The 139534-nt window shown below is 42.6% G+C and overlaps 11 protein-coding genes and 1 long non-coding RNA gene across 13 annotated transcripts in view; 4 read left to right on the forward strand and 8 right to left on the reverse strand.

The window, feature by feature from the left end:
* Window positions 1–10: 10 nt before the first annotated feature.
* On the reverse strand, window positions 11–7335 carry ankmy1 (ankyrin repeat and MYND domain containing 1). Of its 2 annotated transcripts, XM_062395567.1 has the most exons (20): window positions 6580–7335; window positions 6012–6158; window positions 5723–5917; window positions 5494–5517; window positions 5169–5410; window positions 4838–5054; window positions 4081–4239; window positions 3802–3929; window positions 3550–3625; window positions 3217–3299; window positions 2948–3119; window positions 2676–2816; window positions 2480–2578; window positions 2154–2261; window positions 1916–2038; window positions 1433–1534; window positions 870–1035; window positions 684–756; window positions 422–576; window positions 11–254 (listed from the first exon to the last, which is right to left on the reverse strand). In XM_062395567.1, the coding sequence occupies exons 1-20, from the start codon at window positions 6844–6846 to the stop codon at window positions 160–162; spliced, it is 2772 nt and encodes a 923-aa protein (XP_062251551.1). In that variant the 5' UTR covers window positions 6847–7335; the 3' UTR covers window positions 11–159. The 2 variants fall into 2 exon arrangements, with proteins under 2 accessions (XP_062251551.1, XP_062251552.1); XM_062395568.1 differs by lacking the exon at window positions 11–254 and having other exon boundaries at window positions 433–576; window positions 671–756.
* Window positions 7336–8611: 1276 nt separating this feature from the next.
* stxbp3 (syntaxin binding protein 3) lies at window positions 8612–16030 on the reverse strand. The gene is made up of 19 exons (XM_062395569.1): window positions 15957–16030; window positions 14551–14600; window positions 14189–14270; window positions 14022–14098; window positions 13822–13894; window positions 13610–13710; window positions 13062–13207; window positions 12732–12825; window positions 12335–12459; window positions 12106–12204; window positions 11960–12017; window positions 11805–11870; window positions 11365–11445; window positions 10989–11124; window positions 10757–10863; window positions 10511–10609; window positions 10042–10127; window positions 9477–9622; window positions 8612–9291 (listed from the first exon to the last, which is right to left on the reverse strand). The coding sequence occupies exons 1-19, from the start codon at window positions 16000–16002 to the stop codon at window positions 9188–9190; spliced, it is 1776 nt and encodes a 591-aa protein (XP_062251553.1). The 5' UTR covers window positions 16003–16030; the 3' UTR covers window positions 8612–9187.
* Window positions 16031–17376: 1346 nt separating this feature from the next.
* On the forward strand, window positions 17377–24495 carry LOC133961232 (fibronectin type III domain-containing protein 7-like). The gene is made up of 13 exons (XM_062396291.1): window positions 17377–17430; window positions 17598–17613; window positions 17837–18097; window positions 18377–18637; window positions 19845–20105; window positions 20444–20707; window positions 21578–21832; window positions 21916–22173; window positions 22648–22902; window positions 23427–23681; window positions 23843–24103; window positions 24342–24371; window positions 24464–24495. The coding sequence occupies exons 1-13, from the start codon at window positions 17377–17379 to the stop codon at window positions 24493–24495; spliced, it is 2463 nt and encodes an 820-aa protein (XP_062252275.1).
* A 37875-nt stretch (window positions 24496–62370) lies between these two features.
* Window positions 62371–66834, forward strand: henmt1 (HEN methyltransferase 1). The gene is made up of 9 exons (XM_062396041.1): window positions 62371–62500; window positions 62720–62832; window positions 63713–63847; window positions 64008–64190; window positions 64285–64471; window positions 64923–65100; window positions 65202–65331; window positions 65731–65888; window positions 66549–66834. The coding sequence occupies exons 1-9, from the start codon at window positions 62417–62419 to the stop codon at window positions 66659–66661; spliced, it is 1281 nt and encodes a 426-aa protein (XP_062252025.1). The 5' UTR covers window positions 62371–62416; the 3' UTR covers window positions 66662–66834.
* Window positions 66835–66919: 85 nt separating this feature from the next.
* Window positions 66920–81780, reverse strand: fam102bb (family with sequence similarity 102 member Bb). The gene is made up of 11 exons (XM_062395936.1): window positions 81444–81780; window positions 77276–77396; window positions 76535–76564; window positions 76078–76194; window positions 75540–75586; window positions 74559–74653; window positions 72574–72672; window positions 71058–71310; window positions 70394–70530; window positions 69879–69948; window positions 66920–69502 (listed from the first exon to the last, which is right to left on the reverse strand). The coding sequence occupies exons 1-11, from the start codon at window positions 81587–81589 to the stop codon at window positions 69460–69462; spliced, it is 1158 nt and encodes a 385-aa protein (XP_062251920.1). The 5' UTR covers window positions 81590–81780; the 3' UTR covers window positions 66920–69459.
* Window positions 81781–83727: 1947 nt separating this feature from the next.
* On the forward strand, window positions 83728–94268 carry slc25a24 (solute carrier family 25 member 24). The gene is made up of 10 exons (XM_062395607.1): window positions 83728–84186; window positions 86312–86438; window positions 86583–86670; window positions 87888–87999; window positions 90587–90745; window positions 91086–91238; window positions 91399–91506; window positions 92003–92170; window positions 92275–92425; window positions 93042–94268. Exons 1-10 carry the CDS (start codon window positions 84010–84012, stop codon window positions 93221–93223), a joined length of 1425 nt encoding a protein of 474 aa, XP_062251591.1. The 5' UTR covers window positions 83728–84009; the 3' UTR covers window positions 93224–94268.
* On the reverse strand, window positions 91477–93134 carry LOC133960771 (uncharacterized). The gene is made up of 3 exons (XR_009921943.1): window positions 93006–93134; window positions 92258–92441; window positions 91477–91613 (listed from the first exon to the last, which is right to left on the reverse strand). It is a non-coding gene; the product is annotated as an uncharacterized LOC133960771 (long non-coding RNA).
* A 507-nt stretch (window positions 94269–94775) lies between the features above and the next one.
* On the reverse strand, window positions 94776–96457 carry LOC133960770 (transmembrane protein 69-like). The gene is made up of 3 exons (XM_062395609.1): window positions 96335–96457; window positions 95779–95823; window positions 94776–95690 (listed from the first exon to the last, which is right to left on the reverse strand). Exons 2-3 carry the CDS (start codon window positions 95821–95823, stop codon window positions 94929–94931), a joined length of 807 nt encoding a protein of 268 aa, XP_062251593.1. The 5' UTR covers window positions 96335–96457; the 3' UTR covers window positions 94776–94928.
* An 800-nt stretch (window positions 96458–97257) lies between these two features.
* Window positions 97258–99065, reverse strand: LOC133961016 (uncharacterized). Its single transcript, XM_062395933.1, has 5 exons — window positions 98685–99065; window positions 98384–98555; window positions 98127–98236; window positions 97821–97995; window positions 97258–97578 (listed from the first exon to the last, which is right to left on the reverse strand). Exons 1-5 carry the CDS (start codon window positions 98860–98862, stop codon window positions 97470–97472), a joined length of 744 nt encoding a protein of 247 aa, XP_062251917.1. The 5' UTR covers window positions 98863–99065; the 3' UTR covers window positions 97258–97469.
* A 22-nt stretch (window positions 99066–99087) lies between these two features.
* Window positions 99088–99697, reverse strand: LOC133961017 (GATA zinc finger domain-containing protein 14-like; the record flags this gene model as incomplete). The annotated part of the gene is made up of 1 exon (XM_062395935.1): window positions 99088–99697. A coding segment is annotated over one exon (591 nt), but the record flags the coding sequence as incomplete, so codon positions are not given.
* Window positions 99698–131196: 31499 nt separating this feature from the next.
* Window positions 131197–134439, reverse strand: tm4sf4 (transmembrane 4 L six family member 4). The gene is made up of 5 exons (XM_062396328.1): window positions 134013–134439; window positions 133352–133441; window positions 132512–132651; window positions 131987–132164; window positions 131197–131697 (listed from the first exon to the last, which is right to left on the reverse strand). Exons 1-5 carry the CDS (start codon window positions 134181–134183, stop codon window positions 131680–131682), a joined length of 597 nt encoding a protein of 198 aa, XP_062252312.1. The 5' UTR covers window positions 134184–134439; the 3' UTR covers window positions 131197–131679.
* A 1413-nt stretch (window positions 134440–135852) lies between these two features.
* The window catches only part of LOC133960625 (glutathione hydrolase-like YwrD proenzyme), a 10762-nt gene continuing 7080 nt past the window's right edge, over window positions 135853–139534 (forward strand). The window contains exons 1-6 of the mRNA XM_062395383.1: window positions 135853–136058; window positions 137060–137213; window positions 137295–137448; window positions 137873–138079; window positions 138660–138812; window positions 138897–138984. Of these exons, the coding sequence (XP_062251367.1) occupies window positions 135959–136058; window positions 137060–137213; window positions 137295–137448; window positions 137873–138079; window positions 138660–138812; window positions 138897–138984 (856 nt within the window). The 5' untranslated portion in view covers window positions 135853–135958. The remainder of the gene's footprint in view (window positions 136059–137059; window positions 137214–137294; window positions 137449–137872; window positions 138080–138659; window positions 138813–138896; window positions 138985–139534) is intronic.

The raw sequence follows: 139534 nt of genomic DNA on the forward strand, positions 1-139534 counted from the left end.
AAGTACAACAATTCAAATATCAGTATAATATCAGTCACAGAGGATGAAGGAACTTGTACCTGTGATACTAAGAACAAAATGTTTATAAAATACAATGTCAATAAGAAATGATCATGGCACTAAATGTCTTCCTCAGCAATAAAGTGAAACTAGATACAGTCAGATGTGGCTGTAGTTGTGCTTCATCTTGACTTGGACCTTCTGTGTCACAGTCAGCTGCTTGTGGACCACAACCTTCCTCTGGGATCCAGACGCTGGAACCAGAGACACAGACACAGTATTTACACACTTTTATCATATTCTCTGTAAATATCACAGATGAAAAAAACTAGGTTGGAATTGTTATTTTATCAAAAGCGTATTTAGTGATATTTCTGAGCATCTCCTGTGATAGGATTTTGTAAGTGAAGAAGACTCCCACCTTTCACCTCGGCACACTCGTCCCTGTGTCTTGCCTTCCATGCCTTCAGTTTACAGTCCTGCGAGCAGAAGGAAACCTTGTGGCAGCTGAAACAAGATGTCAGCTTCACGGACGCAGAGCGACCGCAGTCATAGCAGAACTTAAAAAACGGTTTCCTGGAAAAGAGATTTACACATAGAGAGTTGGAAACAGGCTCAGGAAAGTTATATTTAATTTGTTAGAAAAAGAAATGGGACGATATGAACATGCCTCTGACGTGTACCTCTGTTTTTCTGCATTGTGTCTTCGACCTTCACGTCTGAGGGGGGGCTTGTCGGAGGAACTGGCCCCAGGCTCTGTGTACACAAACCTCTCTATGTTACCGTTGCCTGTCAGTTCACATTAACACAGTAATACACAGAGTGTTATATACAGCCGAACTTCAAAAACATCATGATAGCACCCTGACCATTTAGTGTGAGCTGCTGCTCTCTCTCTAAAGCCTCCTTCTCCCTCTGGACAGCGGCCTCTCTCAGCAGATTTCCCATCATGCTCAGAATCTGGTGGCGTTTGGTGAATGTCTCCCTCTCCCGATGTGTCAAAGCGAGATAGGGAGTGTGGGCAATACGCCCGTCCTGGACAGGAACATTCAACGCACAGACAGATGTTCGGATTCAGACATAAGTTATACAACATAAAACAATTCTCAGGGCGTGTTTACTTTATCCAGTTTGTTGCAAGATTGTCAGAGAAGAGGTGTTTCCTCAGCGATGCAAAAATATGAATATTTGTCGATTTAATATCATACAATAAAACAGCAGAACTCACTACAGCCTCAACATGTACTGACACACTGGATCAGCACCACTGACACAAAATAAACATCAACATAATCACAAAAGTAGGACTAATGCAGGAGTTATTGTATTGAGGTGTATTAGACTTCACATAACACAATATAGTGGTGACTCTGTGTTCTGCCACGCAAACATTTGAATCACCTACACAGTGTTCTTACAGAAGGTGTGTTACCTGGTTAAAGGAGTTGTATGCAAAGTCCACTGCGGTTCCCTCGACGCCTCCCACCATAACCGGCATCAGGAAGTCAGCACCAGCCTTAACCAACATGTCCAGCTGCGGCAGACACACACACACACACACACACACACACACACACACACACACACACACACACACACACAGACACACACACACACACACACGCGTTTCAGTGTTAATGTGACGGTCAGCAAATACAACGACACCTGCTGTATAGATCAAATAAAATAAGAACAATGTGGAATTTAAATCGCATGTCTTTGTTTCATTACCTGGGATTATTACTTTTTTTTAATCAATCATAAATGTTTCTGAAACTTGTTTATCTTTTTATTTTCTGATGACCTCTCACGGTCCACGTGCAGTGGCTACACAGCCCACCAGGGGGCCGAGGCCCACTCTTTGGCAATGACTGCAGGGGAGACCATATTGTGTGTTTGTGTGTTTGTGTGTTACCAGTTGGAGTCTGTCGTCACCCCAGTGGTAGTTGATGTTGGAGACAGCACAGAGGGCGCTGCCCACCTCTCGGCCCAGAGGGAGGTTAGGATCTGCGCCTCCTCTCAACAGCTCCTCCACAGCCTAACAACAGTCAAAGACAGAGTGAACTATTGTGCATGTGTGTACTGTGTGTGTGTGTGTGTGTGTGTGTGTGTGTGTGTGTGTGTGTGTGTGTGTGTGTGTGTGTGGTATCCACCTGTTCATTGCCACTTGCTATAGCCAGAGAGAGAGGGGAGTGTCCACTCCAGAGGAGGTGTGTGCTGGCTCGGTGTGAGAGCAGAAGGGCCACGACCTCACCGGCATCCTGAGAAAACACAATCCAACACACAGGTTCTTTGAATGGAACATGAACACACTGTGATATTTGTGATCTGCCTCACACTTAACGTCCTGCTGCTCTTATCTTATGGAGAGGCAACAGAAAAGTTGTGTTTTATTATCGACAACATGCTGAAGACCTGAACCGTCTGTGTGTCATGTGAGTGAGGTGTCGTTGTGCGTGTGTGCACACACAGTACTGACCTGGGAGTCACTGACTCTCTGACAGGCCACATGCAGAGCTGTCCTGCCTCCTCCGTTGAGACGTGGCGGCTGCTCAGTGCTCAGTGTTTCCTGAGACTTCTGGAAAGTCAGAACAGAACAAGAATGACAAAAAGTTCTTCTGAGCTCATCGATCAGCTTCAATAAACTCTGTTGTGAGGCCTGACCGGAGACACACCTTATCTGGTTCAAAGATGTCGTCCCGGTCACACGCCTGTGCGTCCGGGTCGGTGATGGCACATAACAGCAGCTCTGTGATCTGGAGACCTGCTCGCCCCGGCAGCGCTGCAGCCACGTGAAGCGGAAAAAGGCCTTTCCTCTAAAATGAGGATGAGAGGTCGAGGGGAACTTGTTTTAACCTTGTGACATCACACAAATGCAGTTTCTCTTTGGCTCAGCCTGCCATAAATAAACTCTTCCTTTAGAGGAGGTGAATTATGAATTCCCTACCTCGGGTGGAAGGGGAATGTCAGTACGAGCTCCACGCAGCAGCAGCCTCCGGACGCCCTCGGTGTCAGACGCCATGATTGCTAAGAAGAGGACAGGCATGGGCACTCGGGACAGGTTGGGGTCGGCTCCCCGCTCCAGCAGAATCCTCAGGGTTTCCAGTCGAGCATCGTTTCTGCTCAGACGAACACACAACATATATACAACTCACACAGAGACACACACAAAGTATCACCGGAGCAGAACAACGCAGAGAAAGAGAGAGAACTGACTCAATTGACATGGCAGCCATTTTGTGTGCAGTCTCCTGTGTGTCCTGGGGGGTCGTGCTGCTGACGGAGGAGGAAGAGTCGTCCTGCAACAAACACACGAGATCAGCACTGATTACTACAGTGGGTTTGTAGGTTTGTATGTTTCTCTGTTTGTTCGTAAAGCAACATTCCATTAAAACTACAGGATGGATTAACCATGACACTTGATGGAATGTTGATCCACCATAGGGAGTGTAAATAAGACATTTCTAACATTGACATTTTCACTGATTTCTGAAGTAATTCATGGATCTTGGTGAAAAATAAGTAGGAACACGAAGAAAACTAGAACACCTCAACTTCTTCTTCACTGTTGTTTGACACATTATTGCTGTGATGTGAAATGTGGTCGGTTGGTTCTTCTGCCGTCCTGAAGAGGAACCACAACAAATTAAATTCACACATCAAATGAAACTGAAAACAAATATATAAAGGCAACATTTTCATGACTATTATCATTTTGCTCTCTCTTTATTATTATCCAAAAAGATATAGAATATTTCTGCAGAATAATGTGCAGAGCAGTGTTAACAGCGACACTCCTACCAGTGTGAGTGCTGGCTCAGGGTTGTGTTAGAGGTCTGGGGTCTGTTGTGAAGGGCGAGCGGGTCCCTGGTGAAGTCCACTTGGCTGATCTGGGAACTTCTCCGATAGGAAGATGGATTCTTTAAAACCTGACGACACATCGGACAATGCAAAGAGTTTTGTTTCACTTTGTTTTCAGCGCAAAACCCAAATATGAACTAGAGATTATGAGAAAACAGGAAAAGTGAACTTGTGAGAAGAATTGTCACATCAGATTTGACATTATGATAAAGTTCTTACTTGGGTTTGAGGAGATTCCAACATAGTGGTGTTCAGAGAGTGAAACGGGTAGAAGAGGACATGACACACGGCGAGGGCGGACATCCCTTCACAGTTCAGCTTGTCTATATCAACACCTCTATTCAACAACAGGTGCATCACATCATGGCGGTTGTTTATCTGGCAGACACAGAGAACAGTAGTCAGGGACACTTTGAATTTTACGCTGACAAATATCACCAAAGTTACAGAGAACAAGAACAGACGATCTGTATGGAGGACCATACATGATTTAAGTATAAATAAATAAATAAATGTATAAATAAATACAGAAATAAATATATAAATAAAAAAGGAAATAAATGAATTAATACAGAAATAAATAAATACGTTAATAACATCCTGCATGAGAATGCGGTTAGGCCCACCTTTCTCATTAGCATAAGGACACTGAAATCGTAAAATAAATAAATATATTTAAGACATTTATTTAGACATTTTGGTTGTTATTAACGTATTTATTTATTTATATCTGTATTAATTAACTTATTTCCTTTTTAATTTATTTATTTATTTCTGTATTTATTTATACATTTATTTATTTATTTATACTTAAGTCATGTATGGTCCTCCATAGATCTGGGTGAGGAGAGGGAAAGAGAAGCAGAAACTTTCTCCCTGTTCCAAGTCAGTCTACCAACTGATTTTAGAGCTACTATTCTAAGTTGCACACAGTTGATTTAACAAACAAAAGGCTAAACAATGAATAGAGTCTTACTGTGGCGGCGATCAGTGCAGTGTTGTCCTGTGAATCTGCTACATCGGGGTAAACCGTACGACCTTGGAGGATCTGAGTAACAGCCGGTAGCTCCCCCCGGGAAGCGTGCCGGATCAGCTGCTCGGAGGACACCTCCAGAATCCCCTTGGGACCGAAACCTTCCCGGTTCATGGAGAGGACGGCAGCCACGTCCCAGCACACATGTTCAGCCTGTCGCCTGACAAACAGACATGGAAACATACATGTTAGACACTGGCAGTCATGTTTGCAGTCACTTCTACAAGACGTGTGGCTCCAACCAGCGCTTTTTGTGTTATAACACATGTCTGACCTGTGTTTGTGTATGTTCTCCCGCAGGCGGGCCTGTAATGGCAAATCGGCGTAGGGGTCTCGTTTATAGCCAAGGTACGGATTCATCTCCGGCTCCCACAGCTCGCCAAAGAATTGCTGATCCAGCTTTTTCCTCCGGCGTGGGGGCAGAGGCAGAAGATCTCCGTTGGTGCAGAACCTCTCGATGCCGGGGGGGTAGATACAGTCCTCGTCCACTAGCAGCAGGTCTCTGTCTGCTTGAGTCTGATGAGAACAGGGGATCAGTTCATCTGCTTTTAAATTAAGACACAAATCTCATGTAATTATTCATCGTAGAAGAAGTTTACCTTCGGGAAATCGAGAACGGGCGGCTGATGAAGACGAGAGAGAAGCACAGGGGTCATTTCAGAATCATTTTTGTAATTGTATAAATATTTGAACACAAAAACACAAATCTACGGTCAGATGAGGGGTTTTACAACTTCCAACATGGACCCTGACATTGTTTAAAAATCAATAAAACTTGAATCTTTCAGCCAAATACTTCATGCAGATGTTTAAGTGGTAACTCAGTACCTGAGTCAGGGAATCTGGGGCGGCAGCTGGGTCCATGTAGGCAGCATATTCAGGAAAGCTCTTGAGACTGAAGCCCTCCTCTAGAGGGGAGCAGAACCTCAGGAGGAGCGGCCCGACCCACAGACCCACATTCTGACAACCATCTGAATAAGTCACCACCCCCGGACCCAACCTGTGGTCCATGTGGAACAAACCCTGAGGAGGGGGAGAGGGTATTTACTCTTCACTGGTATTTACTCTTCACTGGTATTTCAATCCACAACGTCATCATCCACGTAAACCAGTTTACCTGAAACGTGGCTCCATTAAGAAACTCTTGGTGTCCATATCCTTCCCGTCTGTTGAGGTAGAACTTGCCAGTGAACTTCTGTCCCATGGGCCAGCAGTACTGACCGTCCCCATGTCTGTAGTCTCTGTAGTAAGAGCCCTCGTGGTACTACACAGAGGAGCAGACAGCTTCATGTACTGCAGGAGGCCGCTAAAGTGTACTGTACTTGAATATAATTGAATATATTTTATTATACTTACTAGTGTCATGTGTTATACTAGATTAAGATGACCTCACTGAAAACCAATCACAAGTTAGCCAGCAGTATAACAAGTCATCAAGTAGTGGGAAGTACAAGGAGCATTTACAGGTATTGTACTTTGAGGTACTTGTACTTAACTTGAGTAATTTGTGCTACTCCACTACATTTTATCTTTTATGTTTTAACCTTTAAAACACATCTTTATATTTATATATAATACAATTTTAACTCCCTGGTCGGAGTCAGTGGAGACTTGATTAAAAACAATGGAGTCTCCTCCTGAATGTGAATATTTACATGATAAATATAAAGTTAAACATCTCTTACCTCTCCGTTGACAAAGGTGTATTTTCCTCTTCCGTGTTTCAACCCGTCCATGAACTCTCCCTCGTATCTGGACCCGTCGCTTCCCTCCTGGACACCGGGGACGAGCCGCCCCTGTTCCCCGGGGGCAGCTGCTTGGTGGCCGGCTCTGTGTCCTCCTGACCCCGGCTTCTCCCCTCCACGTCCAGCTGCTTCTCCTCCTCCTCCTCCCCCGGCTCCTCCGGCTCCTCCTGCCGCCTGGGGATCACCTTTCCTGGTCCTCGACAACATGTCACCCGCAGCGAGACTCTGGACAGAACTCAGCGGAGTCACTCACTGGTTCAACCGAGGGATTCTCCCGGTGAACCGTTAAAGTTCCGAGGAGGAAAAAGTTTCCAACATCTGATTTGTTTCCTAACGGTTAAAGTCACCCGCTGGTGGTCATGGAAACCCCTCTCGCGCATGCGCCCATATAACTTTTTATTTAAATTTTTCAATAACAAAAAAAAAATCACCAATTTCAATTTAACAGCAGAGGAAGGAGAAGAGCAAAGACAGGATTAATAACAGAGCAACACAAAGTGGAGACATAACACATATATCATATTGCATTACATTGCATATTGCAATTTGACACTCTTCTACTGTTTGCATTTTGCATTTCACCTTTTTTCCTTTACTTTTATATCTTTTATGTTTTATATATTTTTATTTTATATATGTGTGTTGTATTTATTGTGTTTTTATGTTTTTATGTTCATTGTATGCACCAATAACAAGAGCAAATTCCAGGTAGGTGTAAACCTACTTGGCAATAAATACCTTATGATTCTGATTCTGATTTCTGATTCTGATTCTGAAACAGGAATTATGATGATAATGTAGTACCTCAAAGTAAAAATGTGGAATATGGCCAAAAAGGTAACTAAATGCAAAAATGGCAGGCTTTCCTGTTGCGTTTTACACAATGCCCCTTGAGACTTTATTGTTTGTCTGGTCATGATACACCTGGCTATCGTTTTTTGTGAAGATCGGTCAAAGAGAAACCTAGAGGCTGCGTTCCAGGGGGCGATGTTGAGCCATTTTGTCACGCCCATTTAGAATTACTCCACAATACATACATTTTCACCGCTTTCTAATTTTCTGCAAACTTTGGTATAAGAATGTGAGCAGGTTAAAGCTCTCAAAAGGCCAATCCATTTGCCTGAAAAAATAAATAAATAATCTTTACAATTTCAATAGGGCCTCCCACTGTATGTTGTTTTATATTATATAAATAATCAAACTATGCTTCTGCTTTGCTGTCTGTCAAAAGAAAAGGGAAGAGAGTGTAAGTCACCTTGTTAAAGGTGAGTGCTCCTCCATGTAGGATCACTGGAACATGACCACCCTGTGTGTGTGTGTTAACTGACACTGTTTCCTGACTCTTAATTCTCCCTTTGTTATCATGGGATGCCAGTTTTCATCACAGCTTCATCAGAGACGTGTCAGAACGATATTTCTTCTTTCAAAGTGCCGTTAGTTCTTCAGTTCTTTATTACTTCATGTATCTATAACTTTAGGCACATTATTGGTTCTGCAGCATTGACTAACAGCATATTTCTAAATCCCGAACTTAACAACCCTTTTTTTAAATGGAAATTAGCCGGAAAAGCTTCAAGGAGTCAGGGGGGATAAAAGTGTAATAAACTCACACACCAGTTTAGACCAACAACGTGCATGAGCTCTGAGTGCGTAGTCGATTTAAGGTCAAAGCAATAACAGGAAATCCACTACGCCACCTTCAAGCTCAATCCAGTGCCTAAATAATTCCCTTAATTCAGAGGGTCCAAGTAGGACGCCCTCTGAGAATATAAATATTCCTGGGACCCCCTTGTGTGCCTGCATATTTTTCAAGAGGTGTCAGTCTTCTTAAATGCATCATATTCTATTCTATTCTATAAAAACACTGAAGTCAGAGCAGCGACTCAACATTGTAATATAGAAACATGCAAAGCTACAGAAGTGATTTTTAACTCCATCTCAGTGCAAAAAGAGGATTAACTGAAACTCTGACTCCTTTTGAACAACTTCATCCTTTTATTAGTCAGTCATTCAAAACAACAACATAAAGATTCTATGTTAAAGACACTCTTGAAAATTATATTAAGTGTTTATAAACAGCAGTGACTGGAAAGGTCAAAGTGGGGGAGCAGGGACTCAGTGCTTACGTACAGTATTTACATCGGCTTCATGCTTCTTTCCTCCAAAATCATTCGGTTTCTGAGAGTTGCTCTGTTACATGAAACACTACAGGCAGGTTTATTAAAGGACAAAGGCAAAACACAGAGAGGCGAGTTAGACCATCTTCAAAAGTTTTCGGTAGGAAGAGAAAAAGTCAATTTTAATAAGACCAAAGTGCATATGGCTGAGTTTCAAAGTCAGACCATATTCTTCTGGCCAAAGGTTTTCAATTGAGAATCTGTTCCACACCTGTTGTTAATGTGCACATGGTTTTTAAACGAGTATGGAAACATAAGGATGAGTATAAAGGTAAATTCCCTTCAGCCTTCCATTCAGGAAGTGGATTTGAGTGCAGTGTGCAGAGAGACAGGAAATGCAGGAAGATGAGAGGAGGGGGGGAGCAGACTTCTCAGGCGTTGCTCCGTTCATCTACTGTAAAGGTCTCCACGGGACGTTTGCTCAGGGCCTTGATGTCGTCCAAGAGGCCGGTGGGGGTCAAAATGTGGGAGGACCCTGGAATCAAAGGATAAAGAAATATTAGACTCAATCAGTGTGTTCATGTGGAAAGGCTAAGAAAATACGAGTCACCAAATGATAACCAACCAGCAAACAAACTAATTTAGCACAAGGTGTAATGTTAAAAAAATACACAATTACTTAATTGTCCAGGAAGAGGCAGTTTAAATGAACACACTCACCTATGATGACCTCGCAGGATTTGACGGACTGGGTGACCTCGTAGGCAGAACGCATCTCTGAGAAGCTCATTCCCCCGATAATGAAGATGATGAGGCGGGAGCCAGTCCGCCGCTCGTCCTGAGAGATGTTTTTGTGCTGACGGGCGCTGAGGGGCATTTAGAAATATTAAAACTGCAGACTGAATGTTCAAATTATGGGGGGAAAAAACATTAATATGCATCCTGGCAAGAAAGAAAATGGGAGAACTATCCCTAGTAACCGAACATAGACCCGGAAACATCAAACTATCACCAAAAACACCTCATCACAAAACAGGAGATGAACACAGTCAAACAAATGTCCACTGGAGGGCGCTAGACTATAGCACTATGACTGTCAAATGTGTCCCTGGGATTGTTTTGTCAGATGAAAGTGAGAAAACGGCTTTCCTGATAGGTTTGAGTTATTCCCAGTTAAAATAAGTGATAAGTAATTGGGATCATATATAAAGAAGTCTGATCAGAGCATGTCTCGCAGAGAAACTAACTGAACCAGTTCTTGTGCGATGACTCATACACAACCCACCTGACAGCTCCGGAGCCGTTCCAGGCAGCAGGAGACTCGGACTGGTGGGGCCACTCTCTGGTGTCCAGCTTGTTCTCCACAGCATCCTGAAAAGTGAAGGATCATTAACTTATCCATCATCTGCAGAAGTCAAGTCCCACAGAGACAAAAATCGGCTTGAGCTCTGATTTAGTTTGAAATTTTGTGAGGTATCTTTCTTTCTAACCAGCAAATTAAAACAAGTTTCAATCCTGGATTTTTATCTGACGGTCCTGAAACTTTCCTTCTGCTTGAGTTTGACCTTTTCTTTTTCCCCAACATAAAACCTGTAGTTTGTGACATCCTTTAAATCACCACCTCCTACATGTACTTAAACCTTGAAGTTATGCTGTTTAAATTATTCTCATACCTATAGTCATGCCGTATAAATGCTGACACCTGACTGAATATAAGACTAAATTGTACAGTAAAATAATCCCCCCCCACTGACCTCCATCACATCTTTTATGACAGGGGTCCATCTGGAAAGGTTGTATGTCTCATCCTGGGAACGATCGCGCCTGGATGGTCTGCGAGCGAAGAGACTCGGCTGGAAGCAAAAATACGTACGACAAAAAATAAGCGGGACTCAGGGACCGACGAGAGAATGGAATAGACGAACAAAACGAGAACAGGATGACACGCAAGATAAAGAACTCGTCCACGATCGGTCGATCTTCTCATCTGTTCCACGTACCGATGTGATGATGGGGACGCCCAGTTCTTTCCAGTTCAGGATAAATTCTCGTTCATCCTCGATCTTGACATGTTGGATGAGTTTGTTCAAGTTCTCTTCTGTTGTTCCTGTTTACACACAAACAATCAGGGTCTTAGTGTCTAATAATATATAACAATGTACGACTACAAAGCAAGGGACTACTTTACAGACGAAAAGAGACCAATCCGCTGAGTGTAGAGGAAGGTCGTACCATTTTGGCTGAAGATGTAGAGCAGCACGGCTCTGACCTTCTCGTGGGTGCTGTATGGGTGGAGCAGCACCGGCAGCAGGGTCCTCATTTGATCTTTCACCTTCACCCCTTCCACGTCCGCCCCCACAGCGAGGTCCTACACAGAGCCAAAACTCGTTTCATCTTTCATTAAGGCTGGGAATACTGGGAATGACCAGTACCACAATCCCACTCTTTGCCTTTAAGACACTTTTTAGGAGCCGATTTAGAGTTAAATGTCAAACCCCACTCACTAAACAACAGTCCACCCACTGACTCACTCCATCAGGGTTGAGTGGCAAAACTGTTTGGCACTCTTTACCCCCCAAACAAAACAAAAACAGGAGCAGGGACAGACCTGTTCCGCTTTGCAGAGTTTCTCCACGTTGTTGGAGTATTGTTGCATACAGTCCTCGGCCAACTGCAGGTGAACGGCTTGCTATGAATAGAAAAACAATGTGGGAGAGACAGTGTGACCCTTGTAATTTGTATACATATTATTATTGGAGTTTCAAGGATTTCCCATAATAAAAAGGTTTATATCATAGAATTATGATTACGACTTTCCATTTAGTTTTGCTGCTACAACATGCTTTAGTTAAACACACATGAAAACAGGGCTTTGCAACTCCACACCCAACCACAACGTGATGAGCTTTAATTAGAGGTAGGATGCAAAACAAATATTTGTCCTTAAACCTGTTGCATCCAAAAATCATGTCCTAGAAGTCTAATCAACCTGAACAGATAACTTTAAGGTAAGGGTAAATGCTTTTTAAGTAGAGTGAAGCTTCATACCTCAGTCATCTGTTTACGGAACGCAGGCATCTTCTTCATCATCTGGGCCAAGTTGCTAATTGAGATCTGTAGAGAAAATGTAATCAAATGTCTGTTAAGGTATTTTAAGTCAAGTATGAAGCTCAGAGTTCCAATAGACAGAGAAAGCCCTGTACCTTCCCATCTGGCTGTTTCTTGCTTGCAGCTATTTCCTTTACCATCTTGGGGATTTTTCTGTCGTTAGAGAAACACAGGGTCAGGGTCGACGTGAGGAAGAAAGAAACAGGACACCTCCACCAGTCAGACTCCAGCTCATACTTACTCAGAGACCTCAGCGATGTGCTTGTGCCTCAGCCTGACCCAGAGCATGTCATCCTCATTCAGCAGGGCCTGCTTCTCCGAGCCATCTTTGGACTTGAACCTGGCCACAAAGACGACCGGATAATTGGTTTCAGCTAGAAATGTTATAATCTGAATACACATTGACTGACAGAGGAGCATATTCTGCACGTGTGAATATGGAAAATTCCAGGGAGAAAAGCTTGTATCACTTGTAGGTGTCGTTGGTGACGTTGATGAGGTCGTAGGCCATGGCCTGGTAGGTCAGCTCGTGTAGGATGGGGCTGACGGGGTCAAAACCTCTTTCCACTATCAGCAGCTGGGCCTGACTCTTTCCCTGGTGATAGGGGAAAATACACAAAAAGAAACATCCATTATATTTTTATACTATGTTAATATCATAAAAAACATTGTGTTTTCCTTGCTTTCTGTGAGAATGCTGCCACCGAGCAACAACATTTTCATTTTTTAATTTCTGAGGAAGGACCACACTTCTTTAAGGTTTAACTGTTAAACTGAAAAAAACACTGTATCTTCGGTTTCTCATTTGCTCCCTGGTCTAAGACCTTGTTTATACTGCCAACATTCCTGACTCAGCAGGAGTCTCACCTTTTTCTTGCTGTTGTCGTCCAGCTCGTAGTGTCTGGCCAGCTTGTTGTCCACCAGCTCTGCGAGAGTCTTGGCATTCTCCATGTTGCTGTCCCTAGAAATGATATAAACAGTTTTTACATTATTCATCATCGGTAAAAATAGGTTTAACTGATGCAATGTTACTCTGCCTTCTGGTGAAGTCAAGCATATCAGGTAAAAACACATAAGATATTGGATGTGATCACTTCTTTATCTAGTAACGTGCAACCTGACAAGCTTCTCTCCTGAGCTGTGCTTTAGGGGCTGAGGTGTGTTGTAAGCTGAGAAACCAAATCTTCTCGGACATACTTCTTGTATCTGATTCCTGGATACTCGTCCAACGTGGCACAGAGAGAGACGAGCTGGTCTGCCATGGTCTCCAGGGTTTTCTTTTTGTCCTGGCTGTTGGGACTGTAGATGCTTTGGAACGCTCCCGGATTATCACATGTGAACACCTGACAAAAAACGTTAACTTATTATTATCGATTCATTGTTTTTAACAATCTACACCTAATCAAATAATAAAGCAGAGTGTGGAACATTTCAATCTCGTGACAGTTTTGCTGGCTTCTGATCTAAATATCTAAATATTTGAAGAAATAAATAAGAACTGTATTATATTTTGGAAAGATCTCAAAAACATTTGGAACTAGTTGCTGTTCTCGAGCCACTATAATACAAACATAGCAAAATCATTACGTAACAGCTTGAAGAAGCCAACACCCACAAAGATTCACACGAAACGCTGTAAAAATCCTTCTCTCAATGACAAAGAAAAAAGCGTTCAAACAAGGGGAGTTACCACAATAAAATGCACAAAAGGAGACAAAGGCTGAAGTCAAGCTGTCCCCACTCACTTGTGCCTCTTGCGGCATGAAGGAAATGTTGATTTCCTTACAGACTCGGATGTACTTTCCACAGTACAGCTTCATATTGTTGAACAGGTCATCAGGACAGTCTGTCGCACACAGAAACATCACAACCATTGAGCCGAAGTCAGTTTATGTGTCATTTTCTCAGTAATGTAGCTGCTATAGTAGATAGGAGTTGATATTTGTTTTTTACTTACAGTCAGTGAAATAAACGTAAGCTGCTTTATACTTGGGTTTGGTTTTGAAGTCCGCAATAAAGGCATCCACACACTGGAAGTAAGAAAGAGAAGGTAGAATGAAACTAGGAAAGAAACATCATCATACAGGAAATCAATGTGAAGAAATGAAAACTGGAATGCAAAGGCAAAAGGACCATTACAGGGTTATAATATCAAACCTTAGCAGTGGGTGGCATGAAGTAGATGGCCTTCATTTCTGGAACAGGCTCCCTGATTCTGTACAGGTCCTCCACAACTACAGATTTAAAACAAGATATTTAGTTTAACAGCAGCGACGGGGAAATCCTCAAACCGACTAAACAAGTAAACAAAGTGTTTCACTAACTTGTGATTTTTTCTGACATCAGGTCGGACATTTTGCAGCATGATGAGAGGAGCTTGGTGGTGAAAGGGTCCAGAATCAAAATCTGTGAAAAAGATAAAGCAGGAGTCAACAGTCAAATTATGGATCACACTGAACTATAATTTTACATTGATTTCCCAGGTAATAATTCATAGATCTTGATGGAAACTAAATATGGCATATTTCGAAGGGACTTATTTCTGATCAGCGTGTGGCTTGGTTGAATTGGAATGTTTGGCCTTTGGCGGCGGTGTGCCCTTTACTGAGTGCCATTGTAGTTGGATCTGGAGCGTGGAGGTCGTCTTTCCTTTAGATTTAACTTTAAGGAGTGAGGGCTGTCTTACCTTCCATATATCAGACTTTCTGCTGTCTGCTATAATCGTTTCCTTTATTCCTGTAAGAGACACAGAACATGACTCATGAACAACAACATGACTCCAACCGGGATGGAAAAATTCATATGTTCAGTCAATCTTTTAAAATCACTTCTTAAAACACATATGACATATTACGTTCCCAGCCTTTTATTAGATAGCATTACATTTCCCAAGCTGCACTTTGTTTTGTCATCGTTTGTGCTTTCCAACAGGTTTCTCTGACACGCACGCGCACACCACACACACCCACACAGTGATCTTAAGTGTTCTTCTATTTAGTGTTCTAAATGATGGTGTATTAATAAAACCCAGAAACACTCCACTACACACACACCCTCACAACCGAGCTATGAAGGTATGGACGGAACCAAGGCTAGCAAACCTAGGTCTGAGCTCAGTGATCGTTGATTCTTCTTCTTCTGATTTGCCTGTACGCCTGTCTGAGGAATAGCCAAAGTAAATCGAAAGCTGTTCTTGAACCTGCATGGTCATGGTCTCTTTTGAAAGGTAACATTCTGAACTGAATCACTCTAGGTGCTACTGGCATTGAGTAATAGCAGTTGGAACACACTGAAGGAGAAGGTTTTTATATTTTACGCCTGAATATTTTTGAGTAAACAGATGCCTGCAGATGACTCTAGCTAGGACTTATGAGCTGGAAAACCCAATGGGACCACAGCATGAAGCCTTACCTAGCACAAGTTCAAATTTGATAACAATATCACAGAAAATGAATATTTTACTCATGTTTTTCTAGGTCTATATGTCTAGTCGGTTTCCATTTGGTTACTCCAAATTACCCTTGGAAATCATGGTCACACACTTTCACACTGAAAGAAAAAGGACATTCAAACACACACTCACACACACACACACACAGAGTGAAACAGAGGGCCATACACAAAAGACTACTAAACAAAAAGCCGTCGCATCGCAAGAGGTTAAAGGAGTGGACCCCGCTGACAGATCGTTGCTCTCTACATGTTGGTGCTGTATGAGCGTCACTTCACCCCAACAACACCGGAAACAACACAATCTGGTGTCAGTGTGTGTCGGTGTGTCAGGGACACACGGAGACGTGCAAGGCGGGGCCCCGGGCCACTACAGCGGGGCCACAACAGGAGGACGTGTCGGTGTCACGACAGGACAGTGTTCATTGTGTATTCTGTGGTTATCACTTCGCTTCACGTACACACACAAATTTGTAACACTTCCGTTGTGAAACACAACAAGATCCGGAGCTGACGTTCACTGTGAGAAACGTCCAATGGAATAACACGCAGTCACTTTCAAACCCTTAAAGTTATAATAACACAATGTGTATCGCTGCTTCCCCTCAACGTCACAAAGTCTTTCGTTAGACGTGAACTTACTTTTCCAAACTATTTTCTTCAGCCCGTGATCCGAAACCGCCGCCATCTTTCTTTTTCCTCCTCTTCCTGTACCCTGTGTCCCCTTCTTCTGACGTCATCCGCGTCATCGAGTTTGCGACGGAGTGTTGTAGTTTTTTTACTCGTTTTTACTCACAAACGAATAAAACAACTAAAAAAAATTGAATACAATATAAATATATAAATTAGTTAAAAAATAACCATAATTGCATTAAAAGAGTGGGCACATAGAATACATATATTAATACACTCAAAGTTTATGGACAAAAAAAGTATTAAATGAAATAACTTCTCACGTTTTTGTCCTCCATGATTTAACCAAACACAAAAAAACACGGGTAAATTCTGTAAAAATAAAGGTGTATAAGGTATTTTCACTTTTAATATCTTTCGGTCGGATAGTTATTAAGAGTTTTGGATTTGACTTTAAGAAAAAAAGTTCAGTAGTTTCTGGGGTAATTTTACAACGATGTTAAGAGTTACATCAAATCACTCATCTGTCAACATGAAATAAATGAACAATAAAATAAGAAAAAAGTATAAATATCATTTAAGCAAAAAATAAATTATATTTAGACCTTGTCTTGAGATATATGTTCAGAAGTTCCGTTTGTGATTTTATTCTGTGAGCTATGTCCACCTCTCATGATTTTGATTTCCAATCTTCTAAATTTTCATATTCATAGTAATTTATCTTCAATTATGTGATTCTAGCTTTATATTGGACTGATTTATTATATAACCAATATAAAATGTTCTTGTATAGTGTGGTTTTATGTATTTTTCTGTTTGTATTAGTTCCACATAGGTGACCATTGCCCCGTGTGCAAAAGCATCTTTACCACCTTTACCACATTTTGCTTCTTCTGTCTGACGTTACAGTTTTACAGTTTTGTTATGATCCAGCACCTGCAGAAGGGTTTTAAAGTGAAATCACTACCCTTTGTCCTTAGTAGTTATACTTCAGGCTCTGTCTAATAGGTTCTGGATTTCAGTAAAATATCCCTATTCCTTCTTCCCTGGGAGGAAATAGCTTCTATTTCTATTATTCCTGTGAACACATCAGTGTGACAGGGTGTGTTTTGAAGCCTCTAGCCAGGGGAACTCCTGACCCCCTCTTCATGTCACTCTTCTTTTTCTTTGACTACATCCTTGAATATAGAATAACATGCCCATAGCTGTAGTTGGTTCCTTCTCATGCTATTCAACCTGCACCTGCCCGCCAAGGTACATCTCTCTGCTCCTCTACGATTGGACATTTCCAACCAGTGGGAGGAGCCAGATGCAGGTATGTCCACCTAGACAAGAAAAGGTCAAACAGAAAAGAGTGAAGCAAAACAGAAAATCCAAGAGAAGCTACGACCTGTGAAGGTGAAAGTGTTTCCAGATACAGGCGTGAAGAATGGGCGTCATGAAGTGGCTGACCATTTTGGTCTCGTTAGGCATATGCTCAAAGGTAATGAAACTTTATTTATTCATTCATTTAAAATTGTAAAGACACTGACATTTTGTGAGGAGAAGTGAAGAAGGCAACGCAATTAAACAATCACATGGAAAGTTTTTAACTTGTTCGTAATAACTTGGATTGTATAATTAAATCTATTTTCTTTTCTGTATTTGCAGGCTGTGACAGCATCAGGTACTGTTTTGCCCTTTCAACATTAATTCCACTCGTAAATATCATACCACTGTCATATGTGAAGAAGAACAATCGCACATCTGTATAATCAGTGGTGGAGGAAATATATTTGACTATAAGTACAAATGCATAGATAGAAATGTACTCAAGTAAAAGTAAAAGTACCACATACATTTTTCAGAGTTTGAGGTTGATAAGTACAATTTCCATTGTCTCTCTTCAGGCGTCCAGCTGTCCGTGTTCTCAGTAACATCCAAGACTGCGATTCTCAGATGGACCCGGGTCTCGGGAGCGAGTTCGTACAAGATCCTTGTCGCCACCAAAAGTTCACCCAGCAGCATAATCGCTTTCTCCACGTTTGGTCCAAACACTGTGATGGGCTCCATCAACTCTCTGTCCCCAAACGTCAACTATGTCTTTAGTCTCCAGGCTCAGGACCAAAATCAGCAAATACTGGGCAACGCATCAGTCGAGTCATCCACAGGTGAGAAGAGACACAGCTGATATATATATATATATATATATAGAGAGAGAGAGATAGATAGATAGATAGATAGATAGAGAGAGAGAGAGAGATTGATTGATTGATTGATTGATTGATTGATTGATAGATAGATAGATAGATAGATAGATAGATAGATAGATAGATAGATAGATAGATAGATAGATAGATATACATATAGTAGAATATATATGATTTTTTGTTCTGTTGTGTCTGTGTCTTATGACCTTACGAAAACCTTTTTGTTTTATTCCCTTTCAGCCCCTGAGAGGATGGAACCCATCCACACCGTGAAGCCGAAGGACAGCAGGACGTTGATGGTGGACTTCACCCCGAGGACCGGCGCCACTCAGTACATCGTACGTGTCGAGACGTCCAATGGCTTCTACAGAGAGGACACGGTGCCGTCCACCTCCGCCGAGATCCAGTCCCTCACTCCGTACACCGAGTACAGGCTCAGCATCATGGCAGTGAACGCAGGAGGCAGGAGCCAGCCGTCTCTGCCTGCGACTGCAAAGACAGGTGTGATGTTGATGTTTAGTTTTGTAATTTTTCTTTCCACTGCTAGAATAACAACAGTTCAGACATGAATTCAGTTAAAATATCACCTCAGGGCGAATTTGTGTGAAGAAACGAGTCAGACATTCACTGAGCGACACCGGACCCTTTAGTGAGCTCCTCGTGCCCCCACAGTCGTTAACTGATCCGTGCCATTGTCCCCCCCACCCTGCATGTACATTACTGTGAGTGATCGCATACTCGCATCATCCTCAGGCAAATACACTCTCTGTGTTTGTGAAAAATCCCGGTTTGTCTAAGTGAAGAAATGCCCCAGCATCCCTCAGGGTCTGTGGTAACTGCACCTGACCCCTGTGAGACAGACACACAAAGAGCTGACCTCATCACAAGCACGAAGGTGTCACCTCTCACCTCCACTGCCTCCTCCAGGGGAACATCGGATCCTCACGAGCTGAAAAGAAGGATTTCAACAGTTTCACCATTTGTTTGCACACTGTTGGATTGTCCTTCACATAAAAATCACTTGGGAACTTTTTCAAATGTTATTCTTCACCTGGTCTCAAAACCTAATACTAATTAAGTTGTAGTATTAATCACTTATCCATTAACACGTGGTTTTATTTGAGAAAACAAAGACAAAACTTTAATTACGTCAACTTCATGATACAGAAGCAGAGACAGCTTGAAAGGAAAGAACAAATAATCTGTAGAACAGATGTAACTTTAATATGTTAGAGTCAATTTTTTATATCATACATTCAAATTCTTACACGTTAAAATGATTAAGGAAAAGGGAAATCATTTGTATTGCACCAAGAGAGAAATAAAAAAAAAATCCATAGATAATAAACAAATTAAATAACAAACATAGAAATAAAAGAAATGGTGATGCATGATAAATAAGTTATTATTTGATCTATAAACATGCTTTTGAGTCACACGATATAAAACCGTAAAAACAAAGGACTAAGCCCCAATTAAAGGCCAAAAACATCTAAAGGTATTTTTATTAAACAGATGGTGGATGTGATTTATTCAGATCTGATTGACGGTCGTAGGGATTTGTGTACAATAACCAGGCTATATTTATGTATTCATATTCTGCCTTTAATGGAACATCCGTGGCCTGTAAATAGCAGCTTAGTACAGACTTCATCTCCTAAAATATCTGACAAATGTGAACTTTGTCAAACTCTCCTCTCCTCCACAGTTTTGCCTCCTCCTCAGCCCTCCGCCTCCTCCCTCAGCAACGACAGTATCACCGTGTCCTGGGCTCCGGTGGCTCACGCCGCCCAGTACACCCTGTCCGTGTACAAGTTTAATTCAAGCACCAGCATGAAGTACAACACCTCCAGCACCAATCTGACCATTTCGGACCTGGACGCCGGCTCGCTCTACGTCACCAGGGTTTACGCCTGGGACATCGAGGGCCGCAAGGGAGACGGCAGCTTGTACATCAACCAGACAACACGTAAGGAGGCACTGACAGTTCACTGACAGGTGTTTGTTATAATGAGGAATATCACCTTGAACATGTGTGTGTTCTTCAAAAAGGAAAAGACTGTTAGTGTGAAAAGCAGTTGATACTTAAATTTGTATTAGCTGACATAAGAAAATATGCTATGCAGCTGTATGATGACTTCAATAGTATCCACAAGGAAAGTTGTGAAGTTTTCAAAGTTAAATAAATTAACAAAAACTAACATTGTATTTAAACCAATTGCACTTGTGTCTAGATGCACAGTGGTATCAAATATCTACAAGTTGTAACTGTCTCAGTTTGTGAAACTGTCTTATGTCCTTCAACAGGACCTCCCACCCCCTCTGCCGTCAACGTCTCCGTGTCGATGGGTAGCGGTGTGGCCGAGCTCTCTGTGTCCTGGGAAGTCGGTCCGGAGGTCCACGCACCCGTCGAGTATCTGGTGACGAGCGACCAGAACCTCACGTGTAACTCCACATCCAGCTCCTGCATCCTGTCTCCAGTGAGCTGTGGACAGGTTCACACCATCCAGGTCACCGCCTCCAACGAGGGCGGGTCCAGCCCCCCGTCCCAGCCCGAGGTCTTCATCACCTGTGAGCAGCAGATTCACTTTGAGTCAGATCCACACAGTTCAAGGGAATATTTGCTTTTCTCCCTGGATTTGGACTTTGGCACAACACAGAAGTCAGATCAGTCGGGAGATGACAAGAGACAATAGACACATTACAAATAGATTCAGTTTCTACAAAGGTTATATTAGTGTTAAGAACTAGTCTGATTGGACTCCTGGCACGACTGAGTAGGCAGGCAACTGTGTCCAAAACAAGTCGAAGTTTAATCACAATAGAAGGGCCCAACAACAGTCCCTTTATGTTCGATCAAGCTGCAACAAACTTAACACATTCATAGATATAATTCCCTTGAATATACCTGAATCTTTTCATCAAGATTCATGGTTTATTCCCTGCGAAATTGTTGAAATCTTTGAAAAAAACTTTCAATTCATAACTTCACTTTAATGTTAATCACCAGGAGCCAAACCAAAATGTTATCACTTCCTTCCTGAGCCGTACAACAATCCTTCCAAACAACCAAACAACCAACAAACAGACTATTAATTAATTAATTAATTAATTAAAGCTATAATAGACATTTTGATCGCATGCATCAGACTAAATGTAGAAATGTCCCAGTAATCCAGATTTTTGGATCATGTTGAGAAATGAGAAACATTCTGTGAACATACATCCTCATTTTTATGTTGAAGATAAGATAAGATAAGATAAAACTTTATTGATCCCACTTCAGGAAGCAGCAGACAAGTCCAGAATAAAATATAAAATCTAGAACATTGAGAATTTCTTGAGTAAAGACACAAGAACACAAACAGACACTTACACAACTTAAAGAAAACTCTAAGAGCCCTGATGGAGACTGATGTCCCTGCTGTCCTGTGCTCTCAGTCCCCTGCCCACCGGAGGCGTTGGCCCTCGAGGAGGCGACTGACGGAAACTGCTCGCTGACCTGGAACACGGTGCCTCACGCTGACGGCTACATGGCCTTCATCAAGAGAGGCGAGGGTGGGGAAGAGATCTGCAACACCAGCAGCAGCAACTGCACCTTCCACTGCCAGTGTGGCTACACCTACCTGGTGTCTGTGCACGCCTTCAACCAGGCCGGCACCAGTCCTCCAGGAGACAGATTCAACTACACCACCTGTATGTAGCAGCAGAGGTGACATGTCTTCATCTTCATCATATGTTTCATGTGTGTTTACCTGCAAATCCCCTGTGTCCTTCAGTGCCCTGTTGTCCAGAGGGTGTTTCCGTCTCTGCGGTGAGCACAGACACTCTGGAGATCATGTGGACCGCTTCTCGGGGGGCGGAGGTGTACCAGACCCGGGCCGTGGACAGTTCAGAGGTCATCCTGTGCAACGACACGGCGCCGGTGTGCGCCCTCTCCGACCTCCACTGTGACCGGGCCTACAGCGTGGTGGTGACGCCCTGCAACGACATCAGCGGCTGCAACCGTGGATGCAAAGCTCACACCAAAGACACAGGTGGAGAACGTCCAGCAAACTCCCAGTCACAATTTAAACTATAAGTTACAGAATCAGAATCAGAATCAGAATCAGAAAGTATTTATTGCCAAGTAGGTTTACACCTACAAGGAATTTGCTCTGGTTATTGGTGCATACAATGAACATAGAAACACAATAAATAAAACACACATAAGAAAAGCAATAAAAAGAAACAATCTATATTTACTCACTATTTACTTCTTATTTACTCCCTTTTTATAATATTTATACAAACTAACATTTATTAAGACATAAACATATCTAAATAAAAGATATATAATAGATAAAAGATATACAAAGTGAAGTAAAAAGTGAAATGCAAGATGCAAGACAAATCAGTAAATCAGTAAATTTCTTTGCTTTACAATACACATACAAACACCTTATATAACAAGACAATACAAAGCACAACCTATCTACTTTTCCTCCTCCTCTCCTTCTCCCCCCCACCAGCTCCCTGCATGCCCATGAACACGATGCTGAACGTGAAGAACTCCTCCTGCGTCGGTGTCAGCTGGACAGCGAACAACAGAGCCGTCAATTACACCGTCAGCGCGGTGGGAGACGACGGTGCACGCACCTGCACCACCACAGGAAGCAGCTGCGACCTCTGCGACCTTCCCTGTGGCTACACATTTGAAGTCAGTGTCATCGCACACGGCGTCGCAGGGCGGAGTTTACCCAGCTACTCTGAAACCCTGGAGACAGGTGAGAGGTCGGATTAATACAGTTACTGCACAATACGGATTATCAGATCAGTTGGATGTAAGAGTTAATAGAAATTACATGTTATGTGCTATGGGCAACAGTTTATGACCATGCAAATCCACTAGGAGGAAACCAAATACAAATATATTATCTTTATATTCATATTAATGTGCTCTGAAGTATTTTTATAGTATTTGTATTTTTGTTGTTTGGGTAAACAAAGGACTTTATTTAAGCTCAACATGTATAATAACACTTATCTTCATCCTCGTTGATGTTTCCTGGTGTTATCAGGTTCTATGAGAACATTAATAAAAAGCATATATTCATATTTATTTACTTTATTATTTGTCTTTACTCTCATTCTGTAAAGTTGTTGGTATCTTATGTAAAATGGCCTTACTTCTCGTTGCTCTTTATGATTTATGTATATATTTGTTCTGCAGCAGATTAAGACACAGAGTTACACCCTCATCATCATCATCATCATCATCCTCCACCTTCCTCTTCTTCTTGTGTTACAGAACCGTGTTGCCCGGTGAACCTGACGGTGGCCCAGGTGACCCAGGCCATGACCAACGTCTCCTGGTCTCACGCCAAAGGGGCTCAGTCCTTCATCACCTCTCTGACCTCGCCGCGAGGTCACGCCCGCTGCCACACACGGGACTCGCACTGCCTCATGGGATGCATCACCTGCGGCACCAACTACACCGTCAGCATGGAGGCGTTCAGCCACAGCGGGCGCCAGGCCAACTGCACCTATCAGGGCTTCTCGTCCAGTGAGTGAGGAGGTTCTCGACCAATGAGAAGCAGAGACACACAGATTTAAATCATTTCAAACAGGATATTTGTGTCAGGTGTTCACAGACATCTTGTTTGAGACAACAAGGCCTCAACAGACCAGGGACTTCCTCTCTCTCTCTCTCTCCCTGTCCCACAGGTGCCTGCTGTCCATCGGGGGTCAGGCTCTACAGGACGGCAGGGAACTCCATGCGCTTGTACTGGCGCAGCTCAGGCAGCAGCCACGGCCACGAGGCCGAGATGGTGGGAGGCAGCAACAACTACACCTGCTCTGCATCACCTGGGGAGAGCAGCTGTGATGTTGGCAACGTCCAGTGTGGCGACGTGTACCACGTGGTGGTGGCTCCGCTCGCACCAGGGGGCAGCAGAGTGCTGTTCTGCGCTCAGAGAATTTACTCAGGTATGACGCTCACAGTGACGTCACGTGACGAGACACACGTTTGCACCTTTTTAAGTAAGAATAATGAATAATAATATAACAACAATTATAGCAGTTATGACTTATAACGACAGCAGTAAAGAGAATTTGGGACATTTTTAGATGACTCGGATTACCACAGTAATGAACCTTTAATATTGTTAATTTAGAAAGTAAGGATAAAACATTTGTTCTGACTTGTTGTTGTTGTCTCTTGTAGTAACTTGCTCAGACAACAACATCGGCACAGGTGAGTACTTTACTATTTTGGACTTTAATTATTTTGAGGTTTACATCACAATATCGTGCTCTTTGTTTCTAATACCACTTCAATCTGTGCAGTGCTCTACAGAGGGAAGAGAAGTGTGGACTAGCACATGGTGAGTCCATATGAAAATACTCTTCCTCTTATGAGAAATGGGAACATGCTGAACATGAAAACAGTTGTTGACTGAAGAGAAAACGTTTAAAGTCAAGGAAACTACATGTCCCCATGATTTTATGAGCATCTTAAAAACAAAAACATCAAAGGTGTTGTTTTGTCTTTACAGCCTCAACACGCAGACATCTCACCTTCTTCTTCTTCATCCACCTCTTCCTCCAGCGTCCTCCTCGCTCATCGTGATGGCGCCAGGCTGAAAAATAAATAGAAGAACAAGTGTTCTTCCAGAATAAACATACAAAGTGATGATGAACTGAATGAAACAACAGAAGTACACTTTAATATGTGTGGTGAAAGAAAGTTGACAAAAGAGAAACAAACTTCCTATCATAACATTTTTTATCCACAAAGAAACAAAACTAAATTTGCATTCTGTCCTGATTTTATCCCCGAAGCATCAAATAAATGATCTAAATGAACAGAAACATTTTCTCAACTGACATTTTGAATCTGCTATAAAACTTTTTGCCCCCCCCCCCCCTTTTTTTTAAAGAAGTGTAAATTTGAGAATTGACCAGATTTAAATAAACAGCTTAGCTACAACCCTAAGTTAGAAACCTCCTGACGACCGGTGACAGGATGAATCAAACATGTGTCTCTGTGGGTGTTTAACCCTGATGCATGTTTCTACTAATAAAATAATTCCCAGCATCAAGTGTGTGTTTTGTGGTTTATTTTGAATGTGGACATAAATTTGTCACAGTGTTTATTTATGGGATTCTTTCATATTTTTTTTTTCGGATTTTGAAGGTACAGTTACATAATAAATCAGATTTTATCTTGTGAAGGATCAAGGCCTGTCTGAAGTTAAAATGTTCATGTACATACTGTGAAGATTCCCTCAGTGGAAACTGTATTTTAGTTTCATCAGCCTTGTAACCCATGTGTGTCTTTGAGTGTGTGTTGTCACAACCCGACTCGGGGGTCAGAACAAATAACAGGAATGGACGCAAAATTGATATAGGACAACATTTATTTAGAGCAAAACTATGAACTGAACAATCAAGTATGGGATGTGTTAGATTGCACAATATTGAATCAGACAGGTCATCTTATCTCTTGTCTATACATTGAACCAACCTCACCTAATCTATTCATCTTTCCATCCACTCATCCATCCATTCCTGCATTCGCCTTAAAGATCTTATCCACACAGACCAGTCCCTGACCAAACTGGAATTCAAACTGAGAACCTTATTGCTTCGGGATGACACTGCTAACCACTGTGCCACTTTGCCACTGTGCTTCCCCCAACTGAATCCTTGACAATTAAAATGTGTATGGTTGTTTCGGAGCATTTTCCCTCCAGAGCAGGGGTGTCCAAACTACGGCCCGCGGGCGAACTGCGGCTCGATATCCATTTTAAATTGGCCCGCCTCCAAAAAAATTTAATGGCACCTACTTATAGCAATTTGTAGTTTTGCTCTATTTTTGAAGAAATTCTACTTTCTTGATTCTTGTTGTTCGGGGTTTGTACCCTCGGGGACCCTTGAATGCATTGATTGTAATGTAATGTATTATGGCCCACTGTATTGTACTTCTCAGTTTAGACACTAGGTGGCACCCATCTCACCCCTGACCTGCCAGCTGTCCCTCAGAACGCCGCCACGCCCCCCGCCCTGAACGACGCAATTGAGGCGCACTGTCAACGGTCCACTCCAGGGCAGGGGGAATTTTTTTCTGTATGTGACCCTCAGGATAACAAGATTGGACACCCCTGCTCTAGAGGACCAGTGTGAAAGATGTAGTGCCCCCTAGTGACAAGAATGCACGTTTTTTTGACTTGTCAGGTTATTATGCACCAATGATCGCTCCATTATCTCTACTGCTTTTCCTGTAAGGGCCGCAGGAGGAGCTGGAGTCAATCCCAGCTCACATGTTTTTATTACTTTTATATATATATTATAATCCATTTACAACAATTGATCCCCTACGTACTGGTCCTTTACGATACACCCGGCCACCAGCTTCACAGCTCACCTGTCCCAGAAAAAGCAACGTGTCATCCTTCCTCTTCTTCACAAGACATGGTTTCAGTTGTCTGAAGTCCCTCGTGACAGGAGGGAAGGTTCTGGTCATTATCTCCAGTGCAGTGGAAACAGTTATCAGTAGTGAATCTGTGGAGGATCTCATTGGGGAGTTGACTTAGCCAAAAGAAGACAACATTTCTACATTTACCTTTCAGCAGCTTATGTAACATCTCATCGTAGAAAAGAGCGAGATTGTTTGTTTTACATTTAGGATTTCAACTGCAGACACTTCTCTGTCAGACTCACGTACCCGCACATGGAAAAATACAGATTTTAACACAATCCTAGGAAAATGTTTGGAACAAGCACAATAATATGATACTATTCAAACCCTCAGTTTAATGTGTCAACGTTTGACCTGAGGCCTTATTAGAGGTTTCCTTCTTAATAGAAATCTGATCAGACACCTCCTCTCATATTCCCACTGTTACTGGTGGAGTGAAGATGTTGACGTATATACTGTGTAGATTCTCTGAGAGGAAACCATATTTAAGTTTCATTAACCTTTACCCCACTACATATTAAGTGTCCTCAGTAAAGACTGTTATGAACTTTACCTTGTGTCTGATTATTATTTATGATCTATTATTGTTATATCCAGAAGATTAGAGGGTCAACAAATAAGGCTCAAAAGACACATTTAAAAGATATCCCAGTAAATAATGGAGTAAATCCATATCTTATATCTATCAGAAATGATTCCTCATCTTACGATGTCAACATTACCATGAAACAAAATCATTTTTTAAATATCTGGGTTAAATATTACCATTGTTTCCAGGCAGGTTATGTTTTTCATTATTGTTTTTATTATAATCCCGACATTTGCATCACTTTCTTGCGAGTCAGGACCTTTTAGGACATTTTCACCGATTTCTCAGGGGATAATTCATGGTTATTGATTTAAAGAATAATGCAAATTCAGGGGACTAATATCCAAGAGCATGTGAAATTTGGTGCAGTTTGATTTAATTTAACACCAAATCCATGTTTACTGTTGATTCCACTATAGTGTCGAGTTAAGTATTCAGCCGAAGAGACCGTGGGAACTTTTCTGGATCAGAAATGTCAGTTCACTCGGATCTAATCACATGATTTTTTAGCTTTGACGATTCACTGAATAACAGCAACACCACAGACGTGTGTGACTTTTAATAACTTCAGAGAATTGTGGGAAGTTGCATCATTAGGGAGAGCGTGGCCTAGGGGATAGAGCGGGTGCTCTGGGATAGAGTGGGATTCGGTTCGAATCCCACTTTATCCCATCTGCATGCCGAAGTGTCCTTGGCAAGATACTGAACCCCTAGATGGCCCCTCATAAAATGATGAGTGTTCTAAAAATGTAAGTCGCTTTGGATAAAAGCGGCAGCTAAATGACATGTAATGTAATGTAGTGTAATCATTACATGTTCGATACCTGTGACCTGTAACAGTGTCTACATCAGGACAGTATCACAGCCGCACAATGATACAATGAAATATCAAGGCGTTCGCATAACTTGTCCTTATTCACCATGCTTCAAAATTGTTCTATTGTTTAAGCAGGGGAGCTAAAGTTTCCTGGCACGTTAATGGCCCGTATCCACTTTCATGTTGACTTCCTTATTTGTAATACACAGCGAGTAACCAGGAGGTGATAGCCCTTTATTCTCTGGTGATAAAAGATCCCTTTCAGCCCAGCATGTAGCCTACATTAAGCCAGCGCAGGGATCCGTCTATGTAGGTGGAAGTTAAAATCCTTCTCCATCTAAATCCACAACCAAATGTCTTCAGATCTTTAAGAGCTATAAGTTTAGGAAAGACCCAACTTATTAACAGTTCCAAGCCTGACGTGTTTTCTAAGTTAATCCCTTTAACATGAAGTCCTAATTCCCAAGTTTGCACGCGTGACTTCGGTTTCAGTGGCACTTGGGCGGCCCCTCCCAGGCCTTTATCTCCTCGGCTCGGGTCACTCACTGTGTTCTCATGTATTGTTTAAAGGATAAGAAGAAAAAAAAAACTAAAAGAGTTGACGCAGAAACATGTGCATGTGTGGAGCTGCAGCGTTCCTTCATATTTTTGATATTTACAGTATGTACTGTATTCACAGACGTGAAAAAAGAAAGAAACTGAATGTGGACGAATCAGGAACAAACACAAACGGACAGAGACAATAAAAGGATGATAAACAGACAGACTTTATACAACACAGTGTTGCTCTGTAGGAGTTGTGTTAGTTGTGTAAGTTGCATGTGAACTGCCGCCTCTGGGACACAAAAGCAAAGGCATCGCTGCGATAAGATCGATGTTGGTCAGACACCAGTGACCAGTTTGAAGTGGATCATCTCAAACTTTCAATCCCTCAAGTCCTTTGGTTGTTGTCACCATTGTCACTTATTGATCAGTCAAGCACAACAAAGCACAGTTCTATGGTTTGGGGATAGAATTTGAATTTAAATAGAAGAATAGAATTTTATCAATTAGTGCAGTCAACACCAATCACAAACATATTTCACGGTGTTTCACTTCAGACTCCAAATGGAGCTAATGCATAGGTTTGATGTACGTGCAATTATGATACAATTAGATGGATTTATGAAGTATTAAACTCATTACTGTACACAACTGGGTCTCAGTCTTTTATATTGAACCAAGCAGCACAAAGAATTTCACACACTCACAGATATGGGTTCTTCTAAATGTGCTTGGTTGTGCTCGTTAATATCCATGATTCATGTGAAATCTAGGAAAATATAAAAAAAATTCCCTTTCTCTCACGTGACAAAAAAAATTCCAGGATGCATTCCCTGATGTGGATCAATTGAAAAATGTAATATGTCAATCCTCGACCCTTACCGCATTCTTCCACCAAGTTCGGTAGTTACCCCTCCAGTAGTGTTTTGTTCAATATTGTTCACAATCATACAATCCAACCAAAACAAAGAAATGGACAGGGGTGAAAACATAACCTCCTTATTGACAGAGTAAATTATGTTTTAAGCTGTTGAAGACAAAGCAGTGACCTTTAGACAGATTTCAGTTCATAAATGTATTTTAAATTCTTATTGGAGATGTTGTACAACTGTCTGGAAAAGACGAGTTGTAGTCAACTTGCTACTAACCATGAGACTGATGCAGCTGCAGGAGCAAACTGAAGTGCTGAAGATTATGCAAACATGCGTGACAGCCACCGTGTGATAGAGAGACAAGAGAAGAAAGAGACACCTTTTTCTTTCATCCTCACTTGAGGTGAACTCACCCAACTCTCATCCATCCAGCCATCTCTCCATCCATCCCTCCGTTAGTCCCTCCCTCCCTGTTGTGTTCTCAGGGCAGCTCTGACTGCCCTGGGGCCATTGGTGGGACAGCCTGTCCTCATTTGGGCGAACACTGATTGGTTCTCACGCACCCTGGGCGAAAGCTCAAAAGAATCCAGAACACCTTTTGTATTTGACTCCCTTGTATACTAAACTAAATGTAATCCCGCAGTCAATGTCAAAGATGGGATTGTTGGGAGCCATAGGTTTTTCTTTAGCATTGGTGTCTCTGACTCAGGTACAGCTGTTGTGTTTTTGTTGTTGAAATTTGTAAAACAGATCAATGGGTTGAATGTAGAATCAGGATATTTCCATCATGTTCCTGATGTCATTCTTCTTGTTATTTACAGATACCTCATAGTGCAGAAGGTAAGTTTACTGAGGAGTTTAGTTTTCGGCTCAATAATTATAACTTATTAATGAATTGATGACAAAACCCATCACAATTTCCTTTGTGTTGTAGTGTGACCAAACAAATGTCTTTTCACAAACCAAACATCTGTTTTCACTATCTTTTTTTCCATCCCTTCCAGGTTGCAAGATTTCCTCAGCAAAAGCCTCAGGCCCCTCATCCATTCTGGTGAAATGGGACAAGAGCGATGTGGCCACAAGCTATTTCTTGGATCTACGGGTGAAAAACAATTCAAACTTTGCACCGGTGGTGGTGACCCTGTCAGCTAGTGTCACAGAGAGAGATGTCCAGGGTCTCAGACCAGGAACCGAGTATATTGTGACTCTCAAAGTTTTCCAGTTCTACTTTGTGGTGTGTGTGAATAGCACCACGGCTTGGACAGGTAAGGGAGAAGGCACTCAACACAATATTATATTATATACACTAGTAGTAACATCACTCAAAACATTGGCACTTTTGTTACTTTCGTTGTGGCATCATCATTTGTCAAACTGTTACATTTATATATAGAAACAACAGTTTCTTCCCTGTTCTCTTCTCTCAGTGCCCGACACATCACAGATAGAAGATAGTCGTGCTCTGTCCAGTTCTTCAATCTTTGTAAAATGGTCGGCGGTGCCCTCAGCCGACTACTACTACCTGACGGTGAGCTCTCAAGCCACCGGGCAAGTCCTCAAACTCAACTCCACCAACACCAGCGCTGTGGTGCGAGACCTGAGGCCCTCCACCAACTTCGACTGCTCCGTGACCACAGCGAACCAGGCCGGCCTGGGGAGGATGAGCAAAGTCAAGACCATCACGACCTGTGAGTGACCTTCAGTCCGTTTGGAGATTTGAAAACTTTAAAAAACGACTTGTGGATGTTACACATAGACAGAAACATTACATCCCTCTGGAGTCTACTTGTTACGGCTATGTTCACAGGTGGATAGTGTTGTCAGTGACCTTCTATCCATATGACACACAACAGACTCCCTTTGAAATATTATACACCTACCGCACAAGTAACAAAACTTAAAAGAGCCACAATTTTCCATTTAGTACGTTTTAGTATTTGTATTAAAACGCTTCAAAATGTAGGTCTTATTTCCAGGTTTTACCTGAATAAGGGGTCATTGGTATCTTATATAAATGATAATGGGGATGTGGTTTCTGTTATTATTGACTTTATAATGTGCAAACTTTATTCCTTTAACTCCGCTTTATTGAGTTGGAAACAAAAAAGGTTCAGCAGCAGCAAATTCTGAACCTGAAAACATTTCAAACCAGATTCAATTCAAGATTCAAGAGTTTATTATCAAATGCACAGAAATAACATTAAGCAGTCACTGGCAATGAAATGCTTGAGTCACAGGCTCTCTTCTAACAATGCTCAAGAATCAAGAATTAATATAAAAAAACAGTTGTGCAATTATGTGCAATAGTGCAAATATGCCATGGTGCTTGTTTCAGCATGATCATCTCATGTCCAGATATTTCTAATGACATTTAGATTTAGTTCAAATGATTCTATAGCAAAAAGTACTTCTGGTCATTTCCTGTAATAGTAATCCTAAATTTGATGGTCAGACCTTATGCCTCTTGTCCTCAGAGTTGTTTCTCCCACTTATCATAGTCCCTCTAACTGAGTTAACTGTGTGTGTGTGTGTGGTTTTAGTGGTGCGGCCTCCGCTGATGCTTAAAGCAGAACAGACTGGCCCGTTCACAGCAAGTGTGACATGGCAGCGGGTGGAAGACGTCTTAGTATACAACTGCATCATCCAGAACCTTGACCAGCCCACCAGCCCGCCATCCGTGCACAACGTCACAGACATCAAGCTGGACGTTACGGGCATCCTGCCATGCTCCACCTACCTCATATTGGTGTCCTCGTTCAACGTCTTCCTTATTCCGAGCGAGCCCACGAACTTCACATACACCACCAACAGTGAGTCTGCTCCCAGAGCCAAACTAATATCAATAACTCTGTGATTAGGATCTAGGTCAGCTATTCTCTTCGAGGCGCTCTTTTCAGACCTGCAGAATGTGATCCTCGGGGCGGGAGAAAGGATTCAGAAGCCCCAGCAACCTACTTGTTGTTGTCGTGTAAACACAGATCTGAGAAAAACAGAAATCAAAAGGTGTTTTGAGGTCCTTTCACTGTGTGTTGATGATGAGGCACGTGACTTGTGTCAGTAAGCTGTGCTGTCTACAGGCCCCGGCAGAGATAATCGGATACTTCTGAACCTCAATGTCAAGTCTGGTGGTTTAAAAACGATTCACAACAGTAAAGCCTGAAGTAATGTGACTATAATAATCTCTATTCCCTCTATTTTGCATCAAAGTCTTCTCCTCTACATCGTCTTCCTGCTTTTCTAACAACAATATGCTGTGTTGCTTGCAGAGCTGCCACCAGTTTCATCAATATCGGTGGACTACACCTGCACCGTGCAGTCCGCCACAGTACACTGGTCGGCCGTGTCCGGGGCCACCTCCTACAAGGCTGCGGCGAAGGGCGACAACGGCACGGAACGGACGTGCACCAGCCAGACCACCAGCTGCCAGATCACCGGACTGAGCTGTGGCCAGAACTACGTGGTGAACGTGATGCCGATATCAGGGAACTGCCAAAACACGATGAACAGCACCTCGGCCACTTTTCAGACTGGTGAGATAACAATACCACAGAGAGATACTGTGAAAGTGAAGAAAATACATATTTACGCTAGTTTACCCTGCTCCAAACTTTTCATCCGAGGGTCATGGCACGCCCATCCACAGACATTCATGGGAATCTGTTTGAACACTCGTTGGCAGATGTAATAACAGCAGACACACTGTGCTGGAAGACAGATAGGAAACACTTGAAACAAGAGGAATTGTAACCCTCTGGATGATGTTGCTTCACTTCGCGGTTGGGATACCAGTGACATCCTGAAAGCTCAAAAAACCAGTATGGAACTCAGAGCAAAATTCAATAAACATTATCTTAAGGCACTTTTCATAGAAGATAGGGACCTTAAAAACTGATTCACACCCAAATTGAATGGGTTCTTTCCTGACCCACATCTTTCCACCAGGTTTTCATGCATTTCCGCTTTTCGATAATCGGTTTCCATACTTCAATATCAGTGCCAACATCTATTTTTTATAAATCTTAAGTGGTTTTACGGACACTTATCCCAGACTTTATCCCTTTGTATACACTGTAAGGTCAAAAAGATCCAAACTAAACGTATCTGCTATAGAGGAAGTTATCTGATGGAACCAATCCCATTAACTCTCATCAACTGAGGATGAAGTTTTTGTTTTTGCAATAACACGGCTCTTATTGAACTTTCATAGTCTTCGAATGACTTTCATTCATCATTTGGATTCTAAAATGTGTTTAAATTTGAACATTGACAAGTTTAAATTCTTATTTTAATATAATAAACCTCAGCGAGAGGTCATTTGGGAATAGCAGTTTATAATTACCCCCCTCCCCTCCTCCCTGCCTCCCCTAGTTCACACGTTTATTTGTGCGCATCACTAGGTGTCTCCTTTGAAAACTGGGTCTTCTATTGAGCTCCACTGTCTGTCACATTGTGTTGTGTTCAGCGCGCTAAGAATGAGCCTGTGTTTGTGTTAAACCTGAAACCAGGCACAGTGAAAAGCAACAATCTTCAGTATCAGGGCGTTTCAACCTGAAACGGGATTTGAGACGTGAGACGCTTTCATGTTGATACTTTACCCCATTTACTTCTTGTTTTTTTCTGTTAGGTCTCCTCTCCTGCAATCTATCTATCTCTCTATCTTTCTATCTATCTATCTATCTATCTATCTATCTATCTATCTATCTATCTATCTATCTATCTATCTATCTATCTATCTATCTATCTATCTATCTATCTATCTATCTATCTATCTATCTATCTATCTATCTATCTATCTATCTATCTATCTATCTATCTGTCTAGTTCTAGTTTGACTAGTTCATTTCTTAAGAAATTAATTTTCTCAAGTTAAAAATGGGAAAAAACACCTCTTAGTTTTAAGTCTGGATATTTGTGTTGACTAGAAATGTGCAGATGTGGTAAATAGCTTGAACATTGCTTTTACCATATTATTATATTAACATATTACACCATATCTGTTGTTCTTTCTGTCTGTTGCACTTTGAATGAAAGTGTAAATATATTTTTCCTTGCAGGCCCCTGTCCGCCCAGGAACCTGTCTTTAATCCGAGACTGTTCCAGCGATGTCATTGTGTTCTCCTGGGAGCGGACGAGCAACACCGACCACTACCTAGCCAAAGCAGTGGACTCCAAGGTACTGACACCTAAACATGTGGAAACATAAGTCAGTGGAAATATTACATGCAAATAAAATACATTTGTAAGAAACTATAAGAAGAGAAGTTTTACTTTGTGACAAATGTGAATTTCCCTGATGTGGAGTTGTTCGAGAAAAAGGAAGCCGAGGTTTAGAGTGCTTCATATTAAAGAGATTTTTTATTTGATGTTCGTAGTTTCTCACATAATAAATAAGATAACGAGGTTTGAATATAAAGTGTTGATTAGCTACTTTTTGTATTGTTTCAACGGAGTTTCAGCCTGTTAGCTCAACTAAGCTAACACACCGCAAGCTTTAGCCCCACAACTACATTGTATATAAGTTATTATGTGATGTCTCTGTCCCCAGGGAGAGCTCAGGGATTGTCTGACGGAGGACAACTCGTGTTACTTCACACATATGATGTGTGGACGACACTATTTCTTCACAGTGTCTTCGATCACAGGGGACTGCAGGAGCCAGGTTAGCACTACGGTCGACGTTCGCACAGGTACGACAATCTAAATTACATCCTGTCTACGGCCTCATCAAACACGACACAAAGAGTTTATATGTTTACAAATGAATTTCGTATCTTATATCACAAACGTAAGATCTGGGATTATGTTTAAGAATAAAAGCTACTTATCAGAAAGTTCTTAAATTTTCAAGAAATTTGAATGGAATATCTACTTGACACAGCGATGACATAACATAACTCAATCCTTGGGTTCTTCTGCCTCCCTCCAGCCCCTTGTGCTCCTCAGAATCTGCAAACCTCGTCCGACTGCAAATCAGACGGTCTGCTCAGCAAGTGGGACCTGGCCGACGGGGCCCTGGGCTACACACTGGAGGCCCTCGGGAACACGGGAAAAGACAGCCAGTACAACTGCACCACGACGTCCAACAGCTGCGCTATACCGGGCATCCATTGTGGGGAGTACCTGACCATCTACATCACAGCTTTTGACGATGAGTGCTCCAGTGGGAGGACACTGGGGCCTGTGGCTGAGACATGTGAGCAGAAGCTGTGATTGTCTGTGGGTTAGATATCAGCAGCAGAGGTGGAATATGAAACACTGGGTCAATCAGTCCATTGACAGAAGCTTTTCTTTCTGATTTATTAATTGTTCAAGTCATTTTTGAAGCTTATCGAATGTGAAGTTTAGCTGCTTTTACGTCATAATACCTTTTAAGTTTTGGGGGGTTCTGGCTGTTCACAAGCATTTTGAAGACTTACAGAACAAACCAGTTAAATTGTTATGGTTGAATAAGTTGAGAAGGGTGATAACATCCAATTTAAAGCTGTGTTTTATTCTCCTTTCGATTCGTCCCCTCCCTTCCAGTCCCGTGCACCCCCAACAACGTGACCGCCGTGAAGGAATGCGGAGCCGACTCCATCACCACCACCTGGGCCATGGCCGGCGGGGCCATTTTTTACGTCGCCATAGCAAAGGACAGCGACGGCGTCACTCACCACTGTAACGCCATCAATCTGATATGTACGATCAACGACTTAAAGTGCAGCACCAACTACACAGTGCACGTCATCGCCTCCAACTTCATGTGCAACAGCTCTGAGAGCCAGACGGTCACTGTAGAAACAGGTAGGGATGTCCGTTCTTCTTCAATGATATCTTACTGTAGAGCTGCTTAGGCAATTTCTTACCTTCCTGTTAAAGTTAACATCTTAAGCTGTTGACCTCTGACTTATCCATTTGTCCCGTTTTAGGCGCTTGCCCACTGGAAAACGTCACAGCCTCCCTGGACTGTGCAGCCAACAAGGCTTTGATTTCGTGGAATAGCGATCCCAACCTGAACTCCTTCACCGCCACCATTGTGGACGAAGACCAGGGACTTCTCAGCTGCAGCTCCGTCACAACCAGCTGTTGGATACCAAACCTAAACTGTGGCAAGCTCTACACTGTGACTGTCCGCTACCACGATGGTATCTGCCCCAGCATCGCCTCTAATGCCATCTACTTGGATTCTGGTAGGAACATTAATCCTATTTGTGTTAGGTACAGTATGCCTTCATGTCCTTGTGTCTTTCCTCTCTAAAATTAGTGACTAGAACAACTACATGTGGAAAATCTGTGAAGATCAGGAAGACGTTACCACAAAAGCCAATTCTAACACTGTCTTCCTGTTTGTCCAGTTCCTTGTGGGCCGGCCAACCTGCAGGCCAACGTGGACTGTGCTACAGGTGGACTGACCCTCGACTGGGACAAGTCGAGCAACGCAGAGGGCTACGTCACGGTGATCTCAGACGGGACCAACAAGACGTCTTATGACACCACACAGCCCGAGCTGAGCGTCAGCACTCTGGAGTGTGGACTGGAGTACACAGCGAGTGTGACATCCTTCAATGGCACCTGTTTCAGTTTCCCCTCAGTCTTACCTTTCAGGGAGCGTAAGTTTGTACAGTCATATGTAATTTCCCTGATGGACAGACAGTTTGTGATATAACTGATTAAACTAAAGCTGTAGCTGATCGGAGGTTTTCCCTTCCAGCACCGTGTGTGCCGACTAGTGTGGTCGCTGAGAGAAGCTGTGGCCAGACCTTTGTGGGAGTGACTTGGCAATCGAGCCGTGGAGCCAAATCCTACTCTGTAGCTGCTGTGTATAAATATGGCAATGGCCTGGTATGTTTGTCCAATACGACGTCCTGCAACCTGGAGGGCGTAATGTGCAGCCAGGTTTACAATGTCAGTGTGGCCGCGGTGGGTGACAACTGCACCAGTCCAGGGAGCCCTGCAGTGACACGGCCGACAGGTGACCATCACACAGACATCACTGTTTTTTGTAGCTGTGAAATATTGTATATCCTCACATATGCCAACCAATTGTGTGTCTGTCCCCTGCAGCGCCTTGTCCTCCCTCTCAGCTCAATGTCTCGCTGAACTGTGGCAGTAACTCGGCAGCGTTGACCTGGGACAGCAGCCCGAATGCAGTGTCCTACACTGGCAAGGCAGTGAGCGTGGACGGCCATAATGTGACCTGTGACGCAGGAGCAATGCTTAGTTGCCAGCTGGAGGGTCTGCACTGTGGCAAGAAGTACACCTTCACTGTGTCAGCCTCAGATGGAGACTGCCACAGTCCTGACAGCAAACCAGTCACGAGTACCACTGGTGAGAGGGAGTGCCATCTATGCCATCTATCTCTAGTAACCGGTTGTCTTCCTTCTCCAGCTCTTCTTGGATCTTGTGCCATAAAATGTTTAAAACATCTGTTTCCACCTCTGCAGAGAGGCCAAATCAAAACCCATCAGTTGACAAATGAAATCCAATTAGTTGTGTTTCTCAAGCTCCATTACTCCATTAAGCAGACTTCTAGTGGAAGATGGCGTGATGACTTCCTGGACCAATACTAAACAGATTTTTTCGTTTTTTCCTACTGTTGTTTTCATGGTTAAATATGAATATTAAGTCTCAGCTGAAAAACACTTTTTACAATTTCCCAATCAATACCTGTTTTCTGTGCTGTTGTTCAACTGAAAGAGACTTATTGTGCCCCTAGTGGTTCTATCAAAAAATCAACTACTGCTGTGTGAAGTAATTTAAAGACTGCTCCAGTTCTGTTCTTCCGTTTGTCAGTTAACAACCTCTAACTTCAACTCTCTGCCTCCTGCGTCAGCCCCCTGTGCTGTTCAGAACCAGCTCAACACTCTGAACTGTAGCACCAACATTCTCACCGTCAGCTGGACACGGGGATCCATGCCACTAAACTACAGTGTCACCGCCAAGACCAGCGGCAGCAATGTGACTGCACTCCGCTGCGCCACAGAGGGCTCCAGCTGTATGCTGTCTAATCTGGAGTGTGGGGTGCAGTACAATGTGACAGTCAGAGCTATCAGCAGCACATGTGAAGGACACAGAAGTGTCCCACAGATCGTTAACTCTAGTAAGTTTGTCAGTTGTCACTATAGAAATACAAGAGTTTGAATCTACTGGACATAAACTCTCACTTCTCTACTCGTCTTCATCCCTGATTTCTCTCTCAGTTCCATGTGTCCCTGTGAGCGTCCAAGGCGTCGTGGAGTGTTCCACTGCCACGTTGCAGGCGTCCTGGGATGCAGTGTGTCCTACGTGTGCAGCGTCCTACATCTCCACATTGACGGGTGAAGGCGGTTTCTCCACTTCCTGTGTCACAGCTAACAGAAGTTGCTCCTTCCCAGACCTCCATTGTGCTCAGACGTACAATTTGAGTGTGGTGGCCTTCAACGACAGATGTAACAGCTCCACCAGCGCCGTAGTCTCAGCCACAACCGGTAAATGTCCAAATAAGACAACTTTAAGGATGAGGACAGGGATATCCTGTACCTTCTAATCACAGTCATGATGCTCATCCTCCTTCTCCAGCACCATGTGATCCTTCAAATGTGACGGCTGCACTAAACTGCGTCTCCGGTGCTGTGATGGTGACCTGGGGAGCCAGTGCCGGAGCAAGTCATTACACAGTCCTGGCCGAGGCCAGTGGACATATGGACTCTTGCATCTCCACCAGCACGTCCTGCGACCTGAGGCAGCTGCGGTGTGGCGAGGACTACACCGTGACTGTACTGGCCGGGGGTGGGAACTGCAACAGCTCCATACACGCCAAAACTAATGTAACCACAGGTAAACCATGATGGAAGTGAAGAGTTAGCCCTAGCCAAATAAAAATGTAAATTATCCAACAAGACAAAATATAACTAGTAATATGTGACAATCATGTGTCCAGCTCCCTGCGCTCCAGTGATCCAGAATCACTCTCTGGACTGCGTCTCCAATAACGCCTCGGTCACCTGGGTTGAGGACGAGGACGCCGTGGCTGTCACGGTCACGGCGGATTCCAGCCTGGGTCACTCGACCTCCTGCAGCTCCTCCGCCAACAGCAGCTGTGTCCTGTATGACCTGCAGTGCGGAAACACCTACACCCTCCAGGCCGTCGCACAAGGCCACCACTGTGCGAGTAAACCCAGCAGCACTTTTGAGATTGTCACAGGTAAGTTGTTTTTGATACTGTCTTTCCTTTAAGTTTCTCTCCTGCACAATATTTACTTATTGTTCTTCAACCTTGGCGTGTCAGTTCTTTGTGGCAATGAGAGGGAACAGAGAGCACACCAGGTCACTTTAAGGATATTATTCAGCTGGTTGCAGTCAACAACTGCACCACTAGATGTCACTAAAGCCCACACACTGGACCTTTATTGTTAAAACTGGATTGTAATATTTTGTAGGTTCAAGTTATGACTTCATGAACTGACTGTGTCCCCCTCTCACCCAGCGCCTTGTACACCTGCATATGTGGAGTACTCGTACTCCTGTGTCACCAGCATCGCTTTGCTGAGCTGGGACGAGACTTTGGGCAGAGACCGATTCTACGCCCACGTCCGGTCTGGAAACCACATGGCCTCCTGTGTCTCCACTCAGACCGACTGCTCCCTGCCCTCACTGCTCTGTGGTCGCCTGTATGACGTGGAGGTGATAGCTGTGGCTGACCACTGCAACAGCAGCACGCCCGGGGTTGCACAGATTCAGACAGGTAAGAGAGAGAGGCGATACTTGCAGGGTTATGTTTAACCTAAAATACTTTTGGGTGCGTTTTAATCTTCTATGATCTCCATGTGTGATGTTTTTCCCATCAGCCCCCTGTGCCCCCACGACTGTGAATGTCTCCCTCGTGTGTGACAACAACACGGCTGCAGTCAGCTGGCAAAACAGTCCTGGTGCGATTTCCTACAAAGTGACAGCCCAGGGCAGAGATGGTGACGCCAAAGAATGCACCACAAATGGCACGAGCTGTGACCTCCCACACCTTCACTGCGCCCAGACCTACTTGATCACCGTCGCCCCGTCCTCCAGCCAATGCCAGGGTTTCCCCAGCACCCCAGTCAACTTCATTGCAGGTGATGAACACCATGAAAATGTATGTTTTTACAAGTTGTGTTCATGCTGATGTTTACAAAACAAACAAACAAAACAATAATGAGGTAAACATGAAGCAGAGTGAAATGTAGGTGAATGTCTTGAACGTACATAAATCCAATTAAAGGGGAAATCACATTCTGGAGATTGACTCCAGGCTTTTACTGCCCATCATGTGTGTTGATTTATGTTTATATGTCTCTGATGTCACAATACAATACAACACAGTTCAATCTTGAAGGTAAATGGAAATGTACTTTGACAACATCTCATCTCACACAGATAAACAAACTTGGATGTAGCTCGCACCATCAAATGTTGCTGTAATACCTCTAGCTGCCTCTAGGCTTCAAACTCTTTACTGTTTTTTAACTTCCTCCGCCCCCCTTCATTTGTTTCCTTTCCCACAGGCTCCTGCCCCCCCACCAGTGTCAGCGTGTCCCTGCAGTGTGCTGGTAATGTGGGCCACGTATCCTGGAGCCCGGCCCTGGGAGCAGACCACTACGAGGCCACGGCCATGGATGACCACGTTCACACCTGCACCTCAGCTGGAACCAACTGCTCCCTCACTGACCTCCTGTGTGGGGAGACCTCTGTGGTCACTGTGGTCACTGTGGAGAGGGGGTGCAGGAGCCAACCCAGCCCTCCTGTCTCCCTGCAGTCAGGTGAGAGTCAGCTGTGTTTAGGTTTGAGTTAGACCAGCTGTTGCTTCCAGTCTTCAGGCCAGGATGTGCTAACTGCTCCAGCTTCACCAGAGCTACTTTCTGTACAGACATTAATATCAGTCTTTTCCTTGAAGGTTATGCTCTTGTACACAATGTTTATCAAAGCAATGTAAAACTATGAGAGCATTTTAGGTTTCACTTCCTGGTTGTAAAGCCAAGGTTTTTAAAAAGTGGTATTTTTTCCCTGTACTAGTTACATTTAATATTTTACATTTTGATTTGGCAATTAACATTTAGACCTGGATTCAACATTTAGAATTAAAATAAGATTTAGATTAAACATTTAACGTATGACCAGTTAATGTTGCTTTTATTTAAATTGGCCATGGCTTCATTCTGACAGTGATATATCTTGCTATACATCTTGCTTATCAATAAAAACCTAACTGTTACTGAGGCAAATTAAATTCCTGGAATATGGAATATTATCGTATAGACGCAAATATATTTTTTTAATTCAATTGTTTCCTTTACTAATTGTGTGTTGCATTCACACTTTTTTCTGAATGTGTCTCTCTCGGTTCCTCTCTGACCCTCAGTCATCTGTCCTCCCACCAACGTGAACGGAGTGACCAATTGCACGAACAGTGACATCACAGTGAGCTGGACCCCGAGTCCTGAAAGTGGAGTCAGCTACATCCTTCACTCCCAAGAAGACGGTGGAGTCAACGCCAGCTACACCACAACGCAGACGTCCCATGTGATCACCGGGCTGCAGTGTGGCGAGTCGTACAACCTCACGGTCGCTGCCAGGGACTCGGACTGCACCAGCCACCTCAGCGAGCCCATTCAAATCGACACAGGTTAATGTCTGGATACAACTGTGACTTAAAAAGACGATGCTTTTACAGAAGCTGACTTTTTATATTATTTCATTTCACTTTGTTCCTTTATCTCTCTCCTTTCAGCTCCGTGTCCCCCAATTAATCTGAATGCCACTGCCGAGTGTGGCACCAATTCGGCAAAGCTGACTTGGGCGCGGAGTGCCCACGCCATCTCCTACACGGCCACAGCTACGGGTACCCACGGTCACGTAGTTTCCTGTTGGTCCAACACAACATCTTGCTCAGTGAAGCTGGACTGTGGGCATCAGTACTCTGCGTTTGTGGTTGCCACCAGTGCAACCTGCAACAGCACTGCAGGGAAAAACATCACATTTTACTCAGGTACGTGAAACCTTCTGCTTCCTGAAACTCTCTGATCAAGACTCTGAACATTTCCCTTTGTGTTGAACCTGAGTCCTTTCCCTCCCACAGCTCCCTGTCTACCTGACCAAGTGGTAGCAGAACTGGACTGCAATGTCAACTCCTTCGCGGTGCAGTGGAGGGGGAGCATCGGCGACGATGGGTCTTATACTGCAATCGCCATTGGCAGCGATGGCACACGTACGGGTTGTAACACAACGAACACAAACTGCACCATCGAGAACCTGACATGTGGCCTCACCTACAGCATCGTGGTCACGACATCGTCAGTCGACTGCGGCACCATCGAGGGCTCCGACTACAGCGTGCAGTCAGGTAGCTCTCCCTCTTCTTCTGGCATTACAACATTTTAAAGATAGAATAGGTAACAATCCTTCTTTAAAATGTTTAGACACAACTACACCTGTGTTTTGTAATGTGTTGACTTATATTCAAACTCAGACAAATCCACAATTATATCCAAGTAAACTAGACATTTCATTTTGGTCCACTTTTCGGCCTTTGTCTATCTCTTGACGTCTTATAATGAATCCCTCACTCTATCTCTCTCATCTATCCTCCAAATCTTCAGCCGCCTGTAAACCTGACAACGTGGCGGTGAACCTGCAGTGCAGCACTAACTCGGCGTCTGTGGTCTGGGGGAACTCGGGTCCGAACCAGACTGAGGTGGTGACAGCGGTCGACAGCAGGGGAGGGATCCAAACCTGCAACTCCAGCAGCTCCGTCTGCTTGTTCGACCAGCTGACCTGCGGAGAGACCTACCTCATCGGTGTGGTCGGCCACACAAACTCATGCAGCAGTGAACCGGCTGTTGCACAACCGCTTAAAACAGGTGAAGTCAATCTCTCCTTGACACAGACACAAACATCAAAATATTGACAATGTATATTGAGAAAATACAGTTTGAGTCTTTGACCATGGGTCAAACATTCAGGATGCATTCTCACGTGTGGCCACACTAACCTAGAGCTGTCTTCATGTGGTCGGACCCCTAAGAATAGATGTTAATACTAAATATCTCCTGACAAACTGGTCTAAAGTTCTGAAGTACTTTGCTGCAGTGAAGACCTTAAATCCACTTAGTGACTTTCCTTGACTTGTTCTCGGCAAAGTTTGGTTGATGCAGGAATTAATGGTGTGGAATAGAAACAGTACAAGACATTGAGCTGAAAGTGACTTATTTACTTCTTCATCTCCTCCTCCAGCTCCGTGTGTTCCCACCCGACTCTCAGCACAAGTGGACTGTATGACCGGCATCACCGTGGTCATGTGGGACTCTGCACGCGGCGCCACGTCTTACACGGTTTACGCTCGGGGCAGCCTCGGCCACGATGCCCAGTGCACCGGCACGGACACCAACTGTAACTTCCCCGGCCTGGCATGTGGCCAGGACTACAACATCACTGTGGTGGCTCGCCACGACTCCTGCGTCGGTTTGGTCAGCGAGACCATCATCGCCACTACAGGTAATAAAAACACAACCTCCTAAAGAACTAATAACAAGCTACACAAAGATTTGTATCAAAAAGAAAGCCAGTTTAAACTAGTGGCACCATTTTAAAAGGATCCAAAAGCCAGAAGCAGGAATGAACCGAATCAACTGAAATTGAGAATCAGAACACACTTTAAATAGATTTGAGACATTTTAGTGTATATCTGCTTTACACATGACCCTCTCTCTATGTATTAACCTCTTCCCATCGGTCCAGGTCCTTGTCCCCACACTGGTCTGGAGGCAACACTGGACTGCAACACCAACACAGCCACGGTGTCCTGGACGCCCGGCAGCGGCATCCTGTACTACAACGCCTCAGCCACTGCCTTCAACATCGTTCATGAGCAGACCTGCTCCACCAGCGGTAACTCCTGCAACATCACGTCTCTGCGCTGTGGGGAGGGCTACAAGGTGAGCGTCAGCGGACGGGGACAGACCTGCCCCAGTCCGGGCCTGGACTGGCAGAGAGTCAAAACAGGTGAGTTGTGAAGGAGTTCACTAGAATCTTACTTTGTCCTAATCAAACTCTTTATTCACTATACTTTTAGCCGTTTCATTTAAACCGCAGTATCGGCAAAAAGTGAATGGTCTCAAATCTTTATCTGTCAATTTCAGCTTATTATTTTAACTATTAAGTATTATCTAGTACTTTAAACCGATTGACCATTTGTCTATTGTTCCCTCAGCTCCCTGCCCCCCCACCAACCTCACGGTCAACTCTTCCTGCCAATCAAACAACATCGTGGTGTCGTGGAAGGCCTCCCAGGGCTCCTTCTCCTACATGGCTGTGGCGGAGGATGCACAGGGCCACCAGTGGTCCTGCAACACCAGCAGCACCAGCTGCCAGATACCCAGTCTGCTCTGTGGACAGCAGTACCAGGTCTATGCTGTTGGTGTGGATGCAAACTGTTTTGGAGCCAAAAGTAACATTGAAGTGATTCGTACAGGTCGGTATTTAAATCCATTCAAACTTTTTTAAGGAAGCATTTATTGCAGGCCTTCGACTTGCATCATATAATGCACCTGGTCATGTTTATCAAAGCAACTGTAAGTAACAGTTATTCACTTAATAGCCATGTTGCCTCTATGGAGAATATAATTATCACTTGAATGGAACTTGTCATTTTCCTGCCAACTGCTGATTTAATAATTCAGTCCCATGTCCTCCTCAAGAGCTCACTGTGGGATCGAACCTGTGACCACACAGTGACGGTCTGATATCTCTGACCACCCTCTTTGCTCACTCTCCCCTCAGCTCCGTGCGTGCCACAGAACACACAGAGCAGCCTCGACTGTCGGGCGGGTGTCCTCAACGTCACCTGGCAGTCCACAGGTCACCTTCTACAGTCCCGTGCCACCGTGGTGAGCAGCGAAGGCCACGTCAACACCTGCACAACGGATGAGCATTCCTGCGTGGTGCCCAACGTGCAGTGTGATCTGACCTATAATGTTTCAGTGGTGGCTGAAGATGAAGCCTGCAACAGCTCCCAGAGCCCCGTGGTCCAGGTCCTCTCAGGTAGGTTCTATTTGGTTTGGCTGGTTTGGGTTACTCTCTGCTGTTCCTCATCTTCTATCCTCACCTCAACTTCTTCTTTTTCCACTCAGCTCCGTGCCCTCTGTCGTCGTTCCTCCCCTCTGTCCACTGTGGCACCGGCGTTGTGTCTGTAACCTGGAACAACAGCGTTGCGGGAGTCGAGTACACGGTGTCAGCGGTCGACAAGACAAATCAAACGCACAACTGCACCGGCACAAGCAGCGGCTGTGACCTCAGCACACTGGAGTGCGGGACAAAGTACAACGTCACCATCACACCGTCCAGGAATGGATGTGTGGGCAGAGACAGCCCCACTAAAGAGATCACAACAGGCAAGGATCAGTCATATGAACGTTTACCCTTTGATTTTATATTGTGGTTCTTTTATTCTCTTTATCTAAATGCCTTTGAAGAACATCATTTTATACTAGTGTACAGTGAAAGCATGCTTTTCTGCTTCATGGATTACTTCATGGTTTTCAATACATTTCTTTAATTTTTCTATCGATTTTTCTTATTCTTATACTTGATTTATCTATTTGTGCAAATATACTTGTTCTCATCCGTCTCTGTGGGCTCCCAGCTCCCTGTGTACCCACATTATCGGAGGTGGAGCTCGACTGCCTGACCAACACGACCTGGCTGTTGTACCAGGAGTCCGGCGGCGCCGAAGGTTACGTGGCCACGGTGGCAGACTCCCTGGGTGACGTGGAGATGTTTGAGTGTGAGGTCATATCGGAGGGGTTGTGTGCGGTGCCTCAGCTGAACTGCAGCAAGAACCTCACCGTCACGCTGAGGGCCCACGACCAGCAGTGCTCCAGTGCACCCAGCAACGCTGTCATAACAGAGACTGGTAAATGAAAAACATCATAAAAGCATAAACTGAACTTAATATGAGAATTATTATTCCTAAATGTTAGGACAAGAAAACAGGAAGTCATCTTGAATCATCATAACACACGCATTGGGCCTTCAGTGATGCTGTTGTCACTTTCCAACCACATTTTGTGTGTTAGTCCTTTTAACTTCATATTTGTTTTTTTCGGGGGGTCGTCAAACATAAATTGATTAATTATTTTTAATAAAGCTTTAAAAGGTTTGTGTTAAAATAACAGACACAAGGCACTGCCAAAGGAAATAGACCATTATGTGGAATTGTGCAAAATACCGTACCTGCTCTTTATTGAAAGCTCTGTTCACCTATGATTTGTTTATTCATAAAAACATGAGGAACCATATTTCTTCCTCCTTCCCCAGCTCCCTGCACTCCTCAGAACGTGAATGATTCTTTGGGCTGCGACAACGCCACAATCAGCATCTCCTGGTCAGCCGTCCCCGGTGCAGTGGCGTACTCGGCCACCCTGGAGGAGATGAACGGACACACCACCTGCTGCACCACACCGGACACCAGCTGTGACATCACCGATCTGCCGTGCGGAGTATTTTACTTCCTGCACGTCAGAGCTGAAGGACGAATCTGCAACAGCTCCCAGAGTGAGGCGTACATCACCAGGACAGGTGTGGAACATACCGACACACACAGGGCTGTGCAGGAGACTGTGAGAAGAAATGTGAATGAAGAGTAACATCTGTTTTGACCTTTCTCCTCCAGCACCATGTGTTCCTCAGAACCTCCAAGCCAGTCTGAGCTGCAGCGACAATGTGGCCTCGGTGTCGTGGGACTACAGCAAAGGGGGGCAGGTGTACCAAGTGACAGCGGTTAGCGCTGGGGGTCACAAGGACCAGTGTGAGACCTTCATGGACCAGTGTGAACTGACAGGCCTGCTCTGTGGACGACTCTACAACGCTACTGTGACCGCAGAAGACTACGACTGCAGGAGCAAACCCAGCGAGAGTGTGAAGATCAGGACGGGTACGTGCTGAATTCTGTGTTCTTGAATTCTATTGAACTGTTATTTGTAATTCGTAATTATTGTTGATTTTGTAGTGAACCTTTCCAGGAAATCATTTCATGACATTGTGTGTTTTAAAGCACACAATGCACAAAAATGTTTTAAGGGGATCTCGGCTTCTGGCCAAGAGTTAGATGAGAGGTTGGATACCACTCTTATACCATTTTAATGGTAAACATAAAGCTTGTGTTAATAATAATAATAATAATCATTTTGTTGTGAGTGGTGTCATTTTTGCATTCAACTCGCAGCAAAATAGTAAAAAGCCATATTTCAGTTATTCTTAAAATCTAAAACAGGTATATATCTCCAAAATGAAATTACAGTTTTAATCTAAACCTTCCACATCTCCTCACCAGCGCCATGCACCCCTGCTAACATGTCCTCCGTGGTGGACTGTGAAGCCAATTCTCTGGTCGTGTCCTGGTCTGAGAGTCCGGGAGCCGACTCGTACATCGCCAAGGTGCAGGACAGGAGCGGTCATGCCACAACCTGCCAGGCCACGACCGAGGGCCACTGCAACGTGACCGGACTCGGCTGCGGGCAGATCTACGACGTCTTCGTGGTCTCCTCTGATGGATACTGCAACAGCCCCCCCACTCCTGTGGTTGACACAGCTGCAGGTAGGAAAGAGGAGGGGGACAGATGTGTACAGATGATAAAGGTACAAACTGATTCCTAGAGGATGAAGAGGGAACCATCAGGAGGGATAAGTTGATATTTTCTTTTTTAAATCTAACTTTACATGTTAAATAAATGAAATAGATGATGATGAACCATTTTGAAAACCTAAGTGGACTAGTTGAAGTGCATTTTGATTAAAAAAACTACCGTAATTCAATAGAAATCAGCTTTTATTTTTAGCAGCTTCTCCGTATAATTGTGAAGATGCTTGTTTTTAAGACTAATGCTCAATATTTACGGTAAATATTTGTATATATGTGTAAATTGTGAAACATTGGTATTACTTTGCTGTGTACTTTGTTTGTACTTCTACTGTTAGTCATGTTAAACCTGTACCTTGGGCCGCTTGGAAGGAATTTCCTTTTGGGGAACTCTTAACGTATTTAAGAAGAAAGTCATAATCTAATGACAATTATATCATAATTTAAAAGGAAAGAAGTCATAATAAAGTATCAGGAAATGAGCAGCAAGGAGAACCTGAGTTTCTTTCTCTCTGGATCCACAATCTTGTAACTTTCTTCACAGGATTGTCATTGTTTTTTTTTTATGTAAAGATTTCACTTGAAGCAGATTAAAGTCATGACTGTCGTCTTGTCTCATCTGTCTTTCATTCAGTTCCCTGTGAACCAAGAAATATCCAGGCAGTGATTGACTGCTATATGGAGACGGCCCCTGTGACGTGGTCCCCGAGTGATGGAGCTCAGTCCTACGTGGTGAAGGCCGTCTGCACGTCAGGTCACAATGTCACCTGTGACACCAACACCACCACCTGTGATCTGGACGGGCTGAGCTGTGGTCAGAGCTACAACGTGTCTGTGGAAGCTGTGGGACAGACCTGCAGCAGCATCGCTCACATGCCGGGACCGCTGGTCACTGGTTAGACTAAAACCATACTTCCGACTCGTGGTGGTTTATTTTTCTGTTTTTCACACGTAACGGTCTTTCCTTCATCTTTCCTTCATCTCCTCTTCCAGGGCCGTGCATCCCTGAACACATCAGCACTCAGTACAGCCTGACCATCGGCCAGGTGCTGTGGGACAAGTCTCTGGGGGCTTATAACTACACAGTTGTGGGCGTAACAACGGAGGGCCTCATAGTCTCCTGCAGCACGATTGACACCAACTGTGCCTTTAACAACTTAAACTGTGGCCAGCTGTACAACGTCAGTGTCACGGCAAACAACCACGTGTGTCAGGGTGTGGCCACTTCGACAGAAGAGGTTGAGATTGCAACAGGTGAGAAAACATGTTGTATATCTGACTTTGTAACAATAACAATCTCAGGACTTCATTTGACTTGGTTTGTAGGGATATTGTTGTGATCGGGAAGATGAGGGTTCAGATTTGAGAGACTCATTATGACTCAACAATGGCTGATGCTTTTGTCCAAAGCGACTTACAATTAGTACACTCAACATTTATGAGGGGCCATTTAGGGGTTCAGTATCTTTCCAAGGACACTTCGGCATGCAAATGTGGAAGGGTGGGGATTGAACCGGCAACCATCTTGTTGGAGAACGGCCACTCTAACCCCTAGGCCACACTGCCCCATTATGACTCGACAATGACATTTGACTAGTTGTCACTTGGACTTGTTTACCTTTCATGTGTTTTCATGTTGACCGCCTGAGTGTGGAGATAAATATATGACGACTGAAACTTCACCTGTTGGCAGAGGCATAAAACCACAGGGCTGTCATTCAAGTTGTAACTATGCATCGTGGATAATAATCATCATCCAATCTGCATCATGAAACCTGTCCTGCCTCTTTCTCCGCCTCCAGAGCCGTGTCCGCCCAACAACGTGGGGACCAGTGTTGACTGTCGGAGCGGCATAGGGACTGTGTCGTGGGAGACCAGTTTTGGTGCGGTGGGCTACTCGGCCCATCTGGCTGGGCGCAATGGCGACTCCCTCTCCTGCTACACTAATGAGACCTTCTGCAACATAGAAGATCTCCACTGTGGAGTCATCTACTACACCAATGTCATCGCCGAGGGACAGACGCTCAGCAGCAGTGTGTCCGCCACTGTGCTGCTGGTTGCAGGTATCGTACCTTCAGTCGTGGCTCCTGTTTAATAAAATGATTAATTCTCTTTAACACAGATTTGTACATGTTGTTTTTCCTCATAGTTTATCTTTTCATTATGTACTTTCAGTAAAAAATATTTGAGAGTCTGAAAATACATGCTGCTGACATGTTGCAGCATTTATATCATGGATATGCAATTTGATGAAAGTGAATTCTAGTAAACATATAGTAAACATTAGAGCAGGCTTCTTTCTCTGAGAGATAACGCGGACTTCCATTTGGAGCATAGATCAGTGCAGCTTTAAAATGTAAACAATGAAGCTGGATCCATGTCCTGTATATCTCTGTCTTTCTTCTTCCTGTAGCTCCCTGTGCAGCTAAGGATGTGGTGGCTAACGTGAACTATGAGAACAGCTCAGCAGAAATCTCATGGAGCCCGGGCAATGGAGCCATCTCCTACGCAGTGACTGCAGTGGCAGCTGACGGCTACCGGGCTTCATGTGAGACCACTGAGGACATGTGTGAGCTCACTCAGCTGCAGTGTGGTCAGACGTATAATGTCAGCCTGACAACCATCAGCGACCACTGTCAAACTGAGAGACCCACTAACGCCACCTTCAGCACACGTGAGTGGAGCGACATCGTTCAGGAGGAAGTGAATGTAACCACTGATCCTGAATTTATTCTGTATTAATACATTTCTCTTCAGTACTGAATGCTTTTATTTCTTAATCAGGAACCTATCTCAAATGTCTTGTCCAGGTCCCTGTAAACCTTCACATGTGGGAGTGGACCTGCAGTGTGGGACCAGTACGGCCAAATTGTTCTGGGAGGAGAGTGAAGATGTGGAGCTCTACATGGCGACTGCCTCCTGCAGCATGGGAACTCTGCAGTGCAACACCACCAACTCCACCTGCCAGTTCTCAGACTTGCAGTGCGGGCAGACCTACAACTTCTCTGTAACTGCATATGGCAACATGTGTTACAGTGAAACCAGTAGCTCTCCAGAGATCCACACAGGTAAGAGGACTGGGATTTAACCAGAGAGGGAATTGATTGATTATGTGTTTGGTTTAGTTGTTGGTTTGCTGAATAGATTTTGCATCTTTCTAATCTATTAATTCAAATGTCCATTAGCTACCCTAACAACTAACCACAGTTCCCTTTTGTTGCTGTAACTTCTTTATTTTCTTGTCTTAGTCCTAATTTATTTGATTTCTCCAGAATTCCTTTAATGTTTAACTAGTTTTTTCTTGAAAAGTGACTCCTAATATCCATACCTTATTTGGAAATAATACAAAACTATAATCTGAGCCCTAACTGAAGACTGAAACAGTGTAAAACCACTTCTCCTCCACCAGAACCCTGCCAGCCAACAGGCCTGACGGTCGATGGGTCGTGCTACAACGACACGCTGGTGTTGGATTGGTCGGTAGCTGAAGGAGCATTGATGTACGTGGTGACGGCGTCGGGAGACCTGGGATACCACACGTCCTTCCAAACCAATGAGACAATGATAGAGGCTGAGCTGCCCTGCGGACAACTGTTTACCTTCACCGTGAAAGCCCAGGATGATCGATGTGACAGCGCCGCGAGTCTGCCTGAAGACTTCAAGACAGGTACACGTCTCGTTCACCTTTTTGTGTCTGTGTGGATCAGTCGGTGGGTTCGCGATGACTCAACAGGTCGCTTTCTCCTCAGGCCCCTGCGTCCCTCAGCACGTGCAGAGCCTCGCCCGCTGTGAGGACAGTCTGGGCTCGGTCAACTGGGCCCCGAGCGACGGAGCAGAGTCCTACTTGGCCATCGCGACAGCAGAGGACGACCATACACACATGTGTGTCACAAACACCAGCAGCTGCACCTGGGACGACTTGCACTGTGGGGAGACGTACACTGTTCATGTCATCGCCAACGACTTCATGTGCAGCAGCCTGCCAAGCAACAGCACTTCAATCCGGATGGGTAAACAGGATTTTGAATCGTACAAGTCAAGAAATCCTATTTAATACTATTTCCTGACATTTTATAAATCAAATGATGTATTGATGATGTATCAATAATGAGAACAATTGTATTTGCCGCTAAACTAAACTTTGTCTTTGTGTACGTAGCACCATGTATACCCCAGAACTTGGAATCGTCTCTGAACTGCTCGATGAGGGTAAATACTTATATTTTAATCAAAGCTTTAAGGCATCATCAAACTGAGCCTTTTGTTATTGTTTTCATTGAGAGACCCCTCGTTGCCAAAGCTACATTGTTTGAGTGTATGTCACGTATCTAAATTAGAATCTAATCTGTTTCTCAGGTGGGATCTCTCACCTGGAATGCCAGTGAAAGTGCCGAGTTCTACATCGTGACTGCAAAGAACGCCAATGGCCACAAAGTGCAGCTCAGCACCAACGACACCTGGACTTTCTTCTCCGAGTTCCTGTGCGGCCAGGAGTACTTCCTGTCTGTAGAGGCGGTAGACTCTGAGTGCAGGAGCCAACCCAGTCTGCCCTCAGTGCTCAAGTCAGGTAGATTCTTATTTCATACCCTGAAAAACTCAACTGCAACGCGTCCAAGCTGGACCGCACCACTCAACCTAATCAACTGGCCTTGCTTGGCTCCAGCTTCTCGAAGGATAAGTGCTGTTTTCACCCAGTCTCTTCTCCCTCTCTACCTCAGAGCCCTGCCCCCCCACCGGCATCTCCAGCTTAATGAACTGTGTCTCTAACATCGCTGTGGTGTCGTGGGTCGGTTCAGCTGGGGCAGAGTTCTACACCGCCACGGTAAGGCCGGAAGATGACCAGTCAATTGCCTGCTGGTCCGACAACACGCATTGCGGCATGCCCAACCTCGTCTGTGGTCAGAACTACACAGTCACCGTCGTCGCCTCCAACCAGGATTGCCACTCTGACCCCAGTGAGGCCGACATCCTGCAGTCAGGTGCGTTACAGACAGTGAAGATGGGTTGTTATGTAACTAGTTACAGAAGATGACTATTTTATTCTCCATACTGCATGATCCTTCTCCTTCATTCTTTTCTTTCTAGTTGTGGATGTTTTGATTTCACCGCTCCTTGTCTGTTGCCAAACCAATAAACTGGCAGTCATTTAAACTTTATAATCCCAAACGTCAAGTCAATGTCCTCGGCTCCTACTAAAGGAACTGATAGTCACAAGAGGATAAAATGATCTCTCTCCTCTCTCCAGTGCCTTGCATTCCTGCTGACGTGCATGTGGCGATGGACTGCTCCAAAAATGAAGCTGTGGTGTCGTGGAGTGCCAGCCAGGGGGCTCTGTTTTACGTTGTGGCGGCTCACAGCAAACAGGGACACTTGTCCACCTGCGAGACGGCAGGTCTGACGTGCACCCTGACCAACCTGACGTGTGGACAGACCTACTTGGTCCAGATATCGGCGCAAGATCATATCTGCTCGAGTTTGCCCAGTCCAGTTACAGAGCTCAAATCAGGTAAAACAGGTGGAATCATAATTATTTATTTGTCTCATATGTCACTGCCTTGTCCAAGTCTGATTCACACACCCTCCATTTCTCACCTCCCTCACTCAGCTCCCTGCACACCCAGCATTGGCTCAGTGGTTCTGGACTGCTTTACCAACTCGGCCCTCCTGGACTGGGCCTTCGCTCAGGGTGCCGTGGAGTACACCGCAACAGCCCGGTCCTCCAGGGGCCACAATTCCACCTGCAACACCAACTTCACCAACTGTGAGCTGCAGAACCTGCAGTGCGGTCAGACCTATACTGTGATTGTTGTTGCCTCCAATGAGAACTGCAGCAGCCCCCCAAGCTCCAGGCTGCAGGTGGAATCAGGTGAGGTCTACAAATACAGCAATATTTTATTAATTGATTAGAGTTTTCAGGCATGGATCATTAACACTGATGATATTGATACTATATCATTTACAGATTACAGAACCTGGATATGGTGCTGCCATACTATGTTTTTGCATCAGAGTTCTTTTAGATGACATTACAAAAACGAATTTAAAGTGTACTCTGTCCATGTCCCATCCATACCCTATACTGCCGTCAGCCACCAGGTGCGAATAGAGACGCTTTGGCTTCACCTAAACTGTCATAACATCCATTTTTATTAAAAAGTCATTGGCTGAAACTGACCTGCTGCTCATTTTAAAAGATCTGGGTATTTGTAGGTCTGTAGCATGAATGAAGCAACAACCTTTCTCTGAAGTCTAAATATTCTGTAAGCCCACAACTACCCGCTGACAATAAATCACAAATAACCAATCATGAATTTTCCTTCTCTGTGCCAGTGCCTTGTCCTCCTGAAGGAGTTGTGGCTGTACTGAACTGCTCCTCCGACACCGCCCAGGTTGACTGGCAGCCCAGCATGGGGGCCGATTCCTACATCGTCCAAGCCTTCTCCCTGCAAGGTCACGAATCCGGCTGCGAGACGCCCACACAGTCCTGCATCCTCCCAGACCTGTTGTGTGGCTACACCTACAACATCACTGTGTTTGCTGATAACAGCGTTTGCAACGTGTCGAGTGGCATCACACAGATGAAAGCAGGTGGGCACAAGTAAACTGTTTGGGTTCTCATGATACGCATGATAGAAAGCTGTGTAACAGATTTAAAGCCATGTTTTCTTTAATTGCAGCCTTGACCAATATAATAATCGACTTGTTGGCTCAGGATCTTTGTGATTTTACGTACTACTCACCGTTTATATGCCTGAATTTAATTTGAGCAAAATAGCCGTTTTCTCTATATTGAACCACTATCGACCCTGAGAAACAATGTAAGACTCACACTTCTCTCTGTGTCTGTTCAGTGCCCTGTGTACCACAGCAGGTGGAAGCCGCCGTGGCTTGTGAGTCCGGTGGCGTGGCCGTCTCTTGGGAGCCGAGCAAAGGAGCGTCATCATACACCACAGTGGCCCAGGGCAGCGGTGGCTATGAATCAACGTGCAACAGCAGCGTGACAACGTGTCTGTTCAGCGACCTCCTGTGTGGCCTCAACTACTCCATCAGTGTCAGTGCTTCGGATGAGACCTGCTCCAGTGCCACAAGCTCTGATGTGGAGATAAACACATGTAAAATCAATCAATATTATTTATCGTCAATTTATCTGTAATAAACAGCTGCTGCAGGTTATATTTGAACTTTATTGATACCTTTATATAATCCTAACTTTCTGTCTATCTGCAGTGCCGTGCGTACCACAGGGAGTAACAGCGAAGACGGTCTGCAGTAATGACACAGGCGTGGTGTCGTGGGAGGAAGAAGAGGGCGTGTCCTCCTACAGGGTGCAAGCCTTCGGGCCCGACGGTCACAGGACTGAGTGCAACAGCACGGAGACCAGTTGTGAGCTGCCCGGCCTGCATTGTGGTCAGCTCTACAACCTGACACTGACGGCTCAGGACGGAGAGTGTGACAACAGTGTGGCTCACCTCAACCTGCAGTCAGGTAGATATAAAGCATAACGTTTTTCAGTTTGATAGGAGTGCTGTTGTTTGAGGATTTTTTCATTTATCTGATATTGTTGGTTAAACCTCAGCAGGAGTAATTCTATGTATATCAATTTCATTGACTCCCATTTGAGATATAATGTCTAACTCAACAACTTGGCCTCTAACCCTTTCTCTCCATTAGTGCCTTGCACACCCACTAATGTCAAGGCCTCTCTGCTGTGCCATTCAAACTCTGCTGCGGTGACATGGGAGCGAGCCAGTGGAGCACTGTCCTATCTGGCAGTGGCCATCACCGCAGACGGAAGTCACCAGACTAAGTGTAACAACACCATGACTCACTGTGATCTGGACGACCTGCAGTGTGGACAAACCTACAACGTGAGCGTGTTCGCCCGGGACGAGTCTTGTTCAAGCGTGGAGAGCAACAGGTCTTACGTGCGGACAGGTACTGAACCTTATTATTGGTTATTTATAAGTGCTTTCCTCTAGTTTCCTGTTTAAAATGTCTGTCTGTTCTTTCTCTGTCTCCCCCTCAGCACCGTGTGCACCACAGAACGTGACCGTTAATGAACAATGTGCTGAAGGAGCCATGACCGTGTCTTGGTCTCCCAACCCCGATGCCCAGTACTTCCATGTGGCGGCAGTGAGCAACACTGGGGCGAGACTCTACTGTAACTCCAGCAGCACTACCTGCACCATGAACAATCTACCGTGTGGACAACACTACAGCGTCACCGTGCTGTCTGTAAGAGACGACTGTGAGAGCCAGCCAAGCGCTGTGGTCAACACTTCCTCAGGTAAACTTCACACAGTCAGATGTACCCAATATACCCAGTGTGTGCATTGTATTTAAGCTCTGTACAAAATATACTGTATATTGTCTACATCAGGTTCAATAAGATACAAAAACATTTTACTCAATAGAAAAGATCTCTAACTCAGTGTTTAGTGTCTTTGCTTCATCGGAGAGCATCAGACTCCCCACCAGCAGCACTAGAAGATACACTGTCCTGTAAAACATCCGCACAAATATTTACCATCTGTGGCCGGCAGGCAGAATTCAGCCTAAACCTAGTGCCACTTTTACTGTGCAAGTTAATACAAGTTTAAACGTGCACTTCTCAGCAGGCAGTGGTCAGAGTAACAATGTGTGTGTAAGAGTGTACGACCCACGAGTGATCAGCTCTAAAAGTTACTCATCATTAACACAAACTCATACAGACACACACACAGATACACACAAACACATTTCAGAATGTGCCGGTGCGCAGGGCAGAAATTATACATCTTCATATGTCATGATATCATCTTGAACACACTCTTCTGCCCCAGATTCTATTAAAATTGTGCAAGTGTTTGTTGTAATATATATAAATAGTCGTTAAATATGTAATTGTTACAGTTCTCAATCTACATGCTCATGATTTGCCGTATCACCCTCCACAGCTCCATGTATGCCTGGCAACCCTAAGAGCCATCTGGACTGCATATCGAACTCAGCCTGGGTGACTTGGGATGACGCGGACGGAGCCCTCAGCTATTTTGTTTACGCTGAAGAGATGAACGGACACAACTCCACCTGCAGGACCACCTCCCCTCCCTGCGAGGTGCCAGATCTGAAATGTGGGACGCGCTACACCCTCCACCTCCAAGCCGAGAACAAGCACTGCCACAGCAATCACAGCGCCACCTTTGAGCTAGTGACAGGTGATTACAATTTCTACAATTTTACCACATGATTCCATTAATCAACCATTTGCTAAAAACATGGGGAGCACAAACCTTGGTACAGACCCTCATGGTTTGTGACCCCGTAAAATTAAGCAGTGTGTATTCAAACTGTGACTTTAAATGCTAAATAGCTCTGTCTGTTGTATTTGAATAATTGTTAGTGGTAACAACTAAAATATGAATTACCTTTTGTCGTGTAAAACTTTTTATTTTCTTCCTTTCGTTCCAAAAAATCTTCTTGTGATCTCTAAATTTGTATTTGTTGCTGATCTTCTATAATATAGGATTTTAGCTGAGCTTTGAACATTAAAATAACTGTTGTCAAAGACTTCAAATCCTCCATTTGCTCACTGGATGACAGTCGCACTATTGGATTTCAAGTAATATAGTTTGATCTACTTGCTGATTTGCAAAGGTTTGGTAAAAAATAACTTTCTAGTGTAATATGTTGAATTGTCATGTGGCCCCTCCTTTAGGTCCTTGTTCTCTGGCGTCCATCAGTGTAGAGACAGAATGCAACAACGACACCATCCTGGTCGGTTGGGAGAACACACTGAACTCAACCCTGTACGTGGTGACCGCTGAGGGTCACGACCAATCCCTCATTTCCTGCAACAGCTCCTCTGATTCTTGTGAACTGGAGGATGTCCGCTGTGGGATGCACTACAGCATCATAGTATCAGCTTCCTCTAACAGGTGCAGCAGCCTCAGGAGTCCTCCAAAGAAGATTCAAACAGGTAACAACCTCACACATTTCCTCCGCTTCATACACATGAATGAATCTTTTGATCGAAACTCATTCAACACCGTCCCCTCTAGCACCCTGTGCTCCAGACAACGTGACAGTGGTTCAGTCATGTGAGGAGAGTGGGGTGACAGTGACGTGGGGACACTCCCCCGTGGCCACATCCTACCAGCTAACAGCCTCAGGAAGTGATGGAGACGTGGTCAACTGCAGCACCTCGGGGAACAACTGCACCCTGGCTGATCTGCACTGCGGTCAGTTGTACAACTTGAGCATCACAGCCAGTGGAGACAACTGCACCAGCCTCCCCAGCACCTCCTCCTTTAGATCAGGTAGAGATATGTTCACCTTCGCCAATGAGTTCATGTTTTTGTTAAGGATTACATAATAACTACTGAACCTGTTTTTTTGACACGTGGTAGAAGGGCGAGGTACAGGCCAAAGAACAGCACATGAATATGTTCTACTCGTCTCAATCTCTTTCACGGTTTTCTGGATGTTTCGTTCCCTGTTTGAATCGGATTCCTCTGTCTTTCCTCCCAGTGCCCTGTCAGCCCTCTGGTCTCACGGTGGTCATCGATTGTGAGACCAACTCTGCTGTCCTGTCCTGGGACGCCTCTGAGGGCGCTGTGGATTACTATGGCTGTGCTCAACCTCAGGATGGAGACGCACTCTACTGCAACAGCACTGCTCTCTCCTGCACCTTCGACGGCCTGAAATGTGGAGAAATTTACAACTTCTCAGTTGAAGCGTCTGACGGCTTCTGCAACAGCTCTTTCAGTTCACCTCTCACGGAGGGAGCAGGTAAATGTTAAAGCTAAAAAATAGAAACAATTTTCAGAACGTTTATTTGACTAGTCCTATTTATTTCCACAAAAATAATTCTTGAAACTGTATTTTAGCACAAACCAATAAGACTTCTGTTTATTTAATAATCAGAAATAATCAGTCTCAGTCTTCTGTTTGTCTCTTCCCTGTCCTTTCAAATGGTACACTTAACATCCTGGTTCACAACACCTGAAGAACAAGAGCTAAACGATGTAACTGGGCTCATTCTGTGAGTAACCATCTCTTTCCTCCTCAGTTCCGTGTCCTCCGACCGCTCTGAATGTCCGGATGCAGAAGATCGACCAGTACCACTGGGCAAGGACGACCTGGGACAGCGTCAACTGCTCTGATGTCGAGTATCTGGCAGAGATCTCTGGTCGAATCAAAGACGACCCACAGGCTCTGATGGGGGTCTCTTCTTACTGGCTCCCCAGGAGATACTTTGAGTTCCCGATGCCTTGCAGCACAGCTTATAACCTGACAGTGCGCGCCAGAAACTCAGCTGGGGCCAGCACACCTTCCGCTGCCTATGCTGGAGTCACAGGTAACTGTGCTCACTGTGCAGTTATATAGTGTTTATAGTGACCTTTACATGTTCTTACTACTTCACAGTGAAAGTCAACTAGTGTTTCACCAGTTAAATGCAATTTCATATGAAGCTGCAGCAGTATTTACTCATTTATTTTTAAGTTCAAAGTTTGCCTTGGCGGTAACATTCAGTTCGTAAAATGACAAATGCAATGGTGTCATCATTCAGCCTTTACCTTGTTCTGCTATATTGTTAATTCTACTTTGAGTTTAACACTTATTCACACAGAAACTCACTCATAATACATTTGTTAACAGGATTCTTACTGTTTCCGTCCCAGTCCCCTGTCCTCCACAGAATGTGAAATACAACGGCAACGCCCAGTCTGCTGTTCTGTCCTGGGACGCGTCACTGTTTGCCTCCATGTACACTGTCTACAACACATCGGGAGGAGGGCGCGTCGAGCTGTGCAGCACCGCGACCCTCTCCTGCTCGCTGACGGACTTCAATTCCAGCGCCACTGAAGTGACGGCGAGCAACGCTAAGGGAGAGAGCAACCCCAACGGAGTCATCACAGGTCAGACGCAGCTCAAATACATCCCTGTCATTTCATTCAGTCAGTTCTTACAGGAGATTACACCCAGTCACCAAAGTTACATAGAGCAACAACAGACGGGTAAGGAAACATTCTCCCTTTTACAAATCAGGGAACCATCAAACCCATTTTGAAGCTGCTATTGAAAGGTCGAAAAGATGCATAGTGTTGTTTTCAGATGGGGATGGAAATGAAATTGATACCAATACAAAGCATCAGTATTTGAACGGCCCTCAATGATGGAAATCACTGATTAACAGCTACAGTTCTCCCACCACTGCAACATTTAAACAATATTCTATTTAACTTCCACTTCCTTCCTTCCTCCTTTTATAACGAGCGTTTCTCATCTTCCTCAGGTCCAGTTGGATCTCGCAGAAGAAGACATGTGCGGGAAACTCACAACAATGGTAACTACACGTTGTGTCCTGACTCGCTCTTGTCTGCTATTCAACGACTATTCATTTATCGCCCATCTCTCTCTCTCCCTCTCAGATCTTGAATCTCCGAAGGTGCTGAAGGTTTCAGTAAGTGGACTTTCTGTTTATGTGAAGTGGACGACGGTGAAGAATGCGACCAACTACAAACTCAAAATTCAGGACCAGAGTGAGAAGTCAGTGGATGTGAGAACCGTGGAAGGTGATTTTTACCAAGAGACTGATCTCAAGCCCCGCAACACCTACTGCTTCCAGGTTGCTGCCAAAACAAATTCCACCCAAACCCCCTACTCCGCCCGACACTGCAGAACCACCGGGGCCTCCAAATGAAACGGCGCGGATCAATCTACATATACACTGGACTCAGCAGAAACACCACAACACTGGTGACACTGCATGTTTGTCTTGTCTGTTCTGTAGCATCCATAACAGATGTGTAACCAATCAATCTCTGAGAACTTTAAGGGGAGAAGTGTAAAAAATAAAGTAATTACAGCTGAATAACAGAATTCTTCTCTCTGGGCTTCGTCTTACATGTCTCAAATAAATTATGATCAAACCTGAGGAGTACCTTTTAGATTTGAATGCTTACGAATCTTTGTTAGCAATAGCTTGTATTCATTCTCATAATTGTGGCCGGTATCATAGCTGTCTAACAACGTATTGCAGAAATTATATATTTATCAAAAATGGTTTTATTATTAGATTCTCTTGATGATTGTGCAACTAACAGAAGGTAGTGGCAACAGATAATTTATCCAGCAATGTTTTTAAAACCATGCAGTATATTTTATTTCAAGATGTCAGTATCATTAAAACACCCCTCTGTAAAAACATCAGTGGTGAATTCTTTCATTTTTTTTTAAACTTTGTGTGTGACTGTGTTTAATCTGTCCAGGGCGACAAATACTGACTATTTTCATTGTTGCTGAAAATCTCAGTGAATTGTTACACAAATGAGGAATAGTCCAAAAGATGAACAAACATCAGTGTGATTAAAAACGGCATAAAATCACTTATAACACACATATTCAGTGTTTCTGAGATGAAGCAGGAGGCTTGATATCAAGGACACTTTAATGGGTAGTTTTCTCTCTAATATCTGGGTTATTTCTGGAGGTTTGAGTTATGATTTTTTCAGAAGAACTTCTTATCAACACTTTCACCTATCTGTGCTCTATGGAAAATATTTTTACAATTAAGCACCAATACTCAAACCCTTCAGTAATGTACTGTATTGGTCACTGGTGTTTGCTCATCAGAAACTCAAGTATTGGTACTAAACTTTGATTCAAAATTAAAATGAATAAGTAAAAAAACTGAAAACCACATAGGCCTCACTGAGCCTTCACTGAGAGACATTTGGCCATTCTATATATTTGAAACATTTGGGATAAAATACAAATAAACCAAACCATTTACTTCACTGGCATTTAAGCTGAGCTATCCTTAACAATAATAATAATAATAATAACAACAGAAACAACCACAATAATAAACTTAATGACAGTAATTGTATAAATAATAATAAGGATAATAATAACGGTGACAACAAAAATCCTTAATAATAATAACAACAATAAAAAAAACAATAATAATCATAATAACAGTAATTGTATAAATAATAATAAAGATAATAATAACGGTGATAAAAAATATGAATAAAGCTGATATTAATAATTTTAATACAAATATCAAATGCAGATCTGGGTTTTCCTGAGATATTGCGTTCACAAGGCAACAAAATTAGTTTTGCGAGGTCGCAGTGACCTTTACCTTTGACCTCTGACCATCAAACTTTTATCAGTTCATCCACAAGTCCAAGTGAACGATAACACGAAAAAGGTCAGATGTTCCCTGGTGACAATTTTGAGATTTCGTGTTCACAAGGCTAGAGACAGAAAACACACCTGGGACATTTCTAAAAGCGACGTCACTGGGGGGGTGGACGGTGGATAACAGCGCCCTCCACCGGCCGGAGGACCTGCGGTGCTCAGCTCCGGGGTCAGTTGGAAGTGAAGATGGAGCCGCTGTTCCACCCGCCGCTTCACCGGCAGAGGCACCAGTTCGTCGTCGACTTCGTGAAGAGAAACAAACCTCGGAAGGTTTTTCAGACATTTTTTAACAAACAACCGCTTTTTAATGTATAAACACGTTAGCATCGAAGCTAACGTCAGAGCTAACTTTCTCTCCCAGCTAGCTAACGTCATCACCTGAGCTAGCTAACTTGGTGACAGCATTTGGTTCAGTTGCTCCTTCAACCTGGTTTTAACTGTAAAGTGTGTTGGTTCCTCTGGTTGGTTTCATCTTGTCCTGGTCCCCAGGTGCTCGACCTGGGCTGCTGCGAGTGTAGCCTCCTGAAAAGACTCAAGTTTCACCGGGAAGTGCACCTCCTGGTCGGCTTGGACATCGACGGGACCAAAGTCAAGAAGAAGATGTGAGTCCCGTTTGTAGATAAAACGTGTGATTCATTGTGTGTCGTGGCTGAAGTAAGAGTTGTGTACTTGTGGAGTTAATACGTGTAGTATCTCATGGAGGTGGTTACTTTCTCTAAGATTTAACAGTGTATAACTACAAGTAACCGTTTTGCTGAATTATGTGTTTACACCTACAGTTTTATGCTCAAATAAATGATGTTGTCGACTTGTTTAAGTGTGGACAAGAAAACAAACATCCATGTTGTCAATAGATGAGAAAATGTGACGTTTCTGTTTATTATGAATCTAAAAAAAAAGGTAATGAAATATAATTAAATGAGGCGCAACAGGTAAAACACAGGGTTCCTACTGTCATAAAAAACCTGGAAAAGTCATGGAATTACAAAATGTTTACTTCCAGGCCTGGAAACTGCTTTAAAAAAAAAAATCCCCAAAGTTTTGGAGAAGTCATGGAAATTTGTTATATTCATATTTTCGTGTCTTTCATTTATGCAGAGTTTTAAATAATTCATATGCTTTAAAAGCAATGCGCTCAAAATATAGGCAGGTATACGCTCTCATACTTATTGAAAAGTTCGGTAGGGAAGCAGGCGGGATAATGCACCATGCCAGGGAAGTGTAGATTTAACTGTGCTTGGCTGCAAATGGAAAAGTACATGCCATGGGTTACAACAGACAAAGACCTCAAACTGTTGTCTCATTCATTTGTGTCATTTAAGGTATACTGTATGCTTTGAAATTCTGATTGTTAGCTTTAATACTAAATTGTCACTTTTTCATGTATACACCGAGATTTCACAAAATGTTGGGTCATGGAAATTTGGTTTAAAGTTTTGAAAAGTAGCCGCAGCCTGATGATCTGCTTGTATCTTCTGTCAGGCACGAGTTAGCTCCTCTATCCACCGACTACCTGCAGCCGAGTTACGATCAGCTGTGTGTGGAACTGTACGAGGGCTCGGTCACAGAAAGAGACGCTCGCCTCAGAGGATTTGATCTGGTGACCAGTATAGAGCTGTAGGTTCCTGTTCAGGTGCTTCGACATTTAACCTTCTGTCATCCATCAGTATTAATGGTCATTGTTCTTCTATTTTCGTATTTTAAAAACTTTCCTCTGTGTCTCACTTTCTCTCTGGTGATTTCACCTTTCTGGTGTTGTCTCTCCGGATGTCTCCAGCATTGAGCACCTCACGCTTGCTGACGTGAAGCGGTTCTCTGAGGTCGTGTTTGGTTACATGACCCCGGCGGCCGCCATCATCAGCACCCCGAACTGTGAGTACAACCCCCTCCTCCCCGGACTGAGAGGCTTCAGGCACAGTGACCACAAGTTTGAGTGGAGCAGAGCAGAGTTTAAATCCTGGTACAGAACGCTCTTTGACTTTTGTAATGAACTGAACACCTATCCATGCTGTTAAATCTCTTACTCAATGATAATGACCAATCATCATTCTCAGGGCCCTGAAGGTGTGTTCGGAGTTTGGTTATGAGGTGGAGTTCACTGGGGTCGGACAGCCAGCGTCAGGATACCAGGAGAGTGTCGGCTTCTGCTCTCAGATCGGGGTCTTTCGCCGACTCGAGCGAGGAGTTGACCGCAACACGTTGGGTGGTGCGGATGCAGAGGAGGTTTATTCCTACAAACTTGTGAGTATATTGAATGTGTTGGACCTCCTGCTGGCTCAGCTGTTGACGTGGCTCCTTTCTCTCTCTCACATTACATTCGATTCTCCTGACCATCTGATCCTGTGATGTGAGAGAGAGATGTGTGGATGAGCTGTGAGAATGCAAGAGTTGTGTTTATCTCAATTTCCATGTAAATTGTAACATCTCGGGTCAAATTGTAACACAATTCGTGAGTTTTTTTCACAGCAATTAACGCCAATTTTTAAAGCTTTACTGACCTCTACTGGTAACCCCTGTGAACTACAGCAAAGGTCTGGACACCCATACCTCAACCAAACCAAGACTTCCCGCTATCGTAATAATAGTAAACAAGGCCTGCAGATTAACTCGCAATGATCTCAGTCTCTTAGGTGAGATGTTTTTACCTGATCCACTAGATGTGATATTTGTGGTTTATATGTTTCTGTGTCAGCTGTGCAGCATAAACTATCCCAGCCTCTGTGACAACAACATCTTGCGGAGGGTTCTGGTGAGCGAGGTTCTGTTTGGGGCAGAAAAACTGAAGAGTAGATGGATGGAGAAGAAGAGTTGTGAGGGGAACGCCTCATATGCACCGATTGAGACGGAGGACGGAGTAGAGAAGCACACAGGTGAATATACAGTGTGCTTAGTACAGGTGCTTTTTGATCGACTTGATGCCTCCACAAAATACATATTTGTTCTCTCTCTTTTTCAAACCTCACACCTACAGCCTGCAGAGAGGAGATGAGGAATGTCGTATCGCAGTGTGAGAGAGGAGCGTCAGAGGATCAGGAGGAAGAGGATGAAGGAGTATGTTGGACACATTTCCAAAGCCCACAAGATTCCTGCACATCACGCAGGTGTGTTTCTGTAAAGAAGGTTAGGTGGTTGTCATGCTGACTCAGAAGTTTGTGGTAAACAGATCATGACCAGGACCTGGACAGAATTCACACCATAATGTTTTCAGTTCTTTCACGGGTCGTGGTCCACCTCCCCACAGAGTTTAAAGGAAATCTGTGAAGTAGTTATCTAGTAATCCGGCAACAAGACAAACAAACAGCAGTGAAAACAACCTCGCCAGCTCCTGCACTATATTTGATTACAGAGCTTTGTGTTGGATCAAAGCATCAAATCTCAGCATCACAATAAGGACACAGTTCTTTAATGTATTGGATCGTTGACGTTGTGCATTAAAATGTGCATCACATTGGCCTCAGTGACAGATTCACATCCCTATTGTTTTTTCTCTCCTGTGGCAGGTGTGTGTCTGTCCCTCTGGATGTGCTGTGGTCCTGCTGTCCCAGAGTCAGCACCCTGAGTGGAAGTCTGGGTAATCTCAGACGTCTGCTGATGGACGAGCCCGATGTGGAACTGAGCCAGGATGGCGATGCTGTGCTTGTAACTTGCCATGAACAAGGTACTGTGGTCATTTGATCCATTTAGTTTGATCCTTTCTGAACGTGTAAAACGTTAACAGAAGGGAATGAATGTATTAACTAAGACGTGTTATTACAGCAGATTGGTAAAATGTTCTACTGTTTAATCAGGAGCAATAATCGCTTTAAACAGAAGTTTATTGACATTTTTCATAATTACTGATATAGACTAATATGGTAATTTGTTTATATTTTATGATATATTGCATTTACATCAAATGTTTCTTTTTGTAATTCAAATTCTATATGTTTGGCTGTATTTGTGTTTTCTTTTAATTTACTAAACCAAAATTATGGTAAGACTGTAAAATATCAAGCCTCATTAACAGAAGCGTGGATCCGTGTTTCCTCGGTCCCTAAAAATCCATATCTGTCGGGTTTTAGTGAACGAGACAGAATGTGAACTTTGTTTGCTCTACAGAAAAGTCCACAAGGCAACTTCAACCCATATAAAATGCAGTAGTAAGGTTTGTCCAGCAGATGTCACTATTTTAACTGCACATTACGTCCAAAGTGGTTTCATAAAACTTTCCACAACTAACACAGCTCTTAGAAAAACAAAGCATCATCAGCTGACTTTGCTCTGTGACACCTGAATGATTCTGTGGTTGTGACGCTGCTCTTTCATTTGTGTTTTTAAGACCTTGACGAAGAGGAGGCTCAGGACGATCTGGAGGACAGCGGGTACGAACAGGCCAGCAGGCACCACGCTGCTGCTGCAGAGCAAGAGGATGAGTGGGAGGCAAGTGTTTGACCTGGAGGACGCAGCTTTTGTGTCCAGGACAAAGTTGGTATCTTGTTCAGTTTCAACAAGGCTTATTGAGACTGCGGCTTTTTGTTTGGAGTATGCTCCAGTTGCTAAAGAAAGAATATTTAATTTGGCCTTTAAAAATAAATGTATTGAGTGAAAAGCAACTTAAACCAACCAAATGTAATAATCACAATAAAACTGTGATTAGATGTTATTATTGTGAATGATGTGAGCTTAACGAAGTAGAACTCCACACCCAAAGAGGCTTTTACAGAGTTTTATTCAGTGCAAGGTACACATTAGAAGCATCCAGTACACTTGATAAGGAAGCAAATGTTGGTCAAAAATACAAGTCTGTAACAGGAAACACTGGACAGTGTCAGAACAGAACATCACTTTACAGGAGAATACATATTACAGTTTTATAAAGACAACAGCTTCACAGAAGAGAAGAAGCAACCATGTTTGTAACAACATGTTAGGTACCAAGATGAACATACCTGCGTCACACAGGTGCAAGTGATCTGATTCCAAACAAAAACAGAGTAAATATAATGTGATATTGATATTTGGTAGCCACACACTTAACACTGTCTTAACTATGTAGTGCTGATGCCCCCCCTCCCAAAAAAACAACAATCTTTAGCAAAAATATTGGCACAATATCAGCGGAGACTATATTTAAAAACCAAGAAGACGTTATCTTGACAAAGGAACATTTAAATCATGCTGAGAAAGAAATGAAAACACACAAAATGAGAACATTGATTTACAGTAACACACTGAAGTTTGAGCTTTTAACAGTACGTGATGAGACAGAATGACTTGCTACATGCTAAACAGGCGAAATCCTCCCTTCAGTGTGGAAATATCAAAATTAAAACATAGCACAGTATCAAATTAGAAAGAAAAGATGACGAGGCAAGTTCTGCACGCTCGCTAGTGGACGTCGTTATCATGCAGAACGTAGAAACGGAACACTGACGTATAGTTAAAACACCATACACTGATGTGTGCAGATATCGATAGAACATGTATATAGTTTATCTAGAAGAGGGAGTATCTTGGCTCTACTCTGGGTAATGACAGAAGATTACAGATGGAGTACAGTCTGTTCACGAGTTATAGTGTGTCTAAGGTTATCAGTACAGTTTATGCATAGGCCTGACGAGGTCCCAGGTACCGTCAGTGTGTTGTGTACTTTGGCTGATTCGCTCTTAGTCTAACAAATTGTTTACTCTTAACTTCATTTAACCCCATATTGATGCAAATCCCCTGCATGCGTGACACAATCCTCATATTGATGTTGTCGTTAGCCTCGTCTGCAGCACTAAATGTTAATGATCTGCTTGATATTTTGCTAGGAGACACACACACACAGAAAATGACTGCATTACTCTGGGTCGTATCTTTATGGCAGTGGATTACTTAGTTACTAGTCCTTCATTGTACTCTACGCACTACAGTATTTATCAGTCACACTTCATGAAATCGTTGTTGCATCACAGGGTCTTTGACTTGTTCACTGACGTTAGCGTCCCGGTCGACGGGCGAGCTCAGATGGCAGGAAAGCGTTGCCAAGCGTAGGTATACGTATTGATCAAAGGAGATCCTGTTCTATTAAGAGATGCTCCGATACCGATGTACAGGAATCAGCAAGAACGCATGTCTGTGTTCTAATCTGATACCATGTTTTTAAAGGTTATTAGTTTCACCTAGATGAAAGTGCCATTTCCCTTTTCCTGGAAGTCACTTCTTCTTCACTGCTCAAAAAACAGCAGTCCTGCTTTGCTGCCACTGGCAAGTAGTGTTTTTAGAGAGGCGAAGAAGAAGGGATTTCTGGTGTTGTATTATATTTGTTTAGATTGCAAAGCACATTTTTCTATTTTGATCTTTGACTAAAAACCTTGTCACTGCATTTTGCCCTTTATACGGCTGAGTAATACTGCAGGATTTACTAAAAACAATCTGTTGCTGATAAGAACAGAGACTTCTGTTATTATAAGTAAGCAAATAGACTTTATCTCCCATCTTTCAAAGTACCAACAAAGCATTTCTCACAATAGATCCTATATCCCTCCACTCATTCAAGATACCAGGATAACTGATACTACTAACAAAAGTAGTCTTGTCATATAGCAGACGCACAACCACACACACACTTCATTCACACAGCTAAAAGCTCAAGTCTGACGCCTCGTCTCTGTAGTAAAATATTCTCACCTTCAAAACACTAAAAGGTGGATTAAGGTTAGTGCCAGCAACTGCAGCTTATAGGCGAATATTAAATAGAACGCCCCATTTCAGGAGGAATTCTCAAACGAACACAGACACTAAAGGAATGTATTGAAAACGGATGGTGGGCTCCTCTACAGAGCAGATTCCCTTTGTTTGAACTATGCCACTCCTCCAATAGACATGAAACGTTAATCTTTTTCTCCCAGTTCCCAACAGTTTGAGTTCTGTTTAGATCCTGGGCGACACAGTTTACCTCAAAAACATCGAACATCTACACCCCGAACGTGAGGAGTGAACAAATTCTGTTACATACACGTTAAATGTCTCAAACAATCAGGTCAACGTTTCATTTACATAGATTCACAGCTGTTTACAATGAGATGATAACGTCCACCCTCCGCATGTTGAAAATATCTAAAAAAGAAGCTACTATGTCATACAGCTAATATGGACACAGGAGGGCGCTGTTGTTACTGATCAGGTACCGAGCTGTAGGAATGGAGATTGAAATGAACTCAGCCTTGTTTCCATGTTTTGGATACGAGCGGTGTGAGGCTGCAGGTCTAACGCTTTATCACCACCTGCTCATATGCTCCGGCACCAACCCTGCAAGGAAAGACAAGAGGATAACGTTAAGAGAATCAAAGAGGAAAACTTAACAACTTATAACACTTCTTATTTAGTCTTTTGTCCTTTCTTGAAATGTTTCTTAAACTGCACTAAACGAATAAACCATCTTCTATTTAACATCTGATATTCTGGTCCATCTTTAGTCACAGTCTGTGGGTGTTCCATCCACCAAAATATACAGTGGTATCCAAAAAGTTATTATAAGCTAAAATAGTAAGATAATGATGATACTGGACACCAGCCCTCATGCTGTAGAATATCAGTCCCAGTTTGACATGTCCACCATGTTCAGTTAATGCAGTCCCAGAGGACCGAAGCAGGTGGCTTCACATCTCACAGTGAGTGAACTCACCTGGTGGGAAGGTGATGGCTCCCGAGGGCTGTGCTTCCTCCAGGCCCAACAAACAGACGCAGACCTTCCTCTGAAACACACACAGTTGTAGAAACGTTCAGTCAGTGGAGCGACAGCGTCCTCCTATAGGATTCCTCTCATGAGGAGCAGCCAGTTGCTAGGCAATCTATAAATAATCATGTATTGACAGCAGCTTTCTTCAAGCTTTGAGCAAAATGAGATCTGGGAAGGAAAACAAAGCCCCGCTCCTCGAAGTACAAACTCTGACTCACGGGGGGGACAGAAAACTGTCATCTTAATAATTGTGTTATGTGAACTGGCTGTGTGCTAAGCAAATAAGTCATCTTTGGGTTTTGACATCTCTCAGTGCAAGACTTATGACCTAAACAATACAAATTATTACGGAATTTATAATTGTATAAATAGGAGAAAAGCCTCAAATACCGAGACCGTTACTGCAGAGGTTGTGAAATCTCCATGTGGCTGTGTAAACAGAGCTTCAGTGTGTGTTTTACCTTCAGCACTTGAGTCCAGTAGGCTCGGTGTGAAGTCTTGACTCTGAAGAATTTTTTCAACCACATCGTCCGCATCCACCCGCGTGTCGTCCATCCTCTTCAGCTGAGACTCCATGGAGTCTTGTTTCACTGGATGTCTGACGGGAGGATACAGGAGAATCATTCTGTGCCCATTTGACCTCTAATGGTTTCCACTGCAAACTGTAAATGGTGTTTGTTTAAGGGAGATATGGTCAAATTATATCAAGATTCTTGGACTCATCAGGGATTCCATTTCAGCAGCTGGTGATTCCTGCTTCAGTCGACTCGGTATCAGACATGTTATTGTTGCAGCCACTCAGTTGTCATTACTTCATTATTACTTGAGTATTCAGCACTGATTGGTTAGACCACACCCATCTGCTAACTTGGCTTTTATGAGATTTTAACTACACACCTTTGAAAGATGATATCATGCACTGTGTCATGGTTATGGTAATTGCACTGGTGACGTCAAACATTTGCACACAACAAGCTGTTAATGACACCACAATGATCCATCCACTTAACTTTGTCCTTGTTATCGACACTAAAAGTTAGAATATTTAACTTAGTGACTGCCTTCTCGTCTTTAAATAGTTCTACCACAATCCTTATTTTCCTGCCAAAACGTCCTCGTACTCACCTGTTGAGCCGTTCACAGGATGAGGCGCTGTGTACCGGTGTGCCTGGTGGGTTACTGGTACCAGTGGTGGTTGTGGTGTTAGTGGTAGGGTCCGGGTGTTCGGGCAGCGCGGGACAGGGTCTGGAGTCTCTGTCCCGGTCCTCGCTGGGTTCTGGGATGCTGCCAATGCCCGTTGAGGCGCTGCCCACTGAATGGTTTCTCCGGTGGCTGAACTCTGACATGCTGGAGGAGCGGGAGTGACCTGTACTGTAGCCTGCCAGGGATGGACAATGGTTTAAAAACAATACAGCAGCACTTCTTAAACAAATCCTCAATATGCCACTGTTTTATCTTCAAAATGACTTTGAAGGTTGCTCAATATTTATTTACTTGTAAATACTTGTATTTTGTTTTGACCACTGGACAGGACATTGAATACCAGCCTTTATTAAGTTTACTGTATTTGCTACAGCGGCAGCTTCTGGTTCAGGGAGCAGAGGATAATTGATATTTTTTTGTCTACATGAAAACCAGTTAATCCTTCCGACACAGGGCCAACCGAATGAATTACCATGTGTAGCTGCAGAGGGCGCTGTTGCCTAGTAAAGGTTTCATGGTGTTGCTTTAAACATTACGCCATGGGAGTGCCTTGACATTTCAAATTAAACCAACCTTAGCGTTCTATGCAAAGTGCCTTGAGATAATGATCTATGATTTGGATCGTTACAAATAAAATTGAATAAATTCCCTCTCTTCAAATCAGTAAAAATGGATCTTTGACCAGCACCGCTTTATTTTGCCATCTCTACTCGCACCAGGCTGATTTAACAGATTGTCAATAATGTTAAGTAGATGAAACGATATATCCGAAAGATGTGATATCACCTGCTACTGTGACATGTTCATAATATTACACATGTATGCTGCTATGGCAGTGGACTAATCTGTATTTAAATCATATGTACTCAAGAGTCCAATTATTGCTTCACTAATTAAAGATAAATGTAAAAGATGAACTACCTAAACATCAAAAAGATAAAAAAGTAGCTATCCTATGAACCCGGTTTCCACCTGCATTGCGTTTAATGATTTAGCACTTCCACGCCACACGACCACGTGCTGCTCATGTCTGCAGCCATTTAAAACCAAAAGACCTCAGCTCATCACGACCACAGAGGAGCAAACTTCAATCACACTGTTACGAAGCACGAATGCAAGAGTCGCATGATGTGGCAGGAAATACATTTGCACATTTAGAACGAGACGACTGCATCTCTCCACTTCCTGTGATCTCTTATTACAGTCATCTGATCAGCCACTAATGGAAACTCGAGCTTCAGGTCTCAACTGCTCTGGTGGAATGACACTGGAAAATAATTTCATCAGTCAGATGGTTTTGATAAACATCTTCTCCTTTAAAAACGATTTTAGATTAGTTTAATATATTTTAAGCTATGAGTTGTAGATATTTCAGCAACTATGTTTGCCTTCTACATCAGGTCAGCAATAGTTTTAATTAGATGTGGAGTTTCCCCACCTGAGAGTTTGGACTGTTGGCTGGCGTAGCTGGATGTGCGGGAGTGTCCGAAGCCCCCAAGGTCATCAGACACAATTGGACACTTCCCTTCACGGCTCTCTGTGAGATAAGAAAGAGCAGAAGAAGCAGACCGGGGATGAGAAAGGTCAACGTGCATCTTTTAATTAGGCTTCCTTTTGAATTCAGCAAGAAGCAACTTATATAATACCAGGCACATTCATCTGTTGGTCTGAAGAGAAAAATCTCTTGGCTGACTGTCATCAATTAAGATAATAAGATAATTATTAATTAATTCACCATTTTGTACCTCCAATTTTATTAATTATTCCTTGGGAAATTGGTGAAGTTAAAAACATGTTGCAATGTTAAGGGAGTGATAAAACCAGTTCCTGGATCTGTGTCTTAGTTCTTGGCTCATGTCCCATCTTTCATCCAAGTTTTGTGGAAATCCATTCAGTAGTTTTTGTGTCACAATCAAACCAACCTACCAGCAGAAAACTGACTAATTATCACTTTCTAAAAAAACCACTGATTGTTATTGGAGTTACTCTTGGACTATTTGTGGAAGAGTGTATGGTCAAATTACTAATAAATCTATATGTGAATATCTCATCCGATTATTTGTCCCATTCCTACTTGTCTTAAAGAAAAGAAGACATGAGCAAATTTTTTTCTCTAATATATCATAAAGGACCAAACCTCCCATTTGAGTTTATCACACACCTGCCCACTACAATCGTGCACAATCAAAACCAATGAGGCCGACAGGAAAGAGCATCGTCTGCAGCAGACAAACACATGTAGTGTGCACACGCAAAAAACACACAACCCCCTTCTACAGACTCACAGAACGTCCTATTTATAACCACGTGAGAGCCCACAGGGTCGGAGCAGATTGTAGCTAACCTAAAAGAGAGCTAGTTTAAATTATACATGAAAGAGCCGCGCTACACTCTGCAGCATCCAGGAGGAACAAGCATTCAACACAGAGATGTGCTCACACATGAACACACACACAACCAAAGAGTGAGGGAGCAGAGGGGAGACAAGTGTAGCAGAAAGCGACAGCTGCAAATATTTTCATAATAGCAGAGGGCAGATAGGCTGCATGAAGCAGAAGAACATCGTGCTGGAGAGACACAAGTGCATAAACACGAATAATCACATGAGTTATGAAAGGAATATCTGCAGCTTAATTTAAGAACTTCATAAAGTTGTAATGGCATCATGAGCACGGCATGTGAAGCTCGTATACTTTTCTATATTCAAAACTTGGATCAGATCATGTTATCGAAGTTGTGCGTCAGTGATAAAGAACAAGTGATTAACATGTGTACACACACACTGCTACTGGCCAACTCCTGATTAAGGTGTGTGTGTGTGTGGGGGGGGGGTCTGCAAACAAAGATGTCAAACTCTCTTGACATCTTTTTCGGTGTCTGATACATGTATGGAACCAGTTTATCACTGGGAGATATTCTATATATATTTTTTCATTTTTGCTTCTGTCGCTTGTTCAACCGTCCCCCCCCCACCACCACCACTTGCTCACGGTGAATCCAGCTGGGAATCCCCCAATGTGTTCTCACATCATCGGACTCTTCTTTCTTTCAGATTTATACTTTATACCAAGGCGGAGAGAGTCTGCAGATAATCCGGAGGCTCTCACTCTCACATTTGCGTTCACACATGCACCATCTCCTCCAGAGAAAATACAGAGAATCTGCAGACATCAGTGTTTGTCTAAAAGCAGCTATTTCTGGGTGTACTTTAGGTTTCCAGCCAGTCGCTAGGAATATGTCTCAAGTTAGTAACAGAGAGTGGATCAGGAAACAGTAAGGGAGCAGCTTCTTTTGTTTCAGCAGTCTCAGAAAACACTCCACAAAGCCAAAGCGTTTCTTTTACTAGGTCCCTGTAAATGTTTGGAAAAGCTGATGGCATGACTAAGCAGAGCAGAGGAGTGTAATGTGGCGTGCTTGTCTCACCAGAAGAGCCTTTCTGTGAGTCTCCTCCCCTCCTCTCCTCCAGCAGGCTCTCTCCGTCACCCTGGATCCCTATCACAGTGGCTGTGGAGGGAGGCCTGAGGACAGAGGACAATGAGGCTCCACTTTCTTTCTTATGTTTCAATGTCTCCATTATTATTATCACAATAATATCATCATTAATATCGTGTGTTAATCCAAAAGAAGCTAGACTTAAAGCTACTTATAAAGACAAAATCAGGGAAATGAGAGAGAGTTTTAAATAAAGCTTGATAAGTCGAAGGAAAGAACAATCAGGGCCTTAAACTATAAACATTTAGAATAGCATTGAGCTTAGTATTTAGCTGACGGTCCATCCTGAAATAAAACAAGATACAGCTTTAGGCATAAACATGCAGGCTACTGAGTCATTTCTAGGTCAAATTTTGCACTTGGGTTAAGCAGCATTTATCCCTCTGTACTGAAACATTCATTGAATAACTAAAACCCTAATTATACTAAAGGGACTAGTACTGACGGGAATACTAATCTGATCAGCTACTTGGGATTTCATAATCCTGTAATGTTTGATTCCCATGAAACTTTGCTTAGTCTGAAAAGCCCAGTTTAAACAACCACACCTTCTTGGAACAGCTCCCACACAAATATAGTCAGCAGGAGATTTAATGTCATAACTTTGACAGTGAAGGATTTTTAAAAGAATGTTTCACAAGAGAGAAAATGTATCTAAAGGTCGTCTGTCTTTCAACGACTTGAGGAATTCATGAAATCAGTCTGAGAGAAATCCCTATTTCATTCACTTCACATTTGCAATTAATTGAGTTAATAAAACCTATTCAGATAGTGAGATGTAAACTGATTGGTGATGGCCATAGAATATAAATAAAGATGGATGACGCGTCACCACAATCAGCTTTCAGCTGTCAATCCTGACGCTTCCACAACAGACTTAGCAACATGTAAAAGGCAGTTATGTCAACTTACGTTTTAAAACAGGGATCTCCTGACATGAGCTGTGTACTGATGACAACCTATGAGAAGGAAAGAAGATTATTTGTTAATAAATTCAGATTTTACTTAAATTCACTTTTCTATTAGCATTTCTTCTTATTTCAAAGATAAAGGAAAGGTGTTCTGGTTTAAGCAGGGTTGTCCAAATGTCCAAGCGAGAGGCTCTGGGTTGTTTTCAGTAGTTTTGTCACACATGAGGGGTTGTTGTGATTTATCAGTAAATGCAGGATATAAAGGCATCTGAACAGCGAGGTCAAAATCTCCAGCTTTTTTTAACAGAGGACACTGTTCTTCCATAATTGTTTTATCCCTGGCTGCAGTCTAATGGACGACCTGGGCACCTGGCCATTGAGGTCAGCGATGCTCCATGCTTATGCAAAAAAGAAAAAACTTTGCCTTGGCTAGCTCCCAGTTGAGAAAAATACTAGGCTTGAATTCAAAACAGCAAGGTATCATGTTGAAGAAGTCAAATCCTGGTGTTTTGGTTGCCTTGTCTTAGCTCCAGCATTACCTTGAGAATGGAGTTATCCTGACGTGTATTTTTGGTATCGTAGCCTTCCAGCAGACATCTGCGGGTTGTGTTCCCTGAGCCGGCAAACTCTGCTAAATTCAGATCTGCAAAACCAAGCTGAAGGAGAGAGAATGGGGTGAACTTTAGTTTACTCTCAGGACACTGACCGATCTCAAAGTGAGTGAGACTTCAGAGAAATTAAACAGTATCAACACAGCTTCTGCAATTTGAATATTAATAGCAAAAGAAGACTGTGAAAGGTTTCGAGTGCTCAATAGATAATCACATTCTAACAGTTAAAGGCCGAGCACATGATATAATGAGCCGACCTGCAGGCAGTGACAGCCATCTGTTTGCTACGGGCTCACCAGGCTGGCTACATCAATATGGATGATTACTGTAAATGTAGGTGACCCGGGTATGGGGGTTGGATAACGGAAGTGTGTGAGCCTATTACCTTTGCATACGCCTTCCCCCCCTTCAGCTCCTGGAGACAAGAAGCACAAACATTACAAATTACAAAAGTTAAACAAAAGTGTCAAAGCTTAATTTAAGCACAATTTAAATTAATTAAAAAAAGGTCAATATCTGTCTGTCAAATGTGTTTGAAAGTAGACACAATTTCAAGCATACTTGGGATATACCGTAATATGTGATTAATAATTAGTATGGGCGGTATAAATAGCCACAGCCGGGTGTAATGACAAACAGACGATTAGGAACGTTTCTAAATCCGAGTGGAAATGAGGCTTGTGCATGTGCACAATGATTAACATTTACAAAAAGAACAAGGAGTCTGCATATCTGTCTCGCTTTCTGTTTTAGTCTCTGGAGTATCTGAGACTAAACAAATAGATCCTTGTAGCTATCTACAGCGATCTATTTGTTTAGTCTCAGGAACAGAGAGGATACACAGCATGTGTTTCACCAGGGAGGCTTGTTCAGGCTCATCCACTTCCTGGTTTATGTAACATGACATGATTAAAATGCACAGAGCACATTCAATTGTAAGGATAAAGGTTAAAGGAATGTATTTTCCCTCTAAAATCATTGTTCGTAACCAATAACAGAAAATTATTTTACACTGACACGATCATTGGAGTTTATTTTTAAACCTTTCTTTAACCCGATATTGCTTTTTCACGTGCAAAGCATCAGATTATGGATTTTAAGTCATGGTGGAGTTCAGCAGCTGTACCTTTCTGACGGATACTCGACACACACAGGGATCCAGTACACCGGTCCCAGCGTTGGCGCTCATCTTGCAGGGGAAAGAGAATCGCCTCCTCCATCGAACGCAGTTGGCCTGCACCGGCTCCCTGTGACAGGAAATCACAAACACTTATTTCAGCACAAGCTATAGTCAGACTGTTGCGTGCTTGCTGAGCAGGGGCTAAACAACTTGTATCAGATCATGCTTTCAGATTGAACAGACAGAAATAGAAACATGGCAAGGTGTGGGATTTCATTCCTCAGGGAGCTGGATCATTAGAGGATGTCACTGTTCAAATAACTGCTTCACGTCCTGTAGTTGCAGTTCGAACGACTCACACTGTGATTCACTGTTTGGCTCAGCATTAGAATCCTAATGGATCACATACTGCACATGTGGTTAAATGTTAGTGTAAGAGACACTTAGATCCTCACTCTTTCAATCCTAAAAAACCAAAGCATTGAGTATTAGAAATCATCAGTATTGGAAAGTGTCAATCAATAATTCAAACACCTTTCATTCAGGTTAGTGCAGATAATAGTGCTTCAGAATTAACTGATGAGCGAAATCTTTGACGGAACAAATACTGACAATGAAAAACAGTAAAATGGACTTGGATTTGTTTTCATTTATCTATAAGCCAAAGTACCATATCGGGTTCCACCAAATATCTTCCTGCCTTGTTTCTTGAGGTTTGCAGCACAGATCACATCTCTAATCTATCAGATGAAAACCACTTGGGATGAGTGACTACGGGATTAACAATCCTCGCATCTCATCCCTGCTTAAACCTATTGATTCAAACTGCCAATATATACGCTTGTGTATTCATCCTCCCATTCTTCAGACCACCTAATAAAAGGAACTAATAAATTCACCTATTGATTTATTTAACTGCTGAACCAAACGGTTAAGGCACAGGGTGTGGCCTGTTCCTAGCAGAGGAGTGAGAGACATCCATCCTCCAGCAGCTCAAAGTTAGAGGGATTGCAGGCTGTAGCTTACTCTCGGTGAAAGGAGGAGATGAAGAGTGTGTGTGCGTGGGAAGCATTACGATACCCAGATGGCTTCCCTTTCACTGGCGTCGTCTCCTCTCCCACTCACCTAACCAACTCCCTTCTGTCAAGACGGCCCACACAACATTTCATTCCAGCCCATTCTGCTGGATTTAAATTCAACGAGTGTTTTCTCTAATACACTGCGTCGGAAAATTATTCATCAAGTGCAGAAAATCTTTTGAATTTGGGACAAAAAGTTCCACACGCTAATGGTGTCGTGCAGAAAATGTTGAAGTGGAAGATGTGTTGATGACAACAGACTTAAATGATTAACAGGGTGTTGGGGATAAATGTTAAGGATGGGCAGGATTGACTGGCTTTTGTTACACAACAGCTTCACTAAAAAAATAAAAGGCAGCAAATGTACAACGGACGTTTTACAAACACTGACTTCATCCAAACGTCGATGAAGATTCAGACATTGAGCTCCCGGCCAGATGGACACAGCGTGGTTCTGAAAAATTCAGATTTGATTACATGTCCTATAGGTCACAACCCTTCTCAGCACAGCAAAATCCTATTAGTGAGTGTGAGCACTAGCCAAGCCAATCCGTCTCGTTTCTCTACTGAACATGTGTCAGATATGTTTTTAAACCAAAGCTGTTCTCCCTTAAAAGCAGCTGCTGTCAGACTTTAATAAGCACATGTTCCCCTGCATCTGTTTAATGTGAATTTGCCATCGGGATCCCTTTGATTTCTCTAATATCGGCATCAGCCCCTAAATCCATATCGGCCAGACTGTGGAGAACAATTTTAATTAATCCATGAGACGTTGTATTTTCGAAGAAGCAAACTTATGTAGTTGGGAAAACTTGTTCAGGGTTAAAACAATGACACATCCCCGGTGACAAACTCGACCAAGGGAAATGAAAAGAAGTTCATAAAACAACACATCTGATGACTCAGGGGAGCGTCAGAGGTCTTGCAAATCAAACTGCTTCGGGAAAATGTCGTTGAACGCTCCCACACGTGAAACAAAAAAACAACAAAGAGCTGGAGAATGAAACACTACTGAGGCAGAACAGGATGTTTTAATTATGGCGTGATATTAAATGTCAGGGGTTGTGGGATAAAACAGAACCTCCTGAATTCCTCCTGTTACATGTCTGCTCAGATATGAACAAAGAAAACTGCAGACATGTTTAAACGATAAAGTGGGGATACGATAAAACCCTGATGCCATGACCTCAGATGCAATCTGATTCAGTAGGTCCGGCACACTGGACATTTCTATTTGTCCATTTTATAAGAGCTACTTACTCTAAAGCAAGCAGAAGGCCTGTTATATCATCAGGGTGAAGCCATCTAATCCCAGCAGAGTCCCTACATAACAATAATTTTCCCTCCATCCAGTGCTAGGAGCCGGTCTGATTCATGAGTGAACAGGTGAATGTTGTTGCTTGTCTCAACTTGACAGTAATAACGGCGTTATCTCGACACTGCTGTGGACCACAGGGAGACACTGAATAACGGGTATAAGTCATTTCCTGTCTTTACCGGACAAATTGGCATCTACTGAAAATCCCTCACGGTGTCGGCAGAACAACGACAGTTTCTCTGGTAGGTGACAAGCCCCGTGTCACTCTCCAATGAGTTGTCGGTGTTTAAGCAAATATTACCTGTTAGTAGTTTCTCCCGTTTGAGGCTTTTCTTGGTCACAAAATGAAAAGCTCATTGCTCTGTGGGGAATAATTTCATTCCAAAGCACATTTACCATCATCCCAGTTGACATAATAGCCCATCGTTAGATGGGAGTCTGTCCCTCTTAACCTTATTTCCTCCTTGGTTTTGCTTTCATCTATTCTTGTGTCACATATGTTGTATTTTGAAGTGTGTGTCCCCTGATCTGATTCTAACAACACAGTTAAATTATTCACGATTATTTATGATATATTGTAAGGTGTCATTGACCGTTCAGAAAGGCAGTGAGGTATTTAAGTTATTACAATAGTGTAATATCCTTTAAAAATAGCCAACAGTGTTATTAATACGTTTTTATATCCCCTTCATTGATTTTTTTCTTTAATTTCTTTTTTATAGGTATTTTTAAATTGCTATTATTACTTTTAAATTGTAATTATAGTATTTCCTTGTCAGCCATTGTATTTGTATCGTATCACTTTCAGCTCATTAGTCAATAGTGAAGCACTTGGAGCTGCACTAACCTGCACAGTAGGTCCTTTAAATGAATTTGCTCTTTTAAACAGGAATTAGAAACGCAGTGAGGTAATAAAGTTATTATAATAGTGTAATATCCTTTAAAAAATAGCCAATCATTTTTTATTAATATACGTTTCCATATCCCCTTCATTGATTTTTTCCTTTAATTTCTTTTTTATCTGTATTTTTAAATTGCTATTATGTCTTTTAAATTGTATTTATAGTATTGTATTCGTATCGTTTTTTTCCCAGCTCATTAGTCAATCGTGGAGCACCTAGAGCTGCACTAACCTGCACAATAGGTCCTATAAAAATGAATTGGCTCTGTTACACAGGAAGATCCTCCCAGAGCAGATGGGAGAAGGTATTATCTGAACTGTGAATGACTTGTCAGGGTCACACAGTCCATGCACCGGCCTGATCAGCGCCACTCGATGACAGGTGGATCAATCAGGAGGACGGTAAATGATGAATGAGACCACACAGGGGCCACTGAAGGGCAACCCGGGACAGCATCGATCCAGCAGCAGCTTCCTCACAGGAGCCACATTTAGCTGTGTGCAGGTGATGGGACAAACCCATCAGCTGATTGCACACAACCCGGTGAGGAGGCTGAGGTCGACAGGGAGCATGAAGAAGATGCTACTGGACGTGTTAATGAGAATTAGCATCATTAGCAGACATGTTTCGAGCGGGCTATGCTAACATATTTGTATAATGCTGCCTAGCATTAGAGTGGAGGGGGGATGTTGACTCTGAGCTACAACACGACAACTGACAGACATTAGCTGGTTGATGGTAGGTTAGTGATGCCCGCTGCTAGGTGGCTGGGGGGTTTAACACGAGCTAACTGGGCTAGTTCAGCTAGTTGACCCAGGTTTAAAACTGAACTGGTTGTGCTGGTTTACAGAACCTGGTAGTTTGGGTTGACTTACCGGGAGGACTCCTCGGAGAAGCCGCCGTCCAGCAGCCGCACTTTACAGAAGAGGACCCCGTTGACGAAGGGAACCGACGACAGCTCGTCCAGCTCGAAATCCACCTTGAACTTGAATTTCTTCTTCTTCATCATCATTAGATCCATACACAGGCTCAGTACTGTGGAGAAGATGCGCCGGAGCCGCCCGTCGCTGGCATCACAGCCCCATGGTGTGGAGGCAGCACGGACACGGTGGCGTTGTGTTGTGTTGTGATGGTGTGGTGTGTTGTGTTGTGTGGTGGGAGGATGATGAAGACGCTGGGGACAACTGTGACATCTGAAGGGACGAGTGAGAGCGACTTCCTGTCAGGGATTTTCAAAATAAAAGGCATTTGACAGCCAGATTCCTGTGTTACAACAGCAAGACATCACACACACTTTGCACAATGTAAAACATCTGAGACTAAACATAATACACAATATTGACAAAAGTAATAGGACACACATCTTTCAGGGATGATTCATTAAAAAAATGAAATATATGTAAATATAGGTTAAAAAACGATACATGATATAAACATATATATAGAGAGAGAGGTGTAATGTACATGATATATATAACTAACATTTTCTTAAAGAGCACTTAATTTCTTTGAAATAAATAATAAAATAAGAATAATAAGATTAATCCTTAAAATTTCAACAGGGCATCCCACCGTTCGGTGCTCGGGCACTAATAAATGAAATAATTCACAGGAGGATTAACATATAATTGTCATAACCCAGATTTGTAAAATGTTTTGCTGTTTATCAAGTGTTTGTCATCCTCTGCTCATAAAGCAGAGTTTAAAACCACATATTTCCCTCAAGAGCAACGAATACTCTTTAAACCTTAAAATAAATAATGATGTTAAATTTATTGTGATGATTATCAACTCTAAAAAATACACATCTTTATATAATTGTAGGCCATATATATATCCCGGTGCTGTGTTTTCATTCTGTGAAACACTGTGTAACATGTTTTATTGATTTATTGATTGGTCTCAGTCTCAATCATATCACATACACACAACTATCAGTTTATTAGGAACATCTAGCTCAAACTAATGCAGTCTAATTCAACAGTCATGCAGTAAGTCTGATTGCATTGTGCAGGACCTGAATCATTTTATTTCTAAGTTGAGTTTTCAGCAGACAAGGAATGTGCTTTGATTGTTGGTGCACAACAAACACATCAAGTTGACAAAATAGGGAGAAAAGAAATTAGGCATATGTCAGTGTTTGGGATTTCTGTTTCACGTGCTTTTATTATGAAATAAGTGTGAATTAAACGGATGTATTATGTCACATGCTACCGTGACTGTAGTAGAAGAAAACCCGCGTTCTCGGTTTGTGCATAAAGTAGAAGATCCCTCTGCCTCTTTCGCCCCCTGGTGGTCAGTGATGACAACCGCAGCACAGACGACAACAGAGTGAAACCAGCTGCTGTTACGTCACATGTGTCGCCATCGTGTGGCACAAAGCAGACATTTCTCACAAGTTACAATTGTAGTTTATTACAACCAAAGCAATAATAATTTTTGTTTTCTTTTGTATTTCCTGTCACACTGTTGTATTAATTTTGTATGTGTTATATTAATATCCCATATTTGAAAATTTGAATTAAGAACCCCCCCTGCGTCTTCCCTCCCCAATCAACCTCTCGTTTTCCTGTCTCCTTCAAAGTAAAGTACCCCCCCCCCCCCCCCATTTAAAAAGTTTTGCCAGGAGCAGCTGTCAGATTCCTATGTGTGTGACTCACTGAACTAAAACAGATTTACTTTAACTTTAACCATGGAGCCCACTGTGGGGGCAGGGATGATGCATCTATAGACAATGTGTTTGTGTTTGTGTGTGTGTGTGTGTGTGTGTGTGTGTTACCACAACAACACAACAACAGGAAGTGTATTAAATACATGGAAAGAAGAAGACTTCAAAGTAAAACTGCTTTTTGACCAGTTTAAGCACTAACACTGTGTATCCAAGCAATACGTGTGTGCTTGTGTGCTTGTGTTTGTGTGCTTTTGTGTGCGTGTAATAGCACACCACCATAACAACAGAAATTGTATTAAATGCATTGAAAAGGGGAATTTTTTAGAAACAAACTTTTAAGTAAAAAAGCTTTTGACCTATTAAAGCACTAACTTGTGTGTAACAGTGTGTGTCTGTTGGTGTGTTGTTTTTGTAGTAGGGTGTGTCTCGATAATGAGTGTGCACACTGAAAGAGGAGGTCTCCTCAGGCCATGTCTCTCCACCCATTTTTTCTCCTCAGCGCAGTCGATCGACTCACTTCATCCGCCTCCTGCTTCCTACTTCCCCGCTGAAGATCCACTGTCCACCGGACCAGCCTGCACCACGACCCGGGACCACTCGTCTACCTCTTCTCTCGAGCCTGCGCTGCGGGGATCTGTTTGAAATCCTCCGGCTGCTCCAAACCAGAAGTGCAAACCACAGGAATCTAACTGAGTGTGTGTGTTTGTGTCTGTGGGTGTGTGTGAGTCTGTGTGAGTGTGTGTGTGTGTGAGGCCTCCGCATCTCTCAGCATGTATCAGGCGGTGAGGAAGCTGTTTTTCACGGACTGTCACTGTGCAGATGAGTCGAGCACGTACGAGACGCTGTTCTCCAAACTGGACACAAACAAAGATGGGAAGGTGGATGTGTCCGAGCTGAAGGCAGGACTGGCCGCTATGGGCATCCAGACCGGGAAGGGAGCAGCCCAGGTAGAGCCATGGAGACAGTGGACACACACACACACACACACACACACACAGCATAGTTTCTACTTACCAAAACCTAACCTCTTCTTTTAAATTGAATGATTTATGTCAAATTCAATTTTATTTATACAGGCATACACTTTATATGTCAAATCATATCTATCTATCTATCTATCTATCTATCTATCTATCTATCTATCTATCTATCTATCTATCTATCTATCTTATCTAAAGGCACTTTACATAGTAAGATCGAGACCTTAGAATAATAGAGAAGCCCAACATGTAATGGGAACTTGGATATTGATCCCTTAAGGAAGGTAATTCTACATAATGTGGGCGTGTAAACAGAGTTAGGTCCCCACAACATGAGTTATACCTGGAACACACACACACACACAAATACAGCCTTTTACTTGTATCTTAGGACACTCATAATGTCATAACGTGTTCCCTATCCCTTTACCCTATAGTCGTAATTCTAACCTTAAACATAAAACCAAGTCTTAACTTGGTTTTAACCCATAAAAAGCCCATTGGACGTAGTTCTGAAAGTTCTGAATGGCCAATATGTCCCCACTTTACCTGAATGCTCTTCACAAAGATATCTGTAAGAGTGCTCACATAGACCCTGCAGGGAAAGTTGTAAACTCGCGTGTTGCACTACTGCATTCCTGAATGACATGAGCAGTGAACAGGCTCCTCCATGTTAATTCTCAATAACACTGACTCTATAAAGTATTTGTCTCGCATGAGTTATTCTTAGATTGTGATATAAACTGACACTATAGCTGATTTCAGACGTCCTCTGTATTTTCTCCGGAGGACGTGTATGTGTGAACGCTGACGTTCTCCGCCTGGCCCCCGGGTATAAAGTCTGCATGCAGGAAGTGTAGATAGTCCAATGGGAGAACATGGCAGGGGTTCCCCAGCTGGATTCACTGTGAGCGAGTGGGCGGGGGGTTGATGACAGTTCTCTCAGAATGTGGAAATCCATTCGGTAGTTTCTGCTTCATCTTGCTGACAAGACAAACAAACAATTAAATACATGGAAAGGAGATTGGAAAATTGTGTTTCATTGCCTCAGGCTTTTCTCATTCAGTTTTTTCTAGAGAGCAGGGTGGGTGAAGCCAAGCTGGACCAAAACTCAAAGTTCAGTCTGCAGGTGTAGGTGTGAGCTGGGACTCGGACGGTCCCACCTTCAGTAACAATATAATACTGCATTCCAGGGAGTCTGGTAACTTTAACAGTGTGAGTCAGGGAGGGAGGGACAGGCAGGTCACTGCTGTGTGATAGTGAAATGATCCAGAGGTAATAAATGCTTTTACAACTGCCTCGTTTGACCAGTAGACTCCTAATGGCTCCTGATAAATCAGCTTTTGAAAGTTATCCTTAATAAACAAAGTTAACTATTAACATCGTAATCTATTAATATAATACTAATTATTAACATTCCCATTGAAACCACATTCAAACTCATGAGATCAGCATTTATATTTGGATTCGTACCAAGTAGCACACTAGTACAGATCAACCCCTTAAATGTGCCTGATATATATTTTCTGAGAAATTAAGAAAAATGTTGAAAACTCAAAACAAACAAACAAAATTTTGAGGTGGACGCAATAAATCATGAACATTATCAGACCACTTCCTTTTTTCTGTTGTATTTCCTCCAACCAGCAGATATTGTGTGTGATTGTTCGCTGTTGATGGAGGTTTGTGTTCTTACTGGGAGACATTCTAGTTTCTGTATGATTTCCCTCATGCACACGTGGATCTCTTAGTGACTTGTGGAACAGTTACAGAGTTTTATTTTGTTTCATCTGATTTCCTCGATCAGCATTATGACATAACATTATGTATAAGACAGTTACATGAAGTGCAGCTCCTCTACAAACAAACACAATCTTTATCTACTGCACAGATCACTTGACAAATGAGGCGAAAACAGTGACTATGTAAGAAGATAATGAGTTCTTGAGGTTTACACAGGAAGGGGGTTCATGGGATCTCTCAGCGTTATTCTGCCACCAGCTGGCAAAAAGGGAGAAATGTTTTTTGGAGAGATTAGAATCGGACTCGGCTGCTGCTTAACATGAAGAATCTGCTTCTTCTCTTTTCTCAGAAAATAATTTCTTCAGGAGACAAAGACAAAGATGAAGGGCTCGACTTCAGCGAGTTCTCCAAGTACCTAAAGGATCACGAGAAGAAGTTACGGCTGACCTTCAAGAGCTTGGACAAAAACAACGATGGTGCGGTGGAGCAAACCTCATGTTTATATGTTTATATAGGTTGATTGCTGTGAATTTTACATAACCCTCCATGTTGGTGACACAGAGTTATTCTCCCTCAGAATGTGGGAAACATCAGGATTTCTGTGTTTTTATTTCCCACAGGTCGAATTGACTTCATGGAGATTAAACAGTCTCTGGCTGATCTGGGGATGGATGTCAGCAAAGTGGAAGCAGAGAAGATCCTCCAAAGGTATCGCTGCTTATTTTTCTAAATTAGAAACTGAATATTTACAATATCTGATGACCTGACAACTCAACAGCTAAGAAATCAGTCAAGGAAAGGGGTGGCAGGAGCGCTACTGGTGTCCCTCAAACCACTGGTGCTCATGAGGGAACATATGTATTGTGTAATGTAAAATGCTTTTATTTAAATAGAATTGACGCTTAAACAAACACTAAGGGCTTCATCAGAGTGTGTGACAAACAGATAAATGGGTCAGTTCATATTGAGAATGGTTGATTGCACCAGGAAGCTATTTTGAATTTGGATCTACTCATGTGCAACATGTAGAATCCTCAGAAGCAGTCAATACAATCCGTCTTAAACAGATGAAGATGAATGAAGATCTGTGGTTTTTATGTCAACATCATTCACCTTGTTGTTATGTGCATGAACATGTTACAGGGTGTTATCATCCTGTTCATTCCTTCACAATGTCTCGCTAAGTCATTCCAGGCTCCTGCGGTTGTGCTGTGTCAGTGTGTCATGAATTTGCATAAACAAATTGTGAAGCTGCCGATGTGCAAGTGCTCACACGACAGTGTGACCTGGAAAGAGAAGTGACGCAGCACGTGAATGTATGACTGTGAATCAGACAGTTTGAAAACCACAGAATAATGGATGATTGTGTAACTCTGCTGAGCTGAGGCAGAGGAAGGAAATAACTCATTGAAGGCTGAGATTGCCGTAGAACAGAGACATGGTTTGAATACATTTATTATCTATATACTGTATTTCCTGTAAGTCTCGTCATGAGTGGAGCTGCAACCAATCCCAGCAGGTCTGAGAGGCGGGACAAACCCTGGACAGTTTTCCAACATAAGCTGCTCTCAGATCTGCACTGAACCCCAGACATTCTCCCAAATTCTTTGTCATGGGCTGGATGTGAGAAATCAAATGTCTGAATCAGTCGTTCTGGAAAACCTCTTGAGGGTTTTCCGGCCAGTTCCCTTGTTAAGACTCTGGATAATGTGTGTGTGTGAGCTCATGTTAGAATATAGCTGGAAGGTGTATTAGTGTGGTCAATGTCCCATCCACTTACATGGAGGAGGCAGTGCTAATGACCTATACTGCAACCAGCCACCAGGGGGCTATCGAGACGCTTTAGCTTCAGTATCATCCAACTTTAAATACAGTCTTTGGTCCAGTTCCAAATAACATTTCTTCTGTGTATCTTTGTGGCTCAGTATAGACGTGGATGGCACCATGACTGTGGACTGGAACGAGTGGAGGGAGCACTTCCTGTTTAACCCAGCCACCAACCTGCAGGAGATTGTCCGCTACTGGAAGCACTCCACGGTAAGAGTGTGACTCAGTGTGTGTGAGCGAGAGAGAGAGAGAGAGAGAGAGAAAGCAGACCTTGATGGCTTTATGTTTAACATAAAAGACAGACTGGTCTACTGGTCAGAACACCCACTGGCATCTGGTTTGTGTCTGCAATGGAACCAGTCAGCATTCACTCCCGGGTCAAATGATTCTGCAGTTGAAGGGTTTGTTTTTCGGCTCCGTCTCTGATCAGCAGTGCCGGACGCCTGGTTGAACGTCCTGATGTGTCAGGCCGCGAGGCGAGAGAGACCCGGGAAGAAAACCGGAAAGCAAACTCCTCCTGGAGATGGGAAGTGAGTTGTGTCAGAAGTTTTGTTCAATACTGGATTCTAATTCCACAAACTAATTCTTCCCTCGTATGAAACTCTATATGGACCCCAGGACATTATCATTAGTTGGGTTGGATGATTGTTGTTTCAGGCCAGAGTGAAGAATCTGGAAATTTCCTGAGGTTTCTTTCAGAGTTTGTTCTTGTGCCAGATCAATAATCCGCTCTTTGTCTTTAAGACAAATTTAACATCATTTTTTACTTTTTCCTGGTTGTCGCAGCTTCAGAGCGAATTCTCCTTTAGCTTCTTAGCTTTAAACAAGTTCTAGACTTTTGTACACAGACCAAAATGTCCACGGACACAAGTTCAGGACAGAGAGGATAAACAGAGTAGAGATCAGTTTCATGATGTGGACGTATGACTTTGAAGCTTAGAAACCCGCACATCACTTGGTTCTCAAATTGAATAATAAGTCTTAAGTCTAAATGGAAGCAACATGGAGGCAGAACCTTTCCTCATCCGGCCTGTCATCTGAGTCCTCTGAGTTTGTCTGGCCTCGTTTTCGGATCCACTGCACCACAGGGGAAAGTTGTGAAAGAGACTCGACAGCTGATTCTGGATTTGGCCGAGGACTTTGGCCACAGATCAGAAACTCGACGGCTTCAGCAGATTACATTCATTCATTTTCAGAGGAGAGGTGAGAAAAGGTGGTGAGGAGGAGGAGGAGGAGGAGGTGTAGCAGGAGGAGGAGGAGGAGGAGGAGGAGGAGAAGACTGTGAAGGGTTTTTAACTCCTGAATATGTGATAAATCTTTACTTCCTAGAGAAATAGAGGTCGACACTGGAGGAGAACTTTGACATGACTTTGTCATCAACAGACTTTCAGGGGAAAAGAGGTTGTTCTATAAGAAGCTATAAATAAAACAAGTGGTTTTATTTATAACACCAGTGATTCGACTTTTACCATACCACACGAGAGCTCTCTGGACTTGATATTTCTCTCCTGAACTTTCTGCCGCTCGTTAAACCAATAAAAGGTAAATTTGTAGCATTATCTTTAAATTTAGGTTATCGACTGAATTGAACTATCTGTGACACGTCTAATTGTCCACTTCCAGCTCCAGTCAATGGCTAATCTCTGACGTTTGCTGCCTTTGGTCACTGGCACAACCTCTGCGGTTAAATAAACCTGGAGATGCTAATCTTGGCAGAGATAAGCTAATTTCAGTCTGACCTGTGGGGGGGGATTAGCTGGTCATTGGGACAGGTCGAGGAGAGAGGAAGTGAGTCTAGAACAGGACAAGCTACAGGCAGGGAGGGTGAGGCGTCCCTCCACATGCAGCGTCTCTCACCTCGGGCCGGATGGGACCTGCAGACCGTCGGCGTCTGACTGTTAGACTCGTGTGAAGGGTCCGGTTCTCTTGAGTTAGTGCAGCACCGTTCTGGATCAGCAGCTTCATCAGGGGGGAGAGGGTCATGGTGCTGCTGCAGCCTCAGCAGAAGCAGCAGCAGAAGCAGCAGCAGCAGGGAAACTGTTTTTTCTTCCAATTTGAAGATGATGGGGGGATCTATGAGGTGGAGGTGGACATGGTAGGTGTCTGTATCGTGCCATTGAGTTTTTCACCTGGTCATAGATTCATCAACATGAATATATTGCTGTTTGTGTGTGAGCAAGTAAATCCCTAGAAACTGCAGAGGAGCAATGACTACAAGGTGTCCAGGTCATTTAGAAATGGTGTTGTCTCAGTGACTTGCAGTTAAATGTCCCATTCAGTATTTATCTTCACAACCAACTTTTAATAATGTGTATGTTTGATTATGGTCGATACGAGCCTTTCATAAACGTTTAGTTATTTTAGTTATTTTACAGAATAAACTCTTCCCAAAGATGAGCATTCTTAAGATCTTAATGTTTATATTTGACATTAAGAAATGTTTTTATCTTAATTCAAGGTCTATATATTTGGCTAAATTTGTGTTTTATTTTTAGTCATAATAAAGTTTATTGTTAAACTATAAAACATCAGACCTTAATTATATTTCTTTGTTATAAGGGTTTAAAAACGACATCTTAGGAATCATTGCCACATTTATTTAGATTTTTCCTTTTTTTTTTTTACATTGGCCGACAGTTTATCAGAAATGTATGACTCTTTAATATTGGTAGAAAATTAACATTAACACACAGATGATGTGTTGAGGCAGACAGGGACACACTGCTGGTGATCAGGCATCAGTGTGAGAGTCCTGAATATCCTTCACTGTGATTTAACTCTGTTGTATTGTGGGTAGGTGCTGGACATTGGGGACAGTCTCACCATCCCAGACGAGTTCACAGAGGAGGAGAAGACGACTGGGATTTGGTGGAGGCAGCTGGCGGCAGGAGCCATGGCGGGCGCTGTGTCCCGGACAGGAACTGCCCCGCTGGACAGAATGAAGGTCTTCATGCAGGTGAGTTCTGAACTAGAGTGGAGTGACCCAGCCCTCATGGAACCCCATTAAAAGTCACTATTTCTACTTGAATCAAACACACACATAGATATCATGAAAATGAATGGTTTTCTTTTCAAGTCATTTCAATATCACAATGTTGAGGGAAAGTTAAATAAATTGTTGATCTGCCACTTTGTCCGGATCCAAAATTTAAGTTTGTTCTCCGCTCATGTTAAATAGATTAACCTGTTTATTATCTATTATCTTTAATGCTGCCTCTCATACATAATAAGTGCATTTCTTTTGAAAAGTAATGATTGTTCTAATTTCAAGTTCTTTTTTTTAAACGTATTTCCAGGTGCATTCTTCTAAGAGCAATAAAATCAGCCTGGTCGGTGGTTTCAAGCAAATGTTGAAGGAGGGCGGCCTGACGTCTCTGTGGAGAGGAAACGGAATCAACGTCCTGAAGATCGCTCCGGAGACGGCCATTAAATTCATGGCCTACGAGCAGGTACCTTTCAATTCACTGTCACTGACAGCAGCACAGACAGAATATTGTCCCACAGTAAAGTAGGACCACAAAGTTCCATGTCTTTATTTGTGTTAACTTAATCCTGAACAGCTTCCACTGAGTGTTTCTGCCTCACTCCCTTGTCGCTGTGTTTCATCAGTTTAAGAAGATGCTGTCCAGTGAACCAGGGAAGGTCAAGACCCACGAGAGGTTCATGGCTGGATCGCTGGCCGGAGCCACGGCCCAAACGGTCATCTACCCCATGGAGGTGGGCAGCTGGCTGTCCAGGAGCTCTCCGTCCTTAAAAAGCCTTAAATACATTAAAATACAGACTTAAACGTCTTTCAAAATACAGTTTGTTGGCTTGAGGGGGATCTATCGACGGGAATAGAATAATAGTTATGTTTTAGTGAGTGTATAATTAGTGTACATTAGTTTATAATCTCTGAAACTAAAAACTGTTGTTTTCTTAACCTCAAAACAAGCACTTTAAATCTACATCAGGATCTTCTACATCGTGTAATATAACAGTTACCGCCAATATTGGATTATCATGACGGCCTGTTATTTAAAAACCAATGGGATATAATTCAGATGTGTTTTTCCTCATGAAGATAATAAAACTTCCTTGTTGGAACAAATAGTCGGGTTTTTGCTGGAACTTGAACTTTGGACATAGTTTTTAATATTTTGAGGCAAGAGTCAAAAAGGCAAAAGTCAAAATACTGCCTAGTGAAGAAGAGTGATAATTTCTGTCTGTTCAGGTGATGAAGACCCGTCTGACGCTGAGGAAGACCGGACAGTACTCATCGATGTTTGACTGTGCCAAAAAGATCGCCAGGAAAGAGGGACTGAAGGCGTTTTACAAGGGCTACGTCCCTAATATTATTGGCATCATTCCCTATGCTGGAATCGACCTGGCGGTGTACGAGGTGCGTGGTGTTCAGTGAATCTCATCTGTAAAATATGTAAACCTACACTTCCATTCATTTCTGTGTTTCCTTCTCACACACACATACTGTATATCCATCCTCAGAGCTTGAAGAACTTCTGGCTGTCCCGCTACGCCAAAGACTCGGCCAACCCGGGGATTCTGGTGCTGCTCGGCTGTGGAACCTTATCCAGCACGTGTGGCCAGCTGGCCAGCTACCCTCTGGCTCTGATCCGCACCCGGATGCAGGCACAAGGTACGAGGAGCCAATCCTAGTTTTAAAAGATAAAGAATGAGACAACTTTTAATTTGTCACTATTGGTTTTTAGCCAGTGTTCTCTCAAACTTATCCAGAGAAAGGGAATAAAAATGACAAACAAAATGTGTGTTTAAAAAATGTTAAATAAGACAGTTACAAATTATTTAAAAAAAAAAATATTGTTTAAAAAGGTAAAGTATAAATAAATACTTTTTTCCTCAGATACAGTTGAGTAATTCTACTTTGTTTACATTCCACATTTGGGAATAACCTTGGGAAGGCAAATAGTGTTGTTAATAAATATATATAATAAATAACAAGACTTGTATAAATACTTCCTTCTGATGGTGCTGTGTTTGTAAGCAGTTTATTTTATATAGATGAAAAGGTGATAACTTATTTGAGGTCATTTAAAAACATTGAGAGGATTATGTGTAAAAACAAATGTATATATAGATGTAAACATTCTCAAACAACCCTTAGAGTTGATATATTTGTTATATTTCAAATTCATTTAGCTGGTATAAGAAGGTAGAAAGAATAAAATGTATATATGTAAAAATATATTTTGATTAACCTTGTTTTCCTTGTTTGGTGTGATTCTCCCCCCCAGCCTCTATTGAGGGTGCCGAGCAGCTGCCGATGAACCTCATGGTGAAGAGGATTTTGGAGAGGGAGGGCTTCTTTGGACTTTACCGCGGCATCCTGCCCAATTTCATGAAGGTGATCCCGGCCGTCAGCATCAGCTACGTGGTGTACGAGTACATGCGGGACGGCCTGGGGATTCAGAAGTAGGCAACCGAGTCAACTGTGACGAGCGGAGGGAAAAAGGACGGGCGACCATTTAGTTCTTTCATACGTTTCCCTTCTTACATACGAGGGACACTCACTTGTTTACCTGTAGGTCGTCGTCTGGAGAGAAGTTTTAAAGTGATTCCTGAACTGTGCTAAACTAAACTACGTTGTTTGGAAGAACCTGCAGCAGCCGCTCAGAGCTGATGATAATTAATAATCACCCCCTGGTGGCTGGCCGCAGTTTATGCAATAAACCCGGCGTCCTCCACGTTAGCAGATTGGACACGGGCCAAAATTATACAACAATTTTTTCTCTAAGATGGCCGTTTTCAGGAAAGAACTCCAGAAAAGGTCTGCTATGTTGGGTGCGGACATTCTCCGGAGTTATCACTAATTCATCAACTATGGCTTCATTTCTGGATGGTGGGGGGGAAGTGGAGACGTGTCTACCATCATTGTTTACACTCGACACTCTCGTTGTGGACTTATTTAACATCCGAGCAACAAAATGTGGATATTTTTCTAAGCACAGACACTTGCAGAGATTTATTTAGTTTGCCCTTTGGTTTATTTGTTGGTTTGAGTAGATTAGTCAATTAAGTCATTTTAAGCATGGGTCGTGTTGTCACTTGTTCCTTTAGCGTTTGACCAAAAAGCACCTTATCGCACCGTCCTTCCTCCTAATGGGAAACACAATGTTCTCACTGTCTGTTCTCTGGGATCAGTGAAAGTGGTCTGACCAAATGTTAGAAAGCTTCATTTACGTTCAGTAAATTCGTCCGGATTTTAACACAAAGCCGTTTTTTACACATTGGACGCCTCGCTCTCATGTTTGAGAAAAGACACTTCTTCATGGATTTCACTCTGAGTGTCAGCCTCCATTTTACAGGAGAATATTGTTTAGACCTTTTTATTTCGTTTGGTAAACGGGGAGTAGAGATGTGCCTTATGAGATGATTCCCTGACATCTGTGAACGTCTCCACCCTCACACCGTCTTGCCTTTCTTTCCCCATATTTGGTGAATTTGACGATGGTGTTTACAGTAATAAAATATTTCATTACAAAAAGGAGAAGTTGAGTGTATTTTATTTATATTTACATATGCACGAATGTACTCTCTGTCTGTGTCCAGTGTCCCAGTGGCTCTTAAGTACAGATTAGTTCATTTCTTATGTAATAGCCTTTCCCCTGTGATGTCTGTCCTCATGACTCCGTCTGATCCTCCGCGTTTGAAAGGACACAGGAAAAGTGGCTCTGCTCATTAGCTTTTTATAGCTACTCTATAATTCAAACATAACATTTGCTTGTTATTGATCATAAAGCATGTTTCAGTGATACCTCCAAGGTGTTCTCATAAACAGAGACTAATTTAAAGCATAATGTCAGAGTCTGGTAAATGTTCAGTCTTAACATAGTCAAATAATAACAGTATATAAAGTAAAAGTGCATTATTTGATATTTTAGTGTGAATAATTGTCCGTCCATGTTATTATATGAAGAGCGTTGACTTTGGCGTCCCCTGGTGGTCGTATTAAAATCACTCACTGTGTCTAAAGTAAAATCTGAAAGCTGGTTTATTTGCAGTGGCTTTTACATAATAGCTGGATTTTAAAAAACAACACTGTGACATGATTGAAAGTTGTTAACAGACAGAGATCACTCTTTTCTAACTTTTTCCACTTTTAAATATTTTGATTACACAATTTAATCAGAGAATATTTTCTTTTCTGGGAAAATCCCGTTCATCGCGAGTGTTCCAACGAGAGACAGAAACGCCACGACGGTCAGGATGGAGCGCAGGGCCTTGAACCAGCTGGGGTAGGTGGGCAGCAGGGAGAGGTCATAATGCAGCGAGATTCCCAGGCCCATAATAACCATGGTGGCTGCCGGGATGATGCTGTCGCTCATCAGCATGGCCACCCAGGCCAAGAGGGGGGGCACCACACTGTTGGCAAGGTTGATCCAGTCTGGTTGGGCGGGGCTTTCCTCAGGGAGAGCGAATCCCCAGCGAGCTCCACCCAGAAAGGACACGATGGAGGCTCCGTATGCCAACTGCGCATAGGCCAGTTCGGGGAGGTAGCATTCAGTCACGGCCATGAGCACAGTCGGGGCCACGAAGGGGACCAGCCCGGCAAGGCCCAGGTACAAGGCGGGTCTGGGACTCTTCCACAAGTCCTTCATGTCGTAGCGCAGCAGGTCCAGCTCTCTGGGAGGGGCCTCAGCCTGCGGTCGCTTCTTCAACCTCACGGCAGAGGAGTGGAAGTGTTGGGTTCTCGCTCCAAACGGAGAGAGGTGGGTTTGAGTCCCCTGGCAGGGCTCGGCAGGAGGTTTCAACAGTCCAGTTCCTGAAGATGGCAGCATGGTTGATGAGGCCCAGCAGGTCTGCAGGGAGAAGCCTCCAAGGCCAGGAGCTCCCGTCAAGACCGAGGTCCCGCATCTTCGTGGAGGAGCGACCCAGTGTGAAACCTAAGAAGCAAAAACAATCAGGTTTAAAAAGAGAGAGGATATGAGAAATGGTGCTGGAGAAGCTGAGGTATCACGACTGGTCCTTTACCTGTCGGGCTGCAGCGGGACTTCTTCTAAATATGACCGCGAGCATCTGTAAAGTACAGTCAGATGTCAAGTTAGACTCAGGAGAGAGGGCAGCTCCTCCCCCAGAGAGAAGCTGACGGTAGATCAGTTTATAAATCAATACTGAGTCTGATCTCACATGAGAGAGAGAGAGAGAGAGAGAGAGAGAGAGATCCACTGTTTAATAAGACATGTCACAACCAGCAGAATATAAGTAACACAACAACACTGTTCATGCAGCTCAGAAGCTCACACACACACACACACACACACACACACACACACACACACACACATACACACACACACACACACACACACACACACACACACACACACACACACACACACACACACACACACGCGCGCACAGACCTCTTTATATAGTCTATGCCTCACACACACACATCTATATTCACACACACACACACATCATGGCATTACGTGAATCGTTGTGCCGCGCACACACAAAACAGCGTGAACACATTGACACGCAACAAAGCTGAAGCCTCAGTGACGTCATGTTGAAGTTCACTCACCTCGAACTATCATGTTTATTTCCTCTCTGTTCTCACCGAGGTCAACGTGAAGCTAACGGATGCTAGTTAACGTCTGACAGCTGAGTGCTCGGGTAATGTCTTCCGTGTTCAAGAGGAGCCGTTCCCCTAACTTTAGTTCCACATACACATGCTTCAATAAAAGAGACGGATTTACATGTATAAATGTATATATATACATGTAAATATACACACACACATATATATATAGAGAGAGAGATAGATAGATAGATAGATAGATAGATAAATAGATAGATAGATAGATAGATAGATAGACAGATAGATAGATAGGTATACAGACAGACAGGTAGACAGACAGACAGACAGACAGAGAGACAGACAGATAGATAGATAGATAGATAGATAGATAGATAGATAGATAGATAGATAGATAGATAGATAGATAGATAGATAGATAGATAGAAAGGTATACAGACAGACAGACAGACAGACAGACAGACAGACAGACAGACAGACAGACAGACAGACAGACAGATAGATAGATAGATAGTTGGGGATCGTGATGGTCGATTGTGCATTGAGGATGTCGCACCTTGTTAAACCGAGACAAGGGCTGACGTTTCATAAACATGAGGATTTACTTTGCAGTGCTTGGATCAGCTCTACCATCTCAGTCCAGTGATCATATTATTCTGATGTTATTTTAAAACCCTAAGAGACCTGAGGGGACTCAAATTCAAATGATCTAACAGCAATAATTGGATCATCATATTTGTAATAATATTTATCAAGGTAAATATTGTGGTTAGATCCACCTTTATTCGCCATGCATTAGTTCTCTTACCCTGTTTAAGGACTCTTCAATCTGAGACAAGATGCTGACTTATTTACAGTAAGAAAAAAAAAAAATCAAGCCACACAAGGTCAATTTGCTCAAACAATAATTAATATTTTAATGTATTACAGTGACAATTTACACACACCACAATCTTTAAGAAAAAGTTTAAATTAATCATCTAAATCACAAAGCGGTAACAAAGAAAAAATAGTAAGTAGTCAAAGTAGTAGTAACTGATACTTTAAACATACTTAACATAACATAAATTAATGATTAATTAATTTTAAAGTATTCTACTTTAGTGATGGACTTCGTTTGCTAGTCACCATTGGACCGACATGGGCATCCAAAGCGCACTTGATAGTCATGACACCTGCCTCCAGTCTGGTCCCGGTTTCGACAGACGAATCCTTTAGTTGGACTGAGGCTGAAAAAAAAGTAATAAAAGGCAATTAATCATTCAGATCGTTCTTGAACCCGAAGCAAAAATATTGTTTTTGTGATTTTTCTGGATTATCAATGTAACATATATGTGGCTGAGAGTTGGTTTAAATGTATCTTTGATCCAGGGTAAGACGAGTGATAAAACAGAGAAACAAACATCTGCCTTCTTTGAGAAAACAATGGGCATAATATATAAAAATTCTGAAATAATTTTTATAGACTTACATAAAGATCGACTGCCCAGTGGAGGAGGCTGGATCTTTTCCGTCACTGGTAACAGCATCTATGAAGAGAGGGGTCTCACAGATTTCTCCTGGATTCTCCTTCCTGAGGTTGTCCAGGAGCTCCCAGTCCCCAAGTCCACAAGGCCTGTCCCGATTGAACCAATTGGTCCAGCATACTGGCGACAAAACAATAGGACAAAAAGGTTGGCTATTGAGTCAATAGATTTTTTTAAACGGGAAATCAAGGAGAAAAAATTATTTACATCAGTATAATAGGTTTTGAAAAATGTTGATTTGACTCTGCTACCTTTATGACTGCAGAATGAATTGGGACACATGAAACGGACCCGGTAATCCTGACACTTTCCCTGTTTCTGGTCAGAGTTTTTACAGATGAATCCAGTGGTTGTGTCAGCTCTGCGGAAAACAAGGGGAGTTCAGTCTTCCTTACATAGTGACAAAGCTATACAATTAGTCATATTTAACTAAAAGGTAACACAATGCCATCTATCAGTTGGTAAAATAATGAAAAATTAAAAAAAACTACAGACAAAAGGCACTTACACAGCAATCACATCCCCTGTTTCAGATACATTGAGTCCAGATGTGGTCTGGACCTCGATCTTCAGTGGATGCTTGCAGATCTTTCCTACGTTTTCCCTGTGCAGATCGGAAAGTATCTCCCAGTCTCCTGTTGCAGTGGGGTCGTCTCTGTCAAACCAGTCAGTCCAGCAGTCTGGAAAAGTCATTAAGAAAGACGACACATGCAAACTTAAGGTGAAGCAGCTGTTAATTGTGGGTAATCAAGTAGTGAGATTTGATTGATGTGTCTAATCTATTGTTAATAATCTTGAAGAAAACTTACAAGTGTTAATAGGATCAGGCTGTTGTTGACATCCTGGTCTTTTGGCTATTGGGTTGCATCCACGTCCTTTGGCTAATGGGTTGCATCTATGTCTATTGTTGCTGTTGTCCTTGTTGCAGGGGCTTGGATATTTTCTTGATTTTTTGTCTTTATCTGGTTTACCTTGGTTGCAGGGCATTGGTTTTAGTCCTGGTTTGTTTTCCTTTTCTGGTATGACTTTGTTGCAGCGGTTTGATTTTAGTCCTGCTGTGTTTTCCTTTTCTGGTTTGCCTGTGTTGCAGCGGATTGGTTTTAGTCCTGGTGTGTTTTTCTTTTCTGGTCTGCCTTTGTTACAGTGGTCTGGTTTAAGTCCTGGTTTGTTGCCAGGGATGGTGGTTGTTGTCGTTGGATTAGTGTTTTTTGTATTTTGGGTAGTGTTTGTTTTACATGAGATAGTGGTTGTTGTCATTGGCGTAGTGGTTGTTGTTGGCGTAGTGGTTGTTGTTGTTGGAGTAGTGGTCGTTGTTGTTAGGGTAGTGGTTGTTGTTGTTGGGGTAGTTGTTGTTGGAGTAGTGGTTGTTATTGTTGGAGTAGTGGTTGTTGTTGTTGGGGTAGTGGTAGTTGTTGTTGGGATAGTGGTTGTTGGAGTAGTGGTGGTTGTTGTTGGAGTAGTTGTTGTTGGTGTAGTGATTGTTGTTGTTGGAGTAGTGGTGGTTGTTGTTGGGGTAGTCGTTGTTGGAGTAGTTGTTGTTTTTGTTGTTGGAGGAGTGGTTGTTGTTGTTGGAGTAGTGGTTGTTGTTGTTGGCGTAGTGGTTGTTGTTGTTGGAGTAGTGGTTGTTGTTGTTAGGGTAGTGGTTGTTGTTGTTGGGATAGTGGTTGTTGGAGTAGTGGTTGTTGTTGTTGGGGTAGTTGTTTTTGTGGTTTGACCAATGGTTGTTGTTGTAGTGGTTTTTGTTGTTGGAGTAGTTGTTGTTGGTGTAGTGGTTATTGTTGTTGGGATAGTGGTTGTTGTTGTTGGAGTATTGGTTGTTGTTGTTGGGGTAGTGGTGTCTTTATCTGGTTTGTCTTCTTTACCGTGATCTGGATATTTTCCTGGTTTGTCGTCTTCATCTTGTTTTTCTTCTTTACTGTTATCTGGATATTCTGTTGTTGGGGTAGTGGTTGTTGTTGTTGGAGTAGTGGTTGTTGTTGTTGGCGTATTGGTTGTTGTTGTTGGAGTAGTGGTTGTTGTTTGGGCAGTGGTTGTTATTGTTTTTGGGGTAGTGGTTGTTGTTGTTGGAGTAGTGGCAGTTGTTGTCGGAGTAGTGGTTATTGTTGTTGGGATAGTGGTTGTTGTTGTTGGAGAAGGGGTTGTTGTTGTTGGAGTATTGGTTGTTGTTGTTGGGGTATAGGTGTCTTTATCTGATTTGTCTTCTTTACCGTGATCTGGATATTTTCCTGGTTTGTCGTCTTCATCTGCTTTTTCTTCTTTACTGTTATCTGGATATTCTGTTGTTGGGGTAGTGGTTGTTGTTGTTGGAGTAGTGGCAGTTGTTGTTGGAGTAGTGGTTATTGTTGTTGGGATAGTGGTTGTTGTTGTTGGAGAATGGGTTGTTGTTGTTGGAGTATTGGTTGTTGTTGTTGGGGTAGTGGTGTCTTCATCTGCTTTTTCTTCTTTACTGTTATCTGGATATTCACCACTATCGTCTTCATCTGCTTTTTCTTCTTTACTGTTATCTGGATATTCTGTTGTTGGGGTAGTGGTGGTTGTCGTTGGTGTAGTGGTTGTTGTTGGGGTAGTGTTTGTTGTTGTTGGGGTAGTGGTTGTTGTTGTTGGAGTAGTGGTTGTTGTTGTTGGGGTAGTGGCACTTGTTGGAGTAGTTATTATTGTTGTTGGGATAGTGGTTGTTGTTGTTGGGGTAGTGGTTGTTGTTGTTGGAGTAGTGGTTGTTGTTGTTGGCGTATTGGTTGTTGTTGTTGGAGTAGTGGTTGTTGTTTGAGCAGTGGTTGTTGGGGTAGTGGTTGTTGTTGTTAGAGTAGTGGTTGTTGGGGTAGTGGTGGTTGTTGTTGGGGTAGTGTTTGTTGTTGTTTTTGGGGTAGTGGTTGTTGTTGTTGGAGTTGTGGCAGCTGTTGTTGGAGTAGTGGTTATTGTTGTTGGGATAGTGGTTGTTGTTGTTGGAGAAGGGGTTGTTGTTGTTGGAGTATTGGTTGTTGTTGTTGGGGTAGTGGTGTCTTTATCTGATTTGTCTTCTTTACCGTGATCTGGATATTTTCCTGGTTCGTCGTCTTCATCTGCTTTTTCTTCTTTACTGTTATCTGGATATTCACCACTATTGTCTTCATCTGGTTTTTCTTCTTTACTGTTATCTGGATATTCTGTTGTCGGGGTAGTGGTGGTTGTCGTTGGTGTAGTGGTGTCTTTATCTGGTTTGTCTTCTTTACTGTTATCTGGATATTCTGTTGTTGGGGTAGTGGTTGTTGTTGTTGGGGTAGTGGTTGTTGTTGTTGGAGAAGGGGTTGTTGTTGTTGGAGTATTGGTTGTTGTTGTTGGGGTAGTGGTGTCTTTATCTGGTTTGTCTTCTTTACTGTTATCTGGATATTCTGTTGTTGGGGTAGTGGTTGTTGTTGTTGGAGTAGTGGTTGTTGTTTGAGCAGTGGTTGTTGTTGTTGGAGTAGTGGTTGTTGTTGTTGGGGTAGTGGCACTTGTTGTTGGAGTAGTTATTATTGTTGTTCGGATAGTGGTTGTTGTTGTTGGGGTAGTGGTTGTTGTTGTTGGAGTAGTGGTTGTTGTTGTTGGCGTATTGGTTGTTGTTGTTGGAGTAGTGGTTGTTGTTTGAGCAGTGGTTGTTGGGGTAGTGGTTGTTGTTGTTAGAGTAGTGGTTGTTGGGGTAGTGGTGGTTGTTGTTGGGGTAGTGTTTGTTGTTGTTAGAGTAGTGGTTGTTGGGGTAGTGGTTGTTGTTGTTGGAGTAGTGGCAGTTGTTGTTGGAGTAGTGGTTATTGTTGTTGGGATAGTGGTTGTTGTTGTTGGAGAATGGGTTGTTGTTGTTGGAGTATTGGTTGTTGTTGTTGGGGTAGTGGTGTCTTCATCTGCTTTTTCTTCTTTACTGTTATCTGGATATTCACCACTATCGTCTTCATATGCTTTTTCTTCTTTACTGTTATCTGGATATTCTGTTGTTGGGGTAGTGGTGGTTGTCGTTGGTGTAGTGGTGTCTTTATCTGGTTTGTCTTCTTTACTGTTATCTGGATGTTCTGTTGTTGGGGTAGTGGTTGTTGTTGTTGGGGTAGTGGTTGTTGTTGTTGGAGAAGGGGTTGTTGTTGTTGGAGTATTGGTTGTTGTTGTTGGGGTAGTGGTGTGTTTATCTGGTTTGTCTTCTTTACTGTTATCTGGATATTCTGTTGTTGGGGTAGTGGTTGTTGTTGTTGGAGTAGTGGTTGTTGTTTGAGCAGTGGTTGTTGTTGTTGGGGTATTGGTTGTTGTTGTTGGGGTAGTGGTGTCTTTATCTGGTTTGTCTTCTTTACTGTTATCTGTATATTCTGTTGTTGGGGTAGTGGTGGTTGTTGTTGGTGTAGTGGTTGTTGTTGGGGTAGTGTTTGTTGTTGTTGGGGTAGTGGTTGTTGTTGTTGGGGTAGTGGTGTCTTTATCTGGATTGTCTTCTTTACCGTGATCTGGATATTTTCCTGGTTTGTCGTCTTCATCTGGTTTTTCTTCTTTACTGTTATCTGGATATTCACCACTATCGTCTTCATCTGCTTTTTCTTCTTTACTGTTATCTGGATATTCACCACTATCGTCTTCATCTGGTTTTTCTTCTTTACTGTTATCTGGATATTCTGTTGTTGGGGTAGTGGTGGTTGTCGTTGGTGTAGTGGTGTCTTTATCTGGTTTGTCTTCTTTACTGTTATCTGGATGTTCTGTTGTTGGGGTAGTGGTTGTTGTTGTTGGGGTAGTGGTTGTTGTTGTTGGAGAAGGGGTTGTTGTTGTTGGAGTATTGGTTGTTGTTGTTGGGGTAGTGGTGTGTTTATCTGGTTTGTCTTCTTTACTGTTATCTGGATATTCTGTTGTTGGGGTAGTGGTGGTTGTCGTTGGTGTAGTGGTTGTTGTTGGGGTAGTGTTTGTTGTTGTTGGGGTAGTGTTTGTTGTTGTTTTTGGGGTAGTGGTTGTTGTTGTTGGAGTAGTGGCAGTTGTTGTTGGAGTAGTGGTTATTGTTGTTGGGATAGTGGTTGTTGTTGTTGGAGAATTGGTTGTTGTTGTTGGAGTATTGGTTGTTGTTGTTGGGGTAGTGGTGTCTTCATCTGGTTTGTCTTCTTTACTGTTATCTGTATATTCTGTTGTTGGGGTAGTGGTGGTTGTTGTTGGTGTAGTGGTTGTTGTTGGGGTAGTGTTTGTTGTTGTTGGGGTAGTGGTTGTTGTTGTTGGGGTAGTGGTGTCTTTATCTGGATTGTCTTCTTTACCGTGATCTGGATATTTTCCTGGTTTGTCGTCTTCATCTGGTTTTTCTTCTTTACTGTTATCTGGATATTCACCACTATCGTCTTCATCTGCTTTTTCTTCTTTACTGTTATCTGGATATTCACCACTATCGTCTTCATCTGGTTTTTCTTCTTTACTGTTATCTGGATATTCTGTTGTTGGGGTAGTGGTGGTTGTCGTTGGTGTAGTGGTGTCTTTATCTGGTTTGTCTTCTTTACTGTTATCTGGATGTTCTGTTGTTGGGGTAGTGGTTGTTGTTGTTGGGGTAGTGATTGTTGTTGTTGGAGAAGGGGTTGTTGTTGTTGGAGTATTGGTTGTTGTTGTTGGGGTAGTGGTGTCTTTATCTGGTTTGTCTTCTTTACTGTTATCTGGATATTCTGTTGTTGGGGTAGTGGTTGTTGTTGTTGGAGTAGTGGTTGTTGTTTGAGCAGTGGTTGTTGTTGTTGGAGTAGTGGTTGTTGTTGTTGGGGTAGTGGCACTTGTTGTTGGAGTAGTTATTATTGTTGTTGGGATAGTGGTTGTTGTTGTTGGGGTAGTGGTTGTTGTTGTTGGGGTAGTGATTGTTGTTGTTGGAGAAGGGGTTGTTGTTGTTGGAGTATTGGTTGTTGTTGTTGGGGTAGTGGTGTCTTTATCTGGTTTGTCTTCTTTACTGTTATCTGGATATTCTGTTGTTGGGGTAGTGGTTGTTGTTGTTGGAGTAGTGGTTGTTGTTTGAGCAGTGGTTGTTGTTGTTGGAGTAGTGGTTGTTGTTGTTGGGGTAGTGGCACTTGTTGTTGGAGTAGTTATTATTGTTGTTGGGATAGTGGTTGTTGTTGTTGGGGTAGTGGTTGTTGTTGTTGGAGTAGTGGTTGTTGTTGTTGGCGTATTGGTTGTTGTTGTTGGAGTAGTGGTTGTTGTTTGAGCAGTGGTTGTTGGGGTAGTGGTTGTTGTTGTTAGAGTAGTGGTTGTTGGGGTAGTGGTGGTTGTTGTTGGGGTAGTGTTTGTTGTTGTTAGAGTAGTGGTTGTTGGGGTAGTGGTTGTTGTTGTTGGAATAGTGGCAGTTGTTGTTGGAGTAGTGGTTATTGTTGTTGGGATAGTGGTTGTTGTTGTTGGAGAATGGGTTGTTGTTGTTGGAGTATTGGTTGTTGTTGTTGGGGTAGTGGTGTCTTCATCTGCTTTTTCTTCTTTACTGTTATCTGGATATTCACCACTATCGTCTTCATCTGCTTTTTCTTCTTTACTGTTATCTGGATATTCTGTTGTTGGGGTAGTGGTGGTTGTCGTTGGTGTAGTGGTTGTTGTTGGGGTAGTGTTTGTTGTTGTTGGGGTAGTGGTTGTTGTTGTTGGAGTAGTGGTTGTTGTTGGGGTTGTGGCACTTGTTGTTGGAGTAGTTATTATTGTTGTTGGGATAGTGGTTGTTGTTGTTGGGGTAGTGGTTGTTGTTGTTGGAGAAGGGGTTGTTGTTGTTGGAGTATTGGTTGTTGTTGTTGGAGTAGTGGTTGTTGTTGTTGGCGTATTGGTTGTTGTTGTTGGAGTAGTGGTTGTTGTTTGAGCAGTGGTTGTTGGGGTAGTGGTTGTTGTTGTTAGAGTAGTGGTTGTTGGGGTAGTGGTGGTTGTTGTTGGGGTAGTGTTTGTTGTTGTTTTTGGGGTAGTGGTTGTTGTTGTTGGAGTTGTGGCAGCTGTTGTTGGAGTAGTGGTTATTGTTGTTGGGATAGTGGTTGTTGTTGTTGGAGAAGGGGTTGTTGTTGTTGGTGGGGTAGTGGTGGTTGTCGTTGGTGTAGTGGTGTCTTTATCTGGTTTGTCTTCTTTACTGTTATCTGGATATTCTGTTGTTGGGGTAGTGGTTGTTGTTGTTGGGGTAGTGGTTGTTGTTGTTGGAGAAGGGGTTGTTGTTGTTGGAGTATTGGTTGTTGTTGTTGGGGTAGTGGTGTCTTTATCTGGTTTGTCTTCTTTACTGTTATCTGGATATTCTGTTGTTGGGGTAGTGGTTGTTGTTGTTGGAGTAGTGGTTGTTGTTTGAGCAGTGGTTGTTGTTGTTGGAGTAGTGGTTGTTGTTGTTGGGGTAGTGGCACTTGTTGTTGGAGTAGTTATTATTGTTGTTGGGATAGTGGTTGTTGTTGTTGGGGTAGTGGTTGTTGTTGTTGGAGTAGTGGTTGTTGTTGTTGGCGTATTGGTTGTTGTTGTTGGAGTAGTGGTTGTTGTTTGAGCAGTGGTTGTTGGGGTAGTGGTTGTTGTTGTTAGAGTAGTGGTTGTTGGGGTAGTGGTGGTTGTTGTTGGGGTAGTGTTTGTTGTTGTTAGAGTAGTGGTTGTTGGGGTAGTGGTTGTTGTTGTTGGAATAGTGGCAGTTGTTGTTGGAGTAGTGGTTATTGTTGTTGGGATAGTGGTTGTTGTTGTTGGAGAATGGGTTGTTGTTGTTGGAGTATTGGTTGTTGTTGTTGGGGTAGTGGTGTCTTCATCTGCTTTTTCTTCTTTACTGTTATCTGGATATTCACCACTATCGTCTTCATCTGCTTTTTCTTCTTTACTGTTATCTGGATATTCTGTTGTTGGGGTAGTGGTGGTTGTCGTTGGTGTAGTGGTTGTTGTTGGGGTAGTGTTTGTTGTTGTTGGGGTAGTGGTTGTTGTTGTTGGAGTAGTGGTTGTTGTTGGGGTTGTGGCACTTGTTGTTGGAGTAGTTATTATTGTTGTTGGGATAGTGGTTGTTGTTGTTGGGGTAGTGGTTGTTGTTGTTGGAGAAGGGGTTGTTGTTGTTGGAGTATTGGTTGTTGTTGTTGGAGTAGTGGTTGTTGTTGTTGGCGTATTGGTTGTTGTTGTTGGAGTAGTGGTTGTTGTTTGAGCAGTGGTTGTTGGGGTAGTGGTTGTTGTTGTTAGAGTAGTGGTTGTTGGGGTAGTGGTGGTTGTTGTTGGGGTAGTGTTTGTTGTTGTTTTTGGGGTAGTGGTTGTTGTTGTTGGAGTTGTGGCAGCTGTTGTTGGAGTAGTGGTTATTGTTGTTGGGATAGTGGTTGTTGTTGTTGGAGAAGGGGTTGTTGTTGTTGGTGGGGTAGTGGTGGTTGTCGTTGGTGTAGTGGTGTCTTTATCTGGTTTGTCTTCTTTACTGTTATCTGGATATTCTGTTGTTGGGGTAGTGGTTGTTGTTGTTGGGGTAGTGGTTGTTGTTGTTGGAGAAGGGGTTGTTGTTGTTGGAGTATTGGTTGTTGTTGTTGGGGTAGTGGTGTCTTTATCTGGTTTGTCTTCTTTACTGTTATCTGGATATTCTGTTGTTGGGGTAGTGGTTGTTGTTGTTGGAGTAGTGGTTGTTGTTTGAGCAGTGGTTGTTGTTGTTGGAGTAGTGGTTGTTGTTGTTGGGGTAGTGGCACTTGTTGTTGGAGTAGTTATTATTGTTGTTGGGATAGTGGTTGTTGTTGTTGGGGTAGTGGTTGTTGTTGTTGGAGTAGTGGTTGTTGTTGTTGGCGTATTGGTTGTTGTTGTTGGAGTAGTGGTTGTTGTTTGAGCAGTGGTTGTTGGGGTAGTGGTTGTTGTTGTTAGAGTAGTGGTTGTTGGGGTAGTGGTGGTTGTTGTTGGGGTAGTGTTTGTTGTTGTTAGAGTAGTGGTTGTTGGGGTAGTGGTTGTTGTTGTTGGAGTAGTGGCAGTTGTTGTTGGAGTAGTGGTTATTGTTGTTGGGATAGTGGTTGTTGTTGTTGGAGAATGGATTGTTGTTGTTGGAGTATTGGTTGTTGTTGTTGGGGTAGTGGTGTCTTCATCTGCTTTTTCTTCTTTACTGTTATCTGGATATTCACCACTATCGTCTTCATCTGCTTTTTCTTCTTTACTGTTATCTGGATATTCTGTTGTTGGGGTAGTGGTGGTTGTTGTTGGTGTAGTGGTGTCTTTATCTGGTTTGTCTTCTTTACTGTTATCTGGATGTTCTGTTGTTGGGGTAGTGGTTGTTGTTGTTGGGGTAGTGGTTGTTGTTGTTGGAGAAGGGGTTGTTGTTGTTGGAGTATTGGTTGTTGTTGTTGGGGTAGTGGTGTGTTTATCTGGTTTGTCTTCTTTACTGTTATCTGGATATTCTGTTGTTGGGGTAGTGGTGGTTGTCGTTGGTGTAGTGGTTGTTGTTGGGGTAGTGTTTGTTGTTGTTGGGGTAGTGTTTGTTGTTGTTTTTGGGGTAGTGGTTGTTGTTGTTGGAGTAGTGGCAGTTGTTGTTGGAGTAGTGGTTATTGTTGTTGGGATAGTGGTTGTTGTTGTTGGAGAATTGGTTGTTGTTGTTGGAGTATTGGTTGTTGTTGTTGGGGTAGTGGTGTCTTCATCTGCTTTTTCTTCTTTACTGTTATCTGGATATTCACCACTATCGTCTTCATCTGCTTTTTCTTCTTTACTGTTATCTGGATATTCTGTTGTTGGGGTAGTGGTGGTTGTCGTTGGTGTAGTGGTGTCTTTATCTGGTTTGTCTTCTTTACTGTTATCTGGATGTTCTGTTGTTGGGGTAGTGGTTGTTGTTGTTGGGGTAGTGGTTGTTGTTGTTGGAGAAGGGGTTGTTGTTGTTGGAGTATTGGTTGTTGTTGTTGGGGTAGTGGTGTCTTTATCTGGTTTGTCTTCTTTACTGTTATCTGGATATTCTGTTGTTGGGGTAGTGGTTGTTGTTGTTGGAGTAGTGGTGGTTGTTTGAGCAGTGGTTGTTGTTGTTGGAGTAGTGGTTGTTGTTGTTGGGGTAGTGGCACTTGTTGTTGGAGTAGTTATTATTGTTGTTGGGATAGTGGTTGTTGTTGTTGGGGTAGTGGTTGTTGTTGTTGGAGTAGTGGTTGTTGTTGTTGGCGTATTGGTTGTTGTTGTTGGAGTAGTGGTTGTTGTTTGAGCAGTGGTTGTTGGGGTAGTGGTTGTTGTTGTTGGGGTAGTGTTTGTTGTTGTTAGAGTAGTGGTTGTTGGGGTAGTGGTTGTTGTTGTTGGAGTAGTGGCAGTTGTTGTTGGAGTAGTGGTTATTGTTGTTGGGATAGTGGTTGTTGTTGTTGGAGAATGGGTTGTTGTTGTTGGAGTATTGGTTGTTGTTGTTGGGGTAGTGGTGTCTTCATCTGCTTTTTCTTCTTTACTGTTATCTGGATATTCACCACTATCGTCTTCATCTGCTTTTTCTTCTTTACTGTTATCTGGATATTCTGTTGTTGGGGTAGTGGTGGTTGTCGTTGGTGTAGTGGTTGTTGTTGGGGTAGTGTTTGTTGTTGTTGGGGTAGTGGTTGTTGTTGTTGGAGTAGTGGTTGTTGTTTGAGCAGTGGTTGTTGTTGTTGGAGTATTGGTTGTTGTTGTTGGGGTAGTGGTGTCTTTATCTGATTTGTCTTCTTTACCGTGATCTGGATATTTTCCTGGTTCGTCGTCTTCATCTGCTTTTTCTTCTTTACTGTTATCTGGATATTCACCACTATTGTCTTCATCTGGTTTTTCTTCTTTACTGTTATCTGGATATTCTGTTGTCGGGGTAGTGGTGGTTGTCGTTGGTGTAGTGGTGTCTTTATCTGGTTTGTCTTCTTTACTGTTATCTGGATATTCTGTTGTTGGGGTAGTGGTTGTTGTTGTTGGGGTAGTGGTTGTTGTTGTTGGAGAAGGGGTTGTTGTTGTTGGAGTATTGGTTGTTGTTGTTGGGGTAGTGGTGTCTTTATCTGGTTTGTCTTCTTTACTGTTATCTGGATATTCTGTTGTTGGGGTAGTGGTTGTTGTTGTTGGAGTAGTGGTTGTTGTTTGAGCAGTGGTTGTTGTTGTTGGAGTAGTGGTTGTTGTTGTTGGGGTAGTGGCACTTGTTGTTGGAGTAGTTATTATTGTTGTTCGGATAGTGGTTGTTGTTGTTGGGGTAGTGGTTGTTGTTGTTGGAGTAGTGGTTGTTGTTGTTGGCGTATTGGTTGTTGTTGTTGGAGTAGTGGTTGTTGTTTGAGCAGTGGTTGTTGGGGTAGTGGTTGTTCTTGTTAGAGTAGTGGTTGTTGGGGTAGTGGTGGTTGTTGTTGGGGTAGTGTTTGTTGTTGTTAGAGTAGTGGTTGTTGGGGTAGTGGTTGTTGTTGTTGGAGTAGTGGCAGTTGTTGTTGGAGTAGTGGTTATTGTTGTTGGGATAGTGGTTGTTGTTGTTGGAGAATGGGTTGTTGTTGTTGGAGTATTGGTTGTTGTTGTTGGGGTAGTGGTGTCTTCATCTGCTTTTTCTTCTTTACTGTTATCTGGATATTCACCACTATCGTCTTCATCTGCTTTTTCTTCTTTACTGTTATCTGGATATTCTGTTGTTGGGGTAGTGGTGGTTGTCGTTGGTGTAGTGGTGTCTTTATCTGGTTTGTCTTCTTTACTGTTATCTGGATGTTCTGTTGTTGGGGTAGTGGTTGTTGTTGTTGGGGTAGTGGTTGTTGTTGTTGGAGAAGGGGTTGTTGTTGTTGGAGTATTGGTTGTTGTTGTTGGGGTAGTGGTGTGTTTATCTGGTTTGTCTTCTTTACTGTTATCTGGATATTCTGTTGTTGGGGTAGTGGTTGTTGTTGTTGGAGTAGTGGTTGTTGTTTGAGCAGTGGTTGTTGTTGTTGGGGTATTGGTTGTTGTTGTTGGGGTAGTGGTGTCTTTATCTGGTTTGTCTTCTTTACTGTTATCTGTATATTCTGTTGTTGGGGTAGTGGTGGTTGTCGTTGGTGTAGTGGTTGTTGTTGGGGTAGTGTTTGTTGTTGTTGGGGTAGTGGTTGTTGTTGTTGGGGTAGTGGTGTCTTTATCTGGATTGTCTTCTTTACCGTGATCTGGATATTTTCCTGGTTTGTCGTCTTCATCTGGTTTTTCTTCTTTACTGTTATCTGGATATTCACCACTATCGTCTTCATCTGCTTTTTCTTCTTTACTGTTATCTGGATATTCACCACTATCGTCTTCATCTGCTTTTTCTTCTTTACTGTTATCTGGATATTCTGTTGTTGGGGTAGTGGTGGTTGTCGTTGGTGTAGTGGTTGTTGTTGGGGTAGTGTTTGTTGTTGTTGGGGTAGTGTTTGTTGTTGTTTTTGGGGTAGTGGTTGTTGTTGTTGGAGTAGTGGCAGTTGTTGTTGGAGTAGTGGTTATTGTTGTTGGGATAGTGGTTGTTGTTGTTGGAGAATTGGTTGTTGTTGTTGGAGTATTGGTTGTTGTTGTTGGGGTAGTGGTGTCTTCATCTGCTTTTTCTTCTTTACTGTTATCTGGATATTCACCACTATCGTCTTCATCTGCTTTTTCTTCTTTACTGTTATCTGGATATTCTGTTGTTGGGGTAGTGGTGGTTGTCGTTGGTGTAGTGGTGTCTTTATCTGGTTTGTCTTCTTTACTGTTATCTGGATGTTCTGTTGTTGGGGTAGTGGTTGTTGTTGTTGGGGTAGTGGTTGTTGTTGTTGGAGAAGGGGTTGTTGTTGTTGGAGTATTGGTTGTTGTTGTTGGGGTAGTGGTGTCTTTATCTGGTTTGTCTTCTTTACTGTTATCTGGATATTCTGTTGTTGGGGTAGTGGTTGTTGTTGTTGGAGTAGTGGTGGTTGTTTGAGCAGTGGTTGTTGTTGTTGGAGTAGTGGTTGTTGTTGTTGGGGTAGTGGCACTTGTTGTTGGAGTAGTTATTATTGTTGTTGGGATAGTGGTTGTTGTTGTTGGGGTAGTGGTTGTTGTTGTTGGAGTAGTGGTTGTTGTTGTTGGCGTATTGGTTGTTGTTGTTGGAGTAGTGGTTGTTGTTTGAGCAGTGGTTGTTGGGGTAGTGGTTGTTGTTGTTGGGGTAGTGTTTGTTGTTGTTAGAGTAGTGGTTGTTGGGGTAGTGGTTGTTGTTGTTGGAGTAGTGGCAGTTGTTGTTGGAGTAGTGGTTATTGTTGTTGGGATAGTGGTTGTTGTTGTTGGAGAATGGGTTGTTGTTGTTGGAGTATTGGTTGTTGTTGTTGGGGTAGTGGTGTCTTCATCTGCTTTTTCTTCTTTACTGTTATCTGGATATTCACCACTATCGTCTTCATCTGCTTTTTCTTCTTTACTGTTATCTGGATATTCTGTTGTTGGGGTAGTGGTGGTTGTCGTTGGTGTAGTGGTTGTTGTTGGGGTAGTGTTTGTTGTTGTTGGGGTAGTGGTTGTTGTTGTTGGAGTAGTGGTTGTTGTTTGAGCAGTGGTTGTTGTTGTTGGAGTATTGGTTGTTGTTGTTGGGGTAGTGGTGTCTTTATCTGATTTGTCTTCTTTACCGTGATCTGGATATTTTCCTGGTTCGTCGTCTTCATCTGCTTTTTCTTCTTTACTGTTATCTGGATATTCACCACTATTGTCTTCATCTGGTTTTTCTTCTTTACTGTTATCTGGATATTCTGTTGTCGGGGTAGTGGTGGTTGTCGTTGGTGTAGTGGTGTCTTTATCTGGTTTGTCTTCTTTACTGTTATCTGGATATTCTGTTGTTGGGGTAGTGGTTGTTGTTGTTGGGGTAGTGGTTGTTGTTGTTGGAGAAGGGGTTGTTGTTGTTGGAGTATTGGTTGTTGTTGTTGGGGTAGTGGTGTCTTTATCTGGTTTGTCTTCTTTACTGTTATCTGGATATTCTGTTGTTGGGGTAGTGGTTGTTGTTGTTGGAGTAGTGGTTGTTGTTTGAGCAGTGGTTGTTGTTGTTGGAGTAGTGGTTGTTGTTGTTGGGGTAGTGGCACTTGTTGTTGGAGTAGTTATTATTGTTGTTCGGATAGTGGTTGTTGTTGTTGGGGTAGTGGTTGTTGTTGTTGGAGTAGTGGTTGTTGTTGTTGGCGTATTGGTTGTTGTTGTTGGAGTAGTGGTTGTTGTTTGAGCAGTGGTTGTTGGGGTAGTGGTTGTTCTTGTTAGAGTAGTGGTTGTTGGGGTAGTGGTGGTTGTTGTTGGGGTAGTGTTTGTTGTTGTTAGAGTAGTGGTTGTTGGGGTAGTGGTTGTTGTTGTTGGAGTAGTGGCAGTTGTTGTTGGAGTAGTGGTTATTGTTGTTGGGATAGTGGTTGTTGTTGTTGGAGAATGGGTTGTTATTGTTGGAGTATTGGTTGTTGTTGTTGGGGTAGTGGTGTCTTCATCTGCTTTTTCTTCTTTACTGTTATCTGGATATTCACCACTATCGTCTTCATCTGCTTTTTCTTCTTTACTGTTATCTGGATATTCTGTTGTTAGGGTAGTGGTGGTTGTCGTTGGTGTAGTGGTGTCTTTATCTGGTTTGTCTTCTTTACTGTTATCTGGATGTTCTGTTGTTGGGGTAGTGGTTGTTGTTGTTGGGGTAGTGGTTGTTGTTGTTGGAGAAGGGGTTGTTGTTGTTGGAGTATTGGTTGTTGTTGTTGGGGTAGTGGTGTGTTTATCTGGTTTGTCTTCTTTACTGTTATCTGGATATTCTGTTGTTGGGGTAGTGGTTGTTGTTGTTGGAGTAGTGGTTGTTGTTTGAGCAGTGGTTGTTGTTGTTGGGGTATTGGTTGTTGTTGTTGGGGTAGTGGTGTCTTTATCTGGTTTGTCTTCTTTACTGTTATCTGTATATTCTGTTGTTGGGGTAGTGGTGGTTGTCGTTGGTGTAGTGGTTGTTGTTGGGGTAGTGTTTGTTGTTGTTGGGGTAGTGGTTGTTGTTGTTGGGGTAGTGGTGTCTTTATCTGGATTGTCTTCTTTACCGTGATCTGGATATTTTCCTGGTTTGTCGTCTTCATCTGGTTTTTCTTCTTTACTGTTATCTGGATATTCACCACTATCGTCTTCATATGCTTTTTCTTCTTTACTGTTATCTGGATATTCACCACTATCGTCTTCATCTGGTTTTTCTTCTTTACTGTTATCTGGATATTCTGTTGTTGGGGTAGTGGTGGTTGTCGTTGGTGTAGTGGTGTCTTTATCTGGTTTGTATTCTTTACTGTTATCTGCATGTTCTGTTGTTGGGGTAGTGGTTGTTGTTGTTGGGGTAGTGATTGTTGTTGTTGGAGAAGGGGTTGTTGTTGTTGGAGTATTGGTTGTTGTTGTTGGGGTAGTGGTGTCTTTATCTGGTTTGTCTTCTTTACTGTTATCTGGATATTCTGTTGTTGGGGTAGTGGTTGTTGTTGTTGGAGTAGTGGTTGTTGTTTGAGCAGTGGTTGTTGTTGTTGGAGTAGTGGTTGTTGTTGTTGGGGTAGTGGCACTTGTTGTTGGAGTAGTTATTATTGTTGTTGGGATAGTGGTTGTTGTTGTTGGGGTAGTGGTTGTTGTTGTTGGGGTAGTGATTGTTGTTGTTGGAGTAGTGGTTGTTGTTGTTGGCGTATTGGTTGTTGTTGTTGGAGTAGTGGTTGTTGTTTGAGCAGTGGTTGTTGGGGTAGTGGTTGTTGTTGTTAGAGTAGTGGTTGTTGGGGTAGTGGTGGTTGTTGTTGGGGTAGTGTTTGTTGTTGTTAGAGTAGTGGTTGTTGGGGTAGTGGTTGTTGTTGTTGGAGTAGTGGCAGTTGTTGTTGGAGTAGTGGTTATTGTTGTTGGGATAGTGGTTGTTGTTGTTGGAGAATGGGTTGTTGTTGTTGGAGTATTGGTTGTTGTTGTTGGGGTAGTGGTGTCTTCATCTGCTTTTTCTTCTTTACTGTTATCTGGATATTCACCACTATCGTCTTCATCTGCTTTTTCTTCTTTACTGTTATCTGGATATTCTGTTGTTGGGGTAGTGGTGGTTGTCGTTGGTGTAGTGGTTGTTGTTGGGGTAGTGTTTGTTGTTGTTGGGGTAGTGGTTGTTGTTGTTGGAGTAGTGGTTGTTGTTGTTGGGGTTGTGGCACTTGTTGTTGGAGTAGTTATTATTGTTGTTGGGATAGTGGTTGTTGTTGTTGGGGTAGTGGTTGTTGTTGTTGGGGTAGTGATTGTTGTTGTTGGAGAATGGGTTGTTGTTGTTGGAGTATTGGTTGTTGTTGTTGGGGTAGTGGTGTCTTCATCTGCTTTTTCTTCTTTACTGTTATCTGGATATTCACCACTATCGTCTTCATCTGCTTTTTCTTCTTTACTGTTATCTGGATATTCTGTTGTTGTGGTAGTGGTGGTTGTCGTTGGTGTAGTGGTTGTTGTTGGGGTAGTGTTTGTTGTTGTTGGGGTAGTGGTTGTTGTTGTTGGAGTAGTGGTTGTTGTTTGAGCAGTGGTTGTTGTTGTTGGAGTATTGGTTGTTGTTGTTGGGGTAGTGGTGTCTTTATCTGATTTGTCTTCTTTACCGTGATCTGGATATTTTCCTGGTTCGTCGTCTTCATCTGCTTTTTCTTCTTTACTGTTATCTGGATATTCACCACTATTGTCTTCATCTGGTTTTTCTTCTTTACTGTTATCTGGATATTCTGTTGTCGGGGTAGTGGTGGTTGTCGTTGGTGTAGTGGTGTCTTTATCTGGTTTGTCTTCTTTACTGTTATCTGGATATTCTGTTGTTGGGGTAGTGGTTGTTGTTGTTGGGGTAGTGGTTGTTGTTGTTGGAGAAGGGGTTGTTGTTGTTGGAGTATTGGTTGTTGTTGTTGGGGTAGTGGTGTCTTTATCTGGTTTGTCTTCTTTACTGTTATCTGGATATTCTGTTGTTGGGGTAGTGGTTGTTGTTGTTGGAGTAGTGGTTGTTGTTTGAGCAGTGGTTGTTGTTGTTGGAGTAGTGGTTGTTGTTGTTGGGGTAGTGGCACTTGTTGTTGGAGTAGTTATTATTGTTGTTCGGATAGTGGTTGTTGTTGTTGGGGTAGTGGTTGTTGTTGTTGGAGTAGTGGTTGTTGTTGTTGGCGTATTGGTTGTTGTTGTTGGAGTAGTGGTTGTTGTTTGAGCAGTGGTTGTTGGGGTAGTGGTTGTTGTTGTTAGAGTAGTGGTTGTTGGGGTAGTGGTGGTTGTTGTTGGGGTAGTGTTTGTTGTTGTTAGAGTAGTGGTTGTTGGGGTAGTGGTTGTTGTTGTTGGAGTAGTGGCAGTTGTTGTTGGAGTAGTGGTTATTGTTGTTGGGATAGTGGTTGTTGTTGTTGGAGAATGGGTTGTTGTTGTTGGAGTATTGGTTGTTGTTGTTGGGGTAGTGGTGTCTTCATCTGCTTTTTCTTCTTTACTGTTATCTGGATATTCACCACTATCGTCTTCATCTGCTTTTTCTTCTTTACTGTTATCTGGATATTCTGTTGTTGGGGTAGTGGTGGTTGTCGTTGGTGTAGTGGTGTCTTTATCTGGTTTGTCTTCTTTACTGTTATCTGGATGTTCTGTTGTTGGGGTAGTGGTTGTTGTTGTTGGGGTAGTGGTTGTTGTTGTTGGAGAAGGGGTTGTTGTTGTTGGAGTATTGGTTGTTGTTGTTGGGGTAGTGGTGTGTTTATCTGGTTTGTCTTCTTTACTGTTATCTGGATATTCTGTTGTTGGGGTAGTGGTTGTTGTTGTTGGAGTAGTGGTTGTTGTTTGAGCAGTGGTTGTTGTTGTTGGGGTATTGGTTGTTGTTGTTGGGGTAGTGGTGTCTTTTTCTGGTTTGTCTTCTTTACTGTTATCTGTATATTCTGTTGTTGGGGTAGTGGTGGTTGTCGTTGGTGTAGTGGTTGTTGTTGGGGTAGTGTTTGTTGTTGTTGGGGTAGTGGTTGTTGTTGTTGGGGTAGTGGTGTCTTTATCTGGATTGTCTTCTTTACCGTGATCTGGATATTTTCCTGGTTTGTCGTCTTCATCTGGTTTTTCTTCTTTACTGTTATCTGGATATTCACCACTATCGTCTTCATCTGCTTTTTCTTCTTTGCTGTTATCTGGATATTCACCACTATCGTCTTCATCTGGTTTTTCTTCTTTACTGTTATCTGGATATTCTGTTGTTGGGGTAGTGGTGGTTGTCGTTGGTGTAGTGGTGTCTTTATCTGGTTTGTCTTCTTTACTGTTATCTGGATGTTCTGTTGTTGGGGTAGTGGTTGTTGTTGTTGGGGTAGTGATTGTTGTTGTTGGAGAAGGGGTTGTTGTTGTTGGAGTATTGGTTGTTGTTGTTGGGGTAGTGGTGTCTTTATCTGGTTTGTCTTCTTTACTGTTATCTGGATATTCTGTTGTTGGGGTAGTGGTTGTTGTTGTTGGAGTAGTGGTTGTTGTTTGAGCAGTGGTTGTTGTTGTTGGAGTAGTGGTTGTTGTTGTTGGGGTAGTGGCACTTGTTGTTGGAGTAGTTATTATTGTTGTTGGGATAGTGGTTGTTGTTGTTGGGGTAGTGGTTGTTGTTGTTGGGGTAGTGATTGTTGTTGTTGGAGAAGGGGTTGTTGTTGTTGGAGTATTGGTTGTTGTTTTTGGGGTAGTGGTGTCTTTATCTGGTTTGTCTTCTTTACTGTTATCTGGATATTCTGTTGTTGGGGTAGTGGTTGTTGTTGTTGGAGTAGTGGTTGTTGTTTGAGCAGTGGTTGTTGTTGTTGGAGTAGTGGTTGTTGTTGTTGGGGTAGTGGCACTTGTTGTTGGAGTAGTTATTATTGTTGTTGGGATAGTGGTTGTTGTTGTTGGGGTAGTGGTTGTTGTTGTTGGAGTAGTGGTTGTTGTTGTTGGCGTATTGGTTGTTGTTGTTGGAGTAGTGGTTGTTGTTTGAGCAGTGGTTGTTGGGGTAGTGGTTGTTGTTGTTAGAGTAGTGGTTGTTGGGGTAGTGGTGGTTGTTGTTGGGGTAGTGTTTGTTGTTGTTAGAGTAGTGGTTGTTGGGGTAGTGGTTGTTGTTGTTGGAGTAGTGGCAGTTGTTGTTGGAGTAGTGGTTATTGTTGTTGGGATAGTGGTTGTTGTTGTTGGAGAATGGGTTGTTGTTGTTGGAGTATTGGTTGTTGTTGTTGGGGTAGTGGTGTCTTCATCTGCTTTTTCTTCTTTACTGTTATCTGGATATTCACCACTATCGTCTTCATCTGCTTTTTCTTCTTTACTGTTATCTGGATATTCTGTTGTTGGGGTAGTGGTGGTTGTCGTTGGTGTAGTGGTTGTTGTTGGGGTAGTGTTTGTTGTTGTTGGGGTAGTGGTTGTTGTTGTTGGAGTAGTGGTTGTTGTTGTTGGGGTTGTGGCACTTGTTGTTGGAGTAGTTATTATTGTTGTTGGGATAGTGGTTGTTGTTGTTGGGGTAGTGGTTGTTGTTGTTGGAGAAGGGGTTGTTGTTGTTGGAGTATTGGTTGTTGTTGTTGGAGTAGTGGTTGTTGTTGTTGGCGTATTGGTTGTTGTTGTTGGAGTAGTGGTTGTTGTTTGAGCAGTGGTTGTTGGGGTAGTGGTTGTTGTTGTTAGAGTAGTGGTTGTTGGGGTAGTGGTGGTTGTTGTTGGGGTAGTGTTTGTTGTTGTTTTTGGGGTAGTGGTTGTTGTTGTTGGAGTTGTGGCAGCTGTTGTTGGAGTAGTGGTTATTGTTGTTGGGATAGTGGTTGTTGTTGTTGGAGAAGGGGTTGTTGTTGTTGGTGGGGTAGTGGTGGTTGTCGTTGGTGTAGTGGTGTCTTTATCTGGTTTGTCTTCTTTACTGTTATCTGGATATTCTGTTGTTGGGGTAGTGGTTGTTGTTGTTGGGGTAGTGGTTGTTGTTGTTGGAGAAGGGGTTGTTGTTGTTGGAGTATTGGTTGTTGTTGTTGGGGTAGTGGTGTCTTTATCTGGTTTGTCTTCTTTACTGTTATCTGGATATTCTGTTGTTGGGGTAGTGGTTGTTGTTGTTGGAGTAGTGGTTGTTGTTTGAGCAGTGGTTGTTGTTGTTGGAGTAGTGGTTGTTGTTGTTGGGGTAGTGGCACTTGTTGTTGGAGTAGTTATTATTGTTGTTGGGATAGTGGTTGTTGTTGTTGGGGTAGTGGTTGTTGTTGTTGGAGTAGTGGTTGTTGTTGTTGGCGTATTGGTTGTTGTTGTTGGAGTAGTGGTTGTTGTTTGAGCAGTGGTTGTTGGGGTAGTGGTTGTTGTTGTTAGAGTAGTGGTTGTTGGGGTAGTGGTGGTTGTTGTTGGGGTAGTGTTTGTTGTTGTTAGAGTAGTGGTTGTTGGGGTAGTGGTTGTTGTTGTTGGAGTAGTGGCAGTTGTTGTTGGAGTAGTGGTTATTGTTGTTGGGATAGTGGTTGTTGTTGTTGGAGAATAGGTTGTTGTTGTTGGAGTATTGGTTGTTGTTGTTGGGGTAGTGGTGTCTTCATCTGCTTTTTCTTCTTTACTGTTATCTGGATATTCACCACTATCGTCTTCATCTGCTTTTTCTTCTTTACTGTTATCTGGATATTCTGTTGTTGGGGTAGTGGTGGTTGTCGTTGGTGTAGTGGTGTCTTTATCTGGTTTGTCTTCTTTACTGTTATCTGGATGTTCTGTTGTTGGGGTAGTGGTTGTTGTTGTTGGGGTAGTGGTTGTTGTTGTTGGAGAAGGGGTTGTTGTTGTTGGAGTATTGGTTGTTGTTGTTGGAGTAGTGGTGTCTTTATCTGGTTTGTCTTCTTTACTGTTATCTGGATATTCTGTTGTTGGGGTAGTGGTTGTTGTTGTTGGAGTAGTGGTGGTTGTTTGAGCAGTGGTTGTTGTTGTTGGAGTAGTGGTTGTTGTTGTTGGGGTAGTGGCACTTGTTGTTGGAGTAGTTATTATTGTTGTTGGGATAGTGGTTGTTGTTGTTGGGGTAGTGGTTGTTGTTGTTGGAGTAGTGGTTGTTGTTGTTGGCGTATTGGTTGTTGTTGTTGGAGTAGTGGTTGTTGTTTGAGCAGTGGTTGTTGGGGTAGTGGTTGTTGTTGTTGGGGTAGTGTTTGTTGTTGTTAGAGTAGTGGTTGTTGGGGTAGTGGTTGTTGTTGTTGGAGTAGTGGCAGTTGTTGTTGGAGTAGTGGTTATTGTTGTTGGGATAGTGGTTGTTGTTGTTGGAGAATGGGTTGTTGTTGTTGGAGTATTGGTTGTTGTTGTTGGGGTAGTGGTGTCTTCATCTGCTTTTTCTTCTTTACTGTTATCTGGATATTCACCACTATCGTCTTCATCTGCTTTTTCTTCTTTACTGTTATCTGGATATTCTGTTGTTGGGGTAGTGGTGGTTGTCGTTGGTGTAGTGGTTGTTGTTGGGGTAGTGTTTGTTGTTGTTGGGGTAGTGGTTGTTGTTGTTGGAGTAGTGGTTGTTGTTGTTGGGGTTGTGGCACTTGTTGTTGGAGTAGTTATTATTGTTGTTGGGATAGTGGTTGTTGTTGTTGGGGTAGTGGTTGTTGTTGTTGGAGTAGTGGTTGTTGTTGTTGGCGTATTGGTTGTTGTTGTTGGAGTAGTGGTTGTTGTTTGAGCAGTGGTTGTTGGGGTAGTGGTTGTTGTTGTTAGAGTAGTGGTTGTTGGGGTAGTGGTGGTTGTTGTTGGGGTAGTGTTTGTTGTTGTTTTTGGGGTAGTGGTTGTTGTTGTTGGAGTTGTGGCAGCTGTTGTTGGAGTAGTGGTTATTGTTGTTGGGATAGTGGTTGTTGTTGTTGGAGAAGGGGTTGTTGTTGTTGGAGTATTGGTTGTTGTTGTTGGGGTAGTGGTGTCTTTATCTGGTTTGTCTTCTTTACCGTGATCTGGATATTTTCCTGGTTTGTCGTCTTCATCTGCTTTTTCTTCTTTACTGTTATCTGGATATTCACCAATATCGTCTTCATCTGGTTTTTCTTCTTTACTGTTATCTGGATATTCTGTTGTTGGGGTAGTGGTGGTTGTCGTTGGTGTAGTGGTGTCTTTATCTGGTTTGTCTTCTTTACTGTTATCTGGATATTCTGTTGTTGGGGTAGTGGTTGTTGTTGTTGGGGTAGTGGTTGTTGTTGTTGGAGAAGGGGTTGTTGTTGTTGGAGTATTGGTTGTTGTTGTTGGGGTAGTGGTGTCTTTATCTGGTTTGTCTTCTTTACTTTTATCTGGATATTCTGTTGTTGGGGTAGTGGTTGTTGTTGTTGGAGTAGTGGTTGTTGTTTGAGCAGTGGTTGTTGTTGTTGGAGTAGTGGTTGTTGTTGTTGGGGTAGTGGCACTTGTTGTTGGAGTAGTTATTATTGTTGTTGGGATAGTGGTTGTTGTTGTTGGGGTAGTGGTTGTTGTTGTTGGAGTAGTGGTTGTTGTTGTTGGCGTATTGGTTGTTGTTGTTGGAGTAGTGGCAGTTGTTGGAGTAGTGGTTATTGTTGTTGGGATAGTGGTTGTTGTTGTTGGAGAATGGGTTGTTGTTGTTGGAGTATTGGTTGTTGTTGTTGGGGTAGTGGTGTCTTCATCTGCTTTTTCTTCTTTACTGTTATCTGGATATTCACCACTATCGTCTTCATCTGCTTTTTCTTCTTTACTGTTATCTGGATATTCTGTTGTTGGGGTAGTGGTGGTTGTCGTTGGTGTAGTGGTTGTTGTTGGGGTAGTGTTTGTTGTTGTTGGGGTAGTGGTTGTTGTTGTTGGAGTAGTGGTTGTTGTTGTTGGGGTAGTGGCACTTGTTGGAGTAGTTATTATTGTTGTTGGGATAGTGGTTGTTGTTGTTGGGGTAGTGGTTGTTGTTGTTGGAGTAGTGGTTGTTGTTGTTGGCGTATTGGTTGTTGTTGTTGGAGTAGTGGTTGTTGTTTGAGCAGTGGTTGTTGGGGTAGTGGTTGTTGTTGTTAGAGTAGTGGTTGTTGGGGTAGTGGTGGTTGTTGTTGGGGTAGTGTTTGTTGTTGTTTTTGGGGTAGTGGTTGTTGTTGTTGGAGTTGTGGCAGCTGTTGTTGGAGTAGTGGTTATTGTTGTTGGGATAGTGGTTGTTGTTGTTGGAGAAGGGGTTGTTGTTGTTTGAGTATTGGTTGTTGTTGTTGGGGTAGTGGTGTCTTTATCTGGTTTGTCTTCTTTACTGTTATCTGGATATTCACCACTATCGTCTTCATCTGCTTTTTCTTCTTTACTGTTATTAGGATATTCTGTTTTTGGGGTAGTGGTGGTTGTCGTTGTTGTAGTGGTTGTTGTTGGGGTAGTGTTTGTTGTTGTTGGGGTAGTGGTTGTTGTTGTTGGGGTAGTGGTGTCTTTATCTGGATTGTCTTCTTTACCGTGATCTGGATATTTTCCTGGTTTGTCGTCTTCATCTGGTTTTTCTTCTTTACTGTTATCTGGATATTCTGTTGTTGGGGTAGTGGTTGTTGTTGTTGGAGTAGTGGTTGTTTTTTGAGCAGTGGTTGTTGCTGTTTTTTGGGTAGTGGTTGTTGTTGTTGGGATAGTGGTTGTTGTTGTTGGAGAAGGGGTTGTTGTTGTTGGAGTATTGGTTTTTGTTGGTGGGGTAGTGGTGTCTTTATCTGGTTTGTCTTCTTTACTGTTATCTGGATATTCTGTTGTTGGGGTAGTGGTTGTTGTTGTTGGAGTAGTGGTTGTTGTTTGAGCAGTGGTTGTTGTTGTTGGAGTAGTGGTTGTTGTTGTTGGGGTAGTGGCACTTGTTGTTGGAGTAGTTATTATTGTTGTTGGGATAGTGGTTGTTGTTGTTGGGGTAGTGGTTGTTGTTGTTGGCGTATTGGTTGTTGTTGTTGGAGTAGTGGTTGTTGTTTGAGCAGTGGTTGTTGGGGTAGTGGTTGTTGTTGTTAGAGTAGTGGTTGTTGGGGTAGTGGTGGTTGTTGTTGGGGTAGTGTTTGTTGTTGTTTTTGGGGTAGTGGTTGTTGTTGTTGGAGTAGTGGCAGCTGTTGTTGGAGTAGTGGTTATTGTTGTTGGGATAGTGGTTGTTGTTGTTGGAGAAGGAGTTGTTGTTGTTGGAGTATTGGTTGTTGTTGTTGGGGTAGTGGCACTTGTTGTTGGAGTAGTTATTATTGTTGTTGGGATAGTGGTTGTTGTTGTTGGGGTAGTGGTTGTTGTTGTTGGAGTAGTGGTTGTTGTTGTTGGCGTATTGGTTGTTGTTGTTGGAGTAGTGGTTGTTGTTTGAGCAGTGGTTGTTGGGGTAGTGGTTGTTGTTGTTAGAGTAGTGGTTGTTGGGGTAGTGGTGGTTGTTGTTGGGGTAGTGTTTGTTGTTGTTTTTGGGGTAGTGGTTGTTGTTGTTGGAGTAGTGGCAGCTGTTGTTGGAGTAGTGGTTATTGTTGTTGGGATAGTGGTTGTTGTTGTTGGAGAAGGAGTTGTTGTTGTTGGAGTATTGGTTGTTGTTGTTGGGGTAGTGGTGTCTTTATCTGGTTTGTCTTCTTTACCGTGATCTGGATATTTTCCTGGTTTGTCGTCTTCATCTACTTTTTCTTCTTTACTGTTATCTGGATATTCACCACTATCGTCTTCATCTGGTTTTTCTTCTTTACTGTTATCTGGATATTCTGTTGTTGGGGTAGTGGTGGTTGTCGTTGGTGTAGTGGTGTCTTTATCTGGTTTGTCTTCTTTACTGTTATCTGGATTTTCTGTTGTTGGGGTAGTGGTTGTTGTTGTTGGGGTAGTGGTTGTTGTTGTTGTTGGAGTATTGGTTGTTGTTGTTGGGGTAGTGGTGTCTTTATCTGGTTTGTCTTCTTTACTGTTATCTGGATATTCTGTTGTTGGGGTAGTGGTTGTTGTTGTTGGAGTAGTGGTTGATGTTTGAGCAGTGGTTGTTGTTGTTGGAGTAGTGGTTGTTGTTGTTGGGGTAGTGGCACTTGTTGTTGGAGTAGTTATTATTGTTGTTGGGATAGTGGTTGTTGTTGTTGGGGTAGTGGTTGTTGTTGTTGGAGTAGTGGTTGTTGTTGTTGGCGTATTGGTTGTTGTTGTTGGAGTAGTGGTTGTTGTTTGAGCAGTGGTTGTTGGGGTAGTGGTTGTTGTTGTTAGAGTAGTGGTTGTTGGGGTAGTGGTGGTTGTTGTTGGGGTAGTGTTTGTTGTTATTTTTGGGGTAGTGGTTGTTGTTGTTGGAGTAGTGGCAGTTGTTGTTGGAGTAGTGGTTATTGTTGTTGGGATAGTGGTTGTTGTTGTTGGAGAATGGGTTGTTGTTGTTGGAGTATTGGTTGTTGTTGTTGGGGTAGTGGTGTCTTCATCTGCTTTTTCTTCTTTACTGTTATCTGGATATTTACCACTATCGTCTTCATCTGCTTTTTCTTCTTTACTGTTATCTGGATATTCTGTTGTTGGGGTAGTGGTGGTTGTCGTTTGTGTAGTGGTTGTTGTTGGGGTAGTGTTTGTTGTTGTTGGGGTAGTTGTTGTTGTTGTTGGGGTAGTGGCAGTTGTTGTTGGAGTAGTGGTTATTTTTGTTGGGATAGTGGTTGTTGTTGTTGGGGTAGTGGTGGTTGTCGTTGGTGTAGTGGTTGTTGTTGGGGTAGTGGTTGTTGTGTTTGGGGTAGTGGTTGTTGTTTGAGCAGTGGTTGTTGTTGTTGGAGTAGTGGTTGTTGGGGTAGTGGTGGTTGTTGTTGGGGTAGTGTTTGTTGTTGTTGGGGTAGTGTTTGTTGTTGTTGGGGTAGTGGCAGTTGTTGTTGGAGTAGTGGTTATTGTTGTTGGGATAGTGGTTGTTGTTGTTGGAGAAGGGGTTGTTGTTGTTTGAGTATTGGTTGTTGTTGTTGGGGTAGTGGTGTCTTTATCTGGTTTGTCTTCTTTACCGTGATCTGGATATTTTCCTGGTTTGTCGTCTTCATCTTGTTTTTCTTCTTTACTGTTATCTGGATATTTTGTTGTTGGGGTAGTGGTTGTTGTTGTTGGAGTAGTGGTTGTTGTTGTTGGCGTATTGGTTGTTGTTGTTGGAGTAGTGGTTGTTGTTTGAGCAGTGGTTGTTGGGGTAGTGGTTGTTGTTGTTAGAGTAGTGGTTGTTGGGGTAGTGGTGGTTGTTGTTTGGGTAGTGGTTGTTGTTGTTTTTGGGGTAGTGGTTGTTGTTGTTGGAGTAGTGATTAGTGTTGTTGGGGTAGTGGTGGTTGTCGTTGGTGTAGTGGTTGTTGTTGGGGTAGTGTTTGTTGTTGTTGGGGTAGTGTTTGTTGTTGTTGGGGTAGTGGTTTTTGTTGTTGGAGAAGGGGTTGTTGTTGGAGTATTGGTTGTTGTTGTTGGGGTAGTGGTGTCTTTATCTGGTTTGTCTTCTTTACCGTGATCTGGATATTTTCCTGGTTTGTTTTCTTTATCTGGTATGCTGTTGTTACCATGATCTGGATATTTTCCTGGTTTGTTTTCTTTATCTGGTTTGCTGTTGTTACGATGATCAGGATAATTTCCTGTTTTGTTTTCTTTATCTGGTTTGTCATCTTTACCTGGTTTTGGATATTTTCCTGGTTTGTTGTCTTTGCCTGGTTTTTCTTCTTCACCGTGATCTGGATATTTTCCTGGTTTGTTTTCTTTATCTGGTTTGCTGTTGTTACCGTGATCTGGATATTTTCCTGGTTTGTCGTCTACATCTGGTTTTTCATCTTTATCGTGATCTGGATATTTTCCTGGTTTGTTGTCTTTATCTGGTTTGCTGTTGTTACCGTGATCTGGATATTTTCCTGGTTTGTCGTCTTTATCTGGTTTGTCATCTTTACCGGGTTTTGGATATTTTCCTGGTTTGTTGTCTTTATTTGGTTTGCTGTTGTTACTATGATCTGGATATTTTTCCGGTTTGTTTTCTTTGTCTGGTTTGTCTTCTTTACCATGATCTGGATATTTTCCTGGTTTGTCGTCTACATCTGGTTTTTCATCTTTATCGTGATCTGGATATTTTCCTGGTTTGTTGTCTTTATCTGGTTTGCTGTTGTTACCGTGATCTGGATATTTTCCTGGTTGGTCGTCTTTATCTGGTTTGTCATCTTTACCCGGTTTTGGATATTTTCCTGGTTCGTTGTCTTTATTTGGTTTGCTGTTGTTACCATGATCTGGATATATTTCTGGTTTGTCGTCTTTATCTGGTTTGTCTTCTTTACCGTGATCTGGATATTTTCCTGGTTTGTTGTCTTCATCTGGGTTGTCTTCTTTACCGGGCTTTGGATATTTTCCTGGTTTGTTGTCTACATCTGGTTTGTCTTCTTTACCGTGATCTGGATATTTTCCTGGTTTGATGTCTTTATTTGGTTTGCTGTTGTTACTATGATCTGGATATTTTTCTGGTTTGTTGTCTTTGTCTGGTTTGTCTTCTTTACCATGATCTGGATATTTTCCTGTTTTGTTGTCTTTATCTGGTTTGTCATCTTTACCCGGTTTTGGATATTTTCCTGATTTGTTGTCTTTATCTGGTTTATTGTTGTTACCGTGATCTGGATATGTTCCTGGTTTGTCGTCTTCATCTGATTTTTCATCTTTATCGTGATCTGGATATTTTCCTGGCTTGTTGTCTCTATCTGGTTTGCTGTTGTTACCGTGATCTGGATATTTTCCTTGTTTGTCGTCTTCATCTGGTTTGTCATCTTTACCGGGTTTTGGATATTTTCCTGGTTTGTTGTCTTTATCTGGTTTGTCTTCTTTACCGTGATCTGGATATTTTCCTGGTTTGTTGTCTTCATCTGGGTTGTCTTCTTTACCGGGCATTGGATATTTTCCTGGTTTGTTGTCTACATCTGGTTTGTCTTCTTTACCATGATCTGGATATTTTCCTGGTTTGTTGTCTTTATTTGGTTTGCTGTTGTTACTATGATCTGGATATTTTTCCGGTTTGTTTTCTTTGTCTGGTTTGTCTTCTTTACCATGATCTGGATATCTTCCTGTTTTGTTGTCTTTATCTGGTTTGTCATCTTTACCCGGTTTTGGATATTTTCCTGATTTGTTGTCTTCATCTGGTTTACTGTTGTTACCGTGATCTGGATATTTTCCTGGTTTGTCGTCTTCATCTGGTTTTTCATCTTTATCGTGATCTGGATATTTTCCTGGCTTGTTGTCTCTATCTGGTTTGCTGTTGTTACCGTGATCTGGATATTTTCCTGGTTTGTCGTCTTCATCTGGTTTGTCATCTTTACCAGGTTTTGGATATTTTCCTGGTTTGTTGTCTTTATCTGGTTTGTCTTCTTTACCGTGATCTGGATATTTTCCTGGTTTGTCGTCCTTATTTGGTTTGTCATCTTTTCCGGGTTTTGGATATTTTCCTGATTTGTTGTCTTTATCTGGTTTGCCGTTGTTACCATGATCTGGATATTTTCCTGGTTTGTCGTCTTTATCCGTTTTTTCTTCTTTTCCGTGATCTGGATATTTTCCTGGTTCGTCATCTTTATCTGGTTTGTCTTCTTCACCGTGATCTGGATATTTTCCTGGTTTGTTGTCTTCATCTGATTTGTCTTCTTTACCGGGCTTTTGATATTTTCCTGGTTTGTTGTCTACATCTGGTTTGTCTTCTTTACCTTGATCTGGATATTTTCCTGGTTTGTTGTCTTTATCCGGTTTGTCTTCTTTACCGGGCTTTGGATATTTTCCTGGTGTGTTGTCTTTACCTGGTGTGTATTTCTTTCCGGGGTTTGGATCTTTTCCTGGTTGATTGATTTCATCTGGTTCGGCAGGAATCTGCTTGCTACCTTTGTTGCTAAGTTGCTGGTTACCACCTGGTTTCAGGTTATGCTGGTAGCTTCCTGTAGAAAACAACAACAAAAAATAAGTGAATTTTTGGAAAACATGTCTGTGAAGATTCTCCTCCAGATTCTCCTCCTTGAGTTTTTCATCTTTTCAAACAGGCAGCTGGACTTGCTTGTTTTTCTTGGAAGACCTTTCAAATGTCAAACTAGACTTATTCCGTTTCGAAGAAGCAATTCCAGCTGCCTATGTACCAATCCCTTAAATGAATCAAGAGTAATGGACATACCATTTTACTATCATGAACACTTAACTTACCAACAAGCAAAACAGCAAGCAGAGTAATTTGTAACTGCTGGAGAAAAATGAACAGAGGTAGAATGAAAAGATGAGAATTACTATGTCATTCAACATGTTATAGTCAACACAGCAAATCATTTGATTTGATTATTCAGAAAAAAAAGAATGAAATATAATACCAATTTCATCTTTTTGCAGATTGAGTTGGACCTTTCAACCTGCAGAGTTGTACAAGGAAGTAAGAAATTATTACCATTATACATTTTAATCCAACACTTTTATGGAATCAGTTTTAAATTAAGAGTATTGCTTTTCTTTCACAATGTACAACCACATCTAAAAAACACACACATCACCTTCAGTTGCAATCAGAAATATTCAACCCCCCAAAGATTTTAAGGATTTATCAATTAAAGTAGACAAAATCTTGTTCTTTGATCAAGATTTTGCTTCGGATTCCTTCTTTATGAGTTGAGTGATAAAGAAAATCAAAACGGAAAATGCATGATGTAGAATTTGTGTGTAGCAGTATATTTTGTTAAGATAGCCATGTCACAATTATTCAACCCCTATATAATATTGTTGTTTTTAAAGCTGTCTGACAGTTTTTTTTTGTCCTAAAGTTGAGTTGAAACATTATTAAGCCTTTGGGAACTCTATACTGATCCTTCATTTGCTTCAGCTGTGATGCATATATAAACCCCACCCATGAAGGTATTCAAGGTGACTTGCAATCATGGGAAAGACAAAGTAGCTTACACAAAAGCTGAGAGAGGAGATTATTTCATCACACCTGAAAGGCCTTGGGTAGAAGAAGAATTCCCCAAAAAATTAGATTCCAAGAGACACAATTGGGAACATTTTAAGGAAATTTAAAAGTGATGGAGCGGCTTTAAACATGCCTGGCCGTGGAAGAAAGCCCAGCATTTCATCAAGGACCCTCAGCAACTTAGTCAGAACAACTCAGATAAACCCCTGTGTGACTGCAAGACACCTACAGGATGACCTGATGAAGGCTGGTACAAGTGCTGCAGTGGCAACTATAAGATGTGCACTGAATAATAAAGGACTTAGTGGCCGGCTCCAAGATGCACTCAGCTCTTGACCACAAGCAACATCAAAAGTCGACTAGAATATGCCAGGAGGAATTTGGATAGGCCTACAGAGTTTTGGGTGACAGTTCTATGGACTGATGAAAACAAACTGGAACTGTTTGGACGTATGGACCAGCTACATACCATACCAGGTATGTCTGGCGTGTGAAAAGGACAGGCTTATGACCAGAAGAATACCATCCCCATAGTTCAGCATGGAGGTTGGTCAAAGATGATGTTGGGCTGTTTTTCTGTGGCAGGAACTAGCAATCTTCATTGTGTACATTGCATCATGGATTCACAGAAATACCAGGCCATTTTAAAGAGGAATGTGATTCCTTCTGTTGACAAATTAAACCTTGGTGATCATTGGACTTTCCAGCAAGACAATGATCCAAAGCAAAATCTCCAAATCCACCAAAGCTTGGTTGAGAAAAAGATCCTGGAACGTCCTGGAGTGGCATTCACAGTCACCAGATTCAAATTTGATTGAAAATCTTTGGTGGGATTTAATAAAGGCAGTTGCAGCATGGACGCCATCAAACATCACTGATCTAGAGGCTTTTGCACTTGAAAAATGGGCAAAGATTCCAATCGAGAGGTGTAAGAAGCTTGTCTGCACTTACCAAAAACATTTTTTAGAAGTTATAAAAGCTAGAGGATGCGCCACAAAGTACTGAAGCTGGGGGGTTGAATAATACCGCACATGCACATGTGTTGAAAGAGTTACATTTTTCATTTGAACTTCAAAGTTAAGTCAACTTCTGTTGTCAAAATAACTAAAATACGCATTAATAAATATCTTTTGTTGTTTGATGAGTTTTTTTTGTCATTTATTGTCATTATCTGTCATCCACATCACTATAATGTCTATTGAGGTGAGGGGGTTGAATATTTCTGATTGCAACTGTATAGTCATGTATCCACATTTTGTATCTTGTGTCTGTAGGCTTTAAAAATGTACATATATTATTCTCAAAGCCTCAATCTTGACAAACTGGTATCTTGGTAGTTTTTATTATTTAGAAGTTATAAAAAAAAAAAAAAATGTAATTGTCGTTTTCAGCATTTATAAATATTTGTACACCCTTTATTATTGAAATGTACATTAAAATATATCCAGTTAGACGCCTCTTTTTCTTTTTCTTCTACAAGACCTAACTCTAAATGTTACATATTGTGAACTCATTTGTAAATAGAAAAAGAAAACACAACACTCACCAGAAGTTAGAAGTGCTCGACGAGGCCGTTGGTGTCAGAAGAAAATATTTGATCCACTGTGACCGTCTCTGTCCCGATAAGAAGTTGGTCTGAGTTTAAATACTTCATTGAGACTAATGTCTGGTTTGGAGACAATAATTAAACACTTACAATGGGATTGGTGGGGCAACACACACCCAGATTGTAACAACTGCTCACTAATAATTAGAAATAATTATTCCAATTATTCCATCGGTTACATACTGTACTTTGAGACATTGTTCTTCCCGGTCCTGGCATCAACTTCTATGGTTTTATTGTGTTTTTTCTGGCTTGGAACTTTGCTTCCATCAACCGTTTCTATGGTACCAGCAGTTTTCAGTGAAGACCCCACTGTGCACTACCTGCATCAAACAGCAGAGGGACACAGTCAGTCACTAGAAACAAACCCTGCAGCCATAAATACTCAATATGTCAAATTCAAGGACCTGATGAGGAGCACAATATATATTCTGAGTTCTAGCTATTAATATAAATACTGCATGTTTTTTAGTTTTTATTCACAGACACAGACAGACAGTATTAAATCAATGCTCTTACAACTTGGTCCCCAACTTTCATTTTATTCATCTCACCAGAAAGTGTTTTGTGATCAAATGTTCACAAATGAAATCAAATAAAATCACACAGTCAATGTTGTAGAGATATTGTGATGTTGGATAAATAATAAAAATGTAAAAAACACACCTCTGACCTCACAGGCCTTATATGACAAAACATAACAAACATGACAGACGGGAGCTTCTCTGGCTTTTGGGGTTTTTCCCTGAGGCAGGGAGTTCCTCAACTCAAATCTTTTCACCGCTCAAGTTCAACTTCAAACTTGACGGTCATATTTTTGAGGATGTCAGTAAGTGCAGTATTGGCTGTGGTGCTTTGGATGAACAATTCTTCAGAATCTAACTGTTTCCCTGACCTTCCTTCAACTCATATTAAACTTAAACTTTTAGGGACCCTTCTAGGCTACTAAAATTTCCTCATCAGACAGGTCTATATTCAATTTGGAGAATCAGTGGAAATGACGTGCACAAACATAGCAGTTGCCTGAATGGCCCTAATTACACCTGTCGTCTGTCATAGGAAATCTTGTAGCGCACCCGAGAACACCACACCTCAACTGATGGAACATTTGATTAAATTGGTTTCAAATAAAGAGTTTCGATAATTTAAATACCTGTCATAGGACATCGCCACATCGTAGTAATATCCTAGGTTAGGGCCTGGCCTATCTAATTGGCCAATCTCTGCTCGAGATGACATTGTGTTTCACAAACTTCGGCTTCGGAGACGCTGGTTGAACTCGTTCTGCCAGATTTCTGCTTCACCATCATTATGGTGAAAGGCTCTGTTCTGGGGTCCCTAAGGTTCAGGGTTCATGTGCTGCTCTACTGCTGCAACTTGTATCATCTCCTTTTATGTATATGTGTGTAATTACAAAGAGACGGACACACTAATATCCTGTCTGTGCAATGAGACACTGAGTTTACAAGCTAAATTCATACATTCTGACCTTTGTGATTTCTTTCTCTGATCAATCCAGACGCATGATGTCAAACGGAAGCAAAAAACATGGCTGACCGAGTCAAGCCTGTGTCTTAGGTAGTGATCAGTCAGCCGTCATCAGTGCAGCCACTTTGCATGTATACATTCAAGATTTGCAGCAATAGTGTATAAAGTGTGAGGATATGAAACGTCTGTGCAGGCCGTGTGTGACTGATGTGTGATAGACAAAGTGCACATTACACAGTGTGTGTGTGTGCATGAGAATGGAAAATACATAGAAAGCTCTTTGATTGGGCGTCAAGACTATTTACCAGACCACTTTAAATAGTTTAATCTGTTTGTCATATTGAGTGTTATAATGAGATTTCGATATTACTGCTGTGTGTAATGGATTTGGATGGATGCTTCATTACCCTGCAGCCGTGCATTGTTTTCACCTGTGTGTGTTTGCGTGTGTGTGTGTGTGCGTGTCTGTGTGTGTGTGTGTGTGTGTGTGTGTGGTCCAAGTTAGGGTTAGGTTAAAATTGTGTTTAGATTAAGGTTAGGTCAAGTCCACTGACCCCTGCAGCCCACCTCCACTGAGTAGTAGTAGTAGTAGTAGTAGTATTGAGCTTATATGCATACTATCGTTTACTGTGATGAGTGTATAACAGTGTCGGTCCCTCACAACCCTGACTCAGTTTCCCACAGTCCTCTGCTTTGTCCCTGATGTCCATCCGTAGACTTCACACTGAACTGTATCATTGCTACAGTTACCCAGTGACTACTGATGCAATTTATATCAATAATCAATGAGCTCAATAAGGTAATATCCTCGTGTTCGTAGAACTTTCACTTCAACACGCAAACAATTATTTATTTTTTATCACACACATACACAAGAATGAATTTGTGAGATTGCAAATAAAAAAACAGGTTATTATCTCCTTTCAATTTGGTCTAGATAGTAAAAACAGTAGATTTGCAGCAGCTGAACGGTCTGATCATGTCTCTTTTACTTTCACGTGTATATAAAAATAGTGTCTTTGTGAACTGGTTGATGTGATGTCAGCATTGCAACGCACAACATCACTGAAGAGGCGACAACAGATACAAACATATACAACAGGAGGTCACTTAGATGCCGAGCGCAGGAAAACAGAGAAACATTTCGACTGAGTAGATGGAGTCGAAAGTAAAGGAGGAAACTGGAGCTCTGTCATTTCACCAGTGTTACAGGAAAGGTGATCAATTAGCTCAAGTTGCTGCCGGATTGTCGACAAAGCAAGAAACTCCAGAGACTAGAAGAGCTGTCGACTCTCACAGCTTCAGGCGGCGCTCAGTTGGATCCGTCACTCTGAAACACAAACATGAGTCAAGTCAGTAAGTCAATGGGGCCATGGACCGTGTGTAAATTAGATTTAATTTATTGCAAATTATGTGGATAAGTGATTTACTGGGTATTTGGGATCTGATATCAAGACAGAATTTCTCACAAGAGAGCGTAAGAAGAATACTTTGACTGTTAGTATTCATATTAATATGTCCTGTGACTGCCTGGATGTCTGGTGCATTCCTACAGCCACAGAAACCTGGTTCAGTAACTTCAGAGTATATAGTGAACTCCTCTCAGAGTAGATACTGACCCCTCCGCAGCAGCAGCCACATAGAGCTCCCAGCAGGCCGTTCAGCACCTGCACGGCACACAGCACCGCCTGGATTATACCCATGACCAGCAGCACGGAGAACAGGGACAGATGCCAGGACACCACGCCGACCGGCTCTAAACACAGCTCCCAGAGTGCTTTGTTGGACAGGTAGTCTCTGCAGAGGGAGGGGGAGAAACACACGACCTGGATAATAAGTTTATTAATGATTGAGCCCAATGTCACAGAACCCGTTAACTTAGATTCAACTTCTGACAAGGGCCTGCTTGTTGTTAGAACTGTTAGGTCTCTCCATCATTTTGTTAAGTCCCAACCTTACTTTATAAAGTATGGAGACTTCTAGCATGGATTGCATGTAAAAAACATACATGCTTTTAGAAATTTGCATAGATTAAAGTTGAAAGCCTCAGTTCTCTTCACTGAGGGATAAACCACACAGTTTCTACATTGGTGGTTACACACATGATATGAAACAAACGTTGTAATGTGACTTGTGAGTCTCACCCATTGGAGAAGGGATACACCCATTGTGTTATGTTGCCCGTCATACACTTAGGTCCATGGCTGAGGGCCACGGAAGAGACGATAACTGAGTAACCGGCCCCCAAAACCCCAACTCCTGCAAACAGCATGGAGCTCAGCATCTGCAGAGACAGAGGAGAGAAACAGGCTAGAAACAGTCGCTCACGTTGGGAATCAATAGGTTGAGCAGCTCTCTTCTAACTTAAACAATGAAAACAATGAGGTTAGTCTCTTGCTGTGCAGAGACCAGGCTGAAGGTCGTTAACAGAGCGTGGCCTGCACAGAGCTACTGATGGTGTATGTGTGTGTGTGTGTGTGTGTTTGCAGCGGTTTTATTTGCGATTCATTCCTCACACCTACACATTCCCGGAGTATTGATCATGTGTGCGTCTGCCACAGTACAACACCTGCTTTGTGCAAAAGTCGTGTGAAACTCTCATTTGAGGAGTTTTCTCGTTGAAGTTATTGAGATCTCATGAAGTTTTCTGTGTGCGTGTGTGAGTGTATGTGTGTGCACATGTGTTAGTTATCCAGACCCACAGTGAGTGAACACACGACAAGTTGAAGTGATCAGTTTTAATTCAAGCCATTCATTAAGCTTAACATATTTACTTATTCCTCAATATCAGAACAAATTTAGCCTGACATATTTATATTATCGGCTGATAAACATAAGCTGATATGAGCCTTTCACAGATAACGTTGAAAATGCTGCAGATATGGGATAAGATAAGATGTATATGTTAATGTTTAACATTAACCGGAAGTAAAATAAAGTAAACTAAGATCCTCTGGTTGTCGATTATTGAAACGTCTCCTCACCGCAAATCTCCGTCCACAGCTCTCGTTGCCACAGCAGCCGCAGCAGTCATTGTTCTTCAGACCCAGGAAGACCAGAGCAGGGAAGATCATCTGTAAACACACACACACAAACACAAACACACACAATGATATCGTCGATAGCACATACTTCCCCCAAAGCTGATTACTTTATAACCATATTGCATGTACAGGTATTGAGATCAGATCTGGATAATGATCTGGATCTGCAGCAGTTTTCCCGTCTTCATAGATATTAGAACTCTACACATCCTTGATATTTTTCTCATAAAGATCTTTGATTTATTTCTTGTGAAATTCATATAAACATTCACAATAATCAAGAAGGTCCGAAAAAAAGCCTTGATGGATTCCACTCTCCATTGTCTTGACTAACTGAAGTTTCAAGAAAATCCATTTGTGTTTTTGTGTATCCTGCTAAAAGAAAGACAACACTGAATTGATAACACAATCAATTATATTTCCTGCCACAAGTGGACTCGTGAAAATTAACTGGCGGTGCTAAGGGCGTTTTTTTTCGATTTTGATTTATAATTTGGGATCATGTATTAATCATTTATTTGATAAAAATGTAAAACAACTATTATGATATTCTAGAAGAAGTAAATCCTCTTGTTTAAGAGGCTGCGACCGACGCACTCACCAACACTCCGGATCCCAGAAGGCCTCCGAAGTACCAGACCTCATCTGTGATGTTGTCCCTGTCCACAGACTCCCCGCTGGGGAAGAAGAGCAGGATGTTGCACAGCACGCAAATGATGGCGAGAGGAATCAGGGAGATCCCCAAACACTTGGCAAAACTTCCCGAACACATTCTGACTCTGATGCTTGAGACGCCTCTGACAGAAACACACTCCGGGGGTTTAGAAAAAGTGACAACGAAAGAACGTCTGGACTCTTAAACTGAATCTTATTGGGAAATCTGCTGGACTTTCTGGCCTGATGAAATTATCTCCAATTGCAGCCTCCTGATAATTCCTTCGTTAACCTCCTTCAAGAATTCTCTGTCCTCTTCGTAGCTTCGACTCAACTATGTTGTCTGCTTCTGGCTGTTGAGGCTTTATAGATGCCCCCTCCATCACTGTGTGTGATCTCACTGCTTTTACAGCATCCAGCCGTCGTATGTCACACACAGACATACATGCACCCACACCCCCACACACACACCCACACACACACCCACCCACACACACACGGTTATCGTGCACACAGATGCACTAGTGAGGAAATAGGAGTTAATGTTCTACCAGGTGTTTTGTGAACATGGAGACAGAAGAGGAAGTGACAGACACGGGTCGATACGGGCCCTCTGTGCAGATAACCACACGTTTACTGAGAAGAACCTCTTCATTAGTCAGAAGAAGAAAATCCATTGTTCAGCTTTGGGTGTTTGTAATTTGTAATTTCATTTGGTGCAGCTTGATTGAATCTCCGGGGCCTTGACGGAGGTGTGCGATCGACTGAGTCATTCTGCCTCCGTGTTTTCAACGCTGTTTGTTTGTAGTAAATTGATTTTGTGGAAACTTGATGGAGGAGAGATGTATGGAACAAAGAAGAACTGGTTCACCTCTGGACCAGATTTGATCAAGAGCTTGAATCCAGGAATTTCTTTCTACTTTCATCAACCCTGGGCATTTTTATTTTTTATTTTTGTGAATAACTTGATTAAGCTAAATGCAGAGATCTTAATAAATCAACAAAAAAAAAAAAGAAATCAGGCAAACTCTTAAACTCTATTATCTATGAAGAGGGGAAATTAGGTGTGGATCCAGTTAATGATCTGGAATTTGTGTCATAACAAGGGTTCCCCTTTTTAAATTACACTGCAGTAATAACTTATCTTTTCAACTGCCATTGGACTTTGCAGAAAGCTGGTTGCTTTATGTTGCTGATCTCAATAAATGTATATTACATGCATGGTGATAAGGTGGCTGATCTACGGCAGAGAATAAGGGCCATGCGGAAACACCCTGAGATTAGATATTTAGTAATGTAATAATGAAAGTCATAAAATGATGAGATCGGAAATCATTGACCCATTTGTGCTCGCACGGAGCCTCAGATCCTCAAGTGGATCCCGCTGTTCAAAGTCGAGGTAGAAAACCAACGATGACATCAGAGACAGTGATTTCTTTGAAATCACTTCTTAAAACCCTTTTTTTTATAGACCTGCCCACATATTTGGTTATGTTTTTACTGTTTTCTTTTAACCTTCTTCTTTTACCTGTTCATTTTCATATTGCTGCTGTCATGTGTTAAATTTTCACATGTCACAGCTCTACATTTATCCATTTCATTAGACCACTGCCTTGTTACCTCGTCACATTGCATCCTGCTGATTGATATTTCTCTTATATTTCTTGCTTTGCTGTCAAAGAGCTTTGTAAACTCTTCTTTTTTCTTTTTATAAATCATATTAATAAATGATTCTCATCGATGTCATCGGTCTTCCTCTTCCCTGTGCTGCTGTTCCAAGTTGAGTCAAACTCAATCGATCCCAGAGTAATCGATGAGAGGCTCAGAGTACAGCGCGGTTTCTCCTTCGTCAGTTGATTTCTCCTCGTGTCTGTCGGTGCTGGTTCGAACAACATGGACCCGGACTTGACCTTCTGCTCTCGTCGGTCTCCGGTGGTGTGTCTAAGCGGCTGTGCGGCGTCAAGTCAGCCGCTGGCTTCCGCTGCAGGACTGGGTGAGTGGGGACATGGAGCCCGGAGGATGGAACAGATCCAGAAAAAGATCCAGAAAAAAGTTTCTCACTGTTTCCAAACACAAAGTGACAGTTTTTACATTCGGGAGTGAACAGTGAAAACATCGTTCTCTCACCAATTCCACAAAGAAGCCACAAATACAGTTTGGTTGAATGAGAAACGTGTGGAACCAGTGTAACACAACCCAGCTGCATTCTAGATATTTCCCCTTAATTGAAGCTGTCCTCATTTTAAATGAACTCTGAGCTAGTCAGAGTGATGCTGTAAGTATCTGGAACAGAAGATTATCATAGTTCATCAGTGAAGTAACTGTTCTAGGACCAGACAGTTTTAAAGTAGTGGCCTTCTCACTAAGGTTGATCAAACCAAACACTGGCCTCTCTTGGGAGAACATGTTGTTGTTATTCATATGAACCATTCCATGTTATGACACTTCTGAGTCATACCATCACAGGTTTTTTAAGGAAATATGCTTCAGACATCTTGAATTACCCACAATCCATCCCACCTACATTGCCCCTTTTTATCTACGTGTCAGAGTGATGTTGTAGATATGTCAAACTGGAGATCCCTGATTTTGGTCATGTGAGAAACATATGGAATCAAAATTAGACAGCCCTGATTGTCATTGTTCAAGTTAGAGGTACTTTTTAATTCAGCTTTCTCCATTTTAGATGTCTGCCAACAAAAAGCTCCTTGGCAGAGACATAATGAAAGTCCAGATGACTTTAAAATACCTCTGTGGCATTACCAGGAAGTAGTTGTGACGAGTTGCTCAATATTTGAGATACAATTGAAGGTGAAGGGAATTCTATTTGTGCAGCTCAGTCTAAAAACTGAGCATTTAAAATGGTTTAATACCACTGGAGGCAAGTGAGACTTTTCAGTTTGTTGAATTCCAGGTGCTGAGAACCCGCAGCTGCCTTGAAACATGTCTTAAATGAAATACAATCTGGTGAGTCCGTCATGTGTTTGCATCCAGATGTCCTGAAGCGCGGTGGCAATGCGGCAGATGCTGCAGTGGCCATAGCAGCGGCCCTGGCGGTGACGGAGCCATGCAGCACCGGTCCAGGTGGAGACGCCTTCTGCCTGTTCTTCAACGCAAACACTGGAGAGATCCGAGGAATTAACGGCAGGTGGGCGACTCTTCTCTCGCTGCTTTTGTTGTCGTCTTGGTTCAGAATGATTGGCTGAGCCTCTCTCTCTGTGTCATGCAGTGGTCGTTCGCCCCGAGCTCTGACCCTGGAGATCCTGGAAGGCCGCGGTCACACGGCAGAGGCCCCTCCTTCCCCTTTCGATGCGCTGAATGTCACAGTTCCTGGGGCCCCTGCGTGTTGGTGTGACACCGTGCAGCTCTTTGGTAGTCAGAAGGTTTGTCTACGTGTAGAACTGTGTTTATGTGTGTATTATGTAGCATTCAGGTATCCAGAAGCCACTATCTGGATACCTGTATTTTTAAAACAGAAGAAATGTCTCTGGGACCTGTATTAAAGGAGATATGACCGAGACACATGACATTTCACAGGAGTTTCTTATGTTAACAAAACTCTCATTCCAAGTTTCATCAACATGTGTGACGGTGTGGCCCAATAGTTTGAGGATTTGACCCTGAATGACCCCAAATTACTTAATGAAGAGCTTTCCATTGATTATTACTTTTCTCTGGTAAATCCAGGGAAAACAGTTTTAGTCTCCACATGCAGTATTTCTACTCAAAACAATGACTCACACTTCCTGCTCTGCAAGTTTTCCTGTGAGGTCACAAGTGTGAGTTTCCTCTGCCTCTTTCCTCCAGCTGTCCCTTCAGGAGGTGCTGAGCGGAGCGGTGGAGCTGGCAGAGGTGGGGTTTCCTGTGGCCGAGGTAACAGCTCACCAGTGGAACAAATGGGTGGCCGCTCTGAGAGATGATGGGAAGGAACTGGGTGGGGACCTGCTAATTGAAAGTAATGCCCCCAAATGTGGCCAAGTATTCAGAAACCACTCCCTGGCCAAGACGCTGAAGGTAAATATGCAAAACAAAATAGTTTTTTGAGCTCATTTTATTTAGACAATTAGGAGACTGTACATCCTGACATGGAAAAGATGATATGCTTATGATTCACCATCCAAACATGCATTGTTTACTCAGTCATCAACACGCCCATGAAAATGAAAGCATACAACACACGCAGACATTCCTCATCAATGACAATAATAACTACCTCTGCAAAAAGCATTTAACACTATAATTAACAAACTTCCTCTGTAAAATAATTTTGAAGGAACTGTTTGGAATGTATCAAGGGCACAGGGGGAGGGGTTTTAAGTTTACTGACACGTGATGTCAATTGTTGTAAAAACATTATTTCATTCGTTGTGGTGAAAAATCACACATTCCCACACGTTTTCCTGTTCATTCAATCCCATGGAGAAGAGTGGACACAGGAGTGGACACGTCATTGGCATCATTTTAAAACTGGACTTTCAGGGCTTTTTTGTTACTGTGGTTAAAACATGTAGATGGGCGGGAAGGATGCACTGAGACGGGTCGATTGATTGAATTGTAGATTGATTGTAATACCGGCGGACCGATGCATCAACAGGAACTCTGTGAACGGGGGAAACCAGCGTTCTACCAGGGCAGAGTGTCCCGAGCCATCGTTGATGTCATCAGCCAACATGGAGGAGTCATGACTCTCGATGATCTCAGCAGCCACGACAGTGAAGTCATCACCCCGATAAGCACAGAGTACAAGGTGAGGTCAGCGATCATAGACACTTATGGTATCTGTACTTTAATAACCTAGTCATCGGATTGTGTGACTCCGTTGTGTGCTCAGGGCGTGTGCCTGTGGGAGCCCCCACCCAACAGTCAGGGACTGGCTTCCCTGCTGCTGCTCAACATCCTGGAGAACTTCCCTCTGAAAGGTGACCACAGGGACACAAAGCACCAGCGTGAAGTTAAAGCAACAGTTCACTAAAGTCTCCCAAAGCTGGTTTTAAAACTTCCATTGTAATGAGATTGAGAGTCTGAGCTTTTCACCTGATTAGGTGGAGGTGATTGGACCACGTAACATTAAGAAATCCCTAAAAGTTGCTGACAACAAAATGGACTCTGTCACTGTTTAAACTCTTTGAGAAGACTTTGTAATTCCTTCCACTTTTTTACAAATATGAAATTGTTAAGCCTGAGCCCCAACGACAGTAGCTGGATGTATTCAGATAGTCCATCCAACACCTTATGGGAGATTTATATTATAATATTCTGATATTTTTTTGTCTGTCATATCAGGTGTAATCCAAACCTCATTTCTGGAGTCCAGGTTTGCTCCGATTAGCTGTTAGTGGTGTCATTAGCCGAGGGCAAAGAAATACCTTTCCCATCCTACTCTGTGATTGTTTGAATTATGTATTAAACATGGAGAAGCACAATAGATTTGTGTGGAGCTACTTAACATAAAACAGCTCTTAGTTGTAA

The sequence above is a fragment of the Platichthys flesus genome, chromosome 9, assembly GCF_949316205.1.
Source record: "Platichthys flesus chromosome 9, fPlaFle2.1, whole genome shotgun sequence".
Taxonomy (NCBI): domain Eukaryota; kingdom Metazoa; phylum Chordata; class Actinopteri; order Pleuronectiformes; family Pleuronectidae; genus Platichthys; species Platichthys flesus.

Excerpts from the sequence above, each read along its gene's own strand:
- ankmy1 (XM_062395567.1), bottom strand. The coding sequence starts at position 6,846 with ATGTTGTCGAGGACCAGGAAAGGTGATCCCCAGGCGGCAGGAGGAGCC. Across the intron at positions 577-683 it reads CACAATGCAGAAAAACAGAG|GAAACCGTTTTTTAAGTTCT; the intron begins GTACACGTCAGA and ends TCTCTTTTCCAG. Across the intron at positions 255-421 it reads CGAGTGTGCCGAGGTGAAAG|CGTCTGGATCCCAGAGGAAG; the intron begins GTGGGAGTCTTC and ends CTCTGGTTCCAG.
- stxbp3 (XM_062395569.1), bottom strand. The coding sequence starts at position 16,002 with ATGGCGGCGGTTTCGGATCACGGGCTGAAGAAAATAGTTTGGAAAA. Across the intron at positions 13,895-14,021 it reads TCATGCCACCCACTGCTAAG|TGTGTGGATGCCTTTATTGC; the intron begins GTTTGATATTAT and ends TCTTACTTCCAG. Across the intron at positions 9,292-9,476 it reads ATCCTGCGAGGTCATCATAG|GGTCCTCCCACATTTTGACC; the intron begins GTGAGTGTGTTC and ends CTTTGATTCCAG.
- LOC133961232 (XM_062396291.1), top strand. The coding sequence starts at position 17,377 with ATGGGCGTCATGAAGTGGCTGACCATTTTGGTCTCGTTAGGCATATGC. Across the intron at positions 21,833-21,915 it reads CAGATTCAACTACACCACCT|TGCCCTGTTGTCCAGAGGGT; the intron begins GTATGTAGCAGC and ends TGTGTCCTTCAG. Across the intron at positions 24,104-24,341 it reads CGCTCAGAGAATTTACTCAG|TAACTTGCTCAGACAACAAC; the intron begins GTATGACGCTCA and ends TGTCTCTTGTAG.
- henmt1 (XM_062396041.1), top strand. The coding sequence starts at position 62,417 with ATGGAGCCGCTGTTCCACCCGCCGCTTCACCGGCAGAGGCACCAGTTC. Across the intron at positions 62,833-63,712 it reads ACCAAAGTCAAGAAGAAGAT|GCACGAGTTAGCTCCTCTAT; the intron begins GTGAGTCCCGTT and ends ATCTTCTGTCAG. Across the intron at positions 64,191-64,284 it reads AGAGCAGAGTTTAAATCCTG|GGCCCTGAAGGTGTGTTCGG; the intron begins GTACAGAACGCT and ends CATCATTCTCAG.
- fam102bb (XM_062395936.1), bottom strand. The coding sequence starts at position 81,589 with ATGGATCTAATGATGATGAAGAAGAAGAAATTCAAGTTCAAGGTGGAT. Across the intron at positions 76,195-76,534 it reads GGGGGAAGGCGTATGCAAAG|CTTGGTTTTGCAGATCTGAA; the intron begins GTAATAGGCTCA and ends TCTCTCCTTCAG. Across the intron at positions 69,949-70,393 it reads ACTGGACTCAAGTGCTGAAG|AGGAAGGTCTGCGTCTGTTT; the intron begins GTAAAACACACA and ends TGTGTGTTTCAG.
- slc25a24 (XM_062395607.1), top strand. The coding sequence starts at position 84,010 with ATGTATCAGGCGGTGAGGAAGCTGTTTTTCACGGACTGTCACTGTGCA. Across the intron at positions 91,239-91,398 it reads AATTCATGGCCTACGAGCAG|TTTAAGAAGATGCTGTCCAG; the intron begins GTACCTTTCAAT and ends GTGTTTCATCAG. Across the intron at positions 91,507-92,002 it reads CGGTCATCTACCCCATGGAG|GTGATGAAGACCCGTCTGAC; the intron begins GTGGGCAGCTGG and ends CTGTCTGTTCAG.
- LOC133960770 (XM_062395609.1), bottom strand. The coding sequence starts at position 95,823 with ATGCTCGCGGTCATATTTAGAAGAAGTCCCGCTGCAGCCCGACAG. Across the intron at positions 95,691-95,778 it reads GTCCCGCTGCAGCCCGACAG|GTTTCACACTGGGTCGCTCC; the intron begins GTAAAGGACCAG and ends TTTGCTTCTTAG.
- LOC133961016 (XM_062395933.1), bottom strand. The coding sequence starts at position 98,862 with ATGCCCTGCAACCAAGGTAAACCAGATAAAGACAAAAAATCAAGAAAA. Across the intron at positions 98,556-98,684 it reads GCCTGATCCTATTAACACTT|ACTGCTGGACTGACTGGTTT; the intron begins GTAAGTTTTCTT and ends TGACTTTTCCAG. Across the intron at positions 97,996-98,126 it reads TTCATTCTGCAGTCATAAAG|TATGCTGGACCAATTGGTTC; the intron begins GTAGCAGAGTCA and ends TTTTGTCGCCAG.
- tm4sf4 (XM_062396328.1), bottom strand. The coding sequence starts at position 134,183 with ATGTGTTCGGGAAGTTTTGCCAAGTGTTTGGGGATCTCCCTGATTCCT. Across the intron at positions 133,442-134,012 it reads TTCTGGGATCCGGAGTGTTG|ATGATCTTCCCTGCTCTGGT; the intron begins GTGAGTGCGTCG and ends GTGTGTTTACAG. Across the intron at positions 132,165-132,511 it reads GTGTATCCCTTCTCCAATGG|AGACTACCTGTCCAACAAAG; the intron begins GTGAGACTCACA and ends CTCCCTCTGCAG.